A 121,896-nucleotide genomic window follows, 5' to 3' on the forward strand; every position below is an offset into this window, starting at 1 on the left:
AACATAATGGCCCCTGATCTTAGCTGGAAATTATAAGAAGATATAAAATACAGATATAAATAATACATATTCATGATTCTATTAGTTAGGTTTTTATTACAAACAATGTTTCCCACCATGAGTCCTTAAAATCAACTAGAGATAGATTTGCTTAATTACAAAACATTTCTACTACCAAAATTACCTTTTCCACATGGATTTTCTGGCTGTTTTGGTTTGTTTAAATTTAATTAAATCTTTTCCTTTAAATTAGAAAAAATAGAGCAGTGGGAGACTGAATATGTAAGGGTAACATTTTCAAAACCGTTCGGTATTCAACCTAGCTATGCTCCCATGGAAGTCAGCTATGAAATGCAGAGTGCTAACCTGTCTTCAAAGGGCACTGTCTTTTAGGGCTCTCCAGGTTTTTCATAATGACACACAAGTGGTGAAAATTCCACAAGTCTCATAATCTGAAAACAAAAGCACATTCAAATTAAAACAAGCAGTTCACAAAATAGCGTTTATCTGATTTAGTATAAGAGACAATTGGGAAATTTTCAGAATTCCGAGGACTGAGATTCCTGTGTGGAATTGAATGTGAGTGAGTGATTGTTTGGTTTCCGGGTCAGATATAAATAAAAGAAAAATACAACTTTTGAAGGTGAACAAAACAGTTTGTTTTGTTTGAGGGTTGGCTTATATGATTGTTTTTAAATTTTTAATAACAAAATTGAAATAAACTCCTAGACAAAAGATGTTTTGAATAAAAAAAAGTCAAAACATTTTGTTTTGACAATGTCAAAATGAATCACTTCAATATGAGAAGAAGGCTGGGAGGGTTCCCCAGGCAAAGCAATGTGGTGATTTTGACACATATTTGTGAAGTGTTTTGGTCAAGATGAACCTGCATTTTTTGGGGGGAAAAAGGTTTCATATGAAAAAGTTCAATCAGGCTACTCCTGAGTCATGTGGGTGTTTAAAAAAATGCCTAAAGAAGCCTAATTCTGCTCTAATTGAAGTAAACAGTAAAACTGAGTAATTTCAGTGGGAATGAGAGCAGGCTAAATTTTATATAATTTGTTTTAGAACAGAGCTCAGCAACCCCTGTCAAAGGTGCCAAAACTGGCACATGAGCCGATTTTCATTGGCCGGTAAGGCAGGAGTTCAGCCCCGCCCCTCCACTCCATGCAGTTGGACACTTGCTCAAAGCCGTGCCACCTGTGAAGTAGCAAAAGACCAGCTCATGCTACCAACCACCACCTACATGGTAACGCTCTGCATCTTAATTTATTTATTAATGAAGTTGTTGTAAGTAGGACTATTAGTGACTTTAAAAAGTATCACCAGCACGTGGACCATAAATAGAGGTCAAAAGGTCAGATTTTGGCCCTCCACCTCATAAAAATTGCTGACCCCTGTTTTAGAAAACAGTTACCGCAAAATACTACAAGTACACTCCCTGTTGTGAATTTGAGATTAGCAAAAGTGACAGCAGTTCTCAGCCCAAACATGCTTGTGCTCTGAGTACTTCTCATAGTCTGAAACCCACAGAATTTGGGGGTTGGGTGAAATGTTGCAAATTGTGATCCAGGTCTGCCGACCAGCAAAAGCAGGGGTGGTTTATAAATTCAGTCAGTTCATATTTTGGAAAACTATAATTAGAGCCCTGCAGAAGTACAAAATTGGTATCCAGAGCCGCATCTACGAAGAGGAGATATGGATAGCTGCAGAGCCTCTCTTTGTGGGTTTGTAGAGCTCTAGTTATAGTTTGGTAGAGGACTGCAAGTCAAATGGTTATATAGTATGAATCAAGGAGTACAGGGTTTTTCCTGTTTCCCTTGGAGAATGTTCTTTGGGACTACATCACAAAGTAACAATTGTGGCATTGCCCCTGAACAGCCCAGGATGGAGACTGTGACTCAGAATTTCCCATCTGCCCCAGGGGAGTAATGGATCAACCCTGGACTGGTACCTAGCACGCTTGCACAGCTCGATATGCCAGTACAGATATGTGGCTGGGGATACTGAGGTGTCAGATCCTTGCTTCCACCCACCCCACAGAACTGTGCAAAAGGAACATAGCGGTACTGCGGCATCTGTTTCCACTCCCTGTAATGCATGTGGCTGGTGCAAGGGAGTAAGAGGTCTCCCCACACCTCCTTGTGCCCCCACACAGGCCAGTCCACGATTTGGCCCTTTGGGTATATTGGCTTACCATTTACTAGTTAGCCAAGATCCTAGCAGGTAAGACAATTTCTAAATCATCCCTGAATCTAAAGGTGAGCTTCCTCGAGGTCCACCTGCACCAAGAATGTGCTCCAAGAATGAACAGTTGCAACCCCAAGGCCCTGCCAAATACACTGCCCCACTCAGGAAAATTTATTTCCCAGCCCCACTTCTCACAATCAGTCCAACACTGTGCACATGGCATCAATCATCAGGGTTAATTATATCAAAGAGGCACACTGCCCCGCGCACATATAAATAATAATGATACTTCTACACAGAAGAAGGGGAAAATAACCCTATCAATAAGGCCCTGATGCAGCAGTGCACTTAAGCATAGTGCCGTTCACCCTGATCTCCAATGAGACATGAGCAGAAGAGCTGCTGAGCCTGCACAGAGCTCCACTGAGGCCTAAAACAAAGGTCCACTTCAATTCTTCTCATTACACAACTAGGATTATGTGCTTGAGTGATTTGCTGGATTGGGAAGAAGATGTCACAGCTCTTTTGATTGCGTATCACTCAGCATTATGATTAAGACAAAAGGTAATTCAGGAAAGGATTATTTTTTAAAGAAAAGAAATATTCTGTTCACCCTACAGCAATTAATTAGACTCATTCCATTTCCCTGCGCAGAGCTCATCATTGTCTCTATTGTGGAACAAAGCTCCTGGTATAAAATGGAATACATGCAGCTATGATGTTCTATTAATCAAAACTATGTTAAACCACTTCAAAGCGAGTGTAATGAATATTTCACCTTCATGGATATGAGCATCACCAGGAACATTCAAAGGTTCGTGCTGAGAGGAAGTAACACAATGCTTTTACAGGGACTGGGAGGCTTTAGCTCTGGGCAACCCAACAGCCTTAGCATCTAGTCTAGCCCTCATCAATGCATTCAGTATTGCTCTCTTCTAGAAATCATTTCCGATTTATATACTGATCAGGAACCTGGTTTTTAATTATTCGCCTTATATTGCTAATTTTTTTATTTACACCAGCAGTTCCCAACCATTTCCAAATGGGGACCCATTTTGACAATTTGGGAAGATTTGGTGACCCAAGGCAATTCAAAAATGGGGTCGGGGGGAACCGGGTCATAGCTAGCTTATTTTGTGCCTGAGGCAAGAATATAAAACTGTGCCTCCTTCATGTTTATATATTCATAGTAGTTATTTCATAGAAAAAGGGAAAATACGTTAATACTAAAATAACACAACGTTTATTACAGTTAATTATTATTTTATTATTATAGCTGATCTGAGTTGTGGTGGGGGAAAGACCCTCATCCCTCAAACCACTCCCCCCCACACCCCAGCTTAAACCCCACACTCAGAGGCTGGAGGGGCTGGGGGCAGGGGAGTCACACTCAGGGGTGGAGGGGGAGTCATACAAGAGCTGGGGGGTCACATTCAGGGGCTGGGGAGGTTGGGGGAGTCACACTCAGGGGCTGGTGTGTGTGTGTGTGCGAGAGAGAAAGAGTGCGCCAGGCCGCAGGGGGAGTTGAACAGAGGGGTGGAGAGTGTTGAACTGGGCCACATGGGGCGGGCAGGTGAGGAGATACAAACAAACAAAATTAAAGCTGACAAATCAGCTACATAGAACAGAAGGGGAGCAAAAGTGGGGAAGGGTGGAGGGGGGCAAAAATTACTTACTGCTAGAGTCTATTAAGTGGCTTGCCTGGGATGGCTATGAACATCAAAAGGAGGAGAAGCTGTCTTTGTAATGCTTCTATTGATGCAGAGCTGGATGTGGCAGTGTTAAGGAGCTGCAAATGGCTTCCTTAAGAGCCACATGCCCTTAACAAATCTAATTGTGGCCCTTGTTTGGGTCCCGACCCACAGGTTGGGAATCTCTGATTTACACAAAGATCTTATCCCTTAATGGCTATGTCTACACTATCCCAAAACTTCAAAATGGCCATGCAACTGGCCATTTCAAAGTTTACTAATGAAGCATTGAAATACATATTCAGCACCTCGTTAGAATGCCAGCAGCCGCGGCATTTCAAAATTGCCATGGGTCGCCGCTGCACGGCTCATCCAGATGGGGGTCCTTTTCAAAAGGACCCCGGCAACTTCAAAATCCCCTTATTCCTATCTGCTGATAGGAATAAGAGGAGTTTGAAGTTCCTATCTGCTGATAGGAATAAGGGAATTCCGAAGTTGCTGGGGTCCTTTCGAAAAGGACCCCGTCTGGACAAGCTGCGTGGCGGTGAGCCATGGCAATTTCAAAGTGCTGCGGCCGCCAGCATTCTAACAAGGTGCTGAATATGTATTTCAGCCCTTCATTACTAAACTTCATTTGCATGGCCATTTCAAAGTTTTGGGATAGTATAGACATAGGATTAAGGGCTAAGACCTTTGTGTCAATCAGGGATTCCCAACCTGTGGGTCAGGACCCAAACAAGGGTCACAGTTAGATTTGTTAAGGGTCGCCAGCAGCTCAGAGCTGCATGTTGCTCTTAAGGAAGCCATTTGCAGCTGCTTAACACTGCCACATCCAACTGCTCTATCAATAGAAGTATTACAAATGGAATGACTCCAGATTTACATGGGTGTAAAGAAGAGCAGAACGGTTGTCCTCAGTGTTGTTTGACACTGAAAGTCTAATGAGCACTTAATCTAACATGATTAGAGGCTAGAAGGGTGGGAGAAGCCTGTGTATTTTTTTAAAAGATCTCACCTCACCCACTTTGATATATAGAGGCACCAGTCTCTGTGCTCAGCTGCCTCTCTATGAAAAGCAAAGCAAACTCTCTTCTTCTTGAACCAGAGAGAAAAATCACACCTGCTTTGCCTGAACTGCTCAGCATGGTATTGCCAGTAACAGTATTTAGGCACATAACTGCTCACATTATTTGCTATAATGGTGCCATTCTATGGTTCCCAGAGGACTTGGAATCGCTGAATGTTGCAGTCTTTGTGAGCGAGAAAAAGCTAGTCTGGTGCTTAGGTGAAAATTCACTGTATTTCTGCTACCGAGGGAATAGTTTCCTCCTGTGATAATCCAAAATGTGAAACACGTTGAGTGTTAAGACTGCAGAATATAAAATAAAATTGGTGTGAATAAATGATTATTTATATAAAAATGCACAGTCAGAACATCTGCTACATATGCAGGGCCATAAAATTTAACCATTTCACTACTCTCCAGCAATAACAGCCCTCTATGAGCTATGATTCCTTCCCAATCAGTCAGGCTAGCCCTGATCCCTCATTAGCTATACGGGAGTGTCTACATGGCAAAGTTATTTCGAAATAACGGCCACTATTTCTAAATAACTTTGTGAGCATCTACACAATGCAACCACTAATTTGAAATAATTTCAAAAGAGTGATCGGCTTATTTAGAAATTAGTAAACCTCCTGGCTGTGGCCACACTAGGCCCCTCCTTTCGGAGGGGAGTTTAACAGATGCTAATGAGATGCTACCATGAATATGCAGCACCTCATTAGCATAATGGCAGCTGCACTCAATTCGAAAGTGCCACTTCTCCCCATTTGGTTTAGGGAAGAAGGGGCTTTCAAAATCAGGGGGTCCTTTCGAAAGGCCCCTGGCTACAAGGGTGTGTGCGTTTCTAAAGCAGCACCTTCGAAGAATGCACAGCTGCCATTATGCTAATGACATGCTGCATATTCATGTCAGTACCCGTTAGCATCTGCCGAACTGCCTCATTACCAGGCCTCCTCAGAAAGGAGGGGGCTAGTCTGGCCACAGACCATTTCACAAGGCATAGCACCTATCTAGAAATAGGAATTTCGAAATAGGGGCTGTGTTGACAAGGAATAGGGGTTATTTCGAAATAACGCTGCTCTGTAGACACCGTGTTTCAGATTAGTGCCCCTTGAAGCTCTCATTCAAAATAGGTGCCATTGTGAGTGCACACTCTATTTCAGAATAAGCTTTGTTTGTTTGGGGGGCTTCCTTATAGCGTAGATGTGTTATTTCAGAATAGCTTGTTTTAGAATAACAACTCTGGAATAAACTATTCTGGAATAATTCTGTAGTGTAGACATATCCTTATAAAAGATTAATCCTCAATGGATGCTCAGTGGTAGGATGGGTCGGTTCCCTTATTTGTCTTTTACAACCCTGTTCACTTATAATCTCACAGAATAATACATGGAGTTAAAAGACCAGCTGCAAAGAGGGTTATAGTGTTTTATCCCTTCTCTGTGTTTCAGAACAGAGAGTTAGTCAGTTATTCAGGTTATGTCTACGCTACAGATCACTTCAGTATAACCTACATTGCTCAGTGGTGTGAATAATTCACCCGCCAGAGTAAAGTAACTTATAGCAATAAGTTTTCATGTGGATAGTGTTATATAGGTGGGAGAACTTCTCACTCAAACGCAGCTACCACCACTGGTGCAAATAGGAGTTATTAGAGTCATAGAAAAGCTCTCTTCCATTGGCTTAGAGCATGATTTCCCACACTGGGAGGCACGTCCCCCTGGGGGGGGTGTGTAGAAATTCCAGCAGGGGTGCAAGGTGACCCAGCCCTCCCATCATTCCCACCACCCGAAGAAAGAGTCTGCCTTCGCTTCTGGCTCTCAGCCTCTGCCATTTTATGTGGGTTACCCAGAGGAACTGCTATAAAAAGCAGGCACCTGGCGAAGACTCACATGCAAATGTGATTGAGTGTGGGTGGAGGGAGATGAGGATGGGGTTAAGTGGGAAGTTGAGGTGCTGGCTCAGGTGATGGGGATGGGGTAAGAGTGAGGGTGTTGGGGGTGCCTGGCTTTGTGGGAGTGGAGGGGCTCTGGCGGGTGACTTGCGGGGCTCAGGTGGCCGGCCAACTTACAGGACTTGCGGGGCTTGGGTGGCTGGCCCCAGCATCACAGGACTCAGGCAGCTCAGGTATCTCAGGCTGGTGGCTGGCCCCGACAACGTGGGGCTCAGGCTGGCAGGTGGGAGGCTGGCCTGGGCAACGTGGAGCTTGGACAGCTGGCCTGTGGATGGTGGGTGGGCAGCTGGTCCTGGCAACATGGAGCTTGGGTGACCGGTGGGCAGGCGGGAGCTGGCTGGTCCCGGCAGTGCGAGGCTCGGACAAGTGGCTCTAGCAGCACATGTCTCATGTGGGCAGGCTGCTCTTGCAGCGTAGGTCTCAGACAGGTGGGTGGCTGGTGTGGGCAGCTCTGGTGGCTGGCATGGGGCTCAGGCAGCTGGCCAGCTGGGGCTGCACCAGGCACCCACACGGGGCCAAGAAAAACTGCATGCTTATTTTTAATTTAAATAACATATTTATATCAATTTTTTGTGCTTATTTTAAATTACAAATTGAATGTTTTGTTGAAAGGGGGGGTTGGATGATGGTAAAGCAGAAGTGGTGGGGCATGAGGGTCTCAAAAATCAAAGGCGGGGGCATGATGCCGAAAAATTTGGGAACCACTGGCTTAGAGCATCTTCTCAAGAACTGCTACTGCAGCTGTATGCGCAGTGGGTTAAAACAAAAAGACCCTGAGACAGGAAAGAGCTGACCTCGTGGCTAAGGCACTGGCTTGGGAGTCAGGACAGCTGGGTTTGAATTGCAACTCTGCTGCTTATGTGCTCTATGACAGTGGTTGGTTGGTGCCTTGTTCTCTTTCCTGCCTCTCTTTGTTTAGACTATAAACTCTTGGACACAGACAGCCACCCAGCACATTCATGTACAGCACCAAGCGTGTTGTCTGGGGTCCCTAGGTGCGGCTGTAGTACAAATCACAGCTGGTAGGGACGGCTGTAACCGGTCGAAGGCAGGCCTTCCATTCATTACATTTAAACAAAGCAGATGGCTCCTGTTTCTCACTATTGTCAAGATAGGCAATGCCACAGGGAGGTGGGAGAGGAGGAGGAAGATGTATACCAGAGGTTGTGGCTGATGTGTAAGTTAGAGCTGCCGTTAGAAAATGTTGCATTGCCCCCCGCTGGCCGTGGGCCTGGCCCAAGGGGGCAGTTGCCCCAGGGCCTGGCAATTCAAAAGGGCCCTGGCTGCCTGGCTGCCACTGCTACTACTGCAGCAGCAGACAGAACCCAAGGCCCTTTAAATCACTGCTGGAGCGATGCACGGTGCAGTCCGGGCAGCTCTGAGGACCGCAGGGCATGTGCTGCGGTCCAGGCGGCACTGGGAGCTGGCTACCCGCAGCCCAGCCCCACTTGCCAGACAGATCCCACCTCTTCTGGGGGCACAAAGCAGAGCTCCCTCACCACCACCTTGCAAGGGGCCCAGCCAGTCTGTTGACCCCAATGCATTGGGCATTTTGTGAGGCTCAGGGTCAGAATGGTTGTTCTTGGGCGGAGAGAAAAACAAGCAGCTGCTTCGATTGCTAAGTTTTGCCCTTGGACTCTGATTCAGCAAAGCCCTTCAGCACACGCTCAAGTGCTTTGCTCAGCTGGAGCCCTGAGCTCTGGCCCCCGCTTTAGGCATCTCCCTTGTGGGAACTGTAGTAAGTTAATTCTCCTACGGGCATCACACAAATGATGGAAGTAACAGATCACGGCAGTGCAGGGAGACACACTTCCCTGGAGTACAGTGTGGATGGGCAGTGGTGCTGAAAACGCAGGTCTGCATGGCTTTTTCACTTAATAGACAAACAACCCAGGGCACAGGCAGTTGGAAAACAGCTTCGCTACCTTGCCCGCTAAATGAGGATTAACAGTTTTAAATGGCCATCAACAGTCACCTTAAGCAACAACAAGAGGCTCTCTCCTTCACCTCTTTTTGAAGGGGTGTTTGAAAGTAGTGTTATTGAAATGCTCACATTCTCCCACACTAAGAAAATGGGTCATGACTGCCATAAAGGGACCTTTTGATAGAAGAGGGCAGCTTCATGTTATTTGTTTGCCCAGTTGTATTATGTTGAACAAGTTCCTTTGCTGGAACAGACGCCAAGAATTTTCCCAAGAGGCTGCTGTCACTGGAGTGAATTGACTATAGCCAAGGCACGACCCCATGGGTGCTCTGAGGCTGAAGCACCCATAGGCCAAAAATAGTGGGTTCTCAATCAACTTCTCCCCCTCCCGCTCCAGCATCTCTTGCCGAGGCAGAGCTAGGGTGGGGCATACTCAGAGGAGGGAGGTGGAATGGGGCAGGAAGAGACAGAGATGGGACCTTGGGGGAAGTGGTGGAATCAGGGTGGGGGTGGGGGTGGGGGTGGGGGCTGGGGCAGAATGAGGATCAAGCATCCCCAGGGAAACCAGAAAGTACCCTAGACACCTTGGACTATAGTATTTGGAGTTTTCATAAGGCAAGAAAAACCACATGCATGTTCAAAGGGGAACATTGTTAATTCTCACTGTGCTGCTCTGGCTAGTACCACAACTGAAGGCTCTCTCTGTCTTTTGAGCCTGTTAACTGGGTTTAATTATTCTTTTACATTCGTTGCTTCCGATTCTCCCACTTTGCCTTTCTGCGCGTTCATGCTTATGCACAGTAATTCTGGAACAGCCTCAAGTCATCATGAAGGTAACTTAAGTGACCCCACAGCAAAGCAGAGGCCACAGTGCCCACAGTCAAACTCGTACTAGCAGGCAAGGTGACCAGATGCCCTATTTTTATAGGGACAAGCCTGATATTTGCAGTTCTGTCTTACGTAGGCAGTTAGGCACCTATTACCCCTCACTCCCTTTCTCAGACATGGTGTCCCTCCCTTCCCACTAGCAGGAAAATAGGACTTCTTTGGGTGACAGAATGGGCTTCGTTTCCCATAAGACCAGGGCTGGGGCATGTTGATGAGGTGGCATGAGGAAATGCCTACCGCCACTTCCCATGCTGCAGCAGCTCGAAGGGTAAGCTGAGGATTCTGGTCTCCAGAGATGTCAGTACCTCAGCTTTCAGTGCAGCAAGTCACCCAGAGAGGAAGGAGGAAAATATGAAAGAATGGAGGACTCAAAACATAGGGCAACACTTAACACTGCCATGGCGGGCCCGTTGGCACGGTTGGGGGAGAGCAAGCTCCCCACACTGAAAAGAAGGGCGCCTCAGGTAAAAGGGAGACAGGGCTGCTGCTCCTCAGCATCCCTCAGACCATGATGTCCTCCTCTTGCTGCACTGTCCAGAGCGTATTACACCAGGCCTCAGTAGCAATTTAAAGGGCCTGGGACTCTAGCTGCCACCACAGACCCAGTAGCAGTGACAGCAGTCCACCCCCCCCGTCCCCTTTGAATCACCTGGGCCTGGGCAGTTGTCTCCATTGTCCCACCCCTCCCCCATGCCTGCCGCCATGGCTTCCCTGGTCCTCTGTCTCCAGCATTTATCCCTGGACATGCTCAACATTTACTGATGCCTTTTCCTGTCAGGCTGCTCACATTTTAACACAGGAGAGCACTTAAGGGCAACAAGCCCAGGTCTCACAGAATCACAGAATCACAGGGCTGGAAGGGACCTCAGGAGGTCATCAAGTCCAGCCCCCTGCTTCTAGCAGGATCAACCCTCACTAAGTCATCCCAGCCAGGACCTTGTCAAGCCGGGACTTAAAAACCTCGAGGGATGGAGAATCCACCACCTCTCTAGGCAACGCATTCCGATGTTTCACCACCCTCCTGGTGAAGTAGCTTTTCCTAATATCTAACCTCCATCTCTCCCTCTTCAACTTCAGACCATTACCCCTTGTTCTGCCATATGACACCACTGAGAACAGTTTCTCACCCTCCTCTTTAGAGCTCCCCTTCAGGAAGTCGAAGGCTGCTATTAAATCACCCCAAAGTCTTCTCTTCTGCAAGCTAAACAAGCCCAGATCCCTCAGCCTATCCTCCTAGGTCTTGTGCTCCAGTCCCTTAATCATGTTTGTTGTCCACCGCTGAACCTGCTCCAGCAAATCCACATCCCTTTTATAGTGGAAGGTCCAAAACTGGACACAATATTCCAGATGCGGCCTCACCAGTGCTGAATAGAGGGGAATAACTACTCCTCTAGATCTGCTCCTAATGCACCCTAGTATGCCATTAACCTTCTTGGCTACAGGGGCACACTGTTTACTCACATCCAGCCTTTCATCCACCATAACCCCTAGGCCCCTTTCCTCTGTACTGCTGCTTAGCCAGTCGGTCCCTAGTCTATAACAATGCTTGGGAGTCTTCCACCCCAGGTGCAGGACTCTACACTTCTCCTTGTTGAACCGCATCACATTTTTTTTGGCCCAGCCCTCCAATTTATCCAGGTCACTCTGGATTTTCTCTCTACCCTCCAACGTATCTACCTCTCCCCCGAGTTTTGTGTCATCCGCAAACTTGCTGAGGGTGCAAACCAGTCCCTCATCCAGGACATTAATAAGGATGTTGAATAACACCGGCCCCAGAACCGAGCCTTGCAGTACTCCGCTTGAATCCGACCACCATCCAGCCATTGAGCCATTGACCACTACCCATTGAGCCCGACCATAAAGCCAGTTTTCTATCCATCTTATAGTCCAAGGATCCAATCCATATTTCCTTAACTTATGGACTAGAATGTTGTGGGAGACCATTTCAAAAGCTTTGCTGAAGTCAAGGTATATCACATCCACTGACTTCTCCATGTCCACAGAGCCTGTTACCTCATCATAGAAGCTAATCAGATTGGTCAGGCAGGATTGTCCCCTGGTGAATCCATGTTGGCTACTTTTGATCACTTTCCTCAGTTCCAAGTGCTCCAAGATGGATTCCTTGAGGATCCCTTCCATTATTTTCCCAGAGATTGAGGTAAGGCTGACCAGTCTATCGTTCCCTGGATTGTCCTCCTTTCCCTTTTTAAAGATGGGCACTACATTTGCCTTTTTCCAGCCATCCGGTATCTCCCCCGATTTCCAAGAGTCTTCGAAGATAATGGCCAAAGGTTCAGCAATGACATCTGCCAATTCTCTCAGTACCCTCAGTACCCTCTGCATTAAATCAAGTGCTATGGATTTGTGTACATCTAGTTTTTCTAGATAGCTCAGAACTCAGTTAGTGTAGCTACAATTGAAGTATCATGGTCAACTTTGTTGCCTGATGTCGATCGAGGCTCTTTGGGCTCATCCCGACATCCCTTACTCCACACGGCAGTGCGGAGTACCAGGGTCGATGACTAATGGCCGAAATCAAATTCCAGAGGATCAATCGCAGTGCGTCGAACATGAGGTAAGTGTCGACATACCTTAAGCCTTGCTGCCTGCTGCTTAAAAGGCAAGAAAAGGAACAAAGGCCTTTGTGGGTGCATTTCTGACACCCCCCAGTAAACAATGATGGCCTGGAAAACTGACTTGCATCCCCAAAGCAAGATGAAAAGCCTCTATTTATTGATCAAATAGTTAACCACCAAATACTATATTTGACAATCTAAATAAGTGATTTATTATGCCCGTAAACAGACTATAAAAGAAATATCCAGCCTAATGCAATGACCCAGCTTTTAACGTTGGTGAGTCACATGTTGTTGTCCTTTAAAGCCTTGATTTGTTTAATATCATGACATTAGCCCTTTGTGAGTGGCTGAAGCACTGCATGACAGCTGGAGTCTTATCCCCCACTGTCTTTATACCAGTCCAGACACAACGCTTCTTTTATGACATCATTTTAATTGAACAGTAAAAAATAATAGTCTACTGAGTCAGAGATTTAGTATAGCAATGTAAAATATAAAATGACAATAAAGTCACCCATACAAATTAAGCGAGAAGTCCTAACAGCTAACCTGCATGAAAGTCATATTTTTCAGGTGTCAATTTCTCCTTTTTTCCCTGCTTCCAAATGCAATAAATTGCCATTATTGGTAAATATTTATTTTCAGTTCAGCAACACAGAGCTCCTGCTGGTGAACATTATCTCTCTCCCTCCAAAAATATTCCCTGAGACGTTATCACATATGACTTTGTGAAGATTTATAAATTGTGTCTGCAGGAGCTAATTTAGGGAATACCTTTATTCTGACCTCCAGGGCTTTTAGATAGAAAAACTAAAACAAATTAGGACTTGGATATTCACATCCATACTAGATAAAATCAATAGTTTTAATTTTCGCATTTAAACCCACAATTTTCATCTGACAGGCTCAGCAGGTTTTAATGGACACAAACAATTTATTTTTACTGTTTTAATTGTTTTTAGTCAATCACTTTTATTGCTTCTCTGCATCTGACTAAAGAAATTAATAGAGCTATGTTCATAAATGATTACTTTGTAATATGGCTTGATACATATATTTGACAGTTTCACCTTCAATTACTGCCAACATTAGTAATATTTATACCATTAGGGATGTTTACTCAGGTTTGATATTTAAAACAGGAACAGTGCTGATTAGAAGAAAACGATGCATTTCATTCAATTACATTCATTCTTTCCACCAACAAAATGTTCTGTCTAGCTGAACAGAAAGCTACCATAGAATTTATTCTACATTTGACTGAAAACTGTTTTCCAGACCATGTTTTTATCAAGTCTAGATCATGGTATTGTTGCCAGACAAGAAGTTGGGCCCAGTGGGCCAGATGCTGGCCTGGGATTTGGGAAAGCTGGATTCAATTCCTTGCTGTGCCACACAAACTTCCTCTGTGGCAAGGACCTTTGCTTTGCTGTGCCTCAGTTTCCCAGCTGAATAATGGGGATAGTAGCATTGCCTTGCAGGGATGCTGTGAGAATAAATACAATAAACATTGTGGGGTGCTCGTATGCCACAGCAATGGGGATTGTACCAGGATCTCAGGACATGTCTGCATTGCAAAGTGAAGATGTGATTATAGCACAGGTAGGTTCATGCTCAGTGTTCATTTACACTTACGTACAGGTTGAACCTCTCTCATCCAGCACACTCTGGTCTGGCAACCTCCATATTTCAGCATGATTTTAGTTATCTGGATGTCTACTTGCCATGGGTGTAGCCAAGTTTCTTGAGGTGCCATAAAGTTTGTTTACAGCCACCAGTCCTGGCTCTCAGCATTCTGTGGTGTTATTTAGCTCTAATTTACCCCTAAATGTCTTCTTAGAGCCCAGAGAAAGTGTTGGTAATGTTACTAGACAATATTAAACTCCTGTGGTTCGGCACATTCTCTGATTCAGCACTGGTCAGGTCTTGAGAGTGCTGGACATCAGAGGTGCAACCTATAGTACGAGAAAAAGCTGTCTGTTCTTCCTTTACTCTCATTGATTCTTGTCTTAAATTCAAGGAAGCCGGTCACTGTAGTAAACTTCAATCCTGTAATACATTATAGCTCTTCCAAGTCCTATCTTTTGGTTCTGGGTATGAATTCAGCTTATACTGAAGTATGAAGCTGATGGCAGTCACCTTGTGCAGATGACATGTCTCTAGAGCAGAGGTTCTCAAACTGTGGTTTATGGACCACTAGTAGTCCATGAGTTCTATTCAGGTGGTACACAGATAGTTCCCTCTGAGGTGTATGCCTGGGCAGCTGCAGATGGGAGGATGAGGGTCTGCCCACCTAATTAGTTGTGCCACATAGGCATGGGTCCACTAATCAGGCGCCTGGACCCTAGAGAAGATGCACACGTAAGGTGAGGTGGCAGCCTTGGAGAGACGAAGGGATCAATGAGATGAGGCAGTGGGGTGAGGTGGGGGAAATAGGAGTTAGGTGGGGGGGCAGTGAAATGAGAAGAGTGGATTGGGGGGGAATTTCAGATATGCAACCACCAAAAGAGGCAAATTTCACCAGGTCCAGGGCTCTGGCTGCTGAGGAGAGACCAACCTCCTTCTCAGCCCCAGTTCAGGGGCTGCCATGGCAGGGAAGAGAGGAGGGAGACTCCCATCTTTCCTAGCCCCCAGCTTGGGGGGATGCTGCAGTGATCCATGCAAAACAAGTTTGACAATCACTGTTTCTGTGGTCAAGACCTTTCTATAAAGCCTACGTCCCAGACAAGCACACAAATTATTCTGATTATACCTATCCACCGTGATTAAACGTGATCCAAACCCACTCCCCTCATTGTACTGAAATTGTGAGAGATGTCATCAGCACTATGACTGACGGGGGATGCAGGTGTTTTCCCAAGACTACAGACAATAAGATCGTTTAATCTTCATGCCCTGGGTGTCCAGCAGGACTTAACTGATTTTTGAACTTTCCTTGAAATATTACCACCCCCTGAGACTCACAACAATCATTCTTCTGTGGGCCAGTGACCTGCGATGGCCAACGTTTGCAGAACTTTTTAAGAGAGTTCTGACTAGGGCTGGATTGAAAAGGGGGCTTTATGCCTGTAGCCGAGGGTCCCAGGCCAAGGAGAAGACATCTTAAACCAGGTTTCTGGTCTGCAGCCTCTAAAGCCCCTGCACGTATCATTTCAGGCCGGTTCTGTCTGGCAGAGGATGGGTAGGGGACGGGCTGAGTCACCTCCTTGTGCCAGTGACATATTGTTGTGATGGGCACTGCACTGGAAGCTCTAGCCCAGTGCTGGTGTTGCCTGCAGGCTCTGCCACTGCAGCACCCACTGACCGTGATTCTCAGCCAATGGTACCTGTGAGGGGGTGGTACCTGCAAGCAAGCATGGGCTGTGTGGAGTCACCTATTCCCCTCCCACCAAACAGGAGCCGCCCCAGCTAAGCACTCACACCCCAGCCCCCCCAATACCATAACTTCCTCCCAGACCCACAGCCCAACCTCCTGCCCTGAGCCCCCTCCCACACTTCAAATCCCTTGATCGCAGCCTGAAGTCCCCCGATGTCAAATGTCTCATACCCAGCCCCACCCAAAGCCTGCACCTCCTTTCAGAGCCCTCACCCCCTACTGCTCCACACCCCCCTCCTGCTTCAATCCTCAGCCCCCTCCCACACACTGGTCCTCTGATTTTTGGCCCCATCCCAGAGCCTAGCAGATCTCACAAAATTTAACAGCCCTTGGCGCTCAGAAGAGTTAATCCAGCCCTGATCCTGACCTACAAGTTTTGGTCTGTAAGACTGCTAAGAGCACGTGGCAAGAAACGTTGCCTGAATCTGACATAGTGGGTGAAGCTAGCATTTTAAAATATCTTTATTCTTCTGGTAATCATTTCTGACCTTTATGCCTCATTACTTGCACTTACTTAAAATCTCCTTCTGTAATTGCTTTATTGTGTCATCTAATCCAGTGTGTTTAAACTGAAATGTCTTAGTAACTCCATTTGAGGTGACAAGTTGTGCGCATATTATTCTCTTCAGGAACAACAGACTTAATATAATTTGTACTGCCCAGGAGGGCCTATGAAGAACGTGACATAAAGGGTGTGTTGGAGTCATCCTGCGGTAACCAAGTCTGATGACAGCCCGACTGTAAACCAAGGGTGGCTGGCAGGCCGCGGCTACACAGTCACTCAGAATGAGGCTTACAAGGTTGTTTGTAAGCAGCCCTGGTGGGGGCTAAATCAGCAAATTCCTGGATGATGCACAAGGTTGCAGAAAAGGGATGAGCTAGCTGCTCATCAGTCTGGATTGTCCCCTGGTGTATCACAAAGGTACACACATACTGTGCCTGCCCGAAGGAGCTTACAGCCTAAAACAGAACAGGCAAGACAAAGGAAGTGTGGAAAGGAGGCACAAAAAGCTTAAGTGAGTTGCTGAAGATCACACAGCCAGGAGTCAAACTTAGATATATTGAGTGCCAGTTGAGTCCCTTAACCACAATCGGTCTATGTTGTTCCCATCAGTGCTCATTCTAATCTCTGCACAGAGCAAGAAATTACACAGGAACATACACTTCAATGCATTCCAGAGAGATTAAAATAACAAGATGATACCTGTGAAAAGTTCACATCTTGGTGCAATTACCTCTTCCACTGTGATAGCAAAGATTTGCTTTTGTCTATCCTAAAACATGACACAGTCGGTAAACTATTATATAGAAATGCTAAGGGCTTATCATCCTGTTAGCATACACGTGCAGCTCTCACTCGAATCACACATCAACAAGCAAATATAATCTAGCTCCAACTATTCAGAAAAAAAGTTACAGTCAAGGTACAAGAAGCTGTTTGTCAGATTAACCATTGCAGTTAATCATACCCAAACACTAAATCCCAGCTAAATGGGGTTTGTAAAGGGTACAACAGCTGACCATGTCTTCCAAATATGCTATTGCCACATCGTAAATGTGTTTTCCATTTGCAAGCATATAAAGGAAACTTTACTGCCAATTTCCCGCTTTGACGGCACCTCTTATGACACAGTACAGCTGAGCCACCTAAAGCAATCTCAGCTACGGAATAACCTTTCACACAGCCAGCTCTTCCATCCACCATCATTGTAAGACAAAGCACACCGCCAGGTTCTGTGCACAGCCTCATGTTGGAAAATGAAACAGTACAGAATGTTTGTGTGGGGCAGGAGGTGGGGGCCTGTGACAATCTAGGATGAAAGCAGGTTTAGTTTGTTAGCAAAAATGGGATTTGAGTCCCCATTCAAATTTCACCCCCACAGGTGCTTTGGATTCAATGACACCCTTTCCAGACCCACTTCTGCCTTCTACCCTTTCCCCTCCCGTGCTGACTCTCTTCTCAATTCTTGGGATTTTGAGTCAGGTAACATGAGAAAGTGTCTCTAAAATAATAAAATAAGAATTCTTCTGTGCTAGTTTCCTCAGCTCCAAAAACCAGCATCCGATTCTTGTTGTGTACATGTACAGCCAGTGGGAAAACAAAAAGGGGCCGTTTTGGGATGGTTAATCAACAGTTCGGAAAAGGATAATTATCTGACTATGAAAAGCCAGAGAGTGGAGAGCTGTTCGCATATATTAAGTAAAGTTTTTCACTTTTAAACAAAAAAATGGTCCCCTGAGTTAAATAGTCCCTCATGTCTAGGCATGTTTCGATGGGCAGGACTCAGGCTGCCTGCTTGTTTTATACACTGCTTCTTCTGCATTTCCTTTGGGACTAAAGACCTGCCAAACCTCAAGAACTTCAAGACCTCGCAACCTCAAATTCCTCAGAAGAAGAGAGTTATCTTTGCTTCCTTAGTAACCAGTGTTTCCTGTCAGCTGGTGTGCTTGTGTGGCTGCGTGAGAAAAACTCAAATATTGCACAGCTGATTAGCAGAGGACCTACAGCTAGGTTGCATATTTCTATTGGTGGTGCACATTCGCACATGCCTTGGTGCAGATAAAAAAGTTATTCCATGTATGGATGGAAAAGATTAGCGGGAACATTGCTTAGTACCTCCTCAGACAGCATGGACTCAGCAAACTGGATGGAACCTCCAGAGGGTAGTGAGTCCAGTCCCCTAGATACAGAGCTGCAATTAGTTCCAAGCACTGTCTTGAGAACTGGGCTTGTCCCTGCATTTCTCATTTAAACACAATTCCCAGTGTGTTTGTCTGGGCAAAGAAAGCTATCCATCCCTTATGCTTTGCCAATGGGAGACTCAAAGTGTCAGTATACTGCCAACTGTATTAGCCTCTGCCCTGCCCTGACTGCTGTAGGTCTTAGCTATACACTGGGCAATTCAGCCATCGGTGGCTAGCTACCCACATAGCTGCACAAGTGCAAACCCTTGGTGTAGACAAGCAAACTGAATGAGCTGCTATTGGTGGCAGCACAGCTGATTCCAGATTGCTATCCGAGTGCAAATGGCATTTTGTGGTGTCTTTGTTGTTCCATGGTAAGGGTTTGCAAGCAGGCAGCTACACTGCAGGTTGCCACTGATGGTTGTAACCTGAGCAAATCCAATAAGATTTCACATCATCAAATCACAACACACATGTGCCACTGACTGAAACCACACTGAGAATGCAGATGCATGAACCACTGCCACAGGCAGGTAGCCTATGGGCTGGAAAATAATATATTTGCAGGGGGTAGAGCAGATGAAAGGTCTGGGGGCAGCAGTCAGACTCCTTGAGTGGGTCTTACTGCTGCCTAGCTCCAGCTTCTGGACTGGCTGGGCTCAAGGCCTTTGGAGGTAAAGAAATGAGAAGCAGGGCTCCTTGGTGAGCAGGGACTAAGGCCCCCCTTGTACCCCACCCCCCACACAAGTAGAAGGCTGGCTTCAGGCAGATGTGGTGCAGTGCTGCAGGGAATCATAGAATGATAGAATACTAGAACTGAAAGGGACTTCAAGAGGTCATCAAGTCCATTTCCTACGCTCTCAACAAGACCAAGCACCATCTATACCATCCCTGTGAGATATTTATCTAACCTGTTCTTAAATATCTTACGAGGGCGATTCTACAACCTCCCTAGCCAATTTATTCCAGTGTTTAACCACCCTGACAGTTAGTAAATTTTTCAAAATGTCCTATGTAGCCTTCATTGCTGCAATTTATACCCATTGCTTCTTGTCCTGTCATCAGAGGTGAAGGAGAATCATTCTTCTCCCACCTCCTTGTAACATCCTTTTAGATAGTGGCAAGCTTATGATCCTGTCCCCTCTCAGCCTTCTCTTTTCCAAACAAAACAAACCAACTATTTTAATCTTCTCACGTAGGTCGTATTTTTTAGATCTTTAATCATTTGATTTGCTCTTCTCTAGACCCTTTCCAATTTCTGCATGATTTTCCTAAAACGTGAGGCCCAGAACCGGACACAATCAGCACTGAGTAGAGCAGAAGCACTTCTCATATCTTGGTAACAACACTCATGTCAATACATCCCAGAATCATGTTTGCTTTTTTTGCAACAGCATCACATTGTTGACTCAGACTCCGCTTGTAGTCCACTATGACCCCTAGGTCCCTTCCTGCAGTACTCCTTCCTAAGGAATCCCTTCCCATCGTGTATGTGTGAAACTGATTGTTCCTGCCTAAATGCAGTACTTTGCATTTGTCCTTATTGAACTTCATCCTATTTCCCTTGTCTAACGCAAGATTGGGGTGGGGTCATACTCGTCCTGTATCTGCCACTTTACCTGCACTATATGAAAACCAGTTTTGATATCTATTAACAGCCCTCTGGTTCACACCTTCTTTAAAGTGTCATTTCCCCAAAGAATCCACCGCACTTCCTTGCTTTCGTGATCCCTGCATTTAAGTCAACAACCCTGCACTTGGGCAAGGAGGTTGTTCCATGCTTTATTGCTTCCTAAGATCTCATGGGAAATTTTTAAGGAACAGATTAATTGCTTTTTGTCCCATTAACAGAAAGCTGATGAAAGTCACATTGGACCCTTAAGCCGTGTCTACACGTGCACGCTACTTCGAAGTAGCGGCACTAACTTCGAAATAGCGCCCGTCACGGCTACACGTGTCGGGCGCTATTTCGAAGTTAACTTCGACGTTAGGCGGCGAGACGTCGAAGTCGCTAACCCCATGAGGGGATAGGAATAGCGCCCTACTTCGACGTTCAACGTCGAAGTAGGGACCATGTAGTCGTTGCGCGTCCCGCAACGTCGAAATTGTGGGGTCCTCCATGGCGGCCATCAGCTGAGGGGTTGAGAGCTCTCTCCAGCCCCTCCGCTCAATGGTGGCCATGTGGAGCGGCCCCTTAAAGGTCCCCTCCCCCTCCCTTCCTGTGCAGGAAGCTGAGGGAACGTGCAGGCGGCAGCCCAGACATGCGGCCGGCCTGCACGTCCCTCAGCCACCCAGAACAGGGCCAGCACCTGCCATGGCTGCCCGGCAGCCCCCCCAGCGGACCCCCCCCAAGGGGAGCCAGGGCAGCCAGCCCAGCCAGGCGGGCAGCCAGGCTGGCAAGCGGCAGCAGGGCCCCTCCTGGACGGAGGCCAAGCTGCGGGACCTGCTGGGGCTCTGGAGCGAGGAGGAGGTGCTCCAGGTAATGGGGAGCAAGAGGCGGAACGCGGATGCGTTCGCTCGGCTGGCCGACAGCCTGGCTGCCCGGGGTCACCCTGCCCGCACTCCTGATCATGTCAGGAGTAAGGTGAAGGAGCTGCGGCAGGGTTACTCCCGGGCCCGGGATGCGGCCGGCCGATCTGGGGCCGACCCTGTCACTTGCCCCTTTTACAGGGAGCTCAGGGACATCCTGGGCCCCCGGCACACCTCCTCCCCTCCAGCCACCCTTGATACTTCGGCCGACGAGCCCCAGCAGGCCCTGCAGCCGGAGTCCGCCCCGGAGGTAAGCCCCGCACCCCGGGGGTCCCCCCCGGAGCCCACCCCTGGGACATCGCGGCAGGAGGAGGAGGAGGAGGAGGGGGGCTCCTCCTCCACAGAATCCGGGCTGCAGATCCTCCTCCTGCCCTCCCGGAGCAGCAGCTGGGCCTCCACCCCCCGGGGATCTCCGGACCATGGGAGTGGACCGACAGGTATGTACCCCCCTCTGGTGTACACCCCTGGGCTTGAGGGGCGGGGGGGTAATAGATATGTGTCCAGGGCCCCCCACATGCTCACATGGCCATGGCCCCAAGGACAGCAGGGCCATGTCCCTCACAGCAGTGCATCAGCCCCTGCCCCCCCCACCCCGCACGACAGTGCCATGCCCCATCCCCGGGGCAGGGGGGAGCGGAACCTCGAGGGGCCCCCGGGAGGAGGGGGTGGGACACCCCGCAGCAGCAGCATGTGATGGAGTGGGGGGAGTGCAAAAGGGAGACTCAGGCTAGATATGAGCAACAAGAGCCGAATAGCTCCCAGGGGCAAAGGAGGATCCTGGGGCTACAGCTGGCAGGTGACACCTCTGCCCTGAACAAAGAGGAGGGAGGAGCCGAGCTGGCTTGGAATTGGGGGGGAGGGCGGGGGCCACAGGCAGAGGCTAGGGGAAGGGAGAGCTGGTAGGCAGCCAGCCTGAGGAGGGGGAAAGCTGCATCCCAGAGGAGCACCCCTTGGGGTCTTCTCCCCAGGACGGGTTGGAAGGACTGTCTCTTCCGACAGCTGGTGCTGTCACTCCTGGGAGAAACTGGGCATCTGTGGCCTAAGAAACCTCTCCTGTCAGACCCTGCGGAGTGAAGTGAGAGTCGCTCCCACCAGGGGACGGGGTGCAGTGCAGGGGGACCCCTGAACCCCATGCATCACAGCAGCATCTCCCGGGGACGGGGATGGGACACCTGCAGCACAGGGCTGGGGGGACAAAGGCCACAGCTCGGGCCCACACTAACGCCTGCCTCCATTCTTCTTCCCCCCTCCTCGCCTGTGTCCCGCACCTGCACCATCAGAAGGACCGGAAGAGAGCGCCGGCAAGGCCTCAGTGGTCCCGGAGAGCCCTCCGGGGCCATCGCTCCAGGCAAGCCCCTCGGCCGAGGACCGACCGGCCCCACGGCGGGCTAGACGGCGGACCCCGCGCCACCACCAGCCGACGGCGACGGACCCCCAGCTGCTGGCCATCCACCGTCGGCAGCTGGAGGTCGCGGAGCAGCACCTGCAGCTGCAGGAGCAGGCGCTGGCCTGGCGCCAAGAGGCATGGGGGGCCTACATGGAGACTTTCAACCGCCTGGTGGACTACCTGGCCCAACGTGCCTGCTCCACCCTGCTCCACCCGCCGCACCACCAGCTGCTCCGCCCATCGCCGTCCCGTCCGCCATCGCCCCGCCACCCACCGCCGAGGGCCGGAGCGCCGAGGGACCCCTGGAGCCAGCTGAGACTCGCCGGGCATATCTTCCGGTCCGCCCGCCCCCAGCCAGCCCCGGACAGGGCTGCGGCCGCGGCGGGGTTCCCGGCCGCCCACGCCCAGTGCCGGACTGTAGGGGCGAGGGGCCTGGGACATGGCCCCCCCCTTGTATATAGTTGGGACTTATTATTTTGTGCCCCCTGTTTGCCCCCGTTCCCCCCATGTAAATAGTTCTCCCCTTTATCCTCCCTGGTTTTCTTTTTATTACTGAGCACACTTTTTTATTACTATTGTTTTATTTGTACATATTACTTTGGTTCCACACGTTGTATATAGTTTGTTCTTGTTTTATATTTATAGTTAAAAAAAAAAGGTCTAAAAGAAAAAGCAGTTTAAGTTCAGCCACAAGTTCGTGCTGTCATTTGTCCAGGAAAAGTGGGAGGGGGGTGCGGTTGGGTGCTCCATGGTGTGGGCGTTGGGGCGGGGAGTGTGGTGGAGGAAGGGGCGGGCAGTGGGGGGCCTGGCAGAGTTCACCCCGCGGCCTCATCATCGAAGTGGGCCCGCAGGGCCTCCCGGACCTGGGTCCCTTCGGGGTCCACCTGCCAACTGGGGGCAGCGGGTGGCTGCACGTCGGCCCTGCTGGCCTCCACAGCCCAGCCCTGGAAAAAGGCCTCCCCCTTGCTCTCCACCAAATTGTGCAGGGCGCAGCAGGCACCCACAATCTGGGGGATGTTGTTGGGGCCCGCATCCAGGCGGGTCAGGAGACATCTCCAGTGTCCCTTCAGGTGGCCAAATGAGCGCTCCACCACCTGGCGCGCGTGGTTCAGGCGCTGGTTGAAGCGCTCCTGGCTAGCGGAGAGATGGCCCGTGTACGGGTGCATGAGCCAGGGCCGGAGGGGGTACGGCGCATCTGCGATGACGCAGAGGGGCATGGTGGTGTCCCCCAGAGGGCTCTCCCGCTGGGGGATGTAGGTCCCCGTCTCCAGCCGGCAGCACAGGCCCGAGTTCCGGAAAACCCGGGCGTCGTGGGTGCTGCCAGGCCAGCCCACATAACTGTCCTGGAAACGGCCCCGGCTGTCCACCAAACCCTGGAGGACCACAGAATGGAAGCCCTTGCGATTCATGTAGCGTCCTCCACTGTGATGCGGGGCACGGATGGGGATGTGAGTCCCATCCAGAGCCCCGAAGCAATTGGGGAAGCCCAGGGTGGCAAAGGCCGTGATGGTGGCATCTGGGTCCCCCAGCCTCACGAGCCTGTGCAGGAGCATGGCATTGATGGCATGCACAACCTGCAGGGAAAGCACATGGGACAGCACCAATGAGGGGTGAGCAGGGTGTGCGTGGCCCTGCCCTGCCCTGCCCTCCCCCGCCCTCCCCTCCCCCACCCTCCCCTCCTCTCCCCTGCCCTCCCCTGCCCTGGCCTCCCCTCCCCTCCCCTGCCCTCCTCTGCCCGGGCCCCCCCTCCCCTGCCCTGCCCTCCCCCCGTGGGTTCCCTTACCTCCATGAGGACAGGCCCGACGGTGGCCTTGCCGACACCAAACTGCTGCCCCACGGATCGGTAGCTGTCGGGAGTGGCCAGCTTCCAGACAGCGATGCCGACCCGTTTCTCCACTGTGAGGGCACGCCGCATGGCGGTGTCCTGGTGCCTGAGTGCGGGGGTGAGCCACTGGCACAGCTCCATAAATGTCTGCCGGCTCATCCTGAAGTTCCTGAGCCAGCAGTCGTCGTCCCACTCCCCAAGCACCAGCCGCTCCCACCAGTCGGTGCTGGTGGGGTAGCTCCACAGCCGCCGGCGTGTGAGGCGGGGGGGGGGGTGCTGCAGGGTTGGGGGTTGAGCCCTGCTGCCCTGGGGGCAGCTCCTTCTCCGGTGTAGCAAGGAGGTGCTCAGCTGCCTCCCACATGGCATGGAGCAGGGCAAGCCCTGCTCCTGCCGGGAGGGCTGGGTGGACCTCTGGCTGCTGCTGCTGCTGCTGCTGCTGCTGGGGGTCCATGACTGCGTCGCCCGGGGTCTGTGTGCCTATGGCTCCTCAGACCGCGTGCTGTGCAGGCTGTGTCTGGGAGGGGCCCTTTAAGGGAGCGGCTAGCTGTTGCCCCGGAAGCGCTAGTCCACCCTGTGACCCTGTCTGCAGCTGTGCCTGGCATCCCTATTTCGATGTGTGCTACTTTGGCGTGTAGACGTTCCCTCGCTGCGCCTATTTTGATGTTGTGCTGCGCAACGTCGAAGTTGAACATCGACGTTGCCAGCCCTGGAGGACGTGTAGACATTATTCATCGAAATAAGCTATTTCGATGTAGGCTTCAGGTGTAGACGTAGCCTTAATGTGTTAAAACATCTGTTGCAGTTCAATCTCCTCTAGGCTGTTGTATCCAGGCAGGTGTGGGGGCTTCCTAGGCTTATCTTTTTCATTGTAGATCGCTTGTAACCCATGAATGTAAACCTCCTTCTGGCAGCTCCACTAATGGACAACAACTTGCTCCTGCTACTAGATAGTGAGGCTCCTCCTGTTGCTCTGGTAGCAGAGGTCTGTATTGTGACAGTAAAGGACCTTGATTCAAACTCTTCTAATACCAAGGCATAATTGTGCAAGTAACATCCCAGCCAGGGCTGGTTCGTCCTAGTAGGTGACAGATGCCCAGGACAAGCCCCCTTCAGGGGGAAAACATAATCCACTTGCAAAATGTATGTCATACTCCCCTCTAGTGGCCAGTTGCCTGGAGGACAAGAGTTCACTACTGCTACCAGGTTTACACTTTTACTTCAAGTGGTAGAAGTCTATGCCAAGCAGGGTTGCCTAATACCCAAGTCCCAACTGAACACTAGGCCAAAAAGGGACCTTCCTCAGCCCAATGAAAATAAGCAAGTGTGGGTGGGGTAGATGAGCAATGGAGGGAGGGGGGATGGTGTGACTGAGGCAGGACCTCCATGAAAGGGTGGAACTAATGCATTCAGTTTTATTTGGCAGTGCAGGTTCCAGCTTCAAACCCTTCTGATGGCCAATTCAAGGGCAAGTGTTTGTCTGGGCAGTATAGTAATATACAATTCCTTGTCCTGATCTTACTCCCATTACGGCCGTGTCTACACGTGCCCCAAACTTTGAAATGGCCACGCAAATGGCCATTTCGAAGTTTACTAATGAAGCGCTGAAATGCATATTCAGCGCTTCATTAGCATGCGGGCGGCAGTGGTGCTTCGAAATTGACGTGGGTTGCCGCTGCGCAGCTCGTCCAGACGGGGCTCCTTTTCGAAAGGACCCCGCCTACTTCGAAGTCCCCTTATTCCTATGAGCTGATGGGAATAAGGGGACTTCGAAGTAGGCGGGGTCCTTTCGAAAAGAAGCCCCGTCTGGACGAGCCGCGCGGCGGCAACCTGCGTCAATTTTGAAGCGCCGCTGCCGCCCGCACGCTAATGAAACACTGAATATGCATTTCAGCGCTTCATTAGTAAACTTTGAAATGGCCATTTGCGTGGCCATTTCGAAGTTTGGGGCACGTGTAGACGTAGCCTAAGAGCATGGAATGTCTACCTTATATGAGCCATAGCTCAGTTTCGATGAGTTTTACTTCCAGACTTCAAGTGACTAAGTGGGGACGTTCTCAGCACTTCACAAGACAAAGAGAAGGCTGCTTCTCCAACAGTTGTCTGTTAGTAAATAGGAGGAGCAGCAGTGCTATGGGCTGAGCCCTGAATGTATTAAGTCCTCACACTAAAAACGGATAATTTTATCCATTAAAAATGGAGCAAGCGTTGAAGACCTTAAAACTCAAACCATGACCATTAATTGATTTTGCCTCCAGTTTGATGAACTAAAAACGCAGACAAGATGGCCTTGTAAAAGGCCAGCCACTGCGAGTGCGTAGTTACCATTTTGTACTCTAATTCCAAATATTTTCACTTGCATGCATCACATCCACACACAGCTGTTAGATTTACAAGATGGCTACACTGGCATGCACCCTCAAGGAAAGGCACTGGGAGCCATCTGAGTCCCGAATCAACGGCTTGGGCTGGATGGTGGAACATGTACTGTGTGGACCTTCTGCATTTAGGTGACCTTTGCCCTTTTGGGCTCCAAAGGCAGAGACCCCTTTTGAAAAGAACCCCTAGAACTAGGTAATCACAAATCTCTGAAGGTCTAGAAAACACCTCTTGTAACAGGACTACTGCAACAGTCAGAAATTGATTCCGCATGTCCAGGTGGATTTGAATACCTCTTTGTGCTGCTGCAGCAACAGTGTATACAGGCAGGACCAGGTGCACGGCCTTCTACACCAGGGCTTCCTTTAGCCAAAGTCCAGAATAAAAAGCTACAGGGTCTGATCTTCTTCTGACAAGCCCAGAGAGAAAAGGATGTCGTCAGAGCTCTGCTCCCCTCCATCTTTTTTCAAAGAGAGAATCCCTTGGTGATTCTCATGGCTAAACTTACCTCTGAACAACACATCCCTTTTACGGTATGCATCAGAGATGTGAGAAAGAGGAAAATTAATTCACAGGAACTGGTCAAGTTACCTGTTACCTTGTAAATCCCAGCAAGCACGAAAAGTCTCTCCAGCAGCAAGGGGAAGAACTTGATCCTACCACACACACACACATACACACACACACACACACACACATACATCTCCCCTTCTTAGAGAGCAGTTTTAAAATATGTCTAAGACCTACAGTCAGGAAATGAGATCTGAAGAGACAGGCCTTTGGAGTCTGGAGCAGAGCTCTACAACCGAGTTGAAAGTCAAACAGGATGAAAAAGGGAATAACGAATCAAAAGGAGGAAGCCGAATGTAACCTGTGAGGGTCTGATTGGAGCTGAACTGTCTTTTGTATTAAGAGAGCACCAAGAAAATAAGCATTTAAAGAAATCTATTTTGTAATAACACAGCACATGCATATGGTTGTGTATAATGCATAACCCCCCCAACATGCTGACTGTTAGGTTTGTCAGTGTATATGGGGGCAGAAAAAGGGGGAGTGTCATCCACCATTTGAACATCTCCTTGGGACTAGGTATTGTATTGCATCCCTTTTCCCATTCCTGTCACCCACTGTGACCCACCTACCTGCCTCTGCTGGTCTTCTCTGTCTTGGCCTTTCAGCTGGGACACACAATGAGAAAGAAACTCTTCTTTCCTCACCAGGGTCTTCAGCTCCCATCCTAGTCCCTTTAACTTCAGCCCATCTCTTGGACTTCCAAATGAGCCCGACCACCTTCTTGTGGCCTAGTTTTGTATTGTTTCCAACTCCTTCTCAGGGTTTGTAGCACTTTGCCAGTGGGAGAACCTGGTCCCATCCTCTACTCTAGGTTCCAGCTATGAACTCTATTAACATCAATTCAATTTGCTGCTGCTGCGTTTCTGGGCATCTTCTCACTTGGCCCCTTTATCTTCACACTTAGCTCAAAATGAAATTTCTCGGGCCTCAACACCTAGCTCTGCAAGCCCAGCCTTAAATAAACCCTACGTAGTCTACAGTCTCCTCTGGCAAGAGAGGAGGGGAATAGAATGCTATGCCACGCTCCTCTGGTCCTACCCAGAATTGCACTCCTAGGGCCTTGCAGCACCTTTTATTTCAACCTACTGGCTCTGACTGGCTGTGGTTAACCCTTCTAGTCCCTGAGGATCACAGCTCTGTAGTTTCAAAGATGGCTGCTCCAGAGAGGCCTCCTCAGGACTGTAGGATCCACCTTTGCTGCTCCTGTACTCCCACATTGCTGCTTTCTGGGGTGGAGTGTAGTAGGCCCACAAGGCCTCCAGTAGGGAGCTGCAAAGGCAAGGTAACCCCATCACACTACGCAATGTTAACTGGACTCTCCTGTGCCTAGGCATGATGATACCTTGCCAAGATTTCCTATGAAACAGCTGCCAACATCAGACACGGAATGCAGATCTCCTGGTTCCCAACCCAGGGCCTTAATCACAAAGGATCAGCCTCTCTTCTCACAACCCTCTGCCATCCTCACTGTGCACTGAATGAGGCAATCAAAACAAATCGTGTGAGATCATATGGTTAATTACTGCTATGTAAAATAATACTTGTAAAGGGGCTGAATTCAGCCTTAGGTAGAGAGTAAATGTGGAAACTCTCAGGCTAACTGTTTACAATTTGGCAAGATAACAAAGAATCTAAAACAGTGGGTTTAGATAGAAAGGCTTAAGCAACTTTAACTAGGTGACACCACCAGCACTGCCCATAAGTTATGACAAGACCACTATATTGATGAATTTGTAATTTATCACTTTGTCTCCATGTAACAGGGACCCACCCCACCTGTGAGTGCTCCTCTGTGGTAAAGGGTTGATGTGTAAGGTCTTTGCCAGTCTGGCACTTTCCTTGCTCCCTGGGTCACTTCCCCTGGGTGCTGCTTTGTCTGGTCATCTTCAAGGTTCTGAGGCTAGGATCTGGCTAGCCCTGTCCACGTTGCTGTCAGTTCTTATATTAGGCTTCTGGCCAGTCTTCGGGCACTGGACTGGGCCTTACCCAGGTCTAAAGATATGTCTATACTTAACAGGCATTTGATGTGCCGCAATTGATCTTCCCAAGTTAGATTTTGTGTGTGTGAAGACACAGCAAAAATTGATCTCTCTGGGCTCGGACATTAACCCTGGTAGCCCACGCTACTGCATGGAGTACGGGATGTCATTGCAAGCCAGAAAAACCCTGAGCTACATTAGGGCAGAAAGTCAGTTCTGATACATTGATTCTAGCTATGCTAATGGCTTAGCTAGAATTGCGTATCTGGAATCGACTTTGTTCCCTACTGTAGACCAGGCCTAAGTTCAGCTCATACTCAGAGCTGTCTGTAGTGTTGCTGTTTTTCCAGTCAATATATAGGCCTGCCTGGGTCAAGCTCCTGTGAGGAACTGCTAAGCCTTCGCCCAGCAGCTTCTTTTATACCAACCTGCTGGGTACTGATTGGCTGCCACAGAGACAGACACTCTATGCTGGCTGGAGGACCTCTTTTCTGCTCGTCTTGCTGGGATGGAAAGTGACCTCCGGTAGGGGCCATTGGGGCTTAGTCTACCCCATCGCACTCCAATAGTGCCACCCATTCCTTCTATTTCATCCTTGGTCTAGACAAGTCTTTATTTAGATTACAGGCAATTTGGGGCAAGGACTGTAGGTAAAATTTTCAAATCTGCAAAATTCCCATTTTCAAAATGACTTCAGATTGTCTCCCACATCTTGATTTTCAGTGGCACTCAGGCTTCTAAATCACTTAGACATTCTGAAAATGTATCCTGTTTTCTTACTGTCATTTTCTGTACAGGCCTTTTGGAGGCGGATTGAATTAATAATGAGAGAGCCTTCAGGTTTGGTAATATCAAGCCAACCTGAGCAAGAGGAATAAAGTGACACCAACTTCATTGCCTAAGTCATTAAGGTCCTACCCAGCAGCTGAAGACAAGCAGTAATTTGTCTTAAAGAAAGGTAAAGCATACATGGAAACCTACACACATGGAAGGGTAGTGGTTCCCACTGAGGATTTCTGGGTGTCACTTCTGACCATGGTAATCACTTTCCCACATAACCTACAGCATGGAAAGGTGTTACTAAACACAAGGCCATGGATTTAATATTGTTATGCTGCTCTCTGTGGGCCCACTGAGGAGAATGTAATTGCTGCCATTTATTTCAGACTGCTTTGGATCAACTATTTCTGCTTTGATTTCTTCATTTTCTGGTAGGGTTTGAATTACGATCTCCTCTTTTCATCCACTATATATTAGGCACAGGTGTGCATATACTGTATAGTAGTATTCTGATGAAACACACAACTCAGCAGCAGTCAAGCAGGTTTTTTTTTCTTCTTCAAATAATAGGGGTTGTGGGGTAAGAGGGGGTCTGAAAGGATGCTCACAGAAGTCTATGTGGTGTAAGAAAACACTTGCTGTAGGTCCTGGACACCTTCTGCAAGTCACATACATCACCCAGCAAAAGTACACACACAATTCTGGTTACACATTACTAGGAACACCATGTTCTGATCCGGACAACTCTCTTTCAGAAAGATGTAGACAAATTGGAGGATGTTCAAAGAAGAGCAACCAAAATTATCAGGGAACTTTACTGTGGCCAGATGCCCAGTTTTTAACAGGAAAGTCCAGTCAAGAAGGGGACATTACAGCATCCAGTCAGATTTACTGACCAGAAAACAAATGTCTGGTTACCGCAGGCAGGGAAAGCACCAGGCCATCACCTGCACCAGCCCCAGCCCAGCCAGGCCCATCCCCTTACCTCCATCAGGTGGCTATGGCTCCCTGACCCAGCTTCACAGACAAGTCCCTCCCAACCAGAGTGGGGAGGAGGAGAAAAACAGAAAGCCATGGGGAGAAGGGGAAAGGAGCAAACGGGGTAGGTGGGATGGAGGGAAATTCCAGCATTCCCACTGAAGTCTCTGGATTTAAAATGTTACAGTGTTAGCAACCTTCGACTGGAATTATGAGGGGGAATTATGAGGGAAGATAAAAAGAGTGAAGTACAAAATACTTGACTAAGTGATGACTGGAGGAAATGGGGCTGCGTTGCTATCACCTGTAGATATTTGAAGGATGTGACTCCAAGGATTAAGAAAATTATTAGGATACCCAAAGGTATGTCCAGAAATAATCCAATGAAATAAAAGGAAAATTTAGGATGAACACCAGGAAAATCTCCCCAGCATGTCACTCAAGTTTTCAACATATGGTGTGACCAATACAGGTTGAAACTCTCTAGTCCCATGTCCTCTGGACCTGACCAGTACTGGACAAAAGAATTTGCCAGACCATGGGAGATCAATATTGTCTCGCAGCTTTACCAACCCTTCTATTACTCTCTGGGCTCTTAGGCCATGCCTACACTAACAAGTTCTTCCAAAAAATCAGGCCCTTTTTCGAAAGAACACGAGGAACATCTACACAAAAAATGTGCTCTTTTGGTCCAAAATCGAAAGAATGCGGATCTTTTTCTAGAAACCCTCTTCTGCTCCCAGATCAGGAAAAGTGCCTCCTTTCGAAAGCTTCTTTCAAAAAAAAAAAAAAAAAGCATGTGTAGCTGCTCTGAGGGCCCCTTTTTCGAAAGAGCAGCCCATATGGCGCTGAATTTTTCAATCCCTGGCCCATGCCTTCGAAAGTCTCTCTCTGTTGAAAGAGCAGATTGAGCTTGCAATCCACTTTTGTGTGTGTAGACACACTCTTTCAACAGACGATCTTCCAGAAGACATCTTCCCAAAGATCGTCTTTCGAAAGACCTCTGTAGTGTAGATGCAGCCTGAGGGTATGTCCACATAGCAGCACTGTTTCAAAACAAGCTATTCCAGAAGAGATATCCAGAATAGCTTGTTTTGAAATAATGCTGCTACACAGAAAATGCATTTTGAAATAGCCTATTTTGAAATAGGTGCTTTTCCTTGTGGAATGAGGTCTAACTATTTGGAAATAAGCCAATCACTATTTCAAATTTACTTTGAAACAGCATTTGCGTTGTGTAGATTCTAGCAACGTTATTTTAGAATAATGTCTGTTATTTTGAAATAACTTTGCTATATAGCCATATCCTTAGAAGATATTTAGGGCTAAATTACAAATACATAACAGCACGCAACACTGAGAGCTAGGACTGGTGACTGTAAACAAACTTTATGGGAACTTAGAAACTTGGCAGTGCCCATGATAAATAGATATCCAGTTAACTAAGATCATGCTGGATCGACTAAAATAACGTTGCCAGACTGGAGACCTACCTATCCATATATAAGGGCTGGAAACATCCACATTTTGCTCTGTTCAAGCTTACATCTAGCTAAATTCTGAAAAGGTTTAAGATTATTTCGGATTTAAATATATACAAAACTAGGAAGAATGAGTCACATCCACTTCATTCCTCTCCACTCTCCCTTTTATATTTAATCTATTACAGCTGCTCTTAACCTCAGACTTAGGAAGAGGAAAATAATGTCCCCTTTGCATCTCTTAATGGCCCTTTTAAATACATGAGCATAATGATTGGGTAGCCATGGAGTGAGTTAAACCACTATTAATTGGTATTTGTATATAACATTTTTTCATGACATGAACCAACAACTAACAAGACCTGTGAGGCAAGATAATTATTTATTCATTAAGAGAGATATAAGCATCTCAGCACCAACCAATTACAAATATTACCTCATCCAGAGTTGCACTCCTGCCATTAATTATTTAAGAAAGTTACTATCTGTGTATTGGTTGTGTTGATGCTTAAATTTCTCATAGCAGCGGTGTGGGACTGTCCAGCTGTATATCATGAGCTACTCGGCATATGTACAGTGGGCGACTGTGATTTTTCCTTTATTCACAGGTTTTTAATCAAACATGAAATTGTTCTTACTGAAAAGGGTTACGTGACAGTTAGTTTGCAAAACACAGTGCTCTCTCTACTGGCCATTCGAAATATTGCACATCACACAATGAGCAAGAATAACTGAAGCATACACAGATAACTTCAGTGCTACTTCGTTGATAAAGAACATTTAATAGCTGACCCATGTATTTATGAAAAATTACCGTATTTGCAGCATTATAGAGAAGTACACAGCCATTATCAAGTAGATTGCACATTCACTGCAACTAATGGTTTATTTGTAAGGAAAAATTCTCTCTGTTTCTAATTGTTGAATAACTTTCCTGCCAGGAATTAATCTCTCTCAATATATTTATCCGTAGGCTTCCATTGTTATGTATATTATGATGCACTGTTTTCTCTGCTCCCCAGCTAGGAGAAGTTTGTGAGACGTCGCATTCATTGTACCATAGACATCCCCATCACCAACAATTTTATCATACGGAAAGCTGGGGGAGGGTGTACTGGGTATCAATACTCGGAATAGCATAGCAATGTCCTTCTGAAAATACAGTTTACTCGAAAGCTGCCTTTGTGTAGTTTGCAAGACTAAATAAGCACAGAACAGTGTCCTTCAACTACAAGCTATTCCTCCCTGGAGAGGGGTGGACCCCTTCTGGGAGAGATAAAAGCAAGCCAGGTAGCCACCAGCCAATTATAGAGCTCAAGTATCTTTTCTGTTAGCAGCTAATAATTAACCACCGAGCCATCCAGGGTCTCTCAAGGGAATGCACAACACACACAACCCCCTCCCCAACTCCCACACAGCTTCTGTGTGAAACCTCAGAGGCGCTTCCTCCCATCTGGCCCACCTCACGTTACTGACCCATATCTTCACTGGCCCTGCACTGCTACTGCTCTTGTCAGTCACCAGCTTGACGTGCCTCCTCACGTGTTTTGTCTTCTAGTTCTAATTTCCATTTTTATTCCTCTATGGCAAATACAGGACACCAGCCTCCAGGGATGAGGGTGGGGCTCCTGTCCCATGTTAGGGCTCCTTGACAAGGGGGGGTGCCGCTCCAACGTGAGGCACCAGGGATGGGGGCTCTGCAGCCTCCAATGGGGAGACACCAGGGAAAGGGGAGTGGAGGATGGGGCCTCCAGAACCCCCTGGTGTGGGAGCAGGGGGACGTCGGTTCCAAAGCCTCCCAGCAGGAGGAGCCAGGGAATGAAGCAGAAGTCACCTCCTTGAGGCGTGGAAGTCTGGGTAATGAGGCCGCTGACCCATGGAGGGGATACCTGGAAGAAGCAGCTGCCTCCCCTGAGTGTAGGGCACCAGGGAATGATTTTACAATGAGCTACATAAAAACACTAGTAAAGTCAGTACACTCTGAAAGTTCATTCAGATAATGACTTGTTCTTACTGCTTCATATGCCTTACATTGAAATGTAAGTACAATATTTTGATTCCAATTCATTTATTTGGAGATAAGATGGTAGAATGTCAGCACGTTTTCAGGAACAGTCTGTGATATCTTTACCTAAGTAGCCTTTAAGTGAGGTATAGCTTGGAGGCATGCAAAACAAATCTGACTCCTGAAAAGGGTACAGCAATCTGGAAACGTTGAATGGCACTTGTTTCAGATTATTTTAGGACCATGATCCTCAACCAGTGGCATGTGTACCCTTAGGGGTATTCAAGAGACGTCTGTGGGTACTTATAATTTAAGGGTATTATAAAAAAAAGGTTAAGAAACACTGCTCCAGAACGATGAGCCTGCGCTTCTATGATTTATGCTAAATTAGTTCCACTGCTACCACTGCAACAGACTCTATATCCTCTCTGAATCAGGCCTGCCATGCACTTAGCGTTAGGCTACGCTCGCATCATGATGGACTGCTGAGCCTGGTGCACTTCAGCTCTATAGCAGGAAGAGGAAGGTTTACGTGAATGCTCCCAGAACTCCTGGGCCGTTCAGATCGAGCTCCAGAATCTGAGTTGGAAGAGATTTTTGTATGACTTAGTCCATCCCCCAGGTCAGCACAGGATTGCTTTCTGCAGTATATAAACTTCACTAAAGATAAATTTGGCCCACCGCTTTCTTAGCCAGACCTAGATTCTATTTGTTATTATTGAATAATCCCAAATCAATCAATGGAGCCACTGACAGCTTCACCTCTAAAGTAGTGTATGTACATTAGGAAGAAAAATCCTAACAATGATGTAGGACTGTTAAAAGATCAGACAATAAAAATGTTGAATAGTTCTGTTTTATAGCTGGAAAGAAGCACATGATGACATGAGGATGATTAATTACTGGTCCTGGGAGAATTCTGTACCACTGAGCACGTGCAGAATTCCCCACAGATTTTTTTTTCCTCTCTGCAGAAAAATATATTCTGCCAGAGAAGTGCTGCCTTGTGCCCACCAGGGGATGCAGTGGCATTAGAACAGAGGGCACCTGTCTCACTAGCCACAGCAGCCACCAGCCAAGAGGGAGGAGGAGAGGCTGCATTCCTCAGCGCTCTGCCCTCAGGACCACGTGAGGAGCACTGGGATATCGTGAGGGTGGGGACAGACAAAGCAGGGCACCTGTACTGCCAGGAGACAAACTAGGGGAGCTGAATGGGAGCGGAGAAGCAGGGTCACATGGGAACGGGGCAGATGTGCTTGACTGAATGAGGGAGTCCAGGTGTCAGCCAGGGTCTGCATGGGGCAGGCTCCCCAGTTTCCTAACAATTCCCCCCACTCTCTAACCCTGCTTCCATATTTCCTCTGGCCACACCCAACAACCCACCCCACCAATCACTCCCCGGCTCCTTCCCAACAGTTACTCCCCACTCCCTCAGCTCCTCCATTACCCCTGACTCTCCAAAGCATTTACACTGCTTCAGAACAGGGTGGGCAATACAAGTCTGTACCCTAATGAGTTAATACTCACAGTTCTGTATTGGAATGCCTAATACGGAATCTGTTTGTCAAAAAATCGTTTCCTGACTCATTTGCTGGCGGGTGTGTTATAGGTGTACACGCTGACAGGTATTTTTAAATTACCTGCTCAGATGTAGTTTCCTGTATCAACCAACTTTGTAATTCAATAAAAATGAAGATGTGTTTGCTGAGACCTATTTTCTGGAGGTGTAGTGTACCTGAACTTTTGGAAGGTATCTGATTAAGCTTCACACAACAGTGTCAGCAATCCCTAGCATGGGTGCTAAGAGTGGCATGTGAGCCAATTTTCATCAGCACACGAGGTGGAGGCTCAGCCCTGCCCTTCTTCCCTCATGCAGCTGGGAGCTTACTTAAAGACTATGGATTAACAAAAGACTAGATACTGCTACCAACCACCACCTGAACAGTAAAGCTCTGCCTCTTAATTTATTTACTAATGAAGCTGTTGTAAGTAGGACTATTAGTGACTTTAAAAAGTATCACCAGCGCTTGGACTGTAACATAGAGGTCAAAAGGTCAAAGTTTGGCCCTCCACCTTGGAAAGGTTGTTGACCCCTGGTCTAGAGTTTAATACTGTGCAATAACACTAAAGCACATCTTTAACAGAAAAAAGTAATTGTCAGTTGAGAATCACTGAGTGGGGGTTTCACAGGGGTTGGGACAATGCCCACTGCAAACTTTAATCAATTATATGGAAAGCATAAAATCACTGCTAATAGTTGGCTGTGCAATGGGCTGCTTAGACAGCTAAATCCCACTGTTCCCTGAAGCAAAACTGAGAGACTTCTTGGTTGGGGGAATTGTCTGGGTCTGTCAACAGGGCACTGAAAAGCTTAACTGCAAAAGTGTGATGATGCAGTCACAAGCTTATTTCATCCATTTCTAGCCATGCACTCTGGCTTCCCAGAAGCATTAAGAATGGCTAGTTCTATCCCTAGTTATTTTTCTTGTCATCCTGTAAGATTTATTTTACAGTTGAAGTGCTTAATCTTACCCCTTTTTATTTCCCCATCTGACTTAACCCTGTTTTCCGTTCTAATGCTCATTGTTATTCCTTCAAAATAACTTGGCTCCTTTAATTGTGAGAGTTTTGCACTGAAAACTTGACTGTTTTCCACAGTTGTTCTGTTGTGGTTACTTTTAAATTCCATGGATTACATTGTTTTGACTGAGCTGTCAGATTTCAGGGCTTTTTTTAGTGACTAAAAGCATATGGAGCACAAAAGAAAAAAATAAGACCATAAGGTACACCAGAGACCTGTAATCCCCACTTCTTGCCAGTAGGTGGCAGAACAACCCCACTTGAAATTTCTGTAGCCCTGCTGCCCTGGAAGAGATTTTGGCAGAAGCAGAAGACCATTCTTTTGATGCGAGTACTATAGTCCCTTTCTGCACATGGAAATAGTCTAATTGTGAAGCCTCGAGAGACTGTCACAGTGGGACTCACTAGCGAGAGACACCCCAGGGATAATATTAACTGACACTAGCTGCATTTTTAAATGTTCCACGTTATGTTTCTCCCCCCGAGGTCTGATACTGTTTGGTGTTTCCATTTAGTTATAGTGAGTTTGAAACTCACAAGTCTCAGACGAAAGTGCCACGATGCTCTCATCATTGTTTGTGTGTCCAGGATGCACAGCACAATCAGGAAGCAGGAGTGTTAAGTTCTGGGCTCTGCTCCACTCACTCACGCCTCTGTGCCATGCTGCAGGGGAGACTTTGGCGGGGAGAATAAGAATAGCTCAGTCTTCCCGGCTGCTGATTCTTCAACTCTTGCTAAAGGTGCCAATTTGAACATATAGTCTGGACTTTGGGTCAGTCTATCATGTAAAAACAAATATATACCTAATTCAGATTAGCCAAAGCATTCCCATTAATTCCCATTAGTCAAAGCAGTTAAACTAGCAATGAAGAGAAGGCAATTCAGGTATGAACAGCTCAGCCTATGGGAGTTTGTCTTCACGGCTCTTTGGAACATGCAGGACCACACAGCCCAGCCTGGCTCAGGCCAGGTCAATACTAGACCTTAAAGTCAATTGTAGAAAAGTTGATTCCAGCTACATAATTGCCATAGCTGGAATCAACTTATCTACAATGGACTTTCTGGCTGTATTCACTGAGGGAGCTTGATGGGAGAAACTTTCTTCATGGCCTCCCTTATGCCTCACGAGACTGAAGTACAAGGGTTGACTGTTGACCCTGATAGTTCAATTTCATGCTTCTCCACTAGGCGCACAAAATCAAATCCCGGAAGATCAGCCGTGACTGGATTTCTCTTCTGGGCAGTGAAGACATACCCTTGGGGTAGTGAGGCTTTCACTAGTGCTCTGAGAAGAGCTGGGAAAGCAGACAGCACTTAAGTTTGCAGCGTGGGCTGGAGCTCAGGCACCGAAGCCTAAGGATCCTCAGCTCCACCTAAGCTGCAGCTTCATAGTGCTGCCTAGCTAGTTGGGTTTGACACCACTGTTGCAAGCTCCACTTACTGGAGCCTCTCACCTCGGGCTGCTGCTTGCTGGGTAGGGAGCCTGTGATTCAACTCAAGCTGCTAAGCTGAGATGCCATGTCCCAATTCATTGGTATTGTAATTTGAATTAAAACCTCACCTTTTTTGCAAGGTTGACAGGAGAAACGCTCTGAGAGGATGGCCAGGTAAGTCGATTGTAAATAAGTTGATCCTAGCTACACAATTGCCATAGCTAGAATTGCATATCTACAATTGACTTTAATGTCTAGTGTAGACCTGGCCTGAGTCACCAGCTAGTAGGTAACATCTCAGGACCTGAGCCACCTCAGCCAGTCCTTTCAAGTTAAAAATCTCCCAAGTTTTCTTGAGCTGTTTCTAATGCTTTACCTGCAGGTCCTCCAAAAAGATTTATTTTATTGAACAACTCTCACCCTTGAAGCAAAGGCAGATGCTTGGGCCAAAGAGACATACAACCCTCCCATTACTGGAAGAATGTATCTGCTCTCCTCTTTTATTTTACCACAGCACTTGCCACATGCGGGTTTGACATCCACTTTGAAAAAGAAAAACAAGCCCCCAATGCAGTCCATTTTATATTGGAGAATTTTACATAATTTGCCCTGAGATTCTGTTGTAATAAAACGTAGAATCCAGGAATTCAGTCCCTTGGCAGTAAGCACCAGAGGTAAACCCTGACTCTCTAGGGAGAAAAAAAGCCTGTTAGCGGCCCATTTCAACAGAGCATAGTGCCACCAGAGACATTGAACAACCTCTCCCTCTTAGCTGAAGTTCGCAGGGCTCCTGTGGCTGAAAAGGCAGATTCTGGTTTTCCTCTTTGCAAAAAAGACAAGGGACATCTGCTTTTGTTGCCAAGACAGCCAACTTGCACTTGCCAGGAGGTACCTTTAGGGAGTCCCGAGACACAAAGCAGGCAGGCACAAGGCCAAGAGACCAACAAAATACAAGCTAAAATAAGCTAACAGAGCCAGACACATGAAAATGCAATAAGCCAAAGTGGAGAGGGATCTTTGAATTGTGGTAGACCTTCAGAGTCGCACTTAAGGACCAGAGAGCCCCATTGTGCCACATGCTTTACAGATACAGAACAAAGACACAGCGCTGAAACACTTAACGCTTAGACCAGCCTAGTTACATCACTCCAGTCTGTGAAAAATGCTGTGCCTGTGAGACTCAGGCATGTTGATCTAACTTCCCCTGGAGACACAGCAGGGTTGGTAGATGGATTCTTCCATCCATCTAGCTACCAACTAACAGAGAGGTAGGTTGACTACATGGATGGAAAATTCCCTTCTCTCAATGTAGTAAGCATCTAAACCATCTTGGGGAGAGGGGCCCAGAGGGGGTCCCTTAGCCAGGACCCTGATCCCCCCATCTCACTCTCCAGCCAGACCGGACTGCTCCACTCTCCACTGCCCAGTTCAAATTCAGACCAATCAGGCACCAGCTCCTGCTTTTACACCCAGTGTAAAAATACTCTGTTCCTTCCCTGATGAGAAGCATAAAGTAAGAGATTAAGCCACTTTCCAACATTCTGGCAAACTACAGTATTTGATCTATAAATGATGTTTAAATAATAGAGATGTTGAAGGTACCACCCTTCCAAAACAGAGAAACCAATGATCTGCCCACTGGTCAGCTGTCAACCCAAATAACTACACTAACTGCGCACGGACCATTTTTTCTTATGTACAAACAGCTCGTTTCAGAATCTAAAACCTTTTGGCTTCTTGTAAGTACAATACAGTCCTTTCTGTGTGGATCCTGATGGTGCCTTACCAAGTCTGCCAGGAGAATGTGCCCTCGTAGCAGGACACCAGGAAGACTGCATCTGGATCACTGCATTTAGTCTGGAGACCTCACATCCAGAGAGATGTCAACATAAGGAAGTGAATTCTGCAAAGATCAACAAAACTGGGAGGAAGTGCTCTCATCAAATATGGGCAGTTTGGGTACACCGTGACAAAGACAAGCAATGGATGCCAAAGAAAGCTCAGGTCATTTTCAGACATCTTTTTATGCAGGTCTGGCCCCATCTTTGTGCACTGTGATAGCTTCTGGGAACCCAAATTTGAGATGCCCTCATGTGACATATTCCACAACACTGTGAAAATTAAGTGAAAAAAACATTAATTCTTAATTACTTAGGGCTCTTCCATGGTCTCCTCTCAGGGCTACTTGAGGCTGAACCCTGGACAAACTTTATTCTGGCTCCCTCTGTGCAGAGAGCCATTGCTTGTCTTTCCCATTTACTGGAAGGCCCCCTCTGCAAACTGCTAGTCTTGGGTGACTCAGCCTTTTATCCTGCTTCTCACTTCCCAGCAAGCCCTGATCCTGGCCTGCAGTCTTGTGACCCCTCTAGAGACCTCAGTTCCCTGAATGCTGACCCTTAAAGAGTCAAAACTTGTACCATCAAGGGGGACAGTATACTCTGTGATACTTGACTGGCTTGCCTATAAGGTGACAGGAACCAAATATGCATAATTTGACACCTTTGGCTAGTGAAGTGCAAGTCTATGCATGGACACGTATTTCACTATGAGTGTCCCTATGTGCTTTCACTCACTGAGGAAGCATCCCATCTTCTGAGCACAACATTGCAGACATCTTCATTTATACCATCTCCTCACAATGCCCATCTTTGGTCTAATGACAACCTCTCTCTGTCACCTCTTCTGCAGCCCAGTACTCCAGCTGGACTGCATCCCAGGACAGTTCCCTTCCAAACCACCATTCAACCAGAAGATCCTTTGCCCCTCTCAGGCTGCGTTTCCTGCCCTTCACTCTGGGGACTGCAGATTTCCTTCTTTTATCCTGTGACTGACACTGCCACCCAGGGCTTTTTTTTCCTGGAGGCCCCCTTCCTAGTTCCCATTGCTTCCCACACTTCAGGGCTCTGGAAACTTCTCATGGAGTTCTCTCTGGGCCTCCCACAGGAGCCTAACCCTCTCTCTATAGTAGTCTCCAGCCTGACTTCACCAGGAGCTTCCCAGAGAGGGAATTCCTCCTTTTCCTTCTATAGTTTCCCTCTGTAATTTCCCTCTGGAGTCCCCCCAGCCTCCCAGTGTTTTCACAACTGAGATGGTGAATTTTAACTAAGCCACCAGATCAGGATCTGCTGGAGGTTAACTGCTACATCATAGGAAAGGCTAAGCCTGACTCCCCTCAAAGGGCGAGTTTGCCTGTGGCAATTCCCTACTTTGATAAGTCAATTCCTTGCTAGCTTCATTAAATTGATGTTTACATGCACAGAGTGCATGAAGGCTGCCCACATACAGAGTAACACCAAAATTGCCAAGAGTGGAAAATACATCTGTCACCCAGTGTGCTAGTTGTATCACTGAGTCTGGCTGCCTGCCCTCTGGGATGTCCCACCACCCTCTCCTGCTGGGCCAGAAGCTCTGGTCTCGGTCTCCTCCAGCCAAGGCACAGAGTTGGAGTAATAGTTCCCCCCAGCACAGCAACACAGGTGAACCAAGAGCACTCAGCTAGAAAGCCGCTGACAGCCCCAAGGAACATAGCCCCAAAGGAGGACCAAAACCCCAAACAAATCCATCTTACTTTGTGTAAAAGTGGTTGCTCCTCCACAGGTAACAATTACATTGGGTTTGATTATAAACAAAAAAGTTTTTATTAAATATAAAAAGTAGGATTTAAGTGATTGCGAGTGAAAACAGACAGATCAAAGTAAATTGCTAAGCCAAAATAAACAAAAGAAGCCTAATACACCAAGAGAAATTGTTTCGAAGTATATTCCTTTCCCTTTCTTCCTGTTCCAGGTAAAATACTTCAAGGCAGAGTTGATATTTCTCTGACGTGCACATGCAGTTCTGTCTTTAAAGTTCTTTAGTTTGGGGTTTCTTCATATGTGTCCTCTTATGGCAGGGAGGCAATTTCAAAAGCCAAAAGAACAGAAAAGCCCGATTGCTTTTCATTCCTTAAATAGACTTTTCTCCACAGCAGGAACCCTTTGGTTAAGCTCCCAATCTCCATGGAAAAATACCAAATTCAAGATGGATTCCAGTATCAGGTGGCATGTTCACATGTGTTTCTAGGACCAACCACAGTTTAGGCATACAGGAAAAAACAAAACCATGTACAGATCACTACCTCAAGCCTCTGGCTATAAAGTTTTCAGACTATCACTAATGGCCCTCATTAGCACATTTAGGATTATAAATAGGTCCACAGTTCATATTTCTAACTTCACATATAGGAAATATACATGCACAAATAGAATATGAACATTCATAAATTGTAACTTTAAAAATGTTACATGAAGCTGAAAGCATCTTTGAGTTATCCATATTCATATGGCAATTTTCATAAAGCATGGGAGACCCTGGACACCAACAGTTATATTTACTCCATTCACCATGAAGACAAGCTCTTAAAGAATCAGGGCACAAATCTGAAATTTCCCCCAGACATAAGCATTACTAAACCAAGAACTGCCCTCATCTACTTCTCAATGGGATTTTTTAAAAACCAATCAGTTCTAGAGAGAAAGCTCTGAAATGCCCTCATCCTAAGATCTCCTTACATAACATTGGAAGTTTCCTCCCACCCTTGGTATAGTTCAGTCTCTGTTCCTGATTTAATCACTTTCTTTCCAAAACCATCAGTCACAATGTCCAGATAAAGGTGATACACAGGACCCGGCGGCCATGTCTACACTAGCCCCAAACTTCAAAATGGCCACGCAAATGGCCATTTCGAAGTTTACTAATGAAGCACTGAAATGCATATTCAGTGCTTCATTAGCATGCGGGCGGCTGCAGCGCTTCAAAATTGACACGGCTTGCCACCGCGCGTCTCGTCCTGATGGGGCTCCTTTTCGAAAGGACCCCGCCTACTTCGAAGTCCCCTTATTCCTAGGAGCAGATGGGAATAAGGGGACTTCGAAGTAGGCAGGGTCCTTTCAAAAAGAAGCCCTTCCGGGATGAGCCGCATCAATTTCAAAGCGCTGCGGCTGCCTGCATGCTAATGAAGTGCTGACTATGCATTTCAGTGCTTCATTAGTAAACTTCGAAATGGCCATTTGTGTGGCCATTTCAAAGTTTGGGGCTAGTGTAGACACAGCCAGCATGTTGTATCACAGCACAGTACACATGGGGGCTGCATCTACACTAGCAAGTTCTTTTAAAAGATTTTTCAAAAGAAGGGAGTGTCTACACACAAGAAGTGTTCTTTCTAAAGTAAATTGAATGTGGTGCTCCTTTCAAAAATCACCGTTCCTTTCCTGTTTCAGGTGATGCGCCCCCTTTCAAAAGCTTTGTTTGAAAAGAAAATGTGTGTAGGCACTCCACAGGGACCTTCTTTTGAAAGAACAGTTCATTTTTGATCCCCGGCCTATTCTTTCTAAAGAGTAGGGGCTGTGTGGATGCTCTCTGTCAAAAAAGCAGATCACTTTTGATTTGCTTTTTAGTGTGTGGATGCACTCTTTCAAAAGAAGCTCTTTTGGAAGAGATCTTCCAGAACAGCTTCTTTGGAAAGATCTCTGTAGTGTAGACAGAGTTGGGGTGAGTGGTGACGAGACTCAACTGTCTGACTCAGAGATTGATAGCTGGTAGGAGAGAGGAGAAACCCGAGGCTACCAGAGACCCACTCCCTTCCTTATAAACAGTAACTTCTCAAAATCTCACCCACCAAGCCTAGTCACTATTTCCCCTCCCCCAGAATCAGTTCTATGAATTCTCTCAAACACTCATTCCACCACACACCAAGAAAACATATGCATTTTCAGTGCAAGAGAGTGACTAATTTGGAGTCTGTTAGTCCCTTTCAGCTAACAATTTTTTTATTACAAAGATTCTTGACCAACAAGGTTTGCATTCTAGTCACACCAACACACACAGTATGTATTAGCCCCAGCCAGCTCCCAAAGCAACACTGCTCTCCTTGATTTTCCCTACTGTAGGTGGAACCCCCTCCTGAGCTCCACTCCCAAAATCAGGCAGCTGTGCCTCTTTTTGAACTGATTTGGTAATATACAAGGGCTGAGTAAAAAGAGCATTGATTGTCCCCATTCACAATAATGGAGCTATGAACATTTGGTTTTACTTTTTTTAAACAGTTGAAATACTCTCCTTGAACAGTTGGACAATCAAATATGAAAGGCATGTTCAGTATTATGCAATGGGAATAAATAGTTGCACAAGTGTAACAATAGTCCTTACTCTCTGGAGAGAAAATTTAAAAAGCTGGGGAGGGTAAAGAATCATTTTAACAGGTCTGAAAACAGTATTTATGTTTCTTTTAATATAAAATATCTTCTAACAATAAGCCAAGACAGCTTACCAATGGCAGCTACTAAGAGCTCAAGGATCATTAAATGCTAATTTCCTAATGTATCAATTACAGAAGACATAGGCTTAATATTGGGCTGAACCACTGCTAAATTTCTCATTTCATTTACGAGCTTTGGGGTGTCCCAGCAATTCTAAGTTTAGCCACAGAATACATGCAAGGAAACTAGCAGGCTTTTTAAAATGAACGTCTAAAGAATTAGATAGATTCCCTTTCACAACTAATAAGGAGCCAAACATTCCTTTTCACTAAACAAAGATAAAACTGCCTGTCTCCTACAAACGAAGGTATGACCAACTGCAAGATGTGGACAATTGCCTGGAGTTACTTCACAAAAGTGAGAAAGCTCTTGTTTTGAAGATTCTTGCAAGGGATGCCCTCTCATTCTTTGGTACCAGAGCCATTAAAGGAGACTACAATGTTGTGAGTTTTGATCATTGGAGTCACAGTGCAGCACTTGCTTGGATCTCTAGAGCTACTGAACTTCCTGAACTTTGCAACATTACAAAAAAAAAAAAAAAAATCTTAGCGATTAACACAGATGAAGAAATACAAGTTTCAGGTGTATGGTTTCATACATCTACACCAGATGACAGCTGAATGCAGTTCCAAGTCCACTTCCAAATTACCAAGTACTCCCAGCTAAATATTTAGATAGCTAAATGGCTTTGTGTTGCATATTGAGGAAATTTAGGCATTGATAAACATATTTTGGATATGCATTTTTACCCTGCCCATCAAGATTAATAGTGGATTGTAGGGGATTATTTAAATCCAACTTGTACTCCGTGCTGTATATGCACAGGACAGACTCTCCCAGATCTTAGAATTTAAAACAGATGTGTATGTGTGTTTTGTATTTTTGTGCTGGGTAATCTAAAGAAGAGCATAACTGAAGGGTTCAGGTCTTATGACCTCTGTGAAATAAGGTGCAATACATCATGTCTCATTCTGTAAAACAAGTTGTTCATATAGGCCCTCTAGTTCTGGAATTATACATGTACAATACTGAAGCTGTGAGCACACAAAAGCACTCCATCAGATGAATAACATTCAGCCTACTGTCCAGGGCCTGGATCCTGAGGTGATGGGCACCTAAAATTTCCATTATGTGCTTCAAATTGTTATTTTCAAATGTCAATTCCAAATTTTAATACAGTGGAGGAATTTCATTTCTGCCATTGACCAGAGAAACTAAAGGGTGGTCCATCTTCAGCTTTTCCATAGTACAGTATTAATATTTGTAGCATGAACACGCTTTAACAAAACTGTATGCTATAAATGCCACAGCAGTTAGATCTAAGTTTTAATAGCATTACATAATATTCAGACATTCTAATTAAAAAAGGTTCTTTAATTAGCAATGTAGCTTTCAGAGTGGTGTGTCATGATATGCACCTTTTTTTTTTTTTTTTTTTTTTTTTTTTATGAACGTTGCCTCTGTGGCTTTAGTATGAGAGACTAACACTCATTCAAAAACTAGTACTCCTAGAATACTGGCTACTCCTTGTAAGTGAGGGTAGACCATAAGATTGATTTTTTTTTTTTAAAAAGAGATGGCACATGCAGCTACATGCTTAATTCATACATGTAAATACTAAAAGTGTACAAAATATATGCAGTTATGTTTTGTAGGTATTCATCTCTTCTAAAAATCAAGCTTTAAGTGAGAGTACACATAATTACATGCATTTTTAATGGTAGGAAACAGACTATCTATCCAATCATACACAGATCAGACTATGCCTCTGCTTTGGAACCACTGAATACCAATTGCTAGCATGTACAGAACCTAAGCAACATTGCACTTACCTGTGCTATTTCGTAATTAATGGTTTAAATGCAGAAATATTTAAAAGCAATCAACACCTACTGTGTGAAGTTTATTCAAACTTGAGTTTAGTCTTTCATGGTAAAAAAAGCAAATTTGCTGATTTACAAGGGGGAATTCAGGTCTCAAAGTTATTGAAGCAAGTTTTTTAATAGTTCTGCAACATTAGGTGTTGCTAAAATAAACATATCAAAAGGTCACAGGTGCTTAAAGAATAGATTTATTGACAATATTTTCACAAATACACATACTAAAGAAAAATTCAAAAATCTCTAATTTTTAAAAAAATGAAGTTTTGTTCTCATTGGCGAAATTTCAAAAAGAAAATCAAAAAAAAAAGTTAGGTGCCCTCATGTTATGTCACTTTTGAAATATTTTACTAATCCAACATTTTGGTTTAGACTTTTCATTTTTATAATGCATATCCAACCCGTTTAGTACAAAAAGAAAGAAAAACTGTTTGATTTCCATTCTGTCTAGTGAATACTAATCAACAGGCATTTTGTCTGTTTTTAAACAAGCCTTTCCCCTGAATACATTGTCTGCTTTGACCCTGATGGCCAAGAAAGTCAGTAAGTAGTACATTACCTTACAAATATACCAACTGAGCCAAATTACTCTAGTATTATTCAAAAAGCTGTGATTCCCCAACCATACATATATAAAGTATGCCACATTGTGCAAGAAACTGTTAGCATGCATTTTTGGAGGTCGTTTTTGAACTTCAGGAATCTGAACTTCAACTAAAAATGGAATCCTTATAGTGTGATAAAAATGTACTCAAAAGTTTTATAACATTAATATTTATTGCTTTATATGAATACTGTATTGAAAGCCCAAGCATTCAGTTTACACACAGAAATTATACAATTATATACCATTCCACAATGGCAGTGAACACTCATTACAATCTACAAAAACCTACTTTACAGAAATTTAAAAACTCTACATATCAAAAAGGTACAGTTGAAGAAACAGGTATAAATTTGGCAGCCAGTAATTGTGACCAGGAGGTTGCAGACTGCATGTCTTTAAATATGGGATATGAAAATATTGTGAGTTTAAAGCAGTAGTTGTGCTTTGAGCTGGTTTTAAAGAAAACAAAAAACTGACTGTCAAAGTAGCATGTTCAAAAATATTTAGTTCACTTCCAAAATGTTATACAAATTATGGTGATTTCTATGCATCCCTAAAACATTTAGTCATTTAGCTCAGGTACATAACTAAGGTAATATATTAATTCTTCCGTTACAGGTGTATCATAGCAATGTTATTTGCATACATTTGAATAATTTCAAAAAACTCCTTGGGAATATTCACAATGCTCAAGAAGCTCTCAAAAGCAAGTAGGTGTCCAATTTTTCTGAAATATTCTGTTATCACGTGTGCCGATGTTCCATTTACAACAGCTTAAGATCAAGTTTGATTACTTTGTTCTCAACAGAAAGCACATTATTTCATAAATAAATGAAATCCTTTTACTCAGGCACCTCAGAAGTGTTGTAGTCTGAACAGTTTTCTTGGAATGTGTTTAACCTGGTGTTTCCAACAATGCTAGGATTTCCAGTGTTCCATAGGGGCCAGATTTTATTTGGTTTATTAAGAGGCAAAAAACTGCCTTGAGAGGTGAACCCAGTCTTTTCCAATAGAAAAAAGCGTACACTGTATTCATCTTTTTAGAAACAGAAAAATATAACATTTCCCGTTAGAATAGAGAGAGGTGTGTAAAGTAACATTTTAAACACAATTTAAGATTCCATAGTATGTAGTCAAATAAAAGTCTGGAAACCAGCATGAAGCCCTATAATTCACATGTTAATGTTGACACTGTAACCAAAATATGAAATAACTGCTATAGCTGTCAGAGAAAGACAAGACAGTAAGCTTTCTTGCATACATAACTAAATGTCGTAATCTCCAAAAAAGTTGTCAAAATTATAATTACCTTCCAGTTTAAAAACTTTTATTCTAAATAAAAAAACTATACACAAACCACTGAGTTGACCAAACCGAAAAGTCAGCGGTAAGCAGGACCTGAAGGAGTATTCACAGTTCTTAACATGTATGACTCTTTCAGGGTTCAATCCATGGAGAAGTTTATTTTACAACCTGCTTCTCTTGTAAAACTAAAGGTCCACTTTATTACATAAAATTATTTTTACAGTGTAAAACCAGAGCCTTATGGAAAATACTGCATCTAAGTGTATTTAAATTATTAGTCTTGCTCCATTGGTTCTTCTGCAGCTTCTGTGGCTTCATCACCGTTTTCCATAGGGGTCTCTGAGGAAGTTTCAGCAGTTTCATTGGCATATGATCCTAATTCTTCAGTTTCATTGCAGCCAGATCCTCTAATGACAGATCCACTATTTTCACTGTCTTCAGAATGTAAAACCTTCTTTACTTGCGACTGGTCAGATTCCTCCATTTGATTATTCTCCTCAGAGATCTCTTCATTCACAGTTAAGGATTCAATGTCTTTTTCTTTATCTTCTCTTTCGGGAGCAACATCTCTTGGGGACATGAAGGACTCTGAAAGTATATGCATTATTTAGATTAACAGTGCATTCTTTTTAAACAAGTCAACAATAGTACTAAGTGTTTGAATCCCCAAATAATAGGAAACAGATTTACAGTAAGGTCTCAGAGTACGCGAGAGTTCCGTTCCACGCACACTCACGTATACCCAGATTTTGGGTAAGTGGGTGCCCAGCTTTTTCCTGGGCAGAACACATGTTCTGAAGCCAAAAAGCAGCAGACAGGTAAGTCCTGGACTGGGGGTGGCAGCTGGGGAGAGTTAAGCCTGGGGTGGGTTAGGGGTGGAGTCGAGCGTGGGTGGTGAGCTGGGCTGCAGGGGGGTGTGGAGTTGAGCTGGAACCAGAGCCATGCGTGGGTGGTGAGCTGGCTGTGGGGGTTGCACAGGAGCTGTGTGGGGCGGGGGTGGCTGGCTTGCTGGGTGGGCGGCTTGTGAGCCAGGGGGGTTTGCAGCAGAGCGGGGGGGGGCGGGGAGAGGGGACATGAGCAAGTAGCTTGTGAGCTGGGGGGGTTGCACCGGTGCCCCAGTGGAAGGGAGGCAGGCAGGTGGCTTGTGAGCCAGCAAGGGGGTTGTACCGGAGGCCAAGTGGGCAGGGGGATGAGCAGGCAGCTTGTGAGCCAAGGGGGTTGCACTGGAGCCACGGGGGGAGGGAGGTGGGCAGCTTGTGAGCCGGCAGGGGGGTTGCAATGGAGCCACGTGGGGTGGCTTGAATCAGAGCCACTTGTGGGCAGTTTAAACTGGGCCAGTGGCTGTGGGGTGAGCTGGAGCCACGCGAGAGTGGTGGTAAGCCAGACCCAGGCATGGGCACGCGGGGTGAGCCAGAGCTGCGTGGGGGTGGTAAGTGGAGCTGTGGGGGAGCTGCTCTGGGGCCATGCAGAGCTGAGGGAGGTTGAGCCAGGCCAGGGGGAGCGACAAGTGGAACTGGAAATCACGGTACATGGTTTACAATAGGAATTGGGGTCGGTGTAAGAGCGGGGTCACATCCTCTGAGTTCGTGTACTCTGAGACCTTACTGTATTATATTAAAATACAGTACTCTGTTTTTTCCTCTGTAGAAAAGTGAGTCGATGTAAATTTTAAACTCTGGAGCACCTTAACTATACTTAAAGTTACCAGCTTCCACACCACAGTCTATACAGTATTTCAGTTAGAAACGAATGCAGTGTGACACCATTGAACCATGTGACTTTATATAGGGAAGTTCTTCAATGATGAATGTGCTTTGCTTACTTCCCCACATTCCCATTGTGTTCTAAGGGTAGCCAATCTTTTTCATATTAGTTTGGGGCTGGCCAACCAGTTAGGGACTAAGAGCCATGGACAGAGTGCAAAGAGCCACATACTTATTTATACTCATCTACCGACCAACCAACAAAAATATATATTATGTGGCTCAATGCCCTCCCCATATCCCCCAGAGCCAGCCCCCTCAAGGCCCTACAACTAAATGCCCGCCCCCTCCCCAAGAGCAAGGCACCCCCAGCCCTCCCCTCTCTAACTCAGTCCTCTCCCTGCCCTGGCTCTAAGCTGTTGCCAGCAACTCACTGGAGCCACCACTGCCACACATTTCCCCACCAAGTGCTGGGGCATGGGTGCAGAGTAGCGTATGGCACTCCCAGCACACGGCTCTGAGGAGCCACATTTAATGGCTCAAAGAGCCACATGTGAGCCATGGGCTAGGCACCCCTGTATTAGTTGGGCATAAGACTGAAAAAAGTGTGCAGCAAAAATTACATCTAGCAGGACATTTTGCCAACTAAGCTGTTACTCTTGAATGTAGGAAATCAGAACAGAAGAATATCTGCAGTAAACCATGATATATATTACTGCCTAGAAGACACTGGCATGAATTTCCATTTCTTTACTCTGGACTAGTGCCAACTTCGTAGCCCTTTGGGTAGAACTCAGCTTTACAACAACTCACATGGTTGTGCTTTTTGTTCCTCAATTACCACAAACTGGACTTAAGAGGATTCTTTTTCTTGAGGCTGAGCATCACTCAGCAATTTATACCTCTCTCAAACAGCGGCTGGTAGCAAGTCCACAGCCTAACTCTTAAGAATAGTCCCACTGGAGCCAGACCTTCTAAAGAGAAGGAAGGTCCCAGAACAGAACTGGATACAACCTAGAGGATTTCCCTGTCCCTAGAAAATTGTTACATATATATGGGTAAATCTGAAATACCTTCTTCCTCTTCCTCTGTACAGTGCTGTCTGGCACAGCTAGTATTTTTTTCTTTATCCTGAGATGTAGAAGAAGATGTTTCAGTCTCTTCTGCCATGACTGAAGAGACTTCACTGGAGGCAGTTTGGTTAGCTGTCTCTCTTGCTTCCCCTTCTTTTTCAAATTTAAGTCTTTTTATCTCATGTCCCTCTGCTTCCACAGGATCGTCTTCAGGGTGCTTATTTTTTACAGGGCTGCCTTGAGTACCTTCTGATTCAGATGCTGGTGATTCACTGTAAGACCCAAAGAAGTCATGCCTCAGTATCAAAATACATTCCATGTCTTGCCTCATTTCTCCTCCTTCCTGACATCAGAGATGAATACAATGCACGTGGGAGGTGGTTACTTGCAAGGTTTTATTCTCCATGAGATGTCCTATACAGTAGAACTCAGTCTGGTCATTATTGGGCCACGTCCAGATTTACTAAGTTTTCAGGCATCAGACCACACTATCTGCCAGCAAATTGAAATGAGTTGCATAATTGGGCTAATGTATGGTGGGTCTGGATTATGGTTTATTATAATTTGAGGAAAGGCAGATCTATAAGTAACAAGCATTTATGATTTTTAAATGTACTGGTTTTCATGCACCATTCTGGCAGTAGTTAAATGTGAAAAACGTAGGATCCCCTCAATGCGACATTACTAATTTTTCAGTCACTCTTACTCGATATCTATACAATCAGAAAAGAGCTGGCCTACTATAAATGTATAAAAACTCAGCAAGTAGAACTGAGAAATATCTTCAACTAGACAGAATTCTATTACAGAGTCACAGTCCAACACAAATCTTCACTTTGGTATATTAAGTCAAACAAGAAGGAGCAAGTATATATCTAATAGGGCTGAGTATTTACCACAATCCTTTTCAAATGTTGTCTCTTACTGCACAGCTGAGCCTTACCAAAAAGATATGTTTTAAAAATATTTAAAAAACTGTAAGATATGAAAATAATGAAATATTTGATTATGTATTATTCCACACAAACCTGTGGGTTTTTTCTTCCTTTTGCTGCAAGTTTGATTCTTTATTATCTGCGCTGTCAGGCAAACCATTTGTTGTCATAGGAGTTGACAAGGAAACCTTTGGTCGATTTACTGGTCTGGGAGTTCCAGGACCATTTATATTAGATCTAAAAAATAAAATTAATTTTTAATCCTTTTAAACTAAACAATTAAAATACATTAGAGTCAGAAATCTTTGAAAAGGAACCTGTTAGTATATTTTCATTTTCAAAGCTGAATTATTTAGCTCAAAATCCAATAAATCCCATCATGCAAAATCTGTCAAATCCACCTCTATATGAACTGAATTAAAAAAATATTTTAACATGTCAGTGGCATTCTGTAATACACTACTGTAGGACAATGTCTGGGCCAGTCTGCTTCCACAGTCATAAAACATTTCCTTCATCCTATCGTATTCCCCACCCAAGTACATGTTGCCTCTTGACACTACTCAACTTACCTCTCTGAATAACCTGGTGAGTTTCCTGGAAACATAACACCGTTCATCCTGTTTAAACTATTGGAATTATTTTTCCTATGAGAAATTAAAAACACACACAAAATTTAAGGCTCCTTAGTCCACAGACGATCTTAAGAACATTTATTTGTTAAAAGTAGTTACAGACTACTAGATTTAAATTTAAAACACAGGGTAGAAGATATTAACTAAATTGACTTCAATGGCCATCAAGTAGCTAATTAAGTGGATTGTCATCTGCCTTTGCTGCTTATGCCTTGAATATCTTGACATCCTCTAATTCCTTTAGAGGATAAAATAAAAGGCATAATTTATCTTCAGTGTGACTTTACACATATTTGAAGTGAAGCATATGCATAAAGATTTGCTGGATTTGGGCTCTAGATTTTAAACTTTAGACAGAAACTGCATCTACTAGATATGTGAAATGCCAAGAGTGACTATGGGATAGATACAATAAATAAAACCACCACAACCACGAGCCTTCAGTTCCCCCTTAGACTTCCTTTGGAGGACAAAACTCTCCCTCACAGAACAAGTGCTCATACAGCAAGAATAACTTCAGATCCCACACTAGGTGCAATATGTGCTATCATTAACTGTTACAATAGGGCAAAACACTTATTCTGATACTTAGTCTTGCCTCAAGGCAAGGGATTAGAATACATGATCTCTCAAGGTACTTGCCAGGCCCACATTCTTAAGATTCGACAACTTATTTTAAAGTAATCAGATTTGAAGAACTTGTTTCTGTGCTTTACCTACTTTCTTCAAATTAGCACAGTGCTGGGGGGCTCTTTTGGTCCAGTTGAGAATGAAGCTTTTGTAGATCTAAGGAGACAGACTAAGGCTGAAGATAATTTGGGCATTCCTCTTCTAGATAACTCAACTGGCTCTACAAGCCACTAGGCACTTTAGGAACACTAAAACCACCTACTGTAGGGCAATCCTGAAAGTAGTGACAATCCTCTCTTGAAATGAGATTTGAAAGGCAGGAATCTATATTCTGTTGCATTCAGTTCAAATAAGTGTTAATCTCTGAACCTCTCACTTTTGCTTCAATGTTAGTTTTTAAAAAGACTCAGCCTCTACTTTTGTGCCCTCACTAGGCACCACTTTGTGTGCCAAGTTGCTCTTCAGAGCAGATTTTCGTAGCAAGAATTAGTTATTGAAGAGAAAAAGTTTATTACTATAAGAGCAGGGATGATGCTATTCTAGTAGTCACTGTTTTATGCACTTGTGTATTGCTTGGTATTAAACTGTGTCTAGTTTTTTCTCAGAAGCTTGTTTTCCATCCCAAATTTACTATAGAGGCAGAACAGTGAGCAATACATGCCTGCAGTATACCTTTACTTTTTTTGTAATGCAAAGTCTAGGAGATTTTGAAGGGCATTTGTTTAACCCATTGACATGGTAGCTGAACTTTTGTAGTACATCTTTTTCCTTCTCAAAGGGATACACCATTTCTTCCCGCAATATGGAGAACAAAAAAAATCTAATATAATCCTAATCTTTAAATAGTTGAAATTAAGTTTATGCTTACTCTGAAGATGGGTATACACAGCTGACAACCATTACATTCTGCAATACAAAAAAAAGTATTTAGATGCAAAAAAAAAGTTTCTGATCCTTAAAGAACATGTGAACTTGAAGATTTACACATAACAGTTGGATTTTATTTACAAAATCTAGCTGATACAATTAACATTCTCTGCAGAATGTTATTTTGACTTCAGAATAATCTAACACCACCTTCAAAGTAATTTTTACATCAAACAATGTTAAAGGTGCTTTGTTATTGTGAAGAATACAAACCAAACAAGATTTCCAACATACTGCAATTACCAATATGCTACAGTAGAGGTCAAAGCAACTGAAACTATATTTTGATGAGGTTTGTCACTTTGATGGTTCTAATTACATTAAACCAATACTCCACATGGAACTGTGAAAATCTCAAGATGCTGCCAGTCAGTGGTAGGTACTAGCCCCAGCAGAGCTTCAGTAGTGCTACAGCAACCCTCAGAATTTCAAAGAAAAAGAACACCAAAGAAACCTCAGTGTGCAAAAAGCCCAAGAGAGCATTTTCTGATTTCAGAAAAAAAGGGTTGATCATTATTTGAAAAATAGTTTGTGCATATTCAAGTATTATTCCAATACTGGTTTTAATATGCATTTTAAGAACCACACTACATGGATTTCTGAATTAGCCTATTAAGATAACATGAAGTGCTAAATATTACAGTATGTGTGTTGGCTGCTACTAATTACAGCACAAGACAGGGTCCAACAACATGAAAATCTTTCAATGGAATATCAACACAGACAGTTAGGTACTGATCACTTTTCTAATAAAGGTATCTAAATGCAGTGGATTCAAGGTAAGTGTCTGACTGCTCCTGCTCCCCCATCATGAAGTCAGACTGCAAAATACACACAAAGCAAGGCCAAGATTTTAAACTTGAATGCCTAAATCTGTAACTTACAATTTCAAATATCCTCTGAATGTGAATAAATGTACCAATGTCTTAGTCTGGACCTTACATAACGCTCTATTCATTTCAGTCAGGTTTTGATCACAAGCCACATGTTTAATAAATTAAACACAAGTGTACACACAATGGGGATAAACAGTACTACAACTAAAAAAATGGACTGAGTACAGGTTGAACCTCTCTGGTCTGGCAGGACCACAGATGTTGCCAAACCAGAGAGTCCCAGCCACAGGGACAATAAGTGACAAGGAGTGCTGCCAGCTGAAGCAGGGCCTTCTGGAGTGGCCTGACCTCCCTGGTCCAGCAAACTCACTCCTTCAGGACAGCTCAGGCCCTAAAGGTGCCAGGCCAGGGAGGTCCAAACTGTACATAATTTTTCTCCCACTGCTGAACACTACATCTGCTTTACTAGATTAAAAACTTAATAGATGAGGGCTATAAATCTACCATGAAACCAGTCACGTGTACCACTGGCAGAACCGTTACAGGTCAGCAGCAGTATAAGGCCCTAATCCATGCTGACTTACACATGCCCTAATAATAACTGGGCCCTCCCCAAGGAAACAATTTTGACATAAATTCTGCAACTATTTCTTCATACTTTTGGAAAACATTCTATATAACACTGTAACACAAGTTCAGTAGTCACGTAATAAAGGTGCTAAAAATGTGCTAAAATATTGAAGAGAGCTGAAAACAGAAATCTCTCCTTCAGTTTTTGAGTCTGATTCAAACCCAAAAGAAAGGAAAAAACTGCCCAGATCTTATAACTTGTGTGGTTGTACCCAATCATATCATATCCCTCAGTCATTTGGTGGTGACAGCTCAGAAGAGCAAGCAATATTATACCCTATATAAATTGCAATACTGGAGCACTACGAACTGATTAACAGACAGCTTTAATCCTGAAATTTATTTGCTTTTGGGTCAAAAATATTTTAGAATAGCTTTTTGCAGATTTTCTTAAAAAAAATTAACCAAATGGGGAGTTGCAATTACAATGAAACCAATGAAAATTTGGGAGATATTTAAATATTACATAGTTATAGTTACAATTTAGCTCCAATGCCCCTGAAAGAGGAACATACCTTTTCCACTCCTCTAAGAAACTTGTCTGTTCCTGTGTAATTCCTCCTAGGATCTGTCAGCAACTCACAAAGTCGCTGAATAGTAAAGGGGATACTGCAATGAAATACAAATAGAACAATGTAAAATGGAACTTGTAACAATGTAAAATGTGTAAAAGGCTGCTAAGAAGCATCAGCAGGCCGAACAGGTTCAGAGCTAATGAAATTTTACTGGAAGCTTGGTGTAAAAGGGTAGTTGCCATCCTCTGCACTTAGAGGGGTTAACTCCCAGATCACGTAAACAATCTCACTAGGTCTAATTGAGCTAGCCTGCTAAAATGGTAGAGCAGCCATAGGAGCTCAGCTAGATGCCCTAACTACATGGACATGTACCTTGATGTAGCTAGTCCATGCCACCACTTGTTGAGTCCCAGAATATTGAATCTACGCTAACATTTTTAGCAAGTAGGTCAGTTAGGCCAGATCTATACTAAAGGGCAAGGCTGAATTAAGATAAGCAACTCCAGCTGCCTTAGTTATATTGCTGGAATCGACATACCTTAATTCGATCTTCTCCACAGTGAAGACATTCCTCCAGAGATAGTGCCATTATGTCTACGAAAGCTGACAATCACACCTTTAGCTCACCGTGTGTAGACACAGATTTAATCTCTAGTTTACATTTGTCATTTTGCATGAATGCTTAGAAAAAACACAGCACAACCTTTTGGGGAATAGATCCTTTGCCATACTTTGAACTAAAATGCAAAAGACACCATTCCAAAAATCTCAATTCAGTAAGCACACAGTATTCAATAAGTTACATGTAGATTTCAATTCAGGAAATAAAAAAAAAAAAAAAAAAAAAATCAAATCACAGTTTAAGATTACATTTATGGGTAAATTATGGGGGTAATATGTGAAACAGCACCAGTAAAAATGTTTCAAAACAAATAATGATTCACACTCCTAGATCTGGCAAAAATAAAGTGATTCTTAAGACTTTCTTTACAGTTCATAAAAATACAGCTAGTTATAATTCAGAAAAATACAGTATCTACCCAGTCAGCTCTGCTGATATATCCACATCTACATAAAAATTTAGTTTTCCTGTTGTATCAAATTATGACAGGGCTAGATACTCAAGTATTTCGTTCATACAGCTGTGTCCTCTATATAGCAATTCCATAATTGATTTCACACAAACACTGGTAAGAGTAACTGAAATTTCATTTTAGCAATCAATAAAAGATGAAACACTTAAGGTTAGCCTATCCTACATGCATGTCCCATAATAATATTTATATATTTACAGTATAGCTATTTACACATTTATCAGCATCTAACAAAATATTTTGACTTACAGTACAGGAATACAGTACTGCTTTATAAGCATTATACTAACTGATGTTGAAATCATTACACCTGAAACACAAGGTGCTTACTACAATGTGAATAAGAATTACATTTTAATACATTTAGGAAATTGTAAAAATTACACCACAACAGTTTGCACACACAACATGATTTCATACCTATTACAGAATGGTTACAACTCTTACTCACAATTAGAGTGCTAACAGTTATAAGAAAAAAAACTCAAGTTTGCAATGGGTAAGTTACACAAGCTAGAAGAGCCTGTGTTATGCCTATTTCATCAAATAAAAATGGGTCTCTCAAACGCACAGGGCTGATTTTTCACTAATATTCCTGTTTAGTCAGGAGGGACCATTTTCAACCCAGGAGATTGGTTACTAGCATTATTTCTATTGGAAAGTCCTCAAAGACCCATGCTTTTCCTATAAATATCCAGACTAAATATCAGAGGGGTACCCGAGTTAGTCTGTATCTTCCCGATCAACAAGAAGTCCTGTGGCACCTTATAAACTAAGATATTTTGGAGCATAAGCTTTCATGGGCAAAGACCAGCTTCGTCAGATGACTAAATATCACCGAGTTACCGTGTTTTGCAGATTCTACTGTGGATTAGGATACAGTATATAAACCATAACCTGAAACAACTAAGACCGTGGTGTCCAATATGCTTCCCATTCGCCACATGCGTCAAATAGGGCCCCTGTATGCGGTGAAATGAGGCTCAGTAAAGTCACACGTATGAAGTGCCCTTCTGGCTGCTCTGTGCACACGATGACACCCACCCCCCCACGGCCCCATGGTGGGACACGTGCCTGGCAGCAACAGTACAATCTCTGCATGTTTCCCTAGCACAGTTCCTTCTGCCCTGGTGCAGCCCTGCTCAGAGCTGCTCACCTCCTTTGTCCTTGGTGCAGCTCCAGGGCCTTCAGCTGGGAGCTGCATGGCTTCTGCTGCCCTGGTGCATCCGTGGCCCAGCACAGCATGTCTCCTACAACCCCATTGGCCCTGGCTCCAGTGAATTGCCGGAATATACAGCGAGAGGTGGGGAGGCAGCAAATATGCAGGCATCATAACCACAAGTGTGGCAATCCTTGCATTATTGTTGGACTCCACTGAACTAAGAGGTATGCTTTAAGACAGGACCTAGCAGAAATCCTTACCACCAACATATCTACCTCCAAAACACATCAACTGTAGTGTGGATTAATCAATATTCATCATTATCACACGACTAAACCAAGGCAATTTCATCTTTATTTCACTCCTGAATAAAGAGTGAAACTCTTACAGGTGAATCTTTGTAGATCAGTAAATAGCTCTCTCAGGTGGTAGAGAATTAATGCATGCACGGCTTGCTACAGGATCTGACACAGCAAGAGGACCAGAATATTCCCAAAACAGACCTTTACTGCACATTTCTTTTGTGCCATAAAAGAAATTCACTTGAAAGTGGGAATTGAGTGAATTTTACCCATCTAAATTAAGTGTCTGACCTTCTCTGACTACTATGGTCCAAAATGATTTTTACTGTTTTCTAACTTGGTTCCCTATACAGTTTGGCAAAAATGAGCTTAGGTAATCCTTTCAGTTCAATGTACTCAATGACAATGTCCTTCAGCCTGCGAGGGTTCCCTTCCTGTTAATATCACTCTAAACATATTTGCTATGGATTAAAGTCATACCTGGTCTTTCATCAACTTTTGGCCAAGGCGTTTATTGACTTTACTCGCAGAGATGCCAAACCAGAAAACCTCAGCCATATGCCAATTCCTCAGTTTGTCCCCTTTCTCAGTAGTCAGTCTCTCTGCCAATCTTGCTAAGTGCTCAGATGCATAAAGAGGTAATACTATTTGTTGAGCACTTTTTGGAGGTTGTGGGAAGGCAAAGAACCGCACTAGACTACCAAAGGTTTTAACAGCTGATCTTTAAACATTGTAAAACCAAATCGCCTATCTCCTTAAACATCCTTGTACACATCCATAACTTAAGTCGTGGTATATAAAAACATGAAGACAACAAGTAGAATCGTGTTAGTTTTTAATAGGAGACATTTAGGATACAATTAGAAAGACTAATATACACTAAGTTCATGAAACTCAGATTCAGCTTACTTTGGTGAGATCAAAGCCCACAAATTCTAACTTTAAGTTAATTTTAACCTATATTAATAAACTTTGTTCTGGCCCAACAGCAGCTCTGGGCCCTTTAAATCATCTATAAAATAGTGAACTTTGTTTAATGCACAGCAGTTGACACAAAATATTGTACGTAGTATGTGCTTAACAAGAAACTGACAACACTGAGTTACTGGTTTTTATTTTTATTTTTTTTAAACCAGCAGGCTTCCAGTGGCAATCCCATCTCAGCTATAGTAAACTATGAAAAAGTACATATTATAGACATTTTAAAGGTGTGGCTTTAAACTAAATTTAATTATAATCAGTGCAGCTTTGTACATGGACAGTCAAATCAATCCGAGACAGAACAGACAGAGGAAGTCGTACTTATTGTATAAAATATGTTTCTAAACTGTTAAATCCATACACAAACTGCATGACAAGGCCTGAGATTTATTCACGTGAGCAAAAAGATTAGGAATCCCATAATTAAGCAAAAATGAACAGAACTGCACTCCCCAATGATACTAGTCAGAGTGCTATAGAGAATATGCGATCATTTACAGCCATGTGAAGTGTGCTAAGCAGAAAGAGAAGAAAAGATACAGAGAAATGCCTTTAATTGGACAAATGGACCAAATAATAAAGGTTGGCAAAGGAAACATTCTATATTCAAACATGGATATTTCTCTTAGGTACCCCAACACAAAGTCTTCCTAACCCAATAACCGCGACTGAAGATCAGTAACCATCTAAAAAGTCAAAAAAGCTTACTTCTATTGTGTGTGTGTGTGTGTGTGTGTGTGTGTGTGTGTGTGTGTGTGTGTGTGTGTGTGTGTGTGTGTGTGTGTGTGTGTGTGTGTGTGTGTGTGTGTGTGTGTGTGTGTTGGAAGTGGTGCTGAAAAGCCAGAAACCCCCACTCAAAACAGTAAGTGTGCAAGGAATATACCTGAAAATTAGCCCTATTTCTGCTGCTGAAGAGTTAACTTCTTGTTGCAAAGAATTTTCCATGAACCATACTCCTCCAGTGGTTAGTTCTGGGAAGAGTCACTTTACTGGTGAAGGATAAAGGGGACATGGGAAACTTAAGAATCGCTTTGCATGTAAGATTTTTACATGTGACAGGAGACTCTGGACATGCACCATATAACGTCATGTAGGCAAACACGGATATTTTGGGTTAAACAAGTACAATTATACAAGTACTGCCATGTCACTATGCAGTCATCTGTCTATCAAAGTCATTTAATCCAAAGTCACTAACTACCAGAGAAGGCACTCATCCTCTAGTAACTACTGCTGTGTGATTCTTTCCTTTGCAGATGAAAAGGAAAGATTAATGTGCCTTTTTTCTTCCTATCTTATGCATCCTGGAAACAAGGTCAGGAAAAACCCCATATTAAGTGTCCACACTTTCTGCTGGGTTACCCTGCAGTGATCTTAAGAACATACATGAGCTAAAATGGTAAAAGGCCTGAAAATTATTGCTCTAGGGAAGATGGTGCTCTCTGGTATCAAGATGTTCAAAGGAGTTGAAACAGCAATGGTATAGATAAAATAAAGGTCCCATTATCCCAGTGAGGGAAGCGGGGGAACCCTATGTTCTTAAAAGAGAAGTGGTATAGGCAGGATAGCCTGACAGAGAGAGGCCATGTAGTGGTGATATAAAATCTTCATCTGATTGGATGCTGCTGCCTGGTTGTTGAGAGCAGAAAAAGATAGCTCAGCAAGAGAGACTGATGACCCTGACATCACAGAACTGAGTTCTATTTAAGTTCTAGTGTCTAACGTCAAACTGCAAAAACATGTGCATTTTATGCAACTCTAGTGATGAGTATTTTTACTTTGCCAGCAGAAACTTAAAGTACATTCCTAAGGTTTGTGTTGTCATGGACTTTATGAAGCAGGCTACCTAAATAACCACTTTTTAAGCCTTTGTACTATATGCATTGTTACTGAAGTACAGGCCTGAGTTCAGAACTGATCTCAAATTTGTTAAACCTCAAATTTCATTAGTTTCATTCCTGGCTCTGAAACATTTTGAATTTTAGCAATTGTTTAAAGACAATTACATGGCCTCTAGTTTTTCCAACTGGTGACAACAGCTGGTTTCCAGTTCTAAAGAACACATGAGAAAAGTGTAGAGAGTTCTTTATTGTATAACGCTAACACTTTATAACACTGCAGCAAAAAAGCAATTTTTTTTTTTTTAAATAGGCTCAGACACCCACAAGTTTGGTCAATCATACCTTGGAACTACATGATGTGGTGGTTGACTAGCTATTCATTTCCTCTGAGTGGTTTAGGAGCTTGTGTAAGGTTTGCAACTTAAGCAAAAAACAACTTTGAAATACTAGAACAAAAAGCCCAGATTTAAAAGACAGGTTTTTACTTCCTTAAAGTAGGCTATTAATACTATCCAGCAGAATGTCAAACTTCATGTTACCATTTATAAAAGTTTCTTAATAGAAATTCTTGGCATCAAATTTAAGTCAGAAATCTGAATATAGGAAAGAATCTGAAATTTTCAATGTCCAGAAGCATTTATTTCAGAGTCATTTCTGAAACACAGTACTTGTTTTATGTTTTCAATAATGTCAGTTTTAGAGAATTTTAACAAGAACCACCGATCTAACTAACTCCTGCATATGAATCTCAAGAGGGGTTATTACAATACTTTCAAGTTATCACTCTCAGAGGTAACAAGGAAGGCTCCAACAGGTCCATTTGCTGATATACTGATGTGTTATCAGATAAGCAGTTGGTGCAAAAGAACAGCATGCTGATAATAAATGCGTGACTTAGTTTAAGCACAAGGAAGTGCTATTTCTTTCTAATGTCTCTGTAGAAAGTAAGAGTCCATAAAAGAAGTGTTTTCTTTAAATAAAGCAAAAGTGAACTTCAGAAAAGTTTTTACAAAAGCAATAAGCTGCAATAAATAATGCACTTTGAAGTCTAGATAAATAAAATATACTTTTAGCATTTGAAAAGTTAACTGGTTAACACGTTGGGGGTGGGAGTTGGACCTACAAATCTGAATCTGCAGATTAACCATTCATGATAGACGCACTCTTTCTTTGTTGCACAGTCAATGAAAAGATGGTTCTTGCTGAGTTGCTGAACTGCCCCATACAAGGCAACAATATATAAAAGGTTTACAGGCCATTAAAAAAAAAAGCACTTAAAAATGGGCTAAAATAAATCTGATTTTAATACTTATTTCTTCCAACTTCTCCCTTTATGTATACTTTTCGTATTGTAAGAATAATAGAGAAGCTAATCACACAATTTAAAATAACTGAAGTCACTGATAAACGTCACAAGAAACTAGAGTAACCACTAAAAGACATTTCAGACTTTAGTTTTTAAAAGTTATCACAATAAAATATGTTTAAGTGGAAAGATATTTATTTATAGCTAAAGTTGTCTACTGCAAGTGTTGAGAACAATGAACAAAAGTCACAGTAAGACTGGAAGGGATCTTGAGAGTTCATCTGAAGGTTAAGAAACATTGCTTAGCCTTGAGATAAACTCATTTTAAAATAAATGAAATCTGATTAAAAATTACATACCCATTAAATCCAGTGACTATTTTGAGGATTCGTTCCTTCATCTCCTCAAAAGGAATATATTCCACGTTAGGATTAGGGGGGCCTCTTGGTTCAGGTGCAGAGGTTCTGAAGTCATCCATCACTTTCTCCAGTTTGAAAATAAAATAGCCTTTAAACTGAGACCACTGAATCCTAAATAAAGAGGTTAAAAAAAAAACACACACAAAAAGTGGCTTAATACACATGCAAAATACACATTGCAACTTTGTTTAGACCAAAGGAAAAAAATCTTAGAGCATGAATTTTTTACAACCAGGAAGGTCAAATATTTAATGTTTTTAAGCAACAAATAATTTACTGAAGCCAACTATATGACATTTTATAAGACTATTCCAAGAACAGTAAACAGAAAAAAATTAAACATTACATCTACACTAGGACACTACCTCGAAGTAGCCTATTTCGAAGTAAGAACATCGAAATAGGCTACTTCGACAATTATCGTCTACATGTCCTCCAGGGCTGGCGACATCGATGTTCAACGTCGAAGTAGAGCTGGGGAACATCGAAAAGAGCCGCCCCGGAAGGAAACATGGAGCGTCCACACACACAAGCCCCCTCTTTCGAAATAAGGGGCCAGGAAAGCCCACGGACCGGGTCACAGAGCACACTAGCCCTTCCGGGGCAGCTGAAAGCTGCTCCCTTAAAGGGCCCCTCCCAGACACACTCATCCTGCACCGCACGAGCAGCCCTGCGTTGGTGATACAAACCTCGCAGACCTTGAGCATGCAGACATGGACATCCAGCAGCAGCTGGAAGCACTACATAGACCAGTTGTGTCCAAAAGGAAATCCACCAATCGCCACATGCATCCCTAACCCTCCGCCCCAACATCCAGGCACCCTTCCCCCTGCCAACCCCAGTGACTCACCAAAGCTGCCCCACCAGAGCTGTGCCACTGAAGCCACCCAACCCCAAGCCCCAACAGCCATGCAGCACAGCCCGAGCCTGCTGCCACGCTGCTGTACCAGCCCCAAGCCACATTCACCACAATGTGCACAAGTGGCAAACAGGCAGCGTATTAGACACCGAGAATGCAGACAAACCAAAATACAAGAGTAATGCCAATGACCCTGGGTACTGGCACTAGGGAAAGAACCTGCAAGCATAGGGTCCAAAGTCCTGCACTCTACCATGTGAGCTAAAGGCCAGCTGGCCCTCAGCCGAGGCTGTAGAGCAGAGACTTCGCTCACCCCAGATGAGGTCTCAGTACCTCTGGGTACTACATGCTTCCCTGGGCGGAGGAAGCACATCCCGACCTTCTGACACCATCCAGATGTTCATCCCAGACGAGCCCCCAATTGTAACACCAGAAGACCCTGGTTGCTGGCGCACCAGGGATAGAACCTGCAAGCTGGCTCTCAGCTGAGGCTGTAGAGCAGAGACTTCACTAATCCCAGATGAGGTCTGAGTACCTCTGGGTACTACACAAGTAAACAAATGCATTTTTCAGCATGATAGATGGTGGCATCTACACACTAGCAGCCTAACTGTCAAGTTTTTAGGCATCACAATAAAAGAGTTCTGAGGAGGGAGTTGAAGGTGAATGATAAAATTGCTTTGCAGATGTTTACAGAAGCATCCCTGAAGAGCACTGAGCAGTATAGGAGAAAGCACGCAGAAAACCGAACAAGTCAACAGTGAGGGCTGGCATTATGGCTTGATCAGAGGGGAACATCAACAGCCAAACAGTGAAAGAGATAATTGGCAGGATGGGAGGTTCAATGCGAAGGGCCCTGAAAGTGAATACAATACAATTAGAGTTCCCTCTAATTTTTTTCCATCCATGGGTGGAATTTTGTTATGTGCGCCAAAGCCAGTGAAGATGTGTATCACTAATATAAACACATGGTGCCACCTGTGGGCTCTCTGCTAATGAGCTGGGCAGCACCTAAATCACTCCTGAGTAGCTACTCAAACACTCAGCTTACAGAGAACACCGCAACCAAACTATGTTTGATGTTAAAAAACATTGCATGCAGCCAGTAGAGGGATATACAGAGGAGGGTGATAGCATCAAAGCAGCACGCTAGAAAAATGATCTTTTCATCAGCATCATTCCGAATGGATACAAGAAGGGCAATCTTGCATTTGCCAAAATCTGAGTGAAGAATCTTGTTGCTGTAATCAAGATGTGAGATGATAGCCTAGACAAGTGTTTCAGTTGTGCAAATTGTAACAAAACCTGTATCTTACAGACGTGGTTCAGAAAGAACTGGTGAGATGTTAATTACAGTCTGGAAGTAAGGACAGGCTGAGCAGTAGTGTTGTCCATACTGATCAAAAAAATTGTGTGAGTGGGAGAGTTTCCAGTGAGTTAGGCAATTAAGGGCTTTGTTTTCTTTCAAATGTTACTTAAAATAACTTGGAATCCAATACTGATCATATTTATCCATACTTAGTCCACAGAGTATAAGAATTAATGTAATTCATGTAGAAGTTTAAAACACAAGTTGCATCTCTCAAATCCAGGACACACTCATCCAGTAATATCTGTAGTCTGGCAAGATCACAGAAGTTCCAGGACCAGAGAGTCCCAGCGCTCAGGCCAGACCAGCATCTAAAGCCTGGTGTCCATAGCAAAGCCTGAGCCCCGTGCCTGCCCCATGGTGGTTATGCCTGGAGACGCACGGCAGCCCCCAGAGAACACAGGGCCTCCTAGTGGCAAATCTCCCCTGGTCCAGCAAATTCTCTTGTTTGGGACCCATGAATAACTCTAGTACCTGTACAGGAAACCTTTTCTGAGGCTATGTCTATACTACACATGGAAGTCCACCACAGATACGTGATTTAACTATGCCAAATGTGTAGCTAAAATCAACTTATCTATGCTCAGTTAACTTGTCTGTCTTAACAGGGAAGGTTGACGGGAGTGTTTCTCCCTTCAGCCTTCCTTATTCCCCACCTCTCACAAGGAGCACAGTGGTTGACTTTGATCCCCAAGAGCTTGAATTTGTGCATGCGTGAAATCAAACCCTGGAAGCTTGACTCTGAGCAGGTCAATCTTCTGCCAATAGTTCAGCTCATGAAATATTCCTGTAAGAAGTCAGCATAGCAATCAAAAAGGAAAAACAATGAGGATGGGCTGATTTCCATTTCAAGTATAGTAGACCCCCAACTTACACGTTACTGGCAATAATGTGAGTCGAAATCATGAGTGTCCGGGAGCTAACTGACCAGTGCTGCAGCCCTGGTCAGTTTTCTGGCTCCCAGAAGTGGCGGGTGGTCAGTTTCCAGCTCCCACAAGCGGAGGGGAGCTGGGAGTCAGGTGCGGCCCTGGACCGGGGGCCCCTTTCCTACCTTGCCCCAACTCGCATGAAGTTCAACTTTGGTGTAGCTGCCCAGGAACGAAATGTATGCCCAAGTCAAGGGTTTACTGTATTAAAGCAACACTGTAGCATGTCAAAAATAACTTGACAATGCCCCTCTCCAAATTATGATACAAAACTACTCAATGTAACTGTTTGCCACAAAGGGGAATGTTTGTATGTGAATCAAATTTTCTCCTTGAGGAAAAGCAGAGTTTGAACTACAGAATGCTTTCACCAATCAGCAAGTGAATGGAAATAAAAACAAAAATAATGATTCTATGTGAAACTATGAGAACAAACCCTGAGAATATCTGCATGGAGAAGACAATACTATCAGGACAATACACCCAATAGATTTGCATACAAGAACTTTCCCCACACATGCCACCTCAGGGTTGATGCACTGTAAGGAAGTAATTCTTCCCAATGCAAGCTCTGAAAAACATGTACCACAAGTTTCCTCCTGACACTGAGAATTTATATTATAGGTTGGACCTCAGGGATCCCGAACAAAGGAGTTTACTGGAGCAAGGACATCAGGCCCTTGGGGCTGTGCCCTCTGCCCTTCCCCACAGTCTGAGCAGATTAAGCTCCACTCTAAGCCACCAGCAACCTCTGCTGCTTGGGCTCTTCGGTCCAGCAACACCCCGGTCCTGCTGGAGAGAGGTTCAACCTGTAGCAACTTACAAGAACCCTGGAAGGCAGCTTATTTACAACTGTAACTATATAATGAATACTCACAGGAATGTGTTTAGCACAAGTACTATACAAATACCTTCACAAACAGTACTCGGAAAGGGGAAAAAAAAAATCACAGTCTCAAAAATATTTGTTCTTGTCCAGTGTTCTAGTTTTGATGGGCTGTATTTTAACTTTCTAAAACTACCCAAATTCTATGGATTCCTAAAGTGCTCAAATAGACATCTCTACCAAAAAACAATTCCTACATGTGGTACATGTAACAAGCATTTTTTATCACTAATGAAGTCTAATGTAACCAAAGAATTGGAACACTGAAGTATTAAAATGGTACAACAACAAACCTGGAAACAACTACACTAATGTTAGTGTAATTTGGTTTCTTAAAACAAGACGATGTTGCTCTCTGCAAATCAAACAAGACACAATGTTCTAATTTTAAAACTGATAGTTACTACTGCTGCATAGCAACAGTAACCAAACATGTATAGGGCATTATGAGTATGGAAAGCATCCTGTAGTAATTAAAAAAGCATAGTCTCTGACCTTAAACTTTCAGGACCAGAGAACATAAAGAAAATGGGGGGGAGGATACAATAAACTCTCGAAATACACGGCTTCATGTTGTGCGTAACTCACTTAACGTGAGTTAAGCACAACTTAAAGCTGTTCTGTGGCTATCAGCCTGCCTAGCTGCCTGCAGCTAAGGACAGCTAGGCAGGCTAAGAGCCCCTTCTCCCTACCTTCTGATAGCCATGCAGCTAGGGGAAGGCCAGGACAAGCAGCCAGGAAAATTGACCAGCCCTGGTGGGCTGTTTAGTTTCCTGGGTCCCACAAGCAGCAGGGAGCTGTGAACCAAGCAGCAGCCTGGTTCCCAGCTCCCCACCCCTGCTTGCATGAAAATCTGAGTTATGAGGGGGTTGCAGGAACACAACCCCCACATAACTAGAGGTTCTACTGTAGAGTAGATTGACCATAGGTTGAATTTTTTAACCAGAGGCTGAAGTAAATAAGTAAGGATGTGCGCTGCAGTAGGGTGGAAAGTCACTAATGAGAATCAAAATAAAAAAAAGCGAGATTTGAGAAGGAGGCAGCAGCTTGTACAGAAACTCCATTATTTGCACAGGAATATACTAAAAATGAACAAAGGATAGAAGGTCAGGAACAGACAAAAGGAGCAATAAGAAGGTTGGACAAAGATGAAAAAGGGAGATGGGAAACAAAAAGATGAGATGAGAGCAAAACTATGTACAACAAAGGCAGGAAGTTTGACCCTTATGGTGAAAAACAAAAGGTGCTGGCAATGATAGCAAGGTAACAGCAGAATAAGAAGATGTGTTTTATTTGCTAAAAGTTGAATGGAGCTGAAAGAGAATGAACACAGAGAAAGACTAATATTTCATGGGAAAGATCATCATAGAATGGATCTGGAAATAGAGAGCAATCAGCAAATTTTTGAAATGAGAGAAGTAAGAATATTGGCTGAGAATCTGAATGGAAAAGGAAAGGCTGAAAGAAACATAAAAAATAACTAAATTGCAATTTCATTGAATAATGAGGAGTTGTATTAAGGTGCACTTGCTACCAAGAAGTTACACAAATTAGCCAATAGTTTCCTTCTCCAAGTTCCTTGAAGCTATAACAATTCTTTGAGGAATACTTTCCCAACCTAAGGAACACTGTTTCCTTCTCTCACAGCTTGATATTGTCTGCTAAAGTTTTCATTCCTCTTGTTACCATGGTTTCATTACAGCAATGCATAATTAACAAGCCTATCAAAGAATGTAAAGAAACAGTCATTCATTCAGCAATCTGGTGCTACATTTTGATTTAATGCAAGAACTATAAACACATTAAGTTATGGAACACACTTTTTAATGCATTATCAAGTTGTGCAAGATCATACAGAGAAAAAGGGAAACAGAACATCCTAACTTTCACTGCAAGCTGAAGGAGCCTAATCATATACTGTCACTCCCACCTCTTTCGGAGATTGGAAGTGAGCAAGGAAGTGTAAGATTCCCTTTTTGCTTCACTACCAACTTATCTGGAAGCCTTAAACTGGTGGAGGTGGGAAAAGAGCCTCTCCCCCTCGTAGTCTTCTCCCCTGTCTGTCATGGGAACCCTTCTCCCTGACTACTGGGAAAGGGGAAAAGCTTCTTTCAACTGTTCCCATTCAGTATAAGGCTATTTCCTACTCGCCACCAGCGAGTTCATTTTGCAGGCACCAGGTAGGTTTCATAATTATCTCACTAACCTTTGAATTATCCTTCCTGAATGGTAAGACTTCACAAAGACCAAGAAAAAACAAAACTATTTAATAAAAAACAAAAGCTGTCAAAAACCAAACTCTTACAATGTGTCTGACACAAAATGAAGCATCCATAGGACTTTAAAAAAGTAGCATAAAAAACTGCAAATGCAGAAAAATCCTAGAATCCACAGGATTTTACAAGAGTACTCTAGTGTTAGATATCTGGCAGGTAGGAGACCAGAGATCGTTGTGCCAAAAATACATATATACATAAATGAATGAAACAAAACTGCAACTGTCCTCAAAACGAACACATCTGACCCTTAGTGTATGCTCGTAGAGAACTATCAAAGATATGTTTCAACACTCTGCAGCCCTACGTACTCTTCAAACAAAGCATACCGGAAGTCCTGATAACACCACTGTATTATGTTTCTGATACTACTAGAGTATAAGGTTTGATCTTGAGATGCAGCATATTTTAACTGTGTTACAGCCCTGATCTTAACAGAACTACAGGACACAATACAGTTAAAGCAAGTTTCAGATCTGTCCACACTAGGATATTAAAATTTTTTAACCTGTAAGAGATTAACTGTATATAGTAAACAGATTCCCAACAGTTTTTACACAAGAGACAGAACATTTAACATAGAACAAAACTGTAAATTTCAGTAGTATCTGTGGAAGGGAATGGCAGAATGATAGCACTTAAATCTGAATGGAGGGACAGTAGGAGGAATGAATTTAAAGAGAGTTTACCACCAAGTTATTCACTTAAATGTTAAGGGGATTCCATCAGTTCTGAAGAAAAAAAGTCATAATACCAGAAAGAAATCAAAATGGAAAGGGAAACAATGAACATACTCCTATATTTTGTGACCTTAAGAGGCCACAAAAGGAGGAAAGTTTTGAGTCAGATGGGGGAAAAAAAAAAGCCCAATGAAAGGCAACAACAGAACCAAGATTTGAAACACAGCTTCACTGATAAAGCACAATCGAGTGTTCCATTTACAGATAGTCTACAGAAAAACTATATTTTCTGGGAGTTCAGGAAACATGAATAGTCAAAACCAGAGGACAATCTGAAGACGAGCTCAGAAGGGTGAAGGCCTCATTCAGAACACACAGACGGAAAGATAGACAAAGTTCCATATCTTAACAGTTTTTCCCAAAAGGTACTATTGATGACAACTTGGAAGCAAAGAGAGTACTGAGGTTCCCCCCACCCCTTTCTTTTATATCTGTGTAGGTCTGCTCAGTACAAATACAACAAAACAGAAGAAAACCTAGTAAAGTTTTTAACTCTTCCTCTCATTGTCTGTCCTCCTCCTAGCCCTTTGTACAACAGCCACTGCAGAGAGAGATGCTCCTGAAGACATTACTTCCCCAGAGGTACTGCAGTAGCAGCATGAAATGGTCAATTTTATCCTTCTAGTGTTAGCAAATGTTGGGAAAGCACAACTGAAATACATTTATCATTAGGATTATCTTTAAAAAAAAAAAAAAAACCACGAGCAAGGAAACAAAACTAGTGCAAACTTGCACCCAATTTAAACAGCAGCTTTAGAAGCCATATTTTGCAGTATTCTTCCCTGGCCTTGACGCAAACAGTATCCAAAATATCATTGACTATTTTTGGATTAATGTCCGTGGTGGGTTTTTTTTTGGGGGGTGGGGGGTGTATCATTGTGTACATAGATTTTTCACCAGAAGTGTTTGTTAATATGGAAAAATTTTTGATTACCTTCAAAAACACCTGGAATGAAATCCTGATGCCATTCCAGTCAATAGCAATGCCCTCGTTAATGTTATTGTAGCCAAATTTCACCCTGGATACTTACATATCATCCCCATGCTGCATCAAAAGGAGTGAATGAGCTAAGGAACTTGGAAAAATAATTACTGTCTGAAAGCTAGCATGTTGTTGTGCTCCATTAAGATGACTAGTTCATAATGAGGGATAAGAAGAGAAAATATCACTAATCAGCCTTTAATCAATTGTGTTTTTAACCTACATTAAATGATTTTGAAAATTTAAATTTAAAATATTTGAATCTCCATGGCTTCTCCTAAACACTTGCTATTCTGATATACAAAATCATACCTATGTTTGGACGTATTGAAAATAATAATAATCAATTCACTAGGGATTAAAACAGAAAATTCCCAACAATTATACTAGTATTTATATATGAAAAGCCCTGGTGCATCAAGAAAAATTAGATTCTGAAATGCTTTCAGCAAGCAAACAAGCCCTTAGTAAGTTCTACACACCTAACATTAAAAGTTGTGAGCTCATGACAGGTTTCTTTATGTTTCTACAACCAGAGCACTAAACAAAACACTTGTGGTTGTGTACTGGTGTAATTCCAGTTATTGCAATGAAATACAGGAGTTCACACTGGTAGGAAGCAAGATCTGAATTAGAGTTTAAACATTTTCAAACAAGCTGACTCTAAGTAATCCTACTAAAGTAGGAGGCATTACTTCAACTACCCTTCTCCCCCTTAAAATGCTTAAGAAGGCTCATTGCACAACCAAAAATGTTAAATTTCTGTAATTAGATTGATAAATTGAATACATTAATTTGTACACACGACATGCTTGCAAAATCCCATTTACCTGTTCATGTAAAGCAAGCAGTAAATTGTTCCACGTAATTGCAGCCAAACAACTTACATTATTATTTTAATCACTTTTCCAGTGTTTAAGTGACTGGTCTCTGGTGGGAATGTGACTCATAATCCCTCAGTTCAACATCACACCAAGCTGAGGAGATATTGCAATAACGTCTACTGAATCCTCTTTGTTCCAGACTCAATTAACCTGGTAAGACCCGTCTCCTTCCCTAACATCAACTATCTGAGGGAACAAAAGTCTAGCACTTCCACCATACAATTTTCTCTTGAGGATTGCCGTTGTCTACCAATCCCTTCTCATGACCTACAAAGGGGAAGATAACTTAATATCCCTCTTCAAAGAGGAGAAAGATAAATAGTTATCCCCTCTGTAGGTCTGAAGATGGGACAGAATTCCCAGCCTGAACACAGGGCGTAAGGGAGTAGCACTTCATGTGACATGAGAAGTGAAGCCACCTATGAAAAAGTTAAATTTAAAGCTAAACATACACTTGCAGACTTGCGATGCCAGTTTTACCGGGGATAATGAACCAGTAAAAGAGACGCGCTGGTTTGTTTACTCACTCTGCAGGTGTCAGATCATGTTCACATTTGAAGCATTTCCTTAATTAAAAAATATGAATTCTGCACTAATTTTTGATATTTACAGATTGACAAGTGCTTAGCACCCAAATTTCACAGTATAAACGGCTGGATGCTGAAAAACTGGTCATAAGATTATTTGTCCCTTTTCCTTCACTCCCAAAAAGCAGAACAGAAAAGACAAGACTCATACTAATTCACATTTCTAGGAGGCACCAGTATACTTTGTGTATACTGCAGGGATGCCTCTGAAGGATAAAGCACTGAAACTGAACCATTACTACACAGGTAACCCTTGAAACCTAAGCTCTGCATCAATACCTCCACAGCAGCCAGGAAGCCAATTTACCACCTTCAGTTAAATTTCTATAGGCCTGAGTGTACTATGGGGCAATGGTTCTCAACAAGGGGCCTGGGGAACTAACTCAAGAGCCTCAGAAACTGAGCTGAGTGTTTGAATAGACGATCTAACTTGGAAAATGAAGCCAATTTTGGTATGGTATGGGTGATCCCTGAAGATCAAGAAACCCTGACCACTTTAATTTAATTTTTGAAGTGTGCACCTTGTCACAAACACTGCACTTATTTGAAAGTGTATATTGCTATTGGCATAGCATTTTTAAGTTGTAGTTAATTAAAAAATCTTGACTAAGTGAAACCATGCATTCCTCACTGAGAATCACCCATCTTCTCCTGCTGAAGTTTAAAAGTTTGCCTTCTTAGTCAGCTGAATAATAAACCAAGAAAACAAAAAAGTACTTCTTTAGTAACTTAAACAGGTGAATGAATTTGCTTATTTTCTCTCTTAAGATAAATCCAAATTCATTCTGAGACCAATCTTCTGAGTATAAAAAGGTTTTCAAAAAGTTACAACTGAAAGTCAGATAAATAATAGTGATCTTATCTATGCTTACTACTGAAAGTGCTACACTGTAACATGCTTGTAAAAGAAAAACAAATCTGAAAGTAAAATAAAAACAAGAACAATGCTTTTAAAAATCAGATTTAAATAAAAGATTTAAATTTAACTTTCAAGGTAGAGCATATATTGCTACAAAAATCTACACATAGTGAAACACTACAAATGAATTGAACATACAAAATGCCAAAACATACAGCTGAAATGCCAGAATGCAAATTCAAGGAACTTCAGTCCAAATTTATACTTCTTTTCATCGTTTCACCAGTTCGGTAACTGACAAACATTTCTCTACTATGGTTCAATTTAACAAATAAAACACAGATCTGATTGGCGTTCAAGAAGGAAGTTTCAAAAGTGTTCAGTAAAAAAAAACAAAAACAAGCAAACAAACCTTTCCACCAATAAAAGAAAACAAATATTAAAACAGATCAAAATACAATTGAGGTTTAAAAGAACAAACTGTGCAGTCTATAGCCCACAGTTAAAAAACCAAAACTAGGTAAACAAGGAGTAATGAACTCAAGAGGCACATAGAGAGCACAAGTGCAACCCCACAGACTCCTAGTCACAGGTAAGACCTATTCCAAAGCATAGAAAAGGCCTAAAATTATTTTACAATTAATTACTCCAGGCCTATGCCCATATTTTGACAGGTTTTGGTAGGATCTTTAGGATGCTAGAAATAAATAGGTAACTAATGAACCATCTACATTACGTCTTAACTATAACCCTTCCTACTGCAACGCTGCAAACTTGGAGCTTACCTAGATTTAGGGTGACCATCCATCCTGCATTAGGAGGCATCCCTACTTATTTTTTTAAAGGGACCAATTGTCCAATACCTGGGCCCGCCCCGCTGAACTTTTCTGCCAGCAGCTATGCAGGTGAAGCTGCTGGCCAGAGAGCTAGCAGGTCAGCTCCCTGAGCCTTAGGGAAGCATGGGTGGCTGCCCCTCCCCGACGCTCTGCCGCTTCCCTGGGGGCTCCCACAGAGTGCCAGAAGCTGCTGCCTCCTTCCTGGCTCCCTGGGGCTTGGTGGAGCTGGGAGGAGTCACCCCTCCCCTCACATATCTCCCTGTCCCATATTTGGGACAGGGAGATATGGCCACCCTACCTAGATTGGGGGAGGCCAAGACACCAGAGAGTGAAGACAGAATTATGCTTTTTTGAGTGTATAAAAACATGTCAAAACATTTTTAAAACTTTGGATATTTGCTTGTTTTTTCTACCTTAGAAATAACCACAATCTCCTTTCCCTATTTTTACAACATGATTCCTCAGAGAACCCAAAGAAACTGATTTGAAGCTTTTCTGCCATTAATTGAAGGGGCTGAAAATCCCCTTAATGATGAATGAATCCTTAATTCAGAGACCATTTATTTCAAATTAGACATTTGAAGTAAGTGAAAATACTAAACAACCACCTCCCCTCATATACCTAGTTTTAAGTCTACAATAAAAATTGCTCAGTTTATCAGATATTACTTCCTTGATATTGAAAAGGTCACCTAGAGACATTTCCTGGAAAACAGTATTTTTCTGTTATATTAGGATGTGTGAAGTTCCACAAGCAAAACAACTGGATTTTTTTTTTAAATAAAATAACTACTGACTGATGTGGGTTAAGGCCTATACAATAGCAGAAAAGTACTGTGAGACTTCACAGGTCTCCAGGTAGGCTTTTTAGGCACCAGAGGTGTTTTGGCTGACAACCATTAGCTGAAAACTTTTTAACATCCAGGTTACAAATAAGATGGTACTAGGAAAAACTTTCAGCCATCAGTTCTCAGAGTCTGAGTTGAGCATAACTCTTTTTCGGCATACAATAAAAGCCACGTTTTAAAGCATCTGGATAACTGGCACTCTCAACCGGCATCTTCTCAGCCAGGAGTGACAGAGTGGAGTCAGCAGCTACAGGGCTGTCAGGCCCCTGGTCTATCCAGAAAATTTAATTACCCAGCAATCCCCTTAATCCAGGTTCTACTGTATATCTCAAAATAAGAGACCAGTATTAATTTGCTTAGCTCCCTGAAACTTTGTTCAAAATTCAGGCCACAATCTTTCAAACAACTAAGTATATGCTAAATTTTGCTCAAAATAACAGCCCCTAGAATTCTTGCGACCAAGTTTAGCATTTGTACATTTATACCCTGGCTACACAAGGTACCACAAGATTTTTAATTATTGGCCTAATCTACACACACCAAGTAATTTTACTCAGGTGAATAAATGCCACTGTGTCAGATGCAAAAGTTCACATAAGTTAGTGTTTGCAGGATGAACATGCAGGTTATAAAATATACAATATATAGCAATTGCATGCTTCTATGAGAAGATCAAGATAATTTTTTCTAGACATATTTTAATTTTCAAAACCCTATTAATAAAATTTAGAAACTCTTCACCTATCAGAGTACAGTTGCCACATAAGGAAAAGTTCCTGACACTGTATTTTATAAAGTACACATATTGTTTGTTTTTCATAATGTTTATTTTCACAATACCCCTATCTATCACATAGAACTGGAAGGGACCTCCAGAGGTCATCAAGTCTAGTCCCCTGCCCTCACAGCAGGACCTATCACCATCTCTGACAGATTTTTTTTTTTAAATGTATTTGCCCCAGATCCCTACATGTCCCCCTCAGGCACTGAACTCACAATCCAGGGTTTAGCAGGCCAATGCTCAAACCACTGAGCTACCCGTCCCCCCTCCATTTAAAAAAAAAATAATTTTTTTTTTGTCCTAGATCCCTAAATGATCGCCTTGAGGACTGAACTCAAAAACAAGGGCTTAGCAGGCCAACCCTCAACCCACTGAGCTATCCCTATCTCATCCCACCACTTGAAAAGCAGAGCATAACATTGAGGTAAGACAGCGAGCAAGACACCTCATGTTATCTCATTTGTCTCCCTCCCCACTATGACAAATTCATTTTTGTTCACTACTTGTTAGGTCAGCAGGGATATGTACAACTTCACATGGTACTGGTAAAAGAAATGCTGCAAATATGCAGAATCTCCAATATAATGGACCTTCTGAAAAGAGACAGCTCTAATTATTTAAATAATTATGTTGCTGATATTGAAGTTTACTAATTCTTCAAACTAAACTCAGTTTTGACAAATGCTACCTCTGAATATTTCAATATGTAACGACTAAATACATTTTGCAAAATATTAGATGAAGAAATAATGTAGATCTTGAAAGCTAATGTGAGTTCAATTAAATGTAATGGTGAAGCTTGAATACTTGTAGTTCCATATGCTGCCCTATTTGCATACAAAGGAAAACACTGGAGATTTTGCTAATCTGTAACTAACAAATGTGAAACTACTAAACAAGTACAGCAACAACTGAAATATCAAAGTATTTAGAAAAAATACAGAATGATAACAAAAGGGAAAGAAAATAATGAGAGCATACAGAGCCATGATTTTGTACGAATCAAGGAAAATGTGTACGCAGTAAAACAGAGCGCATTGCAAGATCAAAGCCTTTGTGAAACTGAGTACAAAGTTAATCCACCCATTTTCCAAAAACAAAAAAGCCAGCAAAAATTAACAGTAGATACACAGCTGCATTCTATCATCCTGTTCTAAATTCTCTAACACATGTTTTCTTAAATATTTCCTATTTGATCACGTTCAGAAATACTTTACGGTTTCTGTTTTGGAAACTAAAGACAGACAAGCAAAAACCTCTAAGAAAATTTCAGACACAATTTAAGCAATTCAAAGAATAATTTTACACTGTATAAAGATAGTATTTCTTCTAATGTAAAAACAGTATAAAGATTCATTAAACAAAGATATCTATATTACAGCTTTTCTGCTGAGTTGAAGCCTTTGCTTCAAAGAGCAAAGTGCATTTCAGGACTTCAGTTTTCCCTTCAGGGCTACAGATTTAAGCATACAACAATAAAAATAGATCTTTTGCAAGTTGGACACACTATAAATTTGAACAAAGCCTATGTGAGCCAATGTTTCCTAATAAAACTCAGGTAGAGAGACATACTCCTTTCTATATCCTGTACTCTAGCTGCACTAGGCCTCAAAAACAAGGAGGCAGCCTGGGAGCCAGAAAGTGAGCTCCTCACCGGCAATGCACCCAGGAAAGCCTTTCCCCTTCCTGCCAAATAGTGAGACAACAAGGAAGTCACCCAGTACAGCACCAGAGATTATACCCGACAAGGAGAGAGCTATTCCAGCTTTTTTATAACTACAATTTCGCTTCCACGAAAGGGCCAAATGGACCCACCCCAGTCCAAGAAAGCCTGGGGAAAGTGAAGTGAAAGCAGGTGCATAGACTGGTGAAGTGGGGACTTTATGAAACACAGAACAACAAATTGGCTCCTACACACCTATTGTGTAGAGTGTCTCTAAATGATGTTTGCTCTCTTCCACTTATAAAAAGAGCAACTGAATGCAAGAGAGCCTGTCTGTATGCAACACAAAGACTGCAAATATTAATGTAAATCACCAAGTCTTTTGCTTCTGTGAACCATGATGCCACATACCAATTTTGAAAGAAAATTTACAATACATTTTAAACTCTTCCTCTTTCAGGCTATGCAACCTGATGTACATATTATGTAAAATCTGGAAAAAGCCAAAGGCTCACTGTTTTTAACTGAATTAAGGACGCCTGATAGATGACCCTGCACCAAGTCTATACAACATACAAGGAGAATGTTCTCAATCACATCAAACTAGTGTGTGCCACCTCCAAGCATGAAGGAAAATAAACAAATCAAAACTCAAGAAGTCTTCAACCCCTACCAACTGCAATCAGAATGAAGGACAATCTATTCAGCTCATGCACTCAAACAACATGCAAACAAAACTTCATCATCACTCAATCTCTCTCTGGGCCTAAAATTAAGAGAGTTATTATAAGCCTCAACTGAGGGGGTAGATCAGACTTACATTGTCTCTCCGGTCTTGGCAACATGACAAAGAAACTGATCCAGCACTGGACACGCTTCTTTCTTCCCCCTCTTCTCAAAATCTGCACGTAAGGAAAGGGTGGGCAGGGGGAGAACATCCCAGTTAATATCAGTGGACTGGGGCTGCAAACGCAGCTCCCACAAGCAGCGTTTCCTGAGTCCCCGTGTGCTAGAGAGCAGAGCCACCCCCTTCCACCCCACTCGAGCCGCAGCCTTAGGGCCCTGCGAGCCTCTTACTGCTTCTGAGGAGGGAACCGTCTGCATCTGAATGGCAGTAAGTCACTCGAAGTTGATTTGCAACTTCTCTGGAGCGGCCGCAGCCACGAGAGCGAGGCGGCTGGACTCCGGCTGCGTCCAGGGAGGCAGGCTGAGGCTAGCGCGCCCCGGGCTGGGAAGAGAAAGTGGCAGGGGTGAGAGGGGGGCCGGCACACGGGGAGAGCGGGGGCGCTTGGCTCCGCCGGGGGGAGATCCGCGCGGAGAAGGGGAGGAAGGGAGAGCCCCTGCCCCCTGGCTGCCCCCCTCCTACGTTCTCCGTCACCTCGCAGGGGCTCTGCCGCCCCAGCGCCGGGGGAAGGGGCTTCCCTCTTCACCGCCTTCCCCTCCCACCTAGGGCGCCGCGGCCTCCCTCAGCGCCAGCACCCACCCGCAGGGCCCGGCCGCCCCGGTGAGGAGAGCTCCCTCCCCCGGCCCCGCCCGGCCACCACCTTTCAGCGCCTCCTGCAGCCTCTCGACATCCATGGTGCGCCGCTGCCCGCTCTCTGCGCTGCTCCCGCCTCCTGCCCCCCGCCCCGCACAGGAAACAGGCACCGGCAGCAGCACAAACACACCGCGGGCTTAGCAAGCCTCCAACATGGCGCCGGGCCGTCACCGTGCGCGCCCCCGACAGCCCGCCCCCTCCTGCTGGGCTGGAGCGCGGAGCGCGCGGGGCGGGGCCGCCGGAGCCTGGCGGAGATGGGCGGGCGCCTGTGTGGTTGGGGTTGTGTACACCCCTGCGCGCTTCTCCGGCGGGGGCGGGGCTCGCCGCCTTCCACGCGCACACTGGTGGGTTGTTCAGCTCCTGCCCCCCGTCGCTCCCTACCCTCATGCACCTTCCACACCGAACGGGGCTTTCCCAACCCCCGTGCACCTTCCACACTGAGTGGGGGGTCTCCTAAACCCCCCACTTTATACAGGGGCTTCCCAACTCCTTCCCCAGTGTTCACACTCAGTGGGGGGGGGGTTGCCCAGTACACCTTGGTGCTTTCCACACTGACTGGGGGGGCTTACCAACTCCCCACCCCTCCTGAGGGGATACTCAGCCCCTACACGCAACAGCCACACCCTAGGTAGGAGCGTCTCAGCCTTGACCTCCTTCCAGACTCGGACCGGTGGGGGTTATCCCCCTCACACACACTTCTTCCATACTCCCTTCCCCACCACCTGCACAGCAGCCGCACTCTGGAGCCCTGAATACATACCTTTTCTTCTTTGCTTGTGGCACTTAATTGTCCCTTATCTCTCTTTGCTATTTCGCTGTAATTATAGTATTTACCTTTACAAGGTATTTTTGCAGTACTTTGTGTATGAAAAATGCCATGTAAAATTATGATACTTTGTACTATAATACCATTGCATACCATGGTATGCATATTTTTCTATTGCTTTCAGGTATATGTCCAACTGACCAGCTGCATTAAAACCAGATAATTATTTCTTACATATAAATCAAATAAAACTGAGATATGTTTGGAGTAGGATGACCACCCAGCCAAATTTGGAGGGATAGTCCTTATTTGAGATCTAACATCTTGAGTGCCATATCCTGTCATTAAGCGCATACTTTGAACAGCAATCATGAAAAGAAACACCCAACATTTGATCTGGCTTAGCTTTAGAAAAAATATTTTCAGGAGTTTACAAATAGGAAATGCTAATGAAACAACAAAAGCATGCAAACGTGTTTCTGAAAATCACAGAAATTCACATTTTCAATGCTTTTGTTATTTGTAATGGAAAAGTGTATCATTTCAGTCTGAGACTCTTATTTGGCAAACAGTGATGTGCTCAATTTTGAGCATGAGTGCTTCCCATTTATGTTATATTAAAGGCAATAGGATCATTCACCTGCTTAAAATTAAGCACATATATAGTAATCTGTAGAATCAGGACACTGGTTTGAACATCATCAAATGGGACTTCTCTTGGGAAGCTTAATTAAAATGACAGCCTCTGGTGAGGGAGAAAACAGACACATGCACTGAACAGAGATAATGAAGAAGTGAGATGGACTTCTAAAAGCAGATTGAGGAATGTCTTTTCAATACATACTCTTGTAATGGTCCCTACACTTTCCCACACAAAAGCCCACAGGAGACAAGAAAAAAAGCCCAGTCTGGTAAGATCTTCCCCCATATTTCCCTGGTCTGGGTCCCAGAATCAGCAGGGATAGAAACTGCTATGAAAAAGTCCCTAAAATTGAAGCAGGAAGGCCTGGGATTCATGGGAATCTGAGTGCTCAGATCTGCAGATTTTAACCAGCCAGCTGCACACACAGAAACATGTCAACTGTGGACATTTCTGTAGAATTCAGGCACCCAGGGTGGTTATTCCTAGAAGGAAATGGAAATGCCCATAAAAATGAAGTTGTAAATAAAGTAGCCAATTATTGCAGCCAACTATTATTCTAGGCATATGCAAGCTGTCACGTCTGCTGTAACTCACTACTAGGTAAAAATCCTGAATATGCCTGCGTCATCTCCCACACTCCACCCTAGATCTGAATACTCAAGGATGTGTGCACATAGATTTTCTGCTTTTCATACAAAAAGAAGTAAAGGTGAATCAACAGTCTCTGTGGCATTATCCTTCCTTCTCTCTACCAACTTTTCTTGAAAGTCCTGAGTGTGCATAACAGATCATAAGGAATAGTGGCGGGGCTAGAGCATGATGACACGTTGTCCTCCCTCTAAACCCAGAGGCTGTGGTTACACTAGCGAGTTTTGCTGGCAAAACTCCGGCTTTGTTGACAAAACTTGTGGAGCGCACACACACAAAATGGGATTTGTCGACAGTACCTGGACAAAACACAGCACTTTTGCCGGCAATGTTCTGCCTTGAAGCTTTGAGGCATAAATCGTCAAGGCTGTAGACATCAGCTCAGCACTGACAAATTTATAGCTGGAAACCAGAGCAGCTCACCTGTATATTAGTATTCAAAATAGGCATTTGATTTAGAAGAATGTGTTTAGACTCCATGGAATGCTTGCACATCGCTACCTACATTAATTTCACTTGCAATATTTGTGTCCCATGCTGTAAGGCAATATGAAGTTTTGCTTTAATGGCTAAAATGATAGCTCTGAACCTGTGAACCCAGCCAGGAAGAATGGTCTATGACCCATCAAGAAGGACTAATAAAACTAAATGGGCCATTGTAGAACACCATGATACAATGACTTGGTTAATGGTCCTCTCACACCCATAAAGGTGCTAAACGTGAAAATCTCGTCCCATCAGCTTGAATTCTGGAATAAGAAAATAAAGATAACAGACATGAAAATCTGTAACTTCTCTTTGCTCTTTAGATTCTCACAGGGTTGTAGCTTGGAAACAAAGGCAGAGATCCCTAGAGTCACCTTGGGTTAGCTCTAAAAGACATTCAGTCCTGACAAATTATAGAAGTCAGTCACCTTTTAAACTACAGATTGTAACTCATTTGTGTATATATGTTTGCCTGGCTTTAACCTATAAATGACTGTCATTTCTTTGTCACATTTAATAAAGCCTTAGCTTCTTATAGGACTGGCTACAAGCGTTGTCTTTAAACGTGAAATCTGAAGTACAAATTGAGCTGGGGTTAAGTGACTGGTGTCTTGGGACTGAAAACAACCTGTAACTTTTGTGATCTTTGGTGTATAGCAACCAACTTGTACTGTCAGGCTTGCCAAGGCAGTAAGATAAACTGGAACAGCAGTCTGGGACTGCTTGGTAAAGCTGTTATAGTGTGTTAGGCATTCACATTCATTACTGGGTTGGTGAAATCTGATTATAGAATTTAAGACCAAGTTGGGGTCTCTATCCTGCTTCTTAACAGTCCATCTATTGTGAGGTTTGCAAAGTCATGATCCATTCTGGGCAGAATGACATGAGCTTGAAACTTTAGTATCTCCAACACAATCAGTGGAAACCAAAATTCTAGAAATCAGTCAAATATCCAAATGGTGATGAAAATAAAAGTATCCGTCACTCGGCGAAGAAGAAAGCTTTAATCAATTTGACAACTGAGCAGAGAAATTTTACTGGGTTTTAAGCTGCTTCTTTCAGAGCTGTAAGAAAGATAATGGAACCTATGCCCTGGAGATGTTACATTATCATTGGCTAACATGTCTGTTACGTTGTGGGAAATCTGTTGGAGCTCTCTATTGATGCTTACATGGTTTCACTTTTGTACAGCTTAATCTACCTCTGTATTCTTGCACACCTTCATTGCACCACCGTTTGTCTGCAATTCAGCATTCTGGTGATGTTTTCCTCTTTTTCAGATATGTTTTCCTTTCACTTTGCCATTTCCCTCATTCATATGCTATACAATCAATCTGGACTTCAAATACTGTAACATTTGTGTGTAACTTATTAGCATTTTTGCATAGATAAGACATTTACCCCCTGCTACATATTGCTGTTTGAAGTAAACAACAAATGATTGTTTGTATGTCTGATGACTACTGAGGAGCAGGAAGTAATCAGTGATTAACCCTTTCCTTTCTGTATATTTGTACTTTCATAGGTTCATAAATTGTGGGTGGGGAAAGCAATTTTTGTGTCTTCTGTGTATTTCCAGACCCTAATTAAGCACTGACTCTTAACTAATTAACTTAGTGGTGGAATTAAATATGACCAATTGACAATGGCTAAGAATGTACCTATATTTAGGGATTAGTTCTCTACTGCTTTACCCCTCGTGCGGTGCTTTATTGCGGACAAAGTGAGCATAAAACTCTAGCCAACCAAAATGGTCGAGTTTACATCCACTTTGTAAACAGTAGCAATCAGATAAAGTGAGCTGAAATTTTCAGTGCAAAGTTTTTTTGTTTTGTTTTGAAAAATGAAAATAAAATGAAATTTATTGTGGAAAAAAAATAAAAATATTCAGTTCCATTTTCACCAGTTAAGCACATGCTGGAGGACGACAATTACTTTGTCTTGGCCAGAGTTTTGAAGGAGTTAGATCAAACTGGCTAACACAATCTAACATCACGTATTTAACTATTAGCTCAGACAAGGCCTAAAGTACAGTGCAGAAGCATTTCCAAGATCTGAGTCTAGAGCCTTGTCTATACAGAGGAGATATTTAGTGTAAACTTTGGTGTGAACTTAAATAGACATAGTTACCTGATATAACCTAACCAAACAGACATTCGTATTCTAGTATAACTGTGGCTTTTTTGTGATTTAATCACATTGCTTGGGAAGGAAAAAAAAGCCATTTGTATAGCAGACTAGGTATGTGCACATGGGAAGGTATACCAGTCTAACTATGCATGTAGAGCTGGTAGAATTTTCCCCTATTACTGAAAATTGTAATGTTAAAAATCTTTCTTTCAAACACACAATAACATTTTTGCTTTTAAAATAACATGGGACCTCACTACTTCTTTACTTTTTCTTTAACAGAGAGAATGTAACACAAAGTCCCTTTATTTCAGGGGTAAAATAAAAATCAGAAGAAAGTGTTTTTTCCCCACCCCTTGTCATCTTTTCCTTCTTCTGACAGAAAAAAAGGGATAGGGAGGACAACTAAAAATAAAAAGTGAGAAAGCGGGTTATTTTAAAAAATTAAATGGAGACATATATTCAAATCTCAGTTGGAATATATAAAGCATATAATAGGCTCTGCCATTGATTTGCTGAGTGACCTTGGAAAAATGAGTTAGTCCATTTGGACATTCCTTCCTTACCTGTAAAATGGTGATGATATTTTTCTATTCTTTGTGAAGTGCTTTTATATCCTTGGTACATACAAGTTATTTGTGCAGAATGTGGCTGTGCTTTGTGTAAGCTCCTCTTGTTCTGGTCTTTGAGTATTTACTGGGGGATAACCACGCTGCACCTTCTTTTGTCTTTTAGCAGGTATTTTTGTTGTTAGTCACACAATACTACAGCGATCTGATTGTTTTCCAACCCAAATTTTGGTTTTCCAGCAAAGCACCTTAGCCCAATGCTAATTACCACATGGTTGAGAATTCTTACCCTTTTATTTTCATATGCCACATAGCTGATTTGTTCAACATATATAAACTGGGGTGTAATATCAAGAATTCTACCTGGTTGTTTATGGACCCCTTAAGTTTAGCCATAAATCTTATTCAATACATTTAAAGTAAAGAAAATAAAAAAAAAAACTTGACAGAACCATTTGTTTTTATTTACTCATTAGATGTAACTTTTTACTATGATTTTTAAAACAAGTTTTTTAAATATTAGCATTTTAATACAAAGAGAAAAACAAGATGAAACCTGATCTTGCTTTTCTTGGAAACCCTCTTACTCATGTGGCAATTCTGAGTGCCCAGAAAATGCAGAATAAGGCCCAACAGGTGATAATATTAACGTACCTCTGCACACAGTAGGATTAACATAGGTTACTTACTAATGTCCATATGCCAGAGGGCAGAAATGAGCTCTATCTTACCTTTTCAAGAGTGAGGCAATGCACAATTAAGACTGAATCGTTGAGATCTTGAGCTGAGATCTTGCGGCTTTTTGATTTGTACATGGTAACTCACTCCCAGGTGCAACATAGCCTGTGAATACTAAGGCACTTTACATGGAGCTAACATAAGCGTGACAGACAGCATTATGGCCAGATCACGCTCTCAATAGGGGCAAAAAGGCAGAAAAATCAGAACTCAGTGCAATGAGCTTCTCTGGAATTATCTTGTCAGGTTTCTCCTGCCTCGGGTGGAAGGTTAAGAACATAAGAACATAAGAACATAAGAATGGCCATACTGGGTCAGACCAAAGGTCCATCAAGCCCAGCATCCCATCTGCCGACGGTGGCCAATGCCAGGTGCCCCAGAGAAGGAGAACAGAAGACAAGTGATTTATCTCCTGCCATCCATCTCTTGCCCTTGTTATGAAGGCTAGGGCACCATACTTTATCCCTGGCTAATAGCCATTTATGGACCTGACCTGCAAAAATTTATCAAGCTCTTTTTTAAACCCTAATAGAGTCCTGGCCTTCACAGCCTCCTCGGGCAAGGAGTTCCACAGGTTGACTGTGCGCTGTGTGAAGAAAAATTTCCTTTTATTAGTTTTGAACCTACTACCCATCAATTTCATTTGGTGTCCCCTAGTTCTTGTATTATGGGAAAAGGTAAATAATTTTTCTATATTCACTTTCTCCACACCATTCATGATTTTATATACCTCTATCATATCGCCCCTCAATCGCCTCTTTTCCAAACTGAAAAGTCCCAGTCTCTCTAGCCTCTCCCCATATGGGACCCTTTCCAAGCCCCTAATCATCTTAGTCGCCCTTTTCTGAACCTTTTCTAATGCCAATATATCTTTTTTGAGGTGAGGAGACCACATCTGCACGCAGTACTCGAGATGTGGGCGTACCATAGTTTTATATAGGGGAAGTATGATATCTTTTGTCTTATTATCGATCCCTTTTTTAATAATTCCTAACATCCTATTTGCCTTACTAACTGCCGCTGCACACTGCGTGGATGTCTTCAGAGAACTATCCACTATAACTCCAAGATCCCTTTCCTGATCTGTCATAGCTAAATTTGACCCCATCATGTAGTACGTGTAATTTGGGTTATTTTTTCCAACATGCATTACCTTACACTTACCCACATTAAATTTCATTTGCCATTTTGCTGCCCAATCACTCAGTTTGCTGAGATCTTTTTGTAGTTCTTCACAATCCCTTTTGCTTTTGACTGTCCTGAACAACTTGGTGTCGTCTGCAAACTTTGCCACCTCACTGCTTACCTCATTTTCTAGATCATTGATGAACAAGTTGAACAGGATCGGTCCCAGGACTGAGCCCTGGGGAACACCACTAGTTACCCCCCTCCATTGTGAAAATTTACCATTTATTCCAACCCTTTGTTTTCTGTCTTTTAACCAATTCCCGATCCATGAAAGGACCTTTCCTCCTATCCCATGACCACCTAATTTACATAAAAGCCTTTGGTGTGGGACCGTGTCAAAGGCTTTCTGGAAATCTAGGTATATTATGTCCACTGGGTGCCCCTTGTCCGCATGTTTATTAACCCCTTCAAAGAATTCTAATAGATTAGACAGACACGACTTCCCTCTGCAGAAACCATGCTGACTTTTGCCCAACAATTCGTGCTCTTCTATGTGCCTTGCAATTTTACTCTTTACTAGTGTTTCTACTAATTTACCTGGTACTGATGTTAAACTTATCGGTCTATAATTGCCAGGATCTCCTCTAGAGCCTTTTTTAAATATTGGTGTTATATTGGCCGTCTTCCAGTCATTTGGTACCAAAGTGGATTTAAAGGATAGGTTACAAACCACTGTTAATAACTCCGCAATTTCACATTTGAGTTCTTTCAGAACCCTTGGGTGAATGCCATCTGGTCCTGGAGACTTGTTACTATTCAGCTTATCAATTAATTCCAAAACCTCCTCTAATGTCACTTCAATCTGAGTGAGTTCCTCAGATTTGTCGCCTAAGAAGGCTGGCTCAGATTTAGGAACCTCTGTAACATCTTCAGCCGTGAAGACTGAAGCAAAGAAATCATTTAATCGCTCCGCAATGGCACTGTCTTCCTTGATCGCTCCTTCTATATCTTTATCATCCAAGGGCCCCACTGCTTTTTTAGCAGGCTTCCTGCTTCTAATGTATTTAAAAAACATTTTACTATTGTTTTTTGAATTTTTGGCTAGCTGTTCCTCAAACTCTTTTTTGGCTTTTCTTACTACATTATGACAGTTAATTTGGGAGTGTTTATGTTCCTTTCTATTTTCCTCACTAGGATTTGACTTCCACTTTTTAAAAGCTGCCCTTTTCTCTCTCACTGCCTTTTTAACATGGCTGTTTAGCCATGGTGGTTCTTTGTTAGGTCTCTTACTGTGTTTTTTTATTTGGGGTATCATTTAAGTTGGGCCTCTAGTATGGTGTCTTTAAACAGTTTCCATGCAGCTTCCAGGGATTTTAGTTTAATTACTCTACCTTTTAGTTTCTGTTTAACTAGCTTCCTCATTTTAGTGTAATTCCCCTTTTTGAAATTAAATGCCAGAGTGTTTGACCGCTGCGGTGTTCTTCCCAACACAGGAATATTAAAAGTTATTATATTGTGGTCACTATTTCCAAGCGGTCCAGTAACAGTTACCTCTTGGACCAGATCCTGCGTTCCAGTCAAGACTAGATCGAGAATCGACTCTCCCCTTGTGGGTTCCTGTACTAGCTGCTCCAAGAAGCAGTCATTTAAGGCATCAAGAAATTTAATCTCTGAATCCCGTCCTGAGGTGACATGCACCCAATCAATATGGGGATAATTGAAATCTCCTATTATTACTGTGTTTTTTATTTTGATAGCCTCTCTAATCTCCCTTAACATTTCAGCATCACTATCACTGTCCTGGTTAGGTGGTCGGTAATATATTCCTAATGCCATATTCATATTAGAGGAATGAATTGTTATCCATAATGATTCTATGGAACATTTTGATTCCTTTAGGATTTTTACTTCATTTGATTCTATATTATCCTTCACATATAGTACCACTCCGCCACCCGCACGACCTGTTCTGTCTTTCCGATATAATTTATATCCCGGTATGATAGTGTCCCACTGATTGTCCTCATTCCACCATGTTTCTGAGATGCCTATTATGTCAACTTCCTCCTTTGATATGAGGTACTCCAGTTCACCCATCTTATTAGACAGACTCCTAGCATTAGTGTAAAAGCATGTTAGAAAACTACCACTATTTATATGTCCGCCTTTCACAGACGTGGTGGATTTTTTTATGTACGATTGTTTCACATCTGATCTTGCCCATATATTATTTCCCACGTTCCCTATCTGACTAACTTCTAGGGAATCCCTGTCTATGGAGCCTCGTGTAAGAGAAGTCTCCATCCGATCCAGGTGCTCCCCCGCACCAATCGGCTTTCCCCCACCTCTTAGTTTAAAAACTGCTCTATGTCCTTTTTAATGTTTAATGCCAGCAGTCTGGATCCACCTTGATTTAGGTGGAGCCCATCCTTCCTGTATAGGCTCCCCCTACCCCAAAAGTGTCCCCAGTTCCTAATAAATCTAAACCCCTCTTCCCTACACCATCGTCTCATCCACGCATTGAGACTCTGAAGTTCTGAGGTTCATAGTTCTCCCCCGAAAAGTGGTAGAAAGTCAGGTTCTTGAGATGAAGAATTGTAAGACTTTTAAAAGATTCTGTGAAATTATGCATTGGAATGGAGAATTCCCAGGGCACAACTTGATCAATTGGCTAACTGATTAAAATAATGTAAGGCATGTGTTCGGCATTTACCACTGCTTTCAGTAATCAAGCTCTGATTAGGTATCTAGTGATCTTTGACCTGACCTGACCTAGCATAATTTAATTCATTAGAGTGTGACAGCAATGAGTGTGGCACTTCAATACAGTTTGAACTAAAATTGATTAGTACACTGACAAAATCTGTAACTAACTGATGTAATGTCAATTATACTGAGTGTTTACCGCAGGGAGCAGCAAACCAGTTCATAGCAAAAAAAAAAACCAAAAAAAAAAAACCAGACATATTGGATCAGACCAAAGGTTCATTCTAGCCCAATATCCTCTCTTCGAACAAGGGCCTAACTCTGGTACCCCAGACAGAATGAGCAGAATATGTAATCATCAAGTGATCCACCTCCAGTCACCTATTCCCACCTTCTAGCAAACAGAGATTAGGAGCATTTCAAAGCATGTTTTTTTATTCTGACCCATTCTGACTAGTAGCCATTGGACCTATTCTCCATGAAGTTATCTAAGGTTTTTTTTTTTTTATCAGTTTTTATCTAATTCTGTTATAACAACATCCTCTGGGAGAGTTCCATAGACTGACTGTGCATTGTGTGCATACTTCCTTTTAAATTTTCTTTAACCTGCTGTCTATTAATTTTATTTGGTGACCCCTTGTTCTTGTGTTATGAAAAAGAGTAAATAACACTTCCTTATTTATGTTCTCCACAGAAGTCATAATTTTATAGACCTCTCTCATGTTCCCCCTTAGCTGTCTTTTTCATGCAGAAAGGTCCTTTTCTTGTTAATCTTTCTTCCTGGAAGATATTCCATATCCCTAATAACTTCCATTGCCCTTTTCTGTACCTTTTTCAATTCCAAAGTATCTTTTTTGACATGTTTTGACCAGATTTGCATTCAATATTCAAGAGATGAGCTGCACCATGACTTTACACAGAGGCAACACCATATTTTCTGTCATATTATCTATCCCTTTCCTGATGATTCCCAACATTCTGTTTGTTTTTTGAGTGCTTCTGTTCATTGAGTGGGTGTTTTCAAAGAACTATCCACAATGACATCAAGGTCTCTGTCTTGAGCAGTAACAGTTAATTTAGACCCCATCATTTTGTATGTATATTTGGAATCAAGTTTCCCAGTGTGCAATACTCTAAATTTATCAACATTCAATTTCATTGGTTGCCCTGTCACCCAGTTTTGTGAGATCCTTTTGTAAATATTCACAGGCTGCTTTGGACTTAACTGTCTTGAATAGTTTTGTATCATCTGCAAATTTTGCCACCTCACCGTTTACCCCTTTTTCCAGATTATTTATGAATATGTAAAATAGCACTGGTCCCAATACCGACCTCTCGGGGACACCACAATATACCTCTCCATTCTGAAAACTGACCATTTATATCCTACCCTTTGTTTGCTGTCCTTTAACCAGCTACTGATCCACAAAAGGATCTTCCCTCTTACCCCCTGGCAGTTTATTTTGCTTAAGAGCCTTTGGTGAGGGACCTTCTGAAAAGCTACGTACACTTTATCAGTAGATCACCACTGAGTTACTACAGAGTATTCTTTCCTAGAACATTCTGGTGGGTTTTGCCAAAATACTTAGGGTCTGACTGACCCCATGTTTGGGCCAGGGAAGGAATTTTCAGTAGGTCAGATTTGCCAAGGCCTTCACGTGAGCACGGTTGTGCCTTGTTCTGCAGCATGGACCATGAGTCACTTGCTGGTTTCAAAACAAAAAGCAGTCAAGTAGCACTTTAAAGACTGGTTTATTAGGTGAGCTTTCGTGGGACAGACCCATTTCTTCAGACCATAGCCAGGCCAGAACAGCTACTTGACTGCTTTTTGTTTTGATAGTGTATAGACTGGTTTCAGATAGTGTAAATGGTGGATTCTCCATAACCTGATTTTTTAGATCATGGGGGGACTTCAGTAACTCAGTCAGAGGCTGTGGGTCTATCACAGGAGCAGATGGGCAACCCACAAATGGTGGGAGTGAGGGAAAGGCCAGCTTCCCCCTCAGCCTCTAAGTTCTGTAGCAACACTGCTGCTCGCGGCTGGGAGGGAATTGGTGATGGGGCAGCATTACCTTCCCGGCGATGCTGAGAGCTGAATACCCTAGCCCCTGCCCCTTCTGTCCTTGACCCCACCCCTTCTAAGCACAAAGCCAGGCCCCACTTCCCTGTTGCCCCAGGGCCTGTGGCAGCCATCAGCTCCATGGTGGATGGGTGAGACTCTGTCTTGGAATGTGCAGCCCTTCAGACCAGAAGATCATGATGGTCCCTTCTGCCCTTAAAGTCTGAGTCAATGAGACCTGCCTTTTGGCTTGTTCTTGATCTCCTGAACCCAGCTCTGACCCCTCTCTGAATCCTGGTCTCTGCCTGCCATTGCTCTGCCTGCCAGGCATGACTGCTCAAGCTACTTGTCTAAGAGGGTTGTGTTTGGGGAGGTGATGTTGTTATGCCAACAGGAAAACTCCTGTGTGTGTCAGCTGTACCTAAGCTAGGGGGCGATGCGGGCACAGCTATGTCAACATACACGCTGTAGTATAAACAGACCTCCAGTTTTCATGTAAAAAGTGTTTCACGTCCTTTGGCTTCCAGAAAAAAAAGGCTGAAAACTATGGCCCAAGCTAGTCCTCAAGGCTAATAAAGCAAAAAACACATACAAAGACCCAAATCAATTATTTATTCCTCTTTAATCTCATTATTTTAAACCATCTCATGATTTCATTTGGCTCCTGATGGTTGTCCACCTGAAAGTGGCCACGCTCCCCAGATGAAGAATCTTCTGTTAACGTAGCATTTTTGCTCTTCCAGGAAATTAAAGAGGAGGCAGCCAGTAGAGTTAGTAGAAGGCTATATAAAATCTGGCTGACACAAGTTGCATATAGACACAATACTTTTGGTCCTGGAAAACTAACAGGTTTCTTTGTACAAAGTAGTATATGGTCACTTAATCCAAGGAGTACTGATATTTGAAAAGTATATCACGCCTTTGGATTTTCCTGGCCATGACCTCCCGTTGGGTCCTCCAATCTCTCTCCAGACAGTTATTTCAATAGGGAGACTTTTTCATAAGAATCAACAGCCACTTCCATGGAAGTTGTGGGAAAGGGTCAGCTAACACTGACCATGTTGGACCTCAGGGTTGTAGAGGAATCCCCCTAGTGAAGCGTTTCTAGATTGCCAGGGGTAGGGGGGAGCCCAACTTTAAAAGGGAGGGGGGGGGGAGGACAAGTGCAGATGAGTCACTGGTAGGGTCACCATACATTTGAGTTTCCCTGACAATGACCTCTTTAGTCTTGCAATCTCCAGTCACGTGGATTTTGATAATAAGAAAAAATGTCCAGGCTTTTTCCTTGCCTTCAGAGCTGCATGGCTGGAGTGACAACTGCTTTCACCCACACAACCTGAAAACATTGCCACTCCCTGCAGCAGCTCAGAAGAAAGGGTGTCACTACCATAGCTAACTCCTGCTCTGCTGCTGGTGGTGGCACTGACTTTAAATCTGGCCTGCTGCTCTCTCTTGCCACCCAGCTTGAAAGGTAGATATAACAACATCAGCAGTGAGACAGAAGGAAAAGTATCAACACCATGCTACACCACCCTTCCTTTATAGTGTAAAACCCGTCTTTGGCCAAATTCTTCTGGTCCACCATTGTAAGTCAAGTGAGAAAGGAACACAGGCGCTTGTCTGTATGAAGGAAATGCATATATTTTGTCCTTTTCAATAGCCATATTCACTTATTATCCCACTGGAGTGGGCCCAATTTTCCTTGCTGAACTTATGAGCTGTGGTAGAGGACAAATTTCCATTTAGACCAGATCCCGGCACATGCCATTTATCCTGAACAGAAGATTTTGAGGACACACAGCATAATAAAGAATTTGCAAAGACACAAACATACTAAGGAGAAATCTCACTGAGGTCTGATAATTTTATATAAGATAGCACTGCAAAGAGGTCAATGGGCCAAATAAATTGTTGGTGAAAGAGGGTGCAGTTCTGCGGGTATATTTGCTACATAGATGAAGGGCAGTTTGACCTGGAACATTTAGGCTATGTCTATACTAGAGATAGTCTACCTTAATGTCTGTTTACATGGAAGAAGGTTGATGGGAGCGTTTCTCCCCTCCAACTTCCTTAATCCTTGCCACTCATGCGGAGTTCCAGGGTTGACTTCGACCTCAGAAAGCACTGTTTCACGCATGTGCAAAACAAAACCCCAGAAGATCAACTCTGAGCTGGTTGATCTTCCACAGCAGTGTAGACCTAGCCTTAGAATTTCATTTTCATTTTCAAATTAAAAGTCCATAAAACTTAATTTATAGAACAACTTACGTTTTTGTCTTCAAATGTTATGGAAGAATAGAGTTTGTACTTCAAAATATAACTTCATCCAACTTGTTTAAAAGACAATGATCGTTCACATTAAATATACAACATATTAAAAACAGACTAATTCAGAACTGCCAAAATACACTGTAATACCCAGCAATTGCCAAACCCTCATTGTGTTGTGCATATAGGTGGTCGGGGCAAAATACAGTTCTTTGAGCAACCGGTTACTAGGATCCTTTTAATCTGTTCTTATTTAAAAATAACATGAAAATGTGGCATTTGCTTAAAAGCTTTTATTTTTATACTGCAAGCCAAAGAATCAAACACAGAAATGCACTGCAATGCCTCCTTGGGAGCTATAAACAATTGGTGCACTTGTCAGATAAAAATATACAAGCATTTAAAAGATACAGAAATCATAATTCTTTACAAATACACACACTCATACATGCACATACGCACCGTAAAAAGTGTTTCCAGTTTCCACCTGTAAAGAACAAAAACTACAGCAAAGCTATCGAGTTCACTTTGCCAGGTGCAACCAAATAGCATCCCCCTGCCCCCCCCAAAAAAAATAAAAAGCCCTCACAGTATAAAAATGATGCAAACAAATGCCTTCCCCACTGGCAGTTACTCGCTGTAAAATGTGTTTTCATTCTGACATTTCCTTAACAGGCTCAGGGCTGAAAGGAGGTGCTCAACACCTCTCAGGGCCAGGTCCTTATTCGTCTAATTTTAGCAACTCCAAGTACAGCCATGCACATTTAAAACCTAGATGTGGGCATTATCACCCTGCTCATGCCAACCCTTAGGTCCTGTCTACACTACCACCAGCTGTCAACCTAAATTACGCACCTTCAGCTATGTGAATAATGTAGCTGAAGTCAACACACATACGCCTGCTTACTGCAGTATCTTCACCATGGCAAGTCAACAGATGACGCTCTCCCATTGACTCCACTTACTCTTCTCATTTTGGTGACTTATCTGAATTGACAGGAGAGCACTCAGCAGTTCCAGTTATTAGACATGATAAATCAACCCCTGCTGGATTGATCGCTGCCCCTTGATGCCGCCCGTAGCGCAGACATGAACCTTTAAGCACAGACTTTTATACCCAAGAAATAGTTCCACAGACCGCAATGGGGCTGCGCGCAGTGTGAAAAGTTTAAGCACATGCATAAGTCTTTGCAGGATCACAGTCTTTATTCAATTAACTAGGACACAGTTCTTTGGGCTGCACCGTACCACACTGAATGCATTTTAGTTTGTGAAAGCTAGGTTACCAGCACTCTGAATACACCAAAAAGTCTGAATTTGTATTAATCTGCAGATAACTATTTTGGTGTTCTCTCTTTTAACGTTAATATGTTGTGGTGTCATTGCTCAGTGTGGTACATGGGAAAAAGGGTAGTTTTTTGTTTTTTTTTTTTAAAAAGTTCGCAATAAGTAATAGTACATATGAGAGGAAGAAAAATATAAATCCTACATAATTACTTACATAGTTCAATTATTAAAGTAAATGAGGCTAATGTACAAGTAAATTAGCCATAAATATGGCATATGATTAAAGTAAGCTCAATATTAAAACCAACTGCTGTTGACATTAAGACATATGTTTTTGAAAACTGTAGTAAAATATAAATTAATTGTAGTCAAAATGCGAAAAACAATTCTGTAACTTCTTAAAAAAGGCTTTGGAGTTTTCAAAATACAAAAAAGTTACTATTTCCTACATAACTGACTTGACATTATACTGAAACCTATTTTTGTATTAAAGTGTATACTTCATATTCCTTATACATCTGTTAATATAACATTGATCTTTATAAAAATATAGCACCTCCTGTAAACAATTTTAATATCCGATAACTTTATAAGTAATGATGCCTTTATTTTGTAATTAAGATAGTATTTTATTAGATTCCTTCATTACAAATGTTCAGAGGTGGATAAAGTACCCAAAAGTTACTTGAGTAAAAGTGCAGCTGCTTTCACTTCTGGATACTTGAGTACAATCTAGATTTTTTGGGGGGGGGCGGGCACTTTTACTCAAGTACTTTTCCAGAGGGCTACCAGAAACTTGTACTTAAAAAAATTTCCCCCACAAAGCAGCTGCACTTTCACTCAAGTAACTTTTGCGGTACTTTTCCCACTTCTTCAAATGTTCCCATGATTTCAAATTCTACTGAATTATAATGGATATAATCCTGAACTACTAAGTATCTGAGAATTAGCAACTCTTCTTCTGTACACCACCTACAAGGGGCCCAATTATTCTAAAAATGCAGAATTCTGAACAATATGATTATTGCTCAACTAATTTCTGTGGCTTGTGCATACCATAGAGATGAGCAATTTACAAATGCCCAGAAGACATCTAACCAAACACGACCTACAGACAATAAGTTTTATCCCAGTTTAGGAAATCAAGCAATTTTTCAAGTATGCACTATTACCAATCCCAAAGGTTTAAAAAAAATCATGAATCAAGCTCCAAGACAGCATGAGAGTATTTTAAATATCACGAAGCTTTTAAGATAATACACTTTGGGGTCTTTATATTTGTCATTTAGCTTTTAAGTAGTTAGGGTGCACTCAGTTCACATTTTCAAGCTCTTCTTCGCAAACATGAGGGCCAAAATCTTACATTTCTTTTTAAATGAAAACTCTGATTCTGAAGACTTCACCTGACTCCAGGGGTTGGGATTTGACGAAAAATTCTAACTATTCCAAGGCTGCACTACACAGATTTAAGTGCCCTTCTGGACCTCATGAAGAGGGATAGCTGCAGGACTATCCAGAATGACTCCTCTCCATTGCTAGTTAAGGTACTCTGATCTCTCATATAGTAAGATTGTAGACAATGCGAGGATGAGAGCCAGAAATATGAAAATTGGTGGAGGAGGGGAAGAAGGCTTGTGTCAAAGAACTGTTTTGTCTGTTGTGTCTCTGGAATGGAATCACTGACTTTAGTGCGGCCAGGACATCAAGTCTGGTATTCTGAAGTCCTCTATGTCTTTCTACTTGAATGCTTCCCTAGTGCTGCTGTCTGCCACGCCATGTCATTCACTCAGTGGGCCTACAGATGCGTCGTGTTCTCCCACCCCATGTATTTGTAAAAGGTTTCCACAGGCATTTACTGCTGTGTACTATCTGCCTGCTCGGCAGCCTTGGCTGCCAGCAAACCTCATGTCTTCCTCTTCCTTCACATTTGATCACATTAGTATCAACCGTTCTGATAAGCCAGAGTGAGAGAGCTGGTGTGCTGTTACTGGAGAACAGGGACACACATAGGCTGCCCAGCTAAGAGGATTGTCAGCGGGCACCTGTTCCCTCGCAGAACTGTGTCGTGAGTCACGCCAACACTGCTGACTATCTTGAACTTCTACAGCTGGGGTCAGCAACCCCCTGGCAAAGGTGCCAAGAGTGGCATGCAAGACGATTTTCATCAGCACGTGAGGCAAGAGCTCAGCCCTGCCCCTCCTCCCCCATGCAGCTGGCAGCTTGCTTAAAGCCATGCTACATGTGAATTAACAGAAGACCACGTAATGCTACCAACACCACCTAAACGATAAAGCTCTGCATCTTAACTTAATGAAGCTGTTGTAAGTAGGACTATTAGTGACTTTAAAAAGTATCACTGTTATTCAGACCATGCATAGAGGTCAAAAGGTCAAATTTTCGCACTCTGCCTCGGAAAGGTTGCTGATTCCTGTTCTAGAGTCTAATTAAAGTGGCATGCCCATAGCACTCAACAGTCCCACAAGCTAAGTAGGTATGCCTGGAAAACCACTGATGTTACATGCATATTGTAATGCAGTCTATAGCAACTTTTTCAATATAGAATAGTTTCCCCTAAACTCCTTATGAACTACACATAACAGATAGTCCCAAGTGATGGCTGACTTTTTAGGTGAACTGATAAGGTATGATAAGGCTTTCTATTCAGTGGCCTTCCACAAGCTGAACAATATAACCTTTCAACTGTGCGTATCTCTCCAGGTGTTAATTTACAAAGTTTCTTTTATTGGTCTGTCATTGCACTACGAATTCTTAAAGTTCCCTTAGTTTCAGGTTTCCAACAGCTTCTGCTGAGCATCTTTTAACTATTGCAAATTTTAATGAGCTGTGTAACAGTGTAAGTAACCTTCAGTCTAGTTACTTACAAAATGAACATTCTTTTGAAATCTAGCCTAAATTTAATATCTTAAGACCAACATCAAAACCATCTTGGATCCCATTTCACTTTGAGGCTATTAGTTAAAATCCTGGCACAGATGCTGAATTTCCAAAGATGAAAGTGCCAAGCAGAAATGTGGATTTTTTTTTAAATGTCCAAGAACAAGTAGATTTCTGCATATTGGAACAAGCAGTCAGAGGCAGCAATCTAATCACAGTCTCACAGTAACACTGGGCTGGAAGAAAGGTTCTCATTTGTATAGAATTAATCCCAAGCAGTAAGTAGCAATTAAAAGAAGGTTAATGAGAAAAGTAGATCAATAGTACCTGTTTTCCTACATACAGTTCATTCACAATGTTCTTGGACTGTTTTTAACACAATTAAAACCACAAAATAGTAAGAAGGATAATGCACTTAAAACAGGCAATGCATTTTAAGCCATGTTCCCCCAGAGAGGGGAATTTAAAGTAGTCACTTGAAATCTAGGTACTTTCAGTTAACAAGTTAACTGTTAGTTTCAGGTACTGTACCTACCTCTACATCCCAAGCCCAATATTTGTGCATATGAGCTTCTTAGTGGCTTTAATGGATCTCCTTCCTGCAGCTGTGTGAAAAGCCCACACAAACAGGGAAACGAGGCCATGGGAATAATACTACAAACAAGACACAAAGTGCTGACAAATGCACAAAGTAAACAGACGCCCCCACTCCCACCTTGCAGTGAGTTTTAAGCAGATGGCTTCCCTCTTATACAGTCATTTTTAACTAAGCCTGTCATGATGGTTTCATCACCTATTTTAAAATTGTTGATGCTGTCAATTTAAATCTAGACCCAAATTTAAATCTTGGGGGATGAAAAAAACCAAAACCTTAATAAAATATGAGAGAGATGTTTCAACAACTGAAAAACATGGCTGGTAAAATAGTTGTTTTTAAGCAAATGCACACTCCCTTGAAGTGTATAAACTTAAACATGGCAGAATCAAAAACATGAAACTCAGTTTAGTGACAGTCAAACCATTGGTTGTCTTTGTTCAAGCCAAGAGAAATGCAGGACATGAACAAAGACCATACATAGTGGTAGTTTTAATGGATATTTAAAATTCTATTTTAATAATTTAAGGAGTTATTAATGTAACAGGTAAATTAATGAATTCTAAGGCCAAAACAGACCAACGTACTCATCTTCTCAGATGCTCCTGCATTACTCTGGCCATAGAACATCTCTACAACAATTCCTAGAGCATATTTTTCAGAGAAACCCCCAAGCTTGATTTAAAAGTAGTTAGTGATGGAGAAACCACCATGATCCTTGGTGAATTGTTTCAGTTTAGGAGATGTTTTGTTTATAACATGAATTTTAAACTGACGGCTTATCTTCCTCCAGTGACTTGGATACAAGGATGAAAATTACCACATAAAATATAGAGATGTTTAGAATCGGTAGTTGGCGCCCACGTGAACAATGACACGATTTTCATAAGCTTTCTTCATTGTTTTCTCAATCTGCTTCAGAAAAACTTGTGGAATTCGCCCACATAAAGTGTGTACAGTATCCAGAAACTTAGACTGAAGAGGGTAGTACAAGGACTGGAAGAGATTGTCTTCAAAAGGAAACTGAAGAGAGAGGAAACCAGGGACGAAAAATGATTATTTCCAGTAGCTGTAAATGACTGCTGAAGCATTTAAAAACACTTTTAGTTGGGAAATATTCACAGGGAGTTAAACATCCTCAACTCCCACAGGGCTGCTCTTCAAACCATGAATAGGCCCTATAAAAGGAACTGGCTTGCTCCTGAGTCTCCACTGATGTTGGATGTATTGAAAGCACTTGTCAAATCCATTTGAGACTATGGGTTTTCAGAAAGCTCTGCCCAGCGATACATGGCACAACCAACTTCACAGAAACTGCATATTTAAAGCCTAGAGTAGGAGCCAGGCATTTTCTTGGAGTTTCTGCTTATGCCCATTGATGGAGACCTTCGACAGAGGTCTGAAGTAGCTCTGCCAATCTTTGAGGTGCTACAAAACACTATGTAGTGGAAGAATTAAATGTTGTAAAGATCCCCAATGAGTGAGGAGGGGAGTGGTCAGCAGTGGATACAGGGACTTCAGCCCTGAACAGACAAGCTTATGCTAGGAATAACTTCATTAACTGGCCACAGTAGCAGGCTGTTATCTTGTATGTGGGCCAGTCACTACATAAGACCATGACACTTGTCAGCCTATTCAGCAGCACAAAAGCAGAGTAACTGGACATCTTTTGCTGGGGTTATATTACTTTTACACAGATTTAATTAACAAAAAAGGGTGAGAACTAAATCCACCTTCTCAAGAAGAAACAAAAAAGGAGCCTCTGAATACTTACCCAAAAACCTCAGCATGGAGTCTGAAGTTAGAATTCCATCTCGCAAAGTGGAAACATGGGACCAACTTTACAAGGGGCTGAGCACCCTGCTGTCCTTTGGAGGTGAAGAGTTTTTGAGGGTGCTCAGTCCCTGCCATGATTAGGCTCCACAAAGCACTTATGGAGTCACAGTTATAACGCCACAGTGAAAGATGTAAGATCAGCTCATTCAAATCCCATTTTCCATTAGTGCATCACAGAAGCCGCTTACCAGGCCTTAGTGTTTGCAGTTTGTTATAATACTGAAGAAGACAGCATGTGCTTATGAGGAATGGTTGAAACAATCCTCTTCAGTGTGAAGACAAACTTCAAACACTAAGGGCTGGTAAATGGCTTCTACAGTGTATTCATGGAAACACCGTGAGGTGGAAGAGTCCAGCACAAAGTGTTTTGTGAACTCTGCGTATACATACAGGACTCAGCTTCAGACTTGGACTGCTTGGTCCATTGAGCCAGTGCTCAGTAACCTTTATCACCTCATGGAACACTTCAGCACACATTAGAATTTCACAGCTCACCCAATACATATAACCCAATCCTCTCCCTCTCCCCCAGAGCCAGGCACCCCAGCCTCCCACTATAACCCAATCCCCCCACCCCGCTCTAACTGTGTGCCGACAACTCACCAGAGCTGACACCACATCTCCCACCAAGCGGCAGGGCGTGTGTGCAGAGTGGTGGATGGCACTCCTGGTGCCTGGTTCTCAGGCATATTAAGTGCTACTTTGTGGCACACCAGTTGTGGCGCATGGCATCGAATGCTCTGCCACAAGATGTTGTGCTGCTTTGTGCCAAATAAAAAAAATACCAGAAAGCAGAACACTTACATCACGTATCACTTCATACAGTGCCTTAAAAGTAGGCTGCTTGTCATCGTGGTAGACACCTCTGTTACCATGGAGAACAGATATGCCTTCCTCTTCTGCACCTTTACAATTACTGCCATACATACAGTGATCAGGCCGGTAGTTCCACTGACATGGAAACACATAGAGACACTCTGGCAATATCAATGAGAGAGAGAGACAGATTGAACAAACCATTACCGAAAGTTAACTGCATTGCTATGAAAGAGGTGGGGTTGTCAGTAAGGAAGATTTTCAGTTGTTTTGTTGGTAGTGACTCAGGGTGACAGACTACAATTTGAACCCAGGTTTCATTGGGAAATGACTGTGTGATTCCCACCATTGGGCTGGGGATTGTTACAGCTGGTGACATGGCCTGTAAGAGAACCGGAAGGAAAGAGAAACTGAAGAGCTACAAGTGACAGAACAAGACCTGGACCCCCTGGCATATGCAGCTCCTATGTCGAGCATCCTTTCTAGTCGTGTCTGTGTGTATACAAGCCATGGAATGAGAGAGAGGCAGTGTGAGTTACCACCACCTGCGTCCCACTTAAGACCGACCTGTAGTGGTTGGCCCAGTTCTGACTCCTACTGGAGGAGCCTGACCAAAACTTCCCAAATATTTCACTCCTTCAAGTCTATCAATAATCAGAACTGCCTTGGGGATTTTGTGCTGCAAGGATTATCTGATTGGATTCTACTTCTTTTACATGGCTGGGTTATTTCAGGAGCTAGAGGTTATACCTTCCCAGATAAAATGGCTAGGTGTATGCCCGGCTAATGCACTGGAAAGCTGCAGTGGGTTGGACTGGATCATTTAATTGTCCTCCTCTAGTTTTTGAATTGATGGCTTTTTTACAATAGGGCTCTCTAAACTGGCATGCAAAGGAAAGTGTTGCTTGCTCTCAAAGGAGGAAAATACTTTTGATACCAAACAGTTCCTATGAGCATATTTACCAGATGTGAGGAAAGCACAAGGCCTATGGCATGAAAAATGATACTCACATGTGGAACTAATCACAAGTTTGTTAGTCCCAAAACTCAAGCATTTTCTCAATTGTCTCACCCACTTTAAAGGATTTTTGTAACTCTGAACTTACTTTGTCTTCTTTCCTTCTCCACAAACTGCAACACAAGGCTGTATTGCTCAACTATTTTAGGATGTCAGTTTCTTTTTGGATATTACCACCACATTTAATAAAGAGGAGTACAGTTTTTGGAACTATGCCACTTTTTCCTGGGATTATGAGGCTATTACTTTTTCCAATCAAAATATTAGGACACTTCTCTGCATTAAATTGCTGTTGCTGTAACAGGTTTCCATTGCTTTGCATTTCCCCTGCCTCAACTTTCTGATTTTTCTCTGGATTTTATTATAGACCTTGTCACTTCACTGCAGATTTGATAGAGGGGCAAAAAGGAACAGAATAAAGGCACCTCCATGTTCGTGCCGTGCTTAAGATCCTACTGGGGCAAAAGAGGGAAAGTGAAAGCAGACCAGAAAGGGTATTGGCCTGCCAGCATAATGGTGCAGGTCCACGACAAAGGTCCTAACTTCTCTGAATCAGCAGGGACTGTACTACAGAACTTCAGACTAAGTTTTCCAAACTTATTACTTTTAAAAAGTCTGAGTCCAACCTGTTGCAGTTTCAAGTGGCTTAGTTTCACAGGCAGGTGTTTAAGCCCTTTTGGAAAAATCAGACCCCTTCAGCACTTGAGGCACTCAAAATCACTAGTCACTGAAAACAAACGCCTTTGTAAGACCTAAATACAGGAAGAAGTAGGGGAAAAGACAGAAAATAAAGTTGCTTAAAGAGACCCAGTGCCACACTGGTGCACACAAGTCAGAGACAAACAATTTGTTTTGTTTGGCTTCATGTCCCATGTTTGTAGGTCACACCATCCCTCTGCTAGCTCTTGTCCACTCTCTTGGGCAAGTGGGGGATGAAACTTGCTCTCTGGTAACCAACGTTTTGTAGGATTTTCATATCCTTCCTGTTTACAGGCCCAGAGCAGGCAGGAAAACGAGAAAGCACAAAAAACTCAACCTATTTAGGAGCACAAATGATCCCAACATCCTGAGGTCACTGGACCGGGTAACTCAGCCAAAGAACAGGAACAGACCTTGGAAGGTCTGGCTTTTAGCACAGGCTTGAGAAGGGAAGAGATTTTTCAAGGGAATAAAATGCAAGTTCTTTACTGTTTTCAGAGGAGAGTCAGTGTTGTGTCTGACAGCTTTGACATTGTCTGCGCCCTTTAGTACATTTTGGGATAGAGTGGAATGTCAGAAAATGACTACGGATTTGGATGCAAGTGGGGCAACGTCAGATTCAGATAAACATTCATGAATAGGAGGACAAAAATGTGAGCTCGAAGGCAGCAAAGCATGTAAGTATGTGCATGACTCACTTCAGCCCGGATTCAACCTGCAGTTAGTACCATGCCTACAAACCTCCTCCAAATTTTTCAGGCTATTTAGAGACCATAGCTGGCTATCTGTACTGGAAGTTGGCCTCAGGCCCACAACACTTAGTCCCCCAGGTGTAAATCCCATGCAAACTTTCAGTCTAGGGACCTTAGGTTATTCATTTCAGGACAGAATTCATATACAAGGTTCTCTCTACTTTTTTTTTCTTTTTCCAATCCATGGGCAGGATAAATATTGTTAAGCGCACCAAGGCACGTGTGGATGTGTACCGCCAACAGAAGCACGTACTGCCAGCTGTGGGCACTCTGCTGATCAGCACCCAACTTTCTCCTGGGTGGCTTGCTTACGTATGTGTCTAAATAACAACCATCCCATTGCTGGATTATACAAGGTATAAACCCTTTCACTTGTTACAGGAAAGCACTGAGACTGACAGGAGTCATTACATACCTGGATTGAAGTAAAAAATGATATTTAGCAAGTCCTGGTCTCCCCATGTAATGTAATTTTTGTACTTTTGGTATAATGGGTACAACATTTCCTCCCATGTCAAGCCTGTTGGTATCATGCTGTTCTACAAGGCAAAAAAAAAAAAAAAAGTCAGAGCCTGCAGGTTAATGTTTTACCAAACAACAGGGTAATAAACACATGACTTACAGCCCATGCGCACAGATAGGGAAGTCTCCCAAACGGGACAAGGAAGGGCTCTCTGAGGAAGTGTTTGGCCTGGCCACAAGCAGAGCGGCAGGACTCACTGAAAGCTGGGCTGGACTCTCATTTTGCGCAGGCAAACAGAGAAGCAAAATCAGTTGGCTCTTGGACTAGCATGATGCCCAGGTCCCACTCCCCAGATACTGGCCACCAAGAGCAATCAGCCAGGGAGCTGGTGAGGAAGAGCAGGAGTGGGTACAGCTTTGGCCCCAGCTTTCTCACTTGCCTAGGATCACATGTAAGTTGGGGAAAGCTTGCACCACCTTCCCCAAGGCCTGTGGTAACGGCCTATCCCTACAAGGCAGGGGAGGGGTCAGAACAATGGAGAGAACTCCTTTCTGGGGCTGCCTCAGAGGTGGCACAGCTACGCACAGAGCCTTACTCATTGCTGAGCAGAAAGGCTCCATCCAGCTCTGGGTAAGGATGACAGAACTAGGTCCTTTAGGCAAGTTCATGAAACATTCCTTCTCGTTGCTAGGCGCTTACTCAGGAGTGCTCAATGGGGTAAATAAAGGTTCCAACAAGCAAGGCCCTTTGATATGCAAAGGGCAAAGCCAATTTACAAATCATGCTCCCCACTTTCACTACTAGCTCCACTGACACCCACTTTCAATTTGCAGGAGTGTCAAAGAGCTCAAGAATGGGCCTCATTCGCTGTAAATAAAACAGATATTTCCCTATTTAATTTACAATGCCTTTTATCAGACCAGTAAGAGGCTTTAAAAAAAACAAAAACAAAAAAAAACCAAAAAAAACACACCACACCAGAATGCTTCACACTGTTGATCCTTGGATTTATTTTTGCATGTGTTTCAGATGTGAAAATGGGGCAAACAATGACACTAGCTTCCCTTTTGCTTTTAGCTGCTATGCTTTCAGAGTCTTAAAATGCTAGCTTTTGGAGAAATGTTTATTTGATAAAATTAATCATCGTTATGAGGTTTTTAATATCACACTATCTTTCTACTAGTTCTTCTAGCAGCTTGGTTCTGACAAAGCATGTCCAGCATCCCTTTTCAATTCCATACTGGACAAGTTGTTTTATGTCAGCCCAAGGGTCCCTAAAATTTTACTTAAAAAAAAACAAAACACAATATAAATTTCTACATGAGTTTTTCTACCTTGAATTGTGTGCTTCTTATCCGGGTTAAATTCATCAGCATGACTCCGGAATTGACTCCAGTTGTTCCATAATATGGATGGCGAGCAAATCGGCTATACCAGCCAATCTTTGGTATTTCGTGCTCTGGGGCCATAGCGGCCAGCTGTGTGGAGTTGAATTCTTTCAGAAAGCTCCAGATGTCATCAATGGGCCTCAGGAAGAGAACATCAGTGTCCACATAGAGAAGAGAATCCACATCCTTTAAAATCACCTTTGGGAGTTGTGGGGTAGGGAAGTGAGGGAAGATAAAAATGGAAACCAGACAGACAGAAGAAAGGAAATTGATTACTGTTCAAGAATTACTTGTCTCGGGGGAGTAGCCTTGTTAGTCTGTATCTGCAAAAACAATGAGTCATGTGACACCTTAAAGACTAACAGATTTATTTGGACATAAACTTTCATGGGTAAAAACCACTTCTCCAGATGTAACCAAGTAGTTTTTTACCCATGAAAGCTGATGTCCAAGTAAAATCAGTTAATCGATAAGATGTCACAAGTCACACTGTTGCTTTTGAAAGAATTATTTATATTTTAAATTGTGCATTCATCAAAAGGCAGAGTTATCAACTGGTATTGCCAATTGCTGTGGGAGTCAGCGAGTAGGCAGATTTAAAATTTTAAAAAACCCAACCAGCATGGCAAAATAGCTAGAAAAAAGTGCAAAAAGCAAAGGGCATTTGGCACACAAAACAATAATCCACTTGGCTGTCATAACAGCTTGAGAGCTAACCCACAAGGCTTATTTCATACTGATCTGACTAACAAAACACCTACCTTCTGCATTCATATAGCCTTGCTAGTTTTTCCGAAGACCCATAAGCTGTACAATGGCTGTCAGCTACCCATCTGCAGAATGTGCGCCTGTCATCTAGGCATATGAAATGGCAAACATTCTGGATAGAAATTATCAAAAAAAAAAACCCAACAGCATTTACAACTACAGGTTGAACCTCTCTAGTTAGGTGCCTTTGGGACCTGACCAGTGCTGAACAAGAGAAATTGCAGGACCGTGGGAGGTCAGTATTGTCTAGCAGCATTACCAACACTCCCACTGCTTACTGGGCTCTTGCAAGACATTTAGGGGCAAGTTACAGCTAAACAACAGCACAGAACACAGAGTCAGGAGTACTGACTGTAAACAAACAAACATCAGGGCACCCTGGGAAACTTGGCAGCACCAATGACAAGTGGTCATCCAGCTAACTAAGATCATGCCGACTCACAGATGTTGCTGGAGGAGAGAGTGCTGAACTAGAGAGATTCAACCCGAACCATACCATGGGCATCAGTCTAGCCAGACTGCCAAACCTAAATCCCATATTGGCTAGCAAGGACCCCAATGAACCATAAACATCAGTTCTAACGCAACAGAGAGGAAAATGTACAGTGGTTTATAATAGAAGAGTGTCCCATCTCCTTTTTCACCTTATCATAGAATCACAGAATCCTAGGACTGGAAAGGACCTCGAGAAACCATCGAGTCCAGCCCCCTGCCCCAATAGCAGGACCAAGTACTGTCTAACTCACTCCTGGTCATTGGCTACTTTTCCTTACAGCTCTCAGCCCCCTCATTGGGCACATTGCATTCACTTATTGATATGAATTCAAGCCACATTTTTACATGTAGTTGAATTTAAGAATGTTATCTGTGGGTCACCTGCTTTTTTAGGAAAATATACTAAATAAAAGAAGTCTTAAAAAGGAGGTTGAGAGCCATAATCTCATCTCAGTTACCATAGTGTAAATCAGGAGTTACTGCAGCCAAGTCAGTCATGCAACTGTAAAGCTGGTGTAAGGGAGAGCAGAATCAGGCCCAGCGTAGCTTGCAGAAGCATAGCTTCCTCTCTAGATTGCAGTATGCCCCCTTGTGGAAATACATTTACTGACACACAGATAATTTCAGCAGGAAGAGAATCAAGAACATTAAGGCTGTGGCCACACTAGCCCCCTCCTTTCGCAAGGGGTCTGTTAACGAGGAATTTTAGAAGATGTTAACGAGCTGCTGATATGACTATGCAGTGCCTCATTGGCATAATGGCAGCCACGCATGATTCGAAAGTGCCCCTTTCAGAATGCCGCTGCCCGTGTAGACAGAGGCCTTTCTAAATGACCCCCTCTGACTTCAAAAGCCCCTTCTTCCTATTTGGTTTTAGGGCACCTAGGGTCTGATTCTCAGAGAGCTGGGCCCCAAGTTTCTCTTGCTAGGTCTGGAGGAAGCTAAACGAAGATAAGCTGAAACACCTTTCCTTGTCTGCTAGCGGCAGACGTTCAACACACTGTACAGTCTGTTATCTGTTATTAGAATCACCACTGCACTTAGAAACCATGGTCAGGGCCCAGAACCCCACTGTGCCAGGCACTGTACAAATACAAAAGATGACAGCCCTTGCCCTAAAAAGCTTATAAGCTGGGGCTTTGTCTCCAGTACAGTGACTACACTGGCATAGATATACAGGTTGAGCCTCTCTAATCTGGAACTCTCATATGGCAACATCCATAATCTGGCATGATTTTAGTTAGATGCACAACTGCTTATCATAGGTGTAGCCAAGTTTCCTGTGGTCCCAGCCACCAGTCCTGGCTTTCAGTGTTCTGTGCTATTATATAGCTCTAATTCACCCCTAAATGTCTTCTAAAAGCCCAGAAAGCAGTGGCAGCATTGGTAATGCTGATAGGCAATACCAGCCTCCCATTATCTGGCAAATTCTTCTGTTCGGCACCAATCAGGTCCCAAAGGTGCCAGATTAGAAAGGCTTAGCCTGTAGTACCATAGACATGCTGGCATAATGCAGTGCTGAAGATGCAACCAACACCAACAGAAGGGTGCTTTTCCATGGGTATATGAACACAACCTCCCCAAGCAATAGTAAGTTGGCAAGTAATTTGGCAGGTGGTTGCATTTTTCAAACTCTGACTGATGAAACTATGTCAGCTTAAATTTTAAGTGTACTGAGGCTTAAGTATAAGACAAGAGCTAAGAGGTGGACAAAAAACAGGGGAGTGCAAGGAAACAAAGACAATATTGGTCAACATAATAGGCAGTGGTCTCAGCATACCAGTGGCCTAACCATAGTCAAGTTTTCAGAAACAGCATGGAGAAGAAGAGTTTTAAGGTTCTGCGAAGCTAACTCATTATCCTTCCCTTCCTGCCTGATAGGAAGATTTTGGAGAAGTGCTGATATTTCTTCTAAGCCGTTAGCGCTCTTCTTTCTCATATGTGACACACAAAAAAAGATCATCTTTAAGTTGCAGCAGTCAGTGTAATGAGGCCATCTCTCTTCATGGATGTGCATTGGTCTTGGGCACAAGCAATTTAACTTCTAGAAGAACTTGATCACATGAGGCCCTGGAGCTTCATGGCAGTCAATGTGGTTAAACTGGAAGAAATTTAGTTTAAGCAGCTCTCTGCTGCTCATGATCCAGTCAAACACAGTATGTACAATTATCTTGAAGCTCTGCTAGTGTGGGATTTTCCTAAACAGCCAAGGGAGAGAGTCACTCCCTCCTGACTGAAAGCTAAAGAGAGCTGGATGCTTTGCTTAACTCAGTTGCTATTGAAAATCCCTGCTTTAATGTCTCATTTTGGCAACAGCAGAGGTACTTGATGCTAAGGAACAAGTCTCCAGACAAGACTTTTGAGATTCTTCCCCTTTATGTGACTTTTGAATGTGACCAATTAGGAATATGGGGATTCCTCCAATTCCTTCCTTCCTACAAGCCATTTACAGTTTAGAAGAGCATCAGCTCAACATTTTCCACAGCTGTGTAGCATTCTGCTAATAAATCTTTTGAGAGTTCTCTCTAGAACTTGCTATATTTAGCTTGACACTTCAGTTAAACACTCAATTATCTGTAATGTGATTCCACAACTTCTGTCTCTGTGGATTCTCCGTGTGTTAGCAAGGTTGGCAAGTAATAACGTTGGCAGGTAAGCATATTCCAGCTGCATGAGAGGCAGTGATGCCCGCTGGCTCATACTCCTGAACTTCGTCCAGACTCTAGGGCTGACCCATTACCAGGACTATCGGTCTGGGGAATATCTATCAGCACCCACAAATATCTTAGCTTTAATCAGCAACCCATTAACTATCTCCAAAAACTCCCATCAGAGTAATGCCCTGGAGTCCGTTGCCGGTTCTGCAACTGATGTACTTTGTGGCCCCTGGAAAGTCACTTCATTAGACTCAGGTTAGTTACTTGAAGTGGGGAGGACACTAAACTGCCTTGTAGGCTTGTTTGTATGAAGTGCTGGGAGGCTGTTGGATGGAAGATTCTGGGTAAGTGCTAGACATTGTTAAGACTAAAATCTCCCTTAAGCACTCTGCCTGTTTGTCATGTTTTTGACAGCTTCACAGAGCGCTGGAAGGCGCCACCCCCACTCTTTAGGTGGGATGTTGCAGCAGTACATCCAAGACAGAGCATGTTTTCACCTACATGTCTTTAAATCACAGCTGCGAGCAGGTCTCCATCTCGGCATCCTCTTGGTCATTAGAAAAGCAGATCCTTATTATTATTTATGATTTGTTTTGCTCCCAGGAGCCCTCATCATGGGCAAGGTCTTTGCTGTGTCAGGTGCTGTACAAACACATGACGATCCCTATCCCAAGGAGCTCCCCCTCTTCCCAAGCCATCAGCCATGCTCCCAGTGAAATGATAAGTGCAGGTATTCAAAAACAATGCAGTCAACACCACCCTGACTGTGCTGAGAGCAGTACAGGTCAGGAAGGAAGCAATTTGCCTATGTGGTAGGCTTTCGCTACGGATTTACACAAAATCAAAGCTCTTTGAGAATGCATGTTCTGTATGGCGTGCGAAAGCAGTGCTACAGGTACTTGCATGGTTTGCCTCTTGGCATGCACTCTTCAGAGGAGCACTCAGCTCTGTCTGCCTCAAGCCCCAACATTTCTTCTTGTCTATACATGACTTTCTGTGGGAACTGGGGGCTTAACTTTCTTTGACAGCCTTCCCCTAAATGTTATTCAGCTAACAGAACTGTTGACAGTACACGTGAAGGGAAAGGGATCTAATATGACCTGTGCGGAGAATGAAAGACATGGCATATGGGCTTTCTACACACCACAGTTTTGAGAGTCACACATGGCCACACATTTTTCTGAACTGTGGAACTGCATTCTCAAGGAACAATCCTGAGAAAAATGCATCCTGGATACTGAATGTGGGAGGAGGGGGTTGCAAGGGAAGAGGCGTCCTAAAAACATCAGCCCTTCATTTTAAGGGGGCCACAGAGGGAATGAGAGAAAGGGAACCAGGGATTGGATCTTTAAAGAAAGATCTGAACCAGTGACTCTGGAAAGCACACAGCACTTACACCCAACACTGCACTGATGGCGGCCCCCAACAGGCTCAGAGGGAAAAGAAGCTGTCCTCAAACAAGAAGCATGCATTCTTCACCAGGGGAAGCAGATAAGGGAAGAGATAAAGATGTCTGACAAAGAAAATTTCAGCTGGGAGAATGTTTTCAATCTCATATTGACAAAGCAGCATATTCAGAAACCCAGATGCCTTACCGGAAGAAAGAGGCGCTGGGCAGCACAAGGTTTGAATAATTTTCTCCATTCCTGAGCATTTCCTACTGAGAAAGCAATTGGGTAGACATCGTAGTCAAACTTCCTTGTGTAAGAGGAAGGCCATTCCCTTAACTGAAAAACGTGGGGAAAAGGATTAAAACTCAGATGCATAGACAGCTTTCTGCAATACTTTTAAATAATCAAGCCATTTTCAAAACAAAAGTTACACAGACCAAGTTCAGTAAAAAGTCCCCATTTTTTTCTAAAATAAATCCCACCCACTAATTAACTTGCTAACATCTGTGTATTTGTTACCAGAGATTGGCAGGTTACAGCCATTTCATTTTTCCTTTTTAGGAAGCAGAAAGGAGCGGACTCACCTTCTTCTCAAATTCGGGCTTCAAGGAATCCTCAGCAAAGATGTGAAACTTCAGCTTCCTGTAGCTAAACAGAACTGCCGACTTCAGCATGATAAGAGTCTCTTCAAGCCGGTCGCCACATGCCACAACAGCCAGGTGCATCCACTGCAGAGATGGAAGAGCTTTCAAGTGTTTCTGTTCCCCAGGCCTTCTGAAAAATAAATGTGAGTGTATATAAATAAAAAACACTCCATTGAAGTGAGAGAGCAGAGAGCTTCCTTGGGCATGAAAAGTAGAGAATATCTGTGGAAAAAGGAGGTGGATTTCCTGGTGTGGAGACTGTTAACAGGATATAGAATGTGAGTCACTGGCTGCAATCAAGAACATTATCATTATAACATGAAGAAATAAGCTAGTTATTTTCGGTCTCTTTAGCTATAACAGGTTGGCTAGCCCTTCCTATCTGCAGGCATCTGCATCTCTGTACATACTAGTTCAGTGTTTCTTAAAAACTTTCTGAGACCATAGAACACCAAACAATAACATTTTTAATGCAGAACATCTATGAAAATGTTCTTCAAAAAAAAAAAAACAAAAAAAAAAACCAGCAACATACAGAAAAAACAAAATTAAGTCACTTAATGAGGGATCAGATCAATGAAGTAACAACATTGTATCTGGTTTTAATAACAAAAAATATATATACCATCCATGTATGATATCAAAAAAGCGTCACATGCTTGCATCACACCTGCAAGTTGTTCACAGAACATTAGTGTTTTGTGGAACTTAGTTTAAGAAACATTGCACTAATTAAACTGAATTAACAGCACAGAAAGTCACTGTTTGGCTTTAGAAGAGCGAGGACAGTTTTTATTTTAGATTCAGTGATTTTAAAGCCAAAAGAGACCATCTAATTTGACCTTCTGCATTAATCCTATTAAGTCCATTTGAGCAGAACATGTCTCTCATCGAAATTTTTTTGAGTTGCAGTAGAATGTTTGACTAGCGTATAAGGGGAACATACGTATCCAAAACTGTTACATAAAAGGCGTTTTCACACACCCTTTATATTCATCATACTGCGCCTCCTCCTATTTCCATTTTATCTTGGGTCACTAACTTCAGTGAGAAAACAGATGGAACCAACTCCTCAGTTTAAAAAAGGGCTAGTGATTTCAGGTGTTTCAGCTTTCTGGGCATGAAGGATATAAAACCCTGTTTAATTAGGGTGGATCTAAATTAGACGTGAAAGTCGCTTTTAGCTATGCAATTCCAGCCACGGCAACTATGTAGACATATCTATGATCGACTTAGCTGGCCTTCCTCACGGAGGGAGGTCGACAGGAAAAACACTCCCGTCAACCCCCCTTACTCCTTGCGAGAATGAGGAGTACCACGACTGACTGTTGACTCCGATAGCTTGATTTTGTGCATCCCACTAGGCGCATGAAACTGAGCCCCAGCAGATTGACTCTGACCGAATCGATGGGTCTATCGCCCAGCGAGTGTAGATGTACCCTGAGTTAACCAGTTAAACACCAGGTCTAACCATTTAACTGATTAAACAGGTTGGGGAGGCCACTCCCAGAGCTACTGTGGGCAGGGCTACTCCAGCGCAACTGAAGTGCCCCTATCTCGGCGGTCTGGTGGGACTAGCATAACCCCCTGCCTGTGGTGGGCGGAGAGATGCTCCAGCCCATACTGGTTAACTGAATAACCAGTTAAACTTGAACATCCTTCCCTGGCACCAAACCTATGGTGCTTAAAAGTGTCTGATATTGACAGAATGAGTGCCTAGCACTTTCTGAAAATCTGGCTCCTCTATACAAAATAATACCTAACTCAAATGGTGCTTTTAAGGCATCTCTAACTGGCCACACAAAAGTCACTACAGACCGGACCTCCCAGGGCCAGCACCAGCGGAGCCTGACTGGTCCCAAACAGAATTTGCTGGACCAGGAAAGGTCCGCTGCCACCAGCCCCCAATTCCACCATCTGCCGCCAGCAGGCTATTGCCTCTGCAGGCGCCGTGCCTTGGCTCCACCCATCACCCACACCCCCCAGCCTCACCCAGCTGCTTCCAGCTTCCTAGGCAGCCACTACTATTGCTCCAGTCACAGAGGGCTGCGCTGCTGCAGGGGCTGGGGACTGACAAAGGGCTCCAGCCCTGTTTTCACGCTATCCCCAGCTAGGCTTCCTACCCTATTGCCCCTAGCTCCAAGCTGGTCCTCCTGCCTTTAGGCTCCTGTTGCTGGACCAGAGATTTCCAGTTTTTGGAGGTGCAACCTGTCACCACTTCTGAAAAGCCTGACCTTCATTTTTTGCCTTTATTGATATAGAAATAAAGCCAGTTTTAGAATGTTTTCCTCTTCGTTTGTCCTGTTTGCATGCCGATTAACATGCCGATATCCAGATGCATAGAAAAAAATTAATAAATCACAATTATCATTGTTATCACCAGATTCTTGAAAAGGATAAGAGGGGTATAATGCTGAAATGAAGCAATTCCTAGCCTGGTCCCAGCTCAAGGCACACAAAATGACCTGCAGACAATTAGGGCACATCTGTACTGGGTCAATCCTCTGGAGTTCAGTTTTGCGCATCTGGTAAAGACACACAAAATCGATCTCTCTGGGGTTGGCAGTTGACCCCTGTACTCCTTCCTACCACATGGCATACAGGAGGTCAGCCAGAGAAACGCTCCCATTGACCTTCCTTAGACAGGACAGTCAGTTAAATTGTTTTCCAATATGTTGGTTCTAGTACGCAATTGCTGTAGCTAGAAATGCGCATTTGAAATCGAGTTATTTCCCTAGTATAGACTAGCCCTTAATCAGTGCTGCTGATAGTACCAACAAAAGGCCTAAAGAAATAACAATCAAATGGCAATTAATTAATAAAGCAGGAGATGTCTCTTTCAGAAACTAACAATGTTCAGAATGACCTCAGTACGGTAGCTGTTGTCCTGTACTGCAGAACAATCTGCTTATGCTTCAAGTCACCAGCACTTTACAGACTGCACAAAGTAACATGTTGCATTAATGGTTTAAAAGTCTTCGTCTTTAGTCTTAATTAAACCGCAATTTCAACACCGTATAAATAATGAAATACTGCATTTATGTGAAGTGGTATTTACTTTCCAGACTATTAGTGTAAAAACCACTGAATTATTAAAATGAGTAATTGGCTCCTTGTACAGATCCTGTTTCCCCCTCCCTCCTTCTAATCATCTCTTTAATGTTTCCCATTAACCGAGTCTCTAAATGAAGCCATATGCAGAATATGAATGTGCATTACTTTGATATAGCTTATGGCCATGGACTTCAATGGGAGCAGGACAAAGCTCTAATCTCGTATTATGACATTTTCGAATGCCTATGCCAAAGGGCTGTCTTGCATATTTTAAACACCGTAAATTCTCAGCCACAAAAGCAGAGAAGCTTTCTTAGAGTGAGACCTCCCAAGCCATGTGCAAAGGGTCTTTCAGCCAAGGCATGTGCAGCATAACCTCAATAGGTTCAGCCTGAAGGAGATTGCCTTTTGGTCCACCTTGAGCAGCTGCTGTCCTCAGGCCTGGTCTACACTTAAAACAACTAGATAGCTTCGTGGGCAGGAGTATCATACAACATGTGTGTCCCACAAGTCTCTTGCCAAGTACCTTTGCTTGACTACCAAGTTACAAAGTGATGGACAGAATCAGCTCTTACATGGCACTATGGGTTCTGAAGAGAGATGCAGAGCCAGATCTTCAATGTGGGTAAACGTGATATATCTCCAGTAACTTCATTGCAGGGGCGGCCATTTGCTTGACACTGGATCTGGCATAGAACCTGGGACATTCAGCCCAAAACCACAGGTCCTTGCCACTTCAGCTAAAGAGGAAAAAAAATTAGGAAGAAGGGTGCTTTCGAAAGCAGGGCTTCCTTTCAAAGGAACCCATCTACACAGCCCGTTTGCATTTCAAAAGCAGCACTTCAGATGTGGCAAGTGGCTGCCATTGTGCTAATGAGGCACTGAATATTCATATTGGTGCCTCATAGCATTTTTGATCTGCTGCATTTACAACCCTTTCTGAATGGGAGGGGCAGTGTAGATGCAGCTTTAGTGAATCCAGCTATTATATATAGTCTTCTCCAATTGCTTATATTTGGTGTTTAACTATTAATTGCCACAACTGCATGTGGAAGCAGAGAGTTTTCTGGCATTTTGTCTGGTTGGAAGCTACTTTAACAGGCAATAAGATGATGGCTGCAAATTAGATGCCTAAAAAAATCTTTTAACAAAAAAAAAATATATGTTAAATCCTGTAGTAGAGGGTCTAAGATGTGTTTAAGTGAGACAGCAGCAGTGGGTAAAGCAAACCAGTACTTTATAGAATGAATAATTAGCAAACTCTTTCCCTGTTTGCTTATTTGGCGATCACTCATTTATAATCTGATTGACAGGTCACTGATTTTTATGATTGTTACTAAGGATGTAAAATCCCATTTAATTAGTTAACCAATTAAATGGGGGATGGTGGCAGCTGGGGAGGTCTCGGACAGGGCAGCTCCAGCTAAAGTGGAGCTTCCATCACCTGTGGCAGCCCACAGGACTGAAGCAACCCCTGCCAGAGGCAGGGAGGGGGCTTCTCCAGCCCTTACTGGTTAACCATAAATCTGTAAACCTCATCTGTTTAGGGTGAGGCTTACCAGTTAGTGGGTTAAACATTAATATCCCTAACTGTTACACATGTGGACTTCATAATTTTCTTTATATTTTAAAATTAATGGAATACTGAATTTTAAAATGTTAGACTCGTGGGTCTGAAGTAGATCACATTTAATGCAATTTATGACAGTCCACGAAAATGATTATATAAAATGGGAGCTTTCTGCTCTCTCGATCTCCTTTTCTTAAGCCTAATAAATAAACCTAGTTTGTGGAGATGGATTTGGGCAGAGTGGGAAGCAGGAAGAAAGACAAAAGTAAAACCAAAAAGGATTAATTCAGAATGGACCCTTCCACATGATATCCCTGTAGGACAGACTCCAATACACCAGAAGCAACCTTAATTACAAACCAGTCCATGTATAGATCACTTTACTATTAAGTAGTAGTGGGCCATTCCATTAATGACCTGAAGGTTTGCATCTTACTGAAGAGGAATTTTCACAGCAGTCTTGAAAGAGAGGCTGCTGAACTCTCTTTTACATTCAAATTCGACCCATTAACACGTGGTTTGAACCAGGATGGGAATTTTTTAGGTCATTATAGGGGCTCTTTTGCATACTTGGCGTAATCTAATTCTTGACACCTTCCTCCCCTTCTGCCTCTCTACTCTCTGATTTGCTCACTTTGATAATATTTTTCTGATTTGTCAGCACTGATTACTATTTTGGTTCTCTGTGCCTTAAATATTGAGTCTGATCTGGTCTGAAGAAGTGGGTCTGTCCCATGAAAGCTCATCACCTAATAAATTATTCTGTTAGTCTTTAAAGTGCTACTGGACTGCTTTTTTGTTTACTTAAACTAAGTACTACATAAAGCCTTGACAAGCACTTAAAAAGTACATCATAAACATTCAGCATCTGAGATAGAAACATTTAAGCTGGCTCTGTTAGCATCCAATAGGGTATAATAATGCTGTCAGCATTAGGCCATACAACATCACCAACCCACCTCAGCTGCCTAACTGTTGGCTTTAACATTGTTTGTTTTCATGGTCTCTTGGACAGAGACACAATGGCAGAAGACTGAGGTCCCAAGCACATTAGCACACTTTCCACTCCATGAGGTTTAGATTAAATCTAATGTTCTCATTTGTCACAGCCAGAGCCTTAAACATAATCAGTCCATAAACTGTCCAGAATCAATCCAGACTCATACAAAACAGAACATTTTGCTAATCTATTCAAGCCTGTACATTTTCTTGAAAGAAGGTAAAATCCATGCAGCACTCCTACAGGATGCTATGTAATTCTGTAAAAATGCCTCATGTTATCATCTTATCATATCACACAATAGAAATACGGTTAGATTTAGGCAATGTTGGAGAGTTGACCTATAAAATAAAAAAATAGGGATGAGTGATTCATTAAATTAGTTTCTTTCCAGTGAGTCAGCCATGAAACAATAGCTGTGATACAGTGATAGATGAAATAAAACATATGAAATGACAATATATTAGAAGAGGCTCAACATTTTCTCAATTTTGAACATTTTTCCCCAACCATCTACACATTAGATGTGATTTAAATTTCAACCCTTTTCTAAATACAAGGGGGGACAATAAATAATAATAATAAAAAAAAAAAAAAAATTCCCACAAGTCTGTTTAAACTTTTGTTGCTTAGGTTCATAAAGACTGAAACAAAGGTTGGTTTTAAGAACTAATAAGAGTGCAGTATACAGAGAAAAACCATCTTACCATATCACACCTTTCTTTAAAGCAGGCACTTTTGGGAAGCCTAAATATACCGACAAGAATCTTTCAAAGATATTCCAGTCCTACGTCCTGAGTCTGGCTACCTGGGTTTATTATAAATCCCAGTTTGTTTGGTTTTTCCCCCTCCGTAGGTGCGAGACAACCTTTTTGCATCCCTAGACCCAAACCTGCTAACCTTCAATAACATCATTAATTCCACTGAAAGTTATGGGACTTATTACTCACAAGTGTAAGGATTTGCTAGATCAGAGTCTTTGCTGGCTACTGAAATAGAGAACAACTTTAAGAGAATTTGCAAATACAGCTGAGCTTTAAGAGAATAATCCAAAAATGACCTCAAAGCCATAATTAACCAAAATATTACAAGTGAGGATGTTCACTGCTGTTTTCACTTTCAGCAAGTAAGAATATTGGCTGGGGAAAACTCTCACCTTCTAAAGGCCCTGTCTATACTAGGCAAAATGGTATGTTTTAAAAACATGGCATTTACCATGCGTTTATCTTCCAGCATAGACAGAGCAAGAGGTACTAGCTACCATGTTAAAATTACCATTTACTCAGTCTACACTAAGATTCTAAAGCATGTTAACTATTGTGTTTTAAAAACATGCCTTTTTCTATCATTGACATAATGTAAATCCTGGTCTGTCTGAGTAAAAAAAGGCTTATTTTTCCTTCAGTCAAGCCATGCTAACTCCACTGAGTTGTCACTTGATTTTCCCCACCACAACCACCACCTCCTCCTTAATGCTCACTTAGAAAGAGTTTCAGTTCTTAAGATCATTTGAGTCTACCTAGGAGGTCTGGTCGTGTCACAACCTACCTAGTTTCAGGTCAAATGACTTCAAAAGTATGAAATTATGTTCTCACTACAGATATGTAAAAGGAATTATGGGACGGGGGTTTCAACCAAAGCAACGTAACGTGTTAACAATAAATAAATTAAAACCCTTTTTTGCCTGTGAAGAGTACGGCAGTGACCAAATGGCCGAAGGCCCCAAAGCATCAAGTTAGTTAAACTGCTGTCTAAACAGTGCCTGTGTTATGTGGTTTTTTTTGTTCTTTTTTTTATAGCAAGCAAGCGAGAAGTGTGTCAATCCCACAGGGGTGGGCATAGCTCAGTGGTTTGAGCATTGGCCTGCTAAACCCAGGGTTGTGAGCTCAATCCTTGAGGAAGCCATTTAGAGCAAACAGATGTCAGGGATGGTGCTTGGTCCTGCGGAGATGACAGGGGATTGGACTAGATGACCTCCCAAGTTCTCTTCCAGCTCTAGGAGGTATCTATAATTTATTACTGGCAAGTACCGGCACAAAAAAAGCATGAGTAAGTAATCTCTGCTAAATGCATGGTACTACTCACATGCCGAAAGCCTCAGAGGGATGGCAATGCTAGTCTGTACCTACAAAACCAAATGAGGAGTCCTGTCACACAGGACTCTCCTTTGGTTTTGCATGTACCTAAAGTTAGGCAAGGGCACAAGGAACTTACTGAATCAGGACCTATTTCTCTGGGTCCTTCAAAATTGCAGGCTATCTGTTGACTTCAGTGATTGACTTGGGCCCACAGAAAGCAAGCAGATCACCTCTGCCACCTGCCTGGACATCAGAAGGCTAGGCTAAATCCAACCCTGTCCCTGTTCTGCTAACTATTTACAGAAATAAGAATACATTTTAGCTGTGACATAACTTTTTCATACTTTCCAAATGATACCCTCACTTGAACTGAGTAATACTCTTTGGCAGTAAACCCAGAGAAAACAATGGAATGGCTCATAATGCAATAAGGAACTTATCAGAATCATACTCTGTCTGCTCCTGCTCCCAATGTAGTCAGTGAAAACTCTCATTAACCTTAGTGGTGCAGAATCACTCCATAGAAGCACAGAAATTTAATGAAAGCAGAAGAAAAAGCATCTTTTGCAGTGCTCCTGATTAACAGTGTTTCCTTGTGCAGACCTTGTAAGAAGTCAATAAATAAAAACCAGATAAAGTCAAATATCAGAACATAAGATAATTCTTATTCATTGAAATGGGAAGGGTGCATGCCCTCTTCAGAATATTTTGCTCCTTTCTCTCCATTATTTTAGTATTGTCTATGATTTCCATGATAATCTAGAAGATACGCTCCAAAGAAAAATGACTTCAGGACATACAGTTGCTAAAGTAAATAATTCTGCTTTGATACATCAATCTGAATTCTGATCATGATTCATTTCCAGTCACAGTGAACATGACTAGCACTCAATATGATGCAGTGCATGTAAGAAACCAACTGCTTTAATAGCTTAAAGAATAAGATCTTATAAAATGGGACAGTCTTTCATTCAGAACTTCTCCATGAAATCGTGAATCAAAGAGACAATGTTTATTTGATAGTTTAGTCACATTCGCCATAACACAGCTGAAATGCAGAACAGAAAAATAGTCAACCCTCAGGAAAAAGCAGCGCAAATATTTGTACCTTTCTGTTTCAATAACTGCACTAACTTTTTTAAAAAATACTGCAATTGCAAAACATTGTAAAAGCTAAACATCACATACACCATTAATTCAAACATTACTTAGCTACATTTTCGTAACCACACTCTCTCTCTGAATATATATGAACATAATGCCTACTTTAAAACAAGAGGTCTTCATTAGTCTCTTAATTGTTTAATTTCAAATCATCCCGTAAAGTTATTAATGTTATACACAATAGATATTCACCTGTCATCTGATTTCATTGTTTTCACCCAGTTTCAGTACAAAATAACCACAAGTTTAGCCTTTGAGGTTGACAGAAGCTCCTCACCTATTTGCAATCACGACCAAATCACACAGCTCAAAAACAAATCAGCTTTACACTTCTACAGAGCCACAAAACCTGCAGAAAGCAGCCTTCATAAGCAAAACCTCTCTCACTAAAGTGAGCGGTCTCCGAGGGGGAGCCCTGTTAGTCTCTGTAGCAAACAACAAGCAGTCCTGTAGCATCTTAGAAACTAACCAGTGTATTAGATCATGCGCTTCCCTGGGTAAAACCCACTTGGTACCTGGCTAGACGTAGGAATTCTTCTCTGCAGGTTAGAAAGAGAAGCGCGGCGGGATCCCAGCCACATATTTCCACGGGGTCTCAGCCGCGGGTGTTCTAAGGCAAAGTGGATTCGAAGTCCAGGGAAGCCGTTTACACGCTGACAAGCGCTGTGTGCCCCGCACCTAATCCCTGGCCTTGTTCCTAAGGAGCGGGAGAGCCGGATCCCGAACTCCAGCGGGAAGCCGCCAGGGGGCCGAACAGGGCTGCGCCGCGTGTGTGGACGGAAACGGGAAACCCCTCCCCGGGGAAGCGCATTCCGCTGGAGCAGCGCCACGGCTGGACCCAGGAGGAGTCCAAGGGCTTGTCTGACTCGGGGCCCGTGGGGGAAACCAGCTCTGGGGGCCACGCTGCAGCGGGTCCTTCCGCCAGGACCGGGCATGTAACGCCGCCGCCCTCCCCTTCCGAAACTGACCAGGCACCCGCCCTTCCCCGGGCCGCAGCTCCTGCTGGGGGGGCGGAGTAGGGGGCTCGCTGTCCCGCCGCCGCACGGCCGCCCTCCCGGGAGCTCTCCGGACCCAGGGGCGCGCTAGCCGCCGGAGCCGCCCTCCGCCCCGTCCGAGGAAGACAAAAGCGGCCGCGCTTACCGGACGCTGGCAAACTTCCCCCGCGGCGCGCCGGGCTTGGGGCTCAGACGCGGCTCCCGCCGGGCTATGGCAGCCGCCGGGGCGGCTCGGAACGGGGCCAGGCGCGGGGGGCGGCGGCCGCCGGCTCCGGAGGGAGCGGGCAGCCCAGGCGCGCGGGGCGGCTCGCCGGCGCTGCCCAGCAGGAGGTAGAGCAGCAGCAGGCTGGCCAGGCACAGCAGCGCGGCGCCCAGCTTGCAGGAGAGTCTCATGGTGCCGCTCAGGCCACGCGCGGGCCAGCGGCAGCCAGACTGGCCAGCCCCGGGCTGCCGGGGCGCCCCCCACGGCACCGAGCGCGGGGCGCCAGCCCGGCCCGCATTGCTGCGCTGGCTGCGGCCGGCCGGCCGGGGGAGGGGAGCGGGGGCCGGGGCGGAGCTCGCCCCTACCGTAGTGTGTGGAGTAGCAGCGCCCCAGGGCCGGCCCTTGCCCTGCGGCGGGGCGGGAGGCCGGGCTGATGGCGAGGGCAGAGGGACCTAGTGGTCGGCGCAAGCAGCTGGCGTAGGGCTCCGCTGGGCTCTGTTTGCCCACGTCTGCCCAGTGGGAGCTCGGGTTCTTCTGGGGTGGGGCCAGACCCGCTCTGTGCCTCCCCGCCCGCAGCCTGTAAAACGATTGAAATACAC

The 121,896-nt window shown here is 43.3% G+C and overlaps 2 protein-coding genes across 4 annotated transcripts; both read right to left on the minus strand.

Moving 5' to 3' along the window:
* Window positions 1–47,213: 47,213 nt before the first annotated feature.
* PPP4R2 (protein phosphatase 4 regulatory subunit 2) lies at window positions 47,214–79,554 on the minus strand. 2 transcript variants are annotated; one of them, XM_075005103.1, is made up of 10 exons: window positions 79,397–79,529; window positions 78,930–79,080; window positions 78,673–78,754; window positions 63,297–63,467; window positions 56,252–56,345; window positions 54,212–54,249; window positions 52,651–52,725; window positions 52,172–52,315; window positions 51,144–51,415; window positions 47,214–48,955 (listed from the first exon to the last, which is right to left on the minus strand). In XM_075005103.1, coding segments are annotated over exons 3-10 (1,110 nt in total). In that variant the 5' UTR covers window positions 78,675–78,754; window positions 78,930–79,080; window positions 79,397–79,529; the 3' UTR covers window positions 47,214–48,641. The 2 variants fall into 2 exon arrangements, with proteins under 2 accessions (XP_074861204.1, XP_074861203.1); XM_075005102.1 differs by lacking the exon at window positions 78,930–79,080 and having other exon boundaries at window positions 79,397–79,554.
* A 14,260-nt stretch (window positions 79,555–93,814) lies between these two features.
* Window positions 93,815–121,611, minus strand: GXYLT2 (glucoside xylosyltransferase 2). Of its 2 annotated transcripts, none has more exons than XM_075005243.1 (7): window positions 121,241–121,611; window positions 111,175–111,361; window positions 110,795–110,926; window positions 105,226–105,477; window positions 103,844–103,967; window positions 100,948–101,120; window positions 93,815–99,330 (listed from the first exon to the last, which is right to left on the minus strand). In XM_075005243.1, exons 1-7 carry the CDS (start codon window positions 121,486–121,488, stop codon window positions 99,148–99,150), a joined length of 1,299 nt encoding a protein of 432 aa, XP_074861344.1. In that variant the 5' UTR covers window positions 121,489–121,611; the 3' UTR covers window positions 93,815–99,147. The 2 variants fall into 2 exon arrangements, with proteins under 2 accessions (XP_074861344.1, XP_074861343.1); XM_075005242.1 differs by having other exon boundaries at window positions 111,175–111,364.
* Window positions 121,612–121,896: the final 285 nt, after the last annotated feature.

The sequence above is a fragment of the Carettochelys insculpta genome, chromosome 11 (genome assembly GCF_033958435.1).
Source record: "Carettochelys insculpta isolate YL-2023 chromosome 11, ASM3395843v1, whole genome shotgun sequence".
Taxonomy (NCBI): domain Eukaryota; kingdom Metazoa; phylum Chordata; order Testudines; family Carettochelyidae; genus Carettochelys; species Carettochelys insculpta.

Coding starts and splice junctions, on each gene's coding strand:
- GXYLT2 (XM_075005242.1), bottom strand. CDS start 121,488: ATGAGACTCTCCTGCAAGCTGGGCGCCGCGCTGCTGTGCCTGGCCAGC. Junction 105,478..110,794: donor CCCAGCGCCTCTTTCTTCCG/GTAAGGCATCTG, acceptor CAACTCCCAAAG/GTGATTTTAAAGGATGTGGA. Junction 99,331..100,947: donor TGTATGAAGTGATACGTGAT/GTAAGTGTTCTG, acceptor CTCTCTCTTCAG/TTTCCTTTTGAAGACAATCT.
- PPP4R2 (XM_075005102.1), bottom strand. CDS start 79,430: ATGGATGTCGAGAGGCTGCAGGAGGCGCTGAAAG. Junction 78,755..79,396: donor GCTGCAGGAGGCGCTGAAAG/GTGGTGGCCGGG, acceptor CCTTACGTGCAG/ATTTTGAGAAGAGGGGGAAG. Junction 52,316..52,650: donor TCACCAGGTTATTCAGAGAG/GTAAGTTGAGTA, acceptor TTTATTTTTTAG/ATCTAATATAAATGGTCCTG.